Here is a 144,179-nt window from a genome sequence, read left to right on the forward strand (position 1 = left end):
CTCGATGATGAACGTCGGTAGAACAGAAGATGAGGCAAGCATTGAGTGTTGTGCCCCCGGGAAAGAGGTAGTTCCCTAGGTAGGGGAACCGGGTCACTGGGCGTTCGAGCCGCACGCGCTGGGTCCCTTAGCCTCACTCCTTGACGCCCTGTGGGGAAAGGGGGACCTGGTCCCTCTGACTCCACTTCAGGACACACCCTTTCTGCTTTAGGATCTCCCAGCCTCGCTTCGAGGAACCTTGATAGCCTCGTCGTGAGCCACCTTTGGTTATTTCCCTTTGCTACTAGCTGCGGAAGGATTCTAGTGACGCTTCTGACCCAGGGCGATGAGGGGTCACTCAAGAAATCCCGACCAAGAACGTATGAGCGGTTATGAATGATCAAGTAGCTCCTAATGTTGACGTCGGATAGCACTACGTCGTAAGGGTGGGCTGATACCTAAGATAGCACTATCGCTAGCTTGGCCTCCTCCTTCGGGGACAAATTAACAGACAGGCTCTTGGACAGGGGGACGTACGACTAAACGACCTGAACATGAAAGTTCTGGTAGGTCTCTTCCCTCCCAGGGTACTCCTATCCCGAGCCTGAGACAAAGAAGAACTTCATGGACCAGTCCTTGATGTGTGAGTGGCGAGACTCAAGGTTGGCCATGCGCACCTGGAAGCTGCACAAACTCCCGTCAAGGCGTAGCATGCGGTCCATCGATAGGAACTCTCGAGCCGTCAAGTCAAAGTACTCTTCAGAACTAGCGCTGAGAACCCTCTAATAAATTATGTAACTGGCCACCAGGAACCACTAGGCTTTAGGATGGAGCTGTGCGGGGGCCAGCCCCAAGAAGCTGAGAATGTCGTGAACGGGGCGATATAATGGGAGGTGAAGCATGTTCGCGAATGAACATGAGGAGGTAGAGCGCCACATGGGCCGCCATCTTGTCAGAACCCACGGCTGGCACTCGACACCCTGGGACCTCCAGAACCACCGATGCAGGGATGTTGTATTTTGCCATGAACGCTCGGAGGTCATCAGGGGAGACCAACGACTCACAACTCTTTCCAGCGAAGTACAGGGGCTTGGTGCTGGAAGAACCTTTTGGGGCATGAGAATGGCTGAAGATGACGGCGAGAAAGAAGAAGAGGGACATTGAAAGCTCGAGGGAATGAAGGAAGGGGCAATAATGATGAGAAGCTCAGAGAAGAAAGGCAGTAACAAGGAAAAGATAAGGGAGAGAGGCCTTATATAGGGATGCACGTACGACGAGGCACTGATGATGCAGGCGAGTAGCCTCGAGACGTTGCCTCGAGAAATGCTACCGATGCGGGACTGCACAAATGTGGGAAGCCACATCGGGCATGTGGGGAGCACTAGCCATTGTACGACCTGGGACGTGGGGAAACAACCCCACCGAATCCAACCTTCGGGAAGCTGGGAAGACCACGAAAATCGAGATGACACAAGCATTAAATGACGTGGGTAGGTAGCCTCGTGGAACCCAATCGACGCAGATCTGCACATACGTGGGAAGCCACGTCGGGCGCATGGGAAGCACTGGCCAATGCATCGCCCGGGATGTGGGGAAATGCCCCCACCGAATCCAACTGTCGAGAAGTTGGAGAGACCGCAGAAACCAAGGCGATGCAAACATTAAATGATGTGGGTAGGTGGCCTTGTGGAACCCAACCGACGCAGACCCGTGCAGACATGGGAAGCCATGTCGAGGGAGTGTGGCCAATGCCTAGCCCGGGACGTGGGAAAACACCCCCACCAAGCAATAATGACAGGGAGAATGGTCGCGAGGAAAGCGTCTTAGGTAGGCGGAACAAAGATGTTTTGAATTCCTACCACACGAGGGTGCTCGGAATTCGCAGAGTACCATCATGGGAGTAATCCCCGGGCAGGGCCAGGTTGGCCCATGAGGCTTGGGAGGGGAAGCAGTCAGGCTACACGCATTGACCAGAGCATGGAAGGTAGAATTGTTTGACACCACTACTAGTCGACATTCAAGGACAGGGAATTGTTTGAATTCCCTGTCCCTGAACCCCGGCGTCTGGACAAGCCTAAGGGATGGATGCACCTGACAGGGGTCACACCGCATTTAACGAGATGGAAACGGGCACGCCACGACAGAGAGCCACACCACATTTAATGAATCCCGAGACTGGGCACACCACGACGTGCCTCCTGGGGTGTTAGTAATAACCACAATCGAGCCTGGCAAGCCTGCTGCGCAGCAGGGAGATGGCAGGGACACCTGGTCCCGGTACGGTGCGGCACACCCACCATCTCCTTCCTGAGGATCGCCCCGACCAGGTATATATACCATTTCTCTCAGCCAAATGAGGGGTTCAGACACTTTTACTCTTCAATTCATAATTCCCATGAAGAAATCACATACTGACTTTAGCATCGGAGGTGTCCCCCACCACCCTGAAACTCTCATTTCTTCATAGTAACAGATGGATGAACTGGACTCCTGTGAAGTTGCTTGGGCTGCGAAACAAGACATCAACACTACTATTCACTATTAGTCAATATTTTATCATTACTTTTTCACTACTATTTACGGAATATCTGAGATCATCTCACTATCCAAACATAACCTTAACCGATCTAGCGAAGATTGGAGACATCTCCTCAACTGTCCAACACCAAGTTTCGAGTCACCAACATCAGTTTCCTCCTACACAAATATGAGAGATATTTATTCTATTTATCATTCTCACACCACACACTATATATAATTTTTTATTTTCTTTATTATTTTATTTTTTTCTCTTACCAAATATGTGGTGTATAATGATGAGTTGAAGAACTTAATTAGCTTAGAAAGAATAAAAAATAATTAAAAAATAATAAAAATAAGTATAATGTGTGGGATGATGAGTAGCAAAACTCTTAAGAGTTTGCTTAAAGGATTTTCATATCACAAATTTTGTGGCGGGAATTTAGGGAGTTTGTAAGATTTTAACGTCTCGTCGGTTACATAGATGAGATGAAATATATGTGAATAATAATAAGTTAATTTGTGAATAATAATGAAATTATTTGAGTGAAGATGTTTTATGAAATTTTTGGAAAAATAAAGAAAAAAAGTTAATAAAAAATATTATGAAGTTCAAATATTGTTAAAATATAATTTTTTAATATAATTTTTATTTTGAGATTTGAAAAAATTGAATTATTTTTTATATTTTGGTTGTAAATTTGAAAAAATTGTAATTATTAAGTAATGATTAGATAAAAAAGTTGAAAAGTTAAAATTCAAAAATATTTGTGTTTATATGATGTTTGGATGTTGAGATGAGATGATCTATAAAACAAAACAAGGCCTACAAAACTCTTTAGATTTTTTGGCATTGCAATAAAATGATGATTAGGGCAGTCTACAATAACTTGGTGGTCTATATATTAGAGATAGAAAAGAGTAGTGCAATTTGAAGATTTTTATACCATAAATTATTCTTGTAATATAATTTAATTTATAAAATTTAAATTTTAAGTCAAAATTTGAAGAAAAATAAAGGACTTTTTAAATAAAATTATTTTCACAGTTATATTTTAAAGTAAATATTATTTTTTAAGATGATAATAATTTATTTAAAACGATTTTGGGTATCAAAAATAATTTGAAAAAATGTAAACTGGATGAGGACAGTTTACTTGGTAGCTTGCTTGTAATAACTTAATGTAGCAGACCAGATGTACTTTTTTAAACAAAAAAAAAAAAACTGGATGCGGACAGGTCCCTGCAATTAGGGTTTTCAAATTTTCTTTTAAAGTTCAAGTAAATTAGGTTTTCCAACTTTGAGATTGGAAATAACTAATAAGACTTGTGAAGCGCCCCCCTTGACTTGCACCAAACCATCTAACCGACCAATGAATTTCACTTCCACCGAAAAGCAGAAGAACCCTTAGTATATACTCCCAATAAATTCCCGCCACGTGTAAGCTCGGTTGATTAGGAGACAAACTATGATCTCAGAAGCTCACCCGCGGGTAATGCAAGATCTGTGTGAAAAGGGAGCCGTGGTGCTATTTGAATCACCGCTTTTGGATGAACAAAACCCTCTTTCTCCCAAAACCCAAACCCTTGGCGGCTGTGCGTGAGCGTGTGCGAGACCCGCCCCTTGTCTCTCTCTCTCTCTACGAGGGTTCATCCATCTGTCTTCGTTCTCTAAAACCCCCTAAATACTATTGGGTTTTAGGGTTTTACCCGTCTAAAGAAGATCTATCCACTAATACCGGTCATGGCTACCGTTGCTCCTCCTGCGGATCGTATCCTTAATCGCTGTCTTCGTCTGGGTCTGCTTTGATTTCTTGGTTTTTCTTTCCTTTGATCTGCTTATACCTGACTTGAGTTTCGATCCCACGGGGTCTTTGTTGCTGATTTTATTGGTTTCTGTTCGAGCTATATAAATATAGATCCGTGGGAGATGTGTATTTTTTGCGTTCTATTAGGGTCTTTTTTTTATGGTTTAGGTTAGTTTCCATTAGGGTTTATAGTTTATGTGATGTTTTGTCTAGTACGGGTATCGAGTGGAGATCTTTGTTTTTTGTGATTTGGGTTTGCGTATTTATAGGTGAAGTTTTCTTTCAATCTGTGCTCAGATTGCCCTTTAGTGATTTATTGGGGTTTGGTGTTTTCCAAGTTTTTGAAAATTTTGTGTATTTCAATTTGTTGATGTTCTTGCTGAATTGTTGATTGAATCGACAGTTCCTGAGACGGGTCTGTAGTTTTTGGTTATTATGTTGATTAAGGACGTGCATCTTAGATATATATATATACACACTTTGTTTCAATCTATCGACAAAGATTTGGATTTTCTCAATTCAAATTTGGGTGTTTGGTATGCAATTCTACTTTGAATGGTTTGAGCAAAGATTTGAGATTTTTTACGAAATTATGTGATTGAACGTATGCCATCTGCCATGCTGCGATCATTGGTGAACGTAAATTAGACTCGTGCCACAGAAACAATTATTTTCTTATGCTTCGTTGATTTGGGATTTTGAAAGATGGATTGTATACTGATATTTCATTCATTGTTGTATTTAGTCTCCAGAAATATGTGTTTCCTTCACTTTTTTTTCAACAGAAGCTACAGATTTACTACAGAAATTGTCGTTAGATTCTCAAACCAAGGCCTTGGAAATTCCTGAGCCCACCAAGAAGGTAACTTACTGTCTGATCTTTGATTGGCTGGTTAAGTGCATCCTATTTTCTATTGACAATGATTTGTGCCGATTGGATTGAGTTCCTCATTCTTCTGATAGAAATTAGGCACCTACTCGTTCAGGAACTACTAAAGAAAATGAAGTTTTATGATTTTCATATGCAAAAATATTTATTGCCTATGAATAACTGAAAATGGGATAGAATCTGTCAAACATCAAGGCGGAACATCTATTTTGATTGATTGATTGAGTTTCAATGAAAAATCATTACTAGTTAAATTCCTCTAGTTTTACTGCTATTTGTGTGGCTTAAAATTGATTATGCTTTTATGCAGCCTTCATCCAATCAATATGGGTCTGTTGATTCTGCCAATGCTACAAACGGTCAGATTCCATCATTTGAGCGGTCTGTGACTCCATTACTACCTGATTTCATGGATCCATCCGTGTGTTATGTACCTAATGGTTATCCACCTGCTGCCTTTTTCTATGGAAGTGAGTTGTTACGTGAACTTGGGATTTTATCTATTGGAAGATTAAATTGTTTCTGTTTTTCCCCCATTCAAACATTATTGTATGGATGACACGTTGTCTGCTGCTGGATTTCTTTCCTTAATGTTGGAAGGTTAAAGTCTTGTATTTACCTGTATTTATTTTTTTAGGCTATGATGGGACAGGTAATGAGTGGGATGACTACTCAAGATATCTGAATCCTGATGGAGTTGAGATGACTTCTGTAAGTTGTGCTTTCACAGCGATGATATTCATTTCTCTCTATAACCTTGGTATCAAGTGAAATTTTTATTTTGTTATTTTAAATTCTTGATATGTTTGCATATGATTTATAGTCATGTACACAAATGATTCTGATATATTATAAGCTTATGTTATGATGTAACTGTTTCTTTTTTCAGGGAGTTTATGGGGATAACGGGTCTCTTTTGTATCACCACGGCTATGGATATGCACCATATGGTCCATATTCACCAGCAGGTTCCCCAGTTCCAACTATGGGTAATGATGGTCAGTTATATGGCCCTCAGCACTACCAGTATCCATTCTACCAGCCACTGAATCCAACCAGTGGGCCTTACACTCCAAGTCCAGCTGCCCCTCAAAATGACATTTCTACCTCTGCAGCTGCTGATCAAAAGCCTTTGCCTGTGGATGCAGCTAATGGGAATTCTAATGGGGTTGCAAATGGGGTTGCAAATGGCGGTGCTGTCAAGGGAAATTATGCTCCCACTCCCTTAAAGCCAGCTCATCAGAATTCATTTGTTTCTAGTCGTTCATACGGATCTGGTGCTCTTTCAGGGCATGGTCCTAACTCCAATTATCAGGATGGAAGATTTAGTTTTGATGTGTTAAGGTCTCCCTTCCCATGGTTAGATGGTCCACTCCTTTCAGATGGGCATCATCGACCTGTGACTAGCACGACGATCTCTTCTCCAATTTCAAATGGCAATAATGTTCCATCTTCGAGGAATCAGAACTTTCGTCCAAATAGTAATTATATTGTATGCATGACTCACATTATTTCATTGGGTGCTTACAGGTTTATATTTTAAATAAACAGGTGTTGTATGGTTTTTTAAAAGATTGGCCGAGACATCAACTAGGTTTCTTACTGGTTGGTTGAAGCTATGGTCATAGTTGAGGCAAACTATACACTAATAGAATAAAGGAAAATATCTTATTGGAATTCTTTTGTTGGTTGAGCAGCTCAGCCTTTCGGTTGATTCCATGCTTCAGCTCTGTTGAAAGTTGAATGAAATAATTGAGTAGATAGAGTTAAGCTGACTTGTTGAATTTAGTGCTGCTCCTAAAACGGGTGTTCTACCTTTTTTTTTTTTTTTTGTAGCTTCATGTTTGCACCTCATTGACCTTTCTATTGAAACATTATTTCTTCTGACTCAACAGGGTTTGCACCATCCAAGACCGATGACTGGCATGAATGCAGCTCCTGGGTTTATGGGTAGGGCGTACCCTCCAAAGTTATATGGCCAGTATGGAAATTCTGTCAGATCTGGCATGGGATTTGGTACTCATGGGTATGATACACGAGCAAATGGACGGCCGTGGTTGATGTTTGATGGTAAGCAGAAACCCAGGGGACGTTTTGGTTACGGTAATGAGAACTCTGATGGTTTGAATGAATTGAACAAAGGGCCTAGATTTAAGGTTTCAAAAAACCACAAGACTTTTGCACCCAATGCCTTGGCAACTAAGGTGGCAAATGACCCAATAAATGCTACTATTGATGAGGAGAAGGATAAGATGATTGTAGTTCCAGACCGTGAACAATACAACAGACCAGATTTCCCTGAGGAGTATACTGAGGCAAAATTTTTTGTTATAAAGTCATACAGTGAGGATGATGTCCATAAGAGCATCAAGTATAGTGTTTGGGCCAGCACACAAAATGGCAACAAGAAGCTTCATGCAGCATACCAGGAAGCTCAGGATAAATCTGGCGTTTGCCCGGTTTTTCTTTTCTTCTCGGTGAGCATCTAGACGCAAGAATTTGTAGATCTAAAATTTCTTTTAATGCATTACTTGCTCCTAAATGTTTTTATTTTCTCTATTCTTGTCTAGGTAAATACCAGTGGGCAGTTTGTTGGCCTTGCGGAGATGGTAGGAGCTGTTGATTTTGAGAAGAGCATGGAGTACTGGCAGCAAGACAAGTGGAATGGCTGCTTCCCTGTTAAGTGGCACATTGTAAAGGATGTTCCTAACAGTTTGTTGAAGCACATCACCCTTGAGAATAACGAGAACAAACCTGTCACTAATAGTAGGGACACTCAAGAGGTAATTGTACTTTTGGCTTTTGTATTTTTGTGGTGGTCTTTGTTTTCCCTTTCTAAATTGCTAACACTTGGTTTACTTATAAAAAAAAAAAATTGCTAACACTTGGTTGTGTGTAGGTTAAGTTAGAGCCAGGGCTAAAAATGATTAAAGTATTCAAGGAGCATTCCAGCAAAACATGTATTTTAGATGATTTTGCATTTTATGAGGCCCGCCAGAAGACAATTCAAGAGAAGAAGGCTAAGCAACTGCATTTTCCAAAACAGGCAAGACTGAGCCTTTGCCCCATCTTCTTTGCCATATGCTCATTTGTAGGCCTTTTGTAGCATCAATGAATTTCTTTTTCTTGCCTTTTATATCAGTTCTCAAATTATTCTTCATAAGACTTTGTAGACTATACCTTTGCCATGTGAGCTTAAATATTTTTGTGAATGGTTTATTTTTTGAATGTCAGGTATGGGAAGGAAAGCACTCTGACGAGAGGATAGAAAGGGCGAATGGTGAGTTGAAAACCCAGAACTTGCTGGAGGCTGCCTCAGATTTGATCAAGGAGCCTATCCCTTCTGATGAGACTAAAGAGGATCCAAAACTGTTGGGGAACGGTTCAGCTGTGGAGACAGGAGATGTGCCTAACGGTGCTAAGCAGGGTATGGTACCAGAGAATAGAATTCTAGCAAATGGTGTTGCCAATGGTTGCTAGCTTCTGCCTTGCACAACGGTGGTCCATGTGCACTGGGATTTCTAACAAGGAATTTTGCCGGAATGGCTATTTCTACCTATTTGTTGGGCCGCCGTGTTGGATGCGTCTTGCTCATGCTTGAAAGGGTATCGGATGGAATGTCATCTTTAGATTGTTCAAGCATGGCAAAGGCAGGGTAGGTTTAATTTAATGAATGTGTGAACCCGGGTCTTTCTTTGGGTCTATCTGAAAGTGGCTAGCTCCTAACAGGTTCTGATTCTCTAGGGTTTTGGGTTTAGGGTTTCTTGTTTCAGTGGCTTTTATATTCATATTTTGGTGTTTTCTTTTTCTTTTTTATTTTTATTTTTGTGTTTTCTTTTTTCTTCTTTGGCTATTTCCTGTCTTGTAAAATCTAGAGCTACATTACTGCAGAGCAACTTTGCTTTTGTATTTGTAAGAGAAGCTAGAATCAAGGTGGGAAAATATTGCAATATATAGTTGGGAGTTCATGAAGTTTTTTCGTTTTTGTTTTTAACTTCCAAAGTGTAGTAGTAATTGTTGCTCTCTCTTTATTAAAGAAAAATTATATTCATATCTCAACATACGAAATATTCTTTAATTTTTTTTTTTAATTTTTTTCTCTTATCAAACGTTGGAATATGGATAATGGGTACAAAAATTTAATTAATTTAAGAAGAAAAAAAATCAAAAATAATTTAAGAAAAATGTGATGTGTGGATTGTGGTGATGATAAGTAGGAAAACTCTTCTCTTCTGACCATCGCATAAGGAAAATAATATCTATATTAGTCTGCATAGGTTTCAATTAAGGGTATTTATTTTAAAAAATAAAATAAATTTAGAATATTATTAAAAAATACTTCTTTAATTATAAAGTAAAAAAAATTATTAAAAAATATTTCATGATTAAAAAAATATTTTTTAATAATATTATAAATATCTTTATTTTTTTAAAATATTAAAAATTATTAAAAAAATCTATATAAAAAAAATTAAAAAAACACCAAAATTATTGAACATTAAAAACTTAGCAACCTACGTAGATGAAGAGGGTTGGTTGTGTGAATATCTTTCAATTGTTTCATAAGTTTGACTTCTTTAAAACATTTAGTGATGGTTTAGATCAAGAGATAAGATAAGATAAGATTTTATGATTTTAGATAAAATATAAAAGTTAAATAAAATATTATTAAAATATTATTTTTTAATATTATTATTATTTTAAAATTTAAAAAAATTGATAAATTATTTATAATATTTCAAATAAGAATTTAAAAATATTATAATAATAAAATGAGATGAAATATTTTACTAATCTAACCAACTATTTCACGTTTTTAAGATGGATGGTGAAGCAACTACCGATAAAGTATAACTACACTTTGTCATTTTTTGTTTTTTTTGGTTATTTTTAAATACAGATGTACCTATAATTTTCCTTTTAAGATAATGTTTTAAATTTGAGAAATGAGACAGATTTTACGAATTAGTGTGGTTTGATGTGATATATTAGATGATTAAATATGATGCATTATATCTATTTTATAGTAAAAATAATTTTATAATCTAATTATTGCATTAAATTACGTTAATTTATAAATTTATTTTTATTGAGATAAAATTTAAAAGTTAAATAAAATATTATCAGAATATTATTTTTTAATAGAAAAAATCTTCTTGTAAGTGAGTTCGCACACCAAATCGCGTACCGATATTAAAATATAAGGCATTCATTTAATGAAATAATATAAATTAAAGACGAAAATGATTTTCATGAGACATGACTATTTTCTTATCTCAAAAATTTTCTTTTTTTATTTTTCTTTTCAATAAAAAAGTAATGTCAGTATCGGTACACGATTTGATATTGCTTGTACCTAATAAGATTCTTTTTAATATTATTATTATTTTATAATTTAAAAAAATTAAATTATTTATTATATTATATATAAAAATTTATAAAAACTATAATAATGAGATGAATTGATAATCTTTTTCAATCCTAACTGAGCTAACAGATAGATTGTTTTTAAGATCAAATTTTATTATAACATTAACACCATCTCTATCATTTTCCTTTTTTATTTATCTCATTCCCACGTTCATCTCATCGAAGAAATCAGATCCTCGTTTTTTCACGTAAACGTAGATAGACATGGCAGCCACCTTTCTCAGCAGATTTGGAAGGTCCCTTTCTTGTATTTCTAGGAGGGGCTTTTCGACTTCTTGCGATGACAAGCTTCTCCTGCCAACCGGTAAATCCATGAACCTCTACTCTGCGATCAACCAAGCGCTTCACACCGCCTTGGAAACCGATCCTCGGTGAGCTCTGTCTTTCTTTTTCTGGTTTCTTAGGATTCAACTAGGAAGGCATTAAAAAAAAAAAAAAAAAAAAAAGATACCTTGTTACTTATTAAACCTATAGCTGTTGCCGGTATATTATTTTTTTTAAGCAAAAATTTAGGCGATAAATTCACAAAATTCCCAAATTTAAAGTTTGTGTCATCATTCATGCGTTTAGTAACCGAAAACTGAGAGGTTTATAAGCATCCCACAAATCGCAGCAGTGCGGAAGATAGATCCCTTTTGCCTATTGTGGTGCACTTGTAAGTAAATGAATGTTCGGAATTGTGAAGATGTAGAAAGGACAATGGATGAACTTACTCGCCTCTTCTTAGTACTTTGTTCCTTAGGACACTAGCTATAGGTTCCAATGGACTAAGCTTGTATGATTTTCTTGCATCTACTTCTATTTCTTTTACTCGGATACTTTGGCCTACGCCTAATCTTTATTATCAGTAAAATCTTCAAATAACTATATATATATATAGAGAGAGAGAGAATGAGTTTCTTTCTGGCAATGTCTATAGTATGGTGTTGAAATTCTTAATACTTACACAATTTTTAAGATGCAGAGAACGCTATTATTACTCATGAGGACTAATTTTAGTTATTGCTCAGGGCATGAAGTTTATTAATTACTGGCAATGTCCTAGTAACAACTTCGAAACTATAGCATTTAATTATTTAGCCTAAATGGCATTTTTTTTTTCTTTTATAGTATTGTTACCTAATAATATCTATAAGATCGCCCTATGGTTTCAAAATATTTGTTTACTTCTGTGATCTTCACAGCTCAATTCTTATTTCGAAATGATTGAATTAAAATTGTGTCAGTTTTTTTAACTCCACAAACTTCTGTATATTGTCTTTTTGTCTGTGGCTATTCAACAGAGTGGTAATGTATGAGGAATTGATTTCTAACTGAACTATCTTTGATGACTTTCCTTCATCATGCCATTAGTTGGTGTCAATTTTAATTACTCATTCATGTTAAGGAGGAGATATAAAAGTTTACGGTGGCAATCTGCTAGTCTTGCTTTAGTGGAGGATTTTGACTTTGAAATATTAGTTCATGCTATCTTTACTCAAAGAAATTCTTCTTTTTGAATTGGATTAATTCATGAGCTCTGAAGAACATGGCAGACATTGCTCACTCCTGTGGTTGTCTGAAATCATTTGTTGTAGCTCACTAGATTATTGGATCTTTATGCGAAGATATAAATTCTTTCTGATCATATCTATTAATGTTTGTTTTTCTTTCTGATCATTCTTTCTGAGGATTTGACATTGCTCACTTCTGTGGTTGTCTGAAATCATTTGTTGTAGCTCACTAGATTATTGGATCTTTATGCGAAGATATAAATTCTTTCTGATCATATCTAATCAATGGTTGTTTTTCTTTTTACTAATATAGCTTACCTCATTGTGCTTATGTTTTTAAATATAATAATGCATATTTCCCCTCATTAGTTGCATTTCTTTTTAGTGCATTTGTATTTGGAGAAGATGTGAGCTTTGGTGGCGTCTTCCGTTGCACAACAGGTTTAGCTGATCGATTTGGTAAAAGTAGGGTTTTCAATACCCCTCTGTGTGAACAGGTAGTTTTGTTTTCAGACTTTTACTACACTTCCCTTGTTATTCTTTCTATACACCTGATGGTGGTATGTGAACAAGAGTTTGTCTTCTTGAGACGAAATTACTGCTTTTTTATATCAAGGCCCCAACAAAATTAGTATTATAGAAAGTTGTACCCGACCATTTGATGATGCATGATACATTTTTTTCATGTTTTATTCCACTTCTATTATTAGGTTCTATTTCTTTTCTTTTTTTAATATATAATTAATATGTTTGAATTAAGGTGCATTTGATGGTGTTATTCTAACATCGCCTTATAATCAGGGCATCGTTGGGTTTGCTATTGGCCTAGCTGCGATGGTGAGTTTGAATTTGTGGTATTTCTTGCTGAGATTAAAAATCAAAACCTCATTACAATTTGCTTTTATTTGGTTGCATCCTAGAGTGGTAAATTTTTGTTTCATCCAACATGATAGGGCAATCGGGCCATAGCAGAAATCCAATTTGCAGACTATATTTTTCCTGCCTTTGATCAGGCATGCCTCCTGCCCACTGAAGTGTTTAATAATTGACTCATAATTGTCTCTTGAGTAACAGAAAGTTTCTTGTAGATTGTCAATGAAGCTGCAAAGTTCAGATACCGGAGTGGGAATCAGTTCAATTGTGGAGGTAATTTCTCGCTATCATATTCCTCTCTGTTTTTTTTTTTTTTTTTTTCCACATATTGTGCTTCAGCATTTCTCCCTAGGTTTAACAATAAGAGCCCCTTATGGAGCGGTGGGCCATGGCGGACATTATCACTCGCAGTCCCCTGAAGCTTTCTTCTGTCATGTTCCTGGTATCAAAGTATGTTTTTAATTCTTTCTAGGTATCTGGTCTGTTTTCAAGGATTTCTTCTTATTTTTCAATTAGTCCTTTTCTAAAAGGATCAGTGGCGCACTTACTAACTGTATGGGATTATTCTGAAGAAACACTTCCATTGTAAGGCTGTCCAATCTGTTAAGAATCGTGTGAAATATCCCCCTGCATGGTATGTGCATTTCTGCATTTCAGTGATGTGGTCTTCGTGAAAAGGGAGCTCCATTGGTAGACCATATCTAAAGCAAATGTCAACCACACCAACAGTGAAAACTTGTTGATAAAGTTCTTTTATTTTGAAATTTTGTCTTCACTTTTGTCTTTTTCAGTGGAAAAATGAGAAACCATTTATATTCACAACCATCACATCAGACAATTATGATATTCATAGTAACTTGTAGGACTCTTCTCTTCAAATTTGGATTGTCGGACATCTGAAGACATGCATCTTTCTGCTGATGTCCAATACTCACTTTGAGACTTAGACCTGTCCAGAATTTAAGTGATGTTCTGTTTTCTGTCAAATAACTAAAAAAAAAACCTTTAGAAGTGTTTTACTATCTGTATATTAGCTTGCAAATTTTTAGAGCTTAAACGTTTATTTGTTTACTTATATAAAAAATATATATTAGCTTGCAAATTAACGCTTAAAACTTGTGCGTGCGTGTGTCCATCTATCGTTATAATTACAAAAACAGTTATACATTGCCTGCAAGGTTGTTGCTGCTACACTGCAAGGTAGCAAGGACCTTATGCAATGATTTCTTTGATAGAGTGGGTTTGGAATGGGTGATGCATAGAAGGTTGGTTGACATTCTAGCTAGCTTGAGGGGCTTACAAGACAATCTACAAATTGCTGCATTATGGAAGATGGCTCCCATTTGCCTATTGCGGTGCATTTGGAGGGTAACAAACGGTATAAATGTTGTAAGATCTGTGTTGCTCTTGTATATGTCCCGTGTACTTGGCCTCGCCTAGAAAAATTAATTCTTATTTACTGATAAAAAAAATTGTAAGATCATGAGCAGGCAATGGACAAACTTAAAGCCTTCTTTTTTAGTATTTTGTTCCTCTGGGAAATTGCAATAGATTTTAATGGACCAAGTTTTCATGATTTTCTTGTATCAGTGGTTAATCCTGCTTTGTTGTGGCTTCTCTATATGTACTGTGTACATGGGCTATGCCTAATGCTTTATTAATAAAGTTCTCGATTACTTATAAAAAAATGTATATCGCTTGGGATTGAAGTATTTTTGCTAATTGGTTTCTCTGAAGTCCATTGTCCACTTCAAAATGCACCATTCATGTCCAAAATGTGCACATAAAAGAAATGTCCAAAGTGTTGCCTCATGGATTGTGAAGCTCCAAGGAGATATTTTGTGGAGTGGGCTAGGCAAGGAGTTAACGTTTCATTTAGTTGGTTGGCATAACGTGTTGTAACGCCCCAATGGAAGGCCCGAGCCACATGGCCTATACTCCAAAAGGACTAGTCAATGATACAATTGGAGCCTCATTGAAACCTTAGAAAGAGAAATAATTTCTCATTCTCAAGCAACGTGGGATTTCATACACCACCTACTTTTATCCTTATCATATGGGGGGTATCACAATCTCCCCCCCTTAAATTCTCAACTTTCTAGTCGGGCCAGTCCATTGTAAGTGGTACGGCTCAAGTTCAACATTTCTAGTTGGGATGAGCTCTGATAGCATTTGTAACACCCCAGTGGAAGGCCCAAGCCACATGGCCTATACTCCAAAAGGGCTAGTCAATGATACAATTGGAGCTCCATTGAAACCTTATAAAGAGCAATAATTTCTCCTTCCCAAGTAATATGGGATCCCATACACCACTTACCCTTATCCTTATCATATGGGGTATCACACGTGTACTTTCCAATGAGGGGTAGTGGGTTGGGGGTTCGCAATTTGAGGGTCTTCAACAAGCCCTCTTAGGGAAATGGATGTGGAGATATAATTATGAGAGGGAAGCATTATGGAAGGTGGTGATCGATACCACGTATGGGAGTACTAGAGGGTGTTGGTGTTCTAACGAATTTAGGGGGGCATATGAAGTGGGGTTATGGAAAAATATCCAAAAAGGTGGGGGTCCTTCTCTAGACACACTAGACTGATGATGGGGGATGGTAATAGAATTAGTTTTTGGCATGATGTTTGGGTTGGAGAGACGGCTCTTAAGGATGCTTATCCCTCTATTTTCAGAATTGCGCGGGAACATGATGCTTTGGTGGCTGATTTGAGGGAAATTACTAATGGCTCACAACGGTGGAATGTCAGCTTCAGTCGGTGTCTTTTGCTGAATTTTCTAACTTGCTGGTATTGGTGATACAGTGGTGGATAAGTTTGTTTGGACTCCTAGTGAAGGAAACTTTTCTGAACGTTCGTTCTATCAGTTCCTTACTACTCAGGCTAGTAATCACCTTGGAAGAGCATTTGGAGGAGTAGAGCGCCTCTTAAAGGCTGCTTTTTTTGCTTGGACTACATCCTTAGGGAAGATCTTGACCATTGACAACCTAGGGAAACATGGGTTTATCCTTATTGGTTGGTGTTGTATGTGCAAAAATAGTAGCAAAACAATGGATCATTTACTTCTACATTGTGTGTTTGCCAGGGCCTCATGGAATTACTTTTTCAGCAAAGTGGGATTAGCATGGGTTATACCTGGGAGGGTGGTTGATCTACTAGCTAGTTGGAGAGGGATTCAAGGGATACCCCAGATTGCAGCTGTGTGGAAGATGGCTCCCTTTGTCTACTTTGGTTCATTTGGAGGGAAAGAAATGACTGAAATTTTGAGGATTAGGAGCGCTCTTTGGAAGAATCTAAGATTTTTTTCCTGAAGACTTTATTTATGTGGGCCATTGTTATAAATTTTAATGGTCTTAACTTTAATGATTTCCTTGTATCCGTTTCTAGTTCCCAACTAGGTGTAATCTCTTATATACTTCTTGTGTGCTTGGGCTATGCCTATTTCAACATCAATAAAATATCTTCTTTCTTGTAAAAAAAAATTATTACATTTCTCACAAAGCAAGTTCTTATAAAGGTGGTCATCCCTCGAAGCCCACGGCAAGCAAAAGGGTTGTTGCTGTCCTGCATACGTGATCCAAACCCTGTCGTGTTTTTTGAACCAAAGGTATTGCATATTTCTGGTAACTTAATTGTATCATTAGCCGATCATTATTTACATCACAATTTTACATTATTCACTGTAAATGTCTTGTGTTTCAGTGGCTTTACCGTTTGGCGGTAGAAGAGGTTCCTGAGCATGATTTTATGTTGCCTCTATCAGAGGCAGAGGTATGTTGCTTCTTTATTCAACATTTCTGAATAATTCTAACATAATACTCAGTATTAATGTATTTTGGGAACTTTGATAGTAAAGAAATTTGAAAATGTGATGCTAAGGTGATTCGAGAAGGCAGTGATATTACGCTTGTTGGGTGGGGATCTCAGTTATCTGTAATGGAACAGGCCTGTCTTGACGCTGAAAAGGCAAGTGATTCTTATTTCTGGAAAAGTATTTGTCAATGTTTCAAGAAAAAAAGTTCCCTTCATCCTTTCAAAAATAAATTACGTTAAATATTTACAAAATGACTGGTGCTATTTTCACAAAGACATTGCTTTTCCATAACTTAAAAGTAAACTTCTCAGGAAATCAATTTTTTTTTTGTCCAGAGATATTCTGAAGTGTAAGGTGCCGTTTAGATAGTGAATTGAGATGAAAGTTGAATAAAATATTGTTAGAATTTTATTTTTTAATATTATTATTGTTTTGAGATTTGAAAAAGTTGAATTGTTTATTATATTTTGTGTGAAAATTTGGTAAAGTTGTAATGATGAGATGAAACACTTTCACTATCTAAATGGGGCCTAAATGTTTCCTGATTTAAATAAATACAAAATGGCTAATATGTAACTAAGTTTGACTTATTTGTTATAACCTATGGGGTTGTATCATGAAACATAAAAGATTCTGAATACCATCCACCTTACTTTCATAAACTCCATTCAAACCATGCGGCTTTGCAGGAAGGAATTTCTTGTGAACTGATAGACCTGAAAACTCTAATACCTTGGGATAAGGAAACAGTAGAATCCTCTGTCAGAAAAACTGGAAGACTTCTTGTAAGCATAATTTCTCCATACAAAATATGCTTTATGAGATCTAGTTGGTACCATTATAGATGACCAGTAAAATTTCCTGTGTAGATTAGTCATGAAGCTCCAGTGACAGGAGGCTTTGGGGCTGAAATTTCTGCTTCTATTGTTGAACGTTGTTTCTTAAGGGTAAGCGTATTTTCTCTGTCATCTAAGTGACTGAAGTTACCAAAAAAAGAAAAATCTCAACTTGTAAGAAGCTTCCAATGGCCCCTTTTATTTTTTTCAATACTTGTGAAGTTTTTACTTGGATTCTTTGTGATAATAATGGGATCCTGAATTGAGTCAAGCTGAAATTACATTAAGTTATAGGGAATATCGTAACATGACTTAAAAGATATTTTCTTTGATTATATAAAGCATTCGAAATATAGTCACGTGCTTGCTTCCTCAGTCAGCTTGGATCATTGTGGACTTCAGCTGATGATACCTAGAACTGAGTCGCTGAATAGTTTTCGTGTTTTGCAGTTAGAAGCCCCTGTAGCCAGGGTATGTGGTCTGGACACCCCCTTTCCTCTTGTTTTTGAACCTTTCTATATGCCTACAAAGAGCAAGGTAAGTTGGGTGGATCTTTTTCCTGCATATCACCCTTGTTATGAATATTTGGGCATATTTCTTCTTGTTGATATGGTATCTGCTCTGCCTTTTTATATGCAAGATGTTGGATGCAATCAAAACAACTGTAAATTACTAGGCGCATTAGTAGCTGTGCTGCTCTATGCTACAGACATTATTGTGTCGTCTTTGTCATCATCATCATGCATGTCAATAAGGTAATTCGTGCCTCTAGGCTCTCCAATGACACGATGAGGACAGGAATAAGAAATTCAAAGGGTGCTCCTCTGTCAATGTATTTTTATTGTGAAAAACGGACTGATAATTTGAGTTTTATACTCAAGTAGGAATAGATGGAAACGAACGTCGTACGAGGTGTGGTACATACATTTGGGTGCCCAAATTTGTTCATACCCCAGAGTGATGGCTGGGTTTATCGAAATTATCATTACCTGATACTCAAATTCCCCCATTGAAATAAATAGTGAGTGCACATAGACTGACTCTATATACATACCTCTACCCAATTTGTTTATTTATTGCATTTGAATGGCTGTGGTTATCATGTTGGGGTTGAAAAACTAGACAGTCAAAAATATAAAGATGGCTGGCTGCTGGAATGAAATCCGTACTGGGTTTCGACTTCAAACTTAAAAAGGAAATCTTCTCAGTAAGTAGTTTGAATCCCAACCATTGAGGAAAACTTACCAACCTCAATCGTTCGTAAATAATAATAAAATAATTTGTGAATATTTGTAAATAATAAATTGTTTATAAATAATAATGAATTAATTTGAAAACAGTTGTATTTTCAAATATACCCTTCATCTTCATTTTGGCACAATTCCAAATCGCTATAGTGGCCGTATTTTGAGTTATATATTCACTGGTAGCATAATTGATTTATCTGTAAAATGTGAACATCCTTTGCGTACGTTTGGCATTCAAATGCAGCTTACCATTCATTAAATCGCATATAAAGACAGAATAAAACAGCTTTTTTCATTTGATTGGTCCGAAAGTGCTGCATTTTTATACATAAAACAAATGAGTTTAAATTTAGTATATGCATGATGCCCCCAAAGCAGAAAGTTGGAAGATTTTTTTTTTTTCTTTTTTTCACGTTAACTCTGTAAAAAATATAAAGGTTCTCTCTCCACTACACTTTATCTGAACTAAAAATAAAATGCAGATGGCAAACATATTTTTTTAACTTAACCATTTGAGAACCCAATGCACAATTTGCTTCCATATTTACAACTCAATACAAGCTCGGCAGTTATAGTGCCAGGTTTTCCACCTTAGAAACTTCCCGCAGGCTTCTTCCGATAAAATCTGCATCGAATCCAAATACAATGGAGATGAGTTCACCTTGTTTTCATTGACACAAGAAAACATACATACCAACATGTTCTGTATATTCAAAGGTATTGACCTAATCCTGTTGTACTGAGAGAGAGAGAGAGAGAGAGAGAGAGAGAGAGACCCAAGGGCAGGTTGTTAGAAATTATATGTACTTTTTTAAACCCATCACACCAAACAGGGCCTGATAGGAACCTCAACTTGTTTCAGTAATAAAGTTGAAAATCTGACAGGATCAAAACTATAAAGCAATCCAACCATTTGATAGCCCAGAAATTCGTGGGACAAGAAAAATACTTGTTCTATGAAAGTCATGATGGCAACCCCAACCAATCATAATATTCCAAACTTTACTCATGCCTTTTCCTGGCAATCTAACAGCACAGACTGAAAAAACAACTCTTAACGCCAAACCTATAGGAGCAACAAAAGACCCCAGGCAGAAGCCAAGGAATATCAAGAACACTTCATGGGGCATTAAATTGGGGACTCAATCCCATCACCAAAGGTCTTATCAAAATATAAAATACACCTTGTCGAAATATTCAGAATCAACTCCATAATAATAATCAAATATGAACAAAAGCAATTATAATCAAGTGTCATACCATTGCTGGTTTTTCCTGAACTCTGTAAGGACAGGGTATATGTTCTCAAAGGCTGTATAGGTCTCGTCTCTCACCTGAACGATTGAAAATGAAATAGTGCTCTCATCAGATCACAAGCCAGAATGGAATACAAAATTTGGGAGGACAGAACAAAGCAAGACTAGTGATCTCACCTTAGCTCCTGTAAGAACAATCTTTCCTGACACAAAAATAAGCAGCACAATTTTCGGTTGTTTCATCCGATAGATCAACCCTGGGAACAGCTCTGGTTCATACTGACCATTAGAATGAAAAGAGAAGTCAACAAGGGCTCACCATTCTCTAAATTTTGCATGCTCCAAATAACATTGAAATTTTGCCAAAGAAAAATGATACCTACACAAACTCATTTAGGGATCATTTATTCAATATCAACTGGCCTTTTTGAAGTCAATATAATAATTTTCTGAACGGTTCAATTTACATACTATCCATTTTGTCAAGTCAACACATGAGAAATATCAATTTATATATAAACATGTATACACGTGTGTGTATGCTCATACATATGTATATTTGTATGAATGCATACATGTTCATATGTATTGACTGCATGTATACACATACAAGACAACAAAATAATTCAAAGAAAGCGCTCAATTTCAAAATGGCTTTATAGGACAACCTCCTCTCCAATCACAGACACATAACTCAAACAAAAATACCAGATAATGGACACGGATGAACATACTCTCATCACTTACACTTGAAAAGGCACCATGGGAATATGCAAGGCCTTCAAGCCTGATGGGGAATTTAACATCACAAGAGCCGACAATGTTCTGAATCTTGAAATCCTGCAATAGTGAAAACCATGTGTCAGACAAACAATAAACCTTTTGTAGTGTAACAAGCTGCATATGCAAAAATCTCTATTTTTATGTACATACATATTTATGAGAGAGAGTTGCATCAAAATAAATACCTTGAACTTAGCTGGAAAACCAAGCTTCTGAATAATACGAGCATACTGAAAAGCAGAGATATCATGTAAGGATTGATAAAAAGGCACTTCAATATTAAAACAACAGTATTAGCTCCTTCTCAAGCCATAGAATATTTGCATTTTATGGACACAAAATGATGGATGGGCAATTATTATTATTTCTCCTTTCCTTCTCATAAAAGATGGAACTGTAGTTCCGATAGGTTATAGGTTATAGGATTGCATAGTTCAACATTTATTCCTGTTAAAATGTCAAGTTTTGGATGCTAGTTTAAAGATCTTAGCCATTTGCAAAGGAAACCAGAACTACAAATTTTCAAACCGCTTGCCAGTCATCTACATCTCCTATATAGGCCTATATCTAAATCCTTGTATATGCAGCCGGATATAATTTGCAAGGCATCATTACCTTTCGGGCAGCTAACTTTGACTGTTGTTCACTCTTAGCTCCAGTACAAACCTAAACATCATGAAGCATGTCAGTACACAGAGTGTAACTATTAAAAATGAAAAAGAAATTAAAGACATAAATGATGTATAGGTTATAAGAAAACATGGTAAGGTTTAAAAAAAAAACCCTGAATTCGCAATTCCAAATGAAGAACAGCTAAAGCAGCAAATCCTCACCCTTCCATTCAATTCTGTGACCAGAATTTTACCTCATTACAAATTTCTATTTGGTAAGTAAAGAAATTTTATTAAGCTGCAAAGCGGCATACCCAATCTAAACAGGAGGTATATCGTAGAAGGAACCTACTTAGGGAGAAGTAAAGCAACCAGACATATATCATAGATAATTGGAAAAGCTAGGACTACTATAAACTCACATCTAGGCATAGTGATTTTTAGCATAATGGCTCTTAGCTCTGGCATCTTCTATTCACAATCCTAAAAGGATCAAGAATTGAGTTGCTTCTAATTACACCACATTAAGGACAAAAGAACTGCCCACCAAGCTTCTGCGCTACACTGGCTAACATTTTTTACCTCTCCAACAAGCCAAATCTATCACCCACTGTAACATGACCCATGCTACAACAAAAGATGGAAAACCGAGACCCACACATAGAGGTCCATTGGTACGGTATGCGCAAGAAATGTCCCTTTCACAGATTATCCAAAGTTAGCATCTCAACTGCTGCTGTCCAAATGACCTCAAAATTTATTACATTGAAAGAATGATGAAATCAACTCCACTTTCCACTACTACACTGATCTTGTAAAGACAATATTTCAGGTGATGTTCTCTCTCTCTCCCCCCAAAAAAAACTCACAAGGACCCCGTCCTCTCCACATGTTGTCATGCGTAACTTCCTTTTTTATTTTTTTTTATCATGCATAACTTCCACAACAGTTCTCCACAAAGCCTGCCTCCATTTCTGTGGCATAGTGATATAACCATTTTCCCCAAAGAGTTGAATTGAATGATAGGTATCTTACACTGAAACAATCCAACTAAATGGATTTAAGCTCATCAGCGACTCCCACGCCACAAGAAATTTCTCTAAAGCTTCTCAATGTAATTAGCCACACCAAGTATAAGGAAAACTAAAAAAGTGACAAATAATAAGTAGGCAGATCGGATAGCATGCTTTTGATCAATCAATAAGCTTCTGCTTATCTGAAGATTTGGATTCATCTATTTCAACCTAATTGAGCTCATTGTCCACAAACTCCTTTCCATCCATGTGGCCTCCTATTACCGATAGCATGTGCAAAAAGTATGGGGAGTTCGTCAATCACCTTCACTGTGAGATTTCCATGACCCCATGGAACGAGTTTTTTGCAAGGGTGGGACCACCTTGGGTGATGCCAAGAAAGGTGGTGGATCTCTTAGCATCTTGGAAAGGCCTTCAGGGTAACTTACAGATTGTAGCAATCTGGAAGGGGTTCCTTTATGCCTATGGTGGTGTCTTTGGCGGGAGAGGAACAAAAGAAGCTTTGAAGATTGTGAGCAATCAATACCAGAGCTAGGGAACCTTCTTTTTAATACTTTACTCCATTGGTCGATAGTAATTGATTTTAACAGCAAGGAATTTCTTTGAATCACTAGATCATCCTGCGTAGGTGATGCTAGTATATGTCCCATGTACTTAGGCTCTTGCCTATTCTGATTATCAATAAAAACTTGTTTACTGATAAAAAAAAAAAAAAAAAGATAAAATCAAAGGTGAGACCATCCAACTTAGCGCCAACTAAATTGTTAAGAGAAATGATGTCATTACAACAACACAATATCCTCTCTAATGTTGGATTTGAATAAAAGAAATAATTATCCAATGATTCAATGGTGGTCCTCAATTTGGTTTAGCCACTTGGTGGTAAAACTTGGGACTCCTACCCCTTAGGCAAACAAAGTGCCATTGACTTTTGTCTCCAACTCCCCTATTCTAAAAGATTGATTAGGGGGATATTACATTGAGGGGAGGAGCCAACGCTCCCACCCCCCTCACCCCCTCCCCGTTTGCATTTCTTTGGTTTTGTTTTCATTTATGTGCTTTAGTAGATCTAATAAAAGCAGAACACGTTCCGGTCTTCCCCGTCTCGGCTTATTTTTTTCCTTTTTTCGATATCTTTTCTTTTCGTTTTAGATATGTTTCTCCTTTAGCACCATCTGTCTCTTTCATTTCTGTGTATCCTCGCTTGGTGCCGCCGGTGCTAGGGCTGAGCTCTTGAACCGCAAGGACCAGGAAACCCGCATGAGATGGTGCCGGGATGGTGCTTGTGCGATGATGTCGTGCGTTGCCGTGCGATGGTCATGTGTTGTGCGAAGGTCTGTCTGTGTCGCCTGAAGGTGCAATTTGTGCCGTGAAGGTGTGAGGATGCCGTGCGTTTCATGCTCGTGCGATGGATGGTTGTTTTTGTCCGATGGGTGCTCATATGGCCGCTATTCATGCGATGGGTGGGCCAAGCCAGGGCTGGGTGAGAGGGACGATGGAGGAAGCTATTTTCGAAGCCTAGGCGGAGGGTGCTGAAGCTCGCGCAAAGGATGGGCGGCGGATGAAGATCGGGCGTAGGAGAAGAAGAAAAGGGCAACGGAGGAAGAAGAAAAGAAAAAAGGAAAAAGAAAATTGAAAATTTGAAGGGGGTGGTGGCAATTAAGTTAGAGAAGAAACCCTTAAGCTGCTCTCCCACTTGCAACTAGGCTGGACTTTTTTAGGCTGGGCCATGTGTTTTGTTTATTGTGTAGAGGATCTCTGCTCTTTGCAAGGTTTTATTTGGTGTTTTTATTTTGTTTGTCTCATTTTAATAAAAGAAATAGGCTATTGGACTTATGTCCATAGCTAGGTGGTTGGATACCCCTCCCCTTTTGGAGGATGGGGTTGGTTGGAATACCTCTCCTCCTTTGGAGGTAGGGATGTGTTTTTTCTCTATTTTATACAGAGAGTGATACTCTCTTATGAGAGTTTCTAGAAGTTTATACAATGTCCGTCGCAAAGCAATTTGTGTGCGAGGAGGCGTACAACAGATGTGTAGTTTGGCTTGTATTCAGAGTTTTCTCTGTATTGACTAGTCACAGCTGTAACTTCCTTTATGGATGAAATGAAGTCTATTTTCTATTTAAAAACAAAAAAAAAAAAAGATTGATTAGGGGAACTTTCATAACTATAGGACTACCAAAGCCTCCACTGAGAAACACATGCAGGCTGAGCTTCCCACACATCGGAAATGAGAAATCTAAAAGGCCCCTATTCAAAGATAAAATTCAAAAGCCATTGAAATAGCAAAGGAAAATTGAGTTTCTTGTTCATTCAGAAACCAAATAATATTAAAAATTAAATCACCCCAATGTACCATGGTATATTCCACTTGCTAAATACTCCAACCAATACATCCAACAACTACCTTCTATTGCCATCTAAGTTTGGTTCCAACTCTAGCAAAAGCCCATTGGAAGTTGTCCTAAACATTTCTTAAGGTACAAGCCACAGTATAATCCCCCACTCTTCAATTTTTCTACCACCATTCTATTCCACATTAATAACACAACAACAACCCCTACCATGTTCGAATAACACCAATCCACATGTTGAAAAGACAATAAACTGCACACACTAGCCCTTGACAGCATCTCAATTTTTTAGTTTCTTGAAGGCAAACAATCTCAGCCTTCTAGCCTAACCCTCATCCATTTATTACACTCATTCAACTGTTTCACATTTCACATCAGTAACCTAGGCTTCATCGCTAACAAATTAAACCTTGTATTCTTTGAAGTTATTCTTCTGCTAATGACTGAATCTCCCCTTTAGTCTTCTTGAGGAGTCTTTTTTTGGGCATTTCAGCACAAAGTGACTATAAAACATCGACCATCTTGCAAAGCATACTGCTAAAACCACACCTCTTTGCCTTCACTTATCACTATGAAACCTCTCTAACCACCTCCTCGATACTCTATAAGAGCCAAGAATCTGCAATGACTATTGGAACATCTTTGGGCCACATATGCTCCATTTCCAACTACGGGACTTCTCACAAATGCCATCAACCCCACCACCTGCTTAACAATGGCCAACAAACAACCAACACTAATCTTCCCCAATGATAACAGTGGACTAACCCCTCACTTCTTTTAGTATTCCATTAAACCAAGACACCTTCCTCTACCAAGCTTGGCTGGAGAGATTAGGGTTTCATTTTTTTTTAATCAAAGAATCTTTTCGAGATCAAGCAAATGACATACAAGTTTCATTTACAATTATCACTCAAGTACAAATCAATGAACCATACTTGTCAATTTTCATGATAGAGAAAGAGGACAAACAATTGATCACGCCAGCAGTAACAACTAAAGCGAACCAAGATGGCATTCTAAAGCTATAAAAATCAGCATATTTGCAATTAAAAAAGGTACCAGATGCTTTGGCAAAACTTACCATCTTTCCAGAAGCAAAAATTAAGGCTGTGGTTTTTGGTTCCCTTATCCTCATAATTACAGCAGCAAACCGCTGCAAGAACAAAACAGAAGCAAATTTAAATGTTACATATTGTATGAAGCAAGAAACATGATTGTATATAAAAACCCAACAATCTTAACGATCTTCATCAAATCATGTCAAATTTCATCTAGAAAAAAGGAGGTACAGTGGAAAACGGGTAATCAAGTACATATAAAATCAATGAGGCAAACTCATTGCATCATTCAGCATATTTACTAAACTGCATATACGTCGGAACACTAAGCATCGTGATTATTAATTAACCCCCCCAAAAAAGAAGGAAAAACTGTATGAAAGATCACAATTTTAGTCAATAACTACTCATTCATTGTATTAAAGGATAAGAGAGACAGAGATCCCCACAATCACATACCTTGGGATTGTATTCTGCATTACGAGCTTGAAGTGCAATGGCCTTAAGATCCAACTTGCAATCCAAATTGACCGTTGACACAATATTCCTAAAAAGCAAACCATACTTTGTTAGCCTAAAATGACTTAGCCAAAGAAGGACATCATCTCCTATGGTATCCCGAATATTGTGAAGGTGTTGAATGTATATGCATCCCATACTGAGTGTATACAAGGTGGAAATATATATATTTTTGTTTTATTGGCACCGGGTGTCCGAGAACAGTGCCCTGACTAATCCCAAGAGTGCACAAGCTCTCGGCAAGGAATTTTCCACAAATGCACATCGGGTAATTCAAAGGAAAAATCTCTCGATCCAATAACTCCTAGAGATTGTTTGCACCCAGTGGAATTCAAACCTTGGACCTTGGAGGGAGCATACCACCAAGACCAAAGCCTTTACCACTTGATTAACATATCCCTAGATAGCGACAAATACTATGAGAACTACCCTAGCAACACATTACTCAAAATCACGATACCACAATGACTCCTAATAAAAACATTTGGGTTTGAGCGTAGGAAATCATGGTACCTTGGTTATCATGAAAGTGTGACATAGACATGTACTAAAACCAGGAAATGTGGATAACACATCCCAAATCGTGAGATTCCCATTTTGACACTAATTACAGTTTTTAAGTTCACAACCTAAATATATCAATTAATATGCTCAACTCAGAACCCACCACGCAAAGACAAATCAACCCAACCACGTGAAACCAAGTGCATGGGCAGAAACAACTTATATATTGATAATTAAAAAAAAAAAATCTATTATTAAGAAACAGTCCAAAATCGTATAATGCAAACAATTTAAAGGTAAATGTTTGCCTCCGGTCCAGTGACTTGACGCATTCTTAAAACAAGTTAAACAATAAGGTTATTTCCCACTAACCCAAAACAGCTATTCACAATGAATGCAGGAAAGCTTCCTTTTGTTATAGTAGGTTTCACAAATTATGGTAAGTGATAGCAAGCCACTTGCAATACTTAAAAGGAACCAATGAAAAAAAAATGATCAGGCCAATTAACACACTTAATATGGCAAACTAGGAAGAATAAAAGACCCACCTGTGTGCTTTGGAGTGCAGCCTATGCACCTTTTAATGAAGTTTTATTACTTAAAAAGAGAATATACAGAAAACATTGCACAAAATACTATAACAGGGACATGGCACATAAGACGTCAAAACTGTCAACGCAAAGCTCTAGCATATCAAAACCTCAATACAGCTACTGTGAGTTTGTGCAGATGTGTCAGGACCATGATAAAGATATGCTCCCCGCGCCATTCTCACTGGATGCAAGACGTGATGCTTGGGTTCAGCGGATTGTGAAAGTTTTGCATTGAAATGTCTTAAATGTCACATTGGGGGTGCACTAGTTAGAATAAAGTATATAAGCAATTACAGGAATCATAATTATGTCAGAAAAAAAAAACACGTTCTGTCTTCTCGAGGTCCAAAAGTGAAGAACGTAAAACAAATAGGATCGAATGTAAAGCAGCAGTTTCTTGGCAGAATTTTGGGCGGCAAGATACTTTAGTAGCTAGTCTTTTTTTATATGTAGACTTTAGTAACTAGTCCTTCTAGATAATGTGGCTTACGTGTCCCCCCGTCGGTTCAAAGGATGTCAATCACAAAAAAAATACACATTCAGACTATACATGGCTGTAAAAAAAGGTGGCCCACATTAGTACGACATAGCATTTCATTGTTGAATACACTACCAATTACATCACTCAAACGTCCATACATCCGCCTGACAAAGTCCACTAGCCCATTGGAACATCCTCAAACTCATAGTTCATATCATCGTAAAGAAAGCATCATCCTCTTCGGCATCTTACAACAATTGACGCGAATCTGGATTTTATGTTTTCGTGATTTAACGCGAAGGCTAGCTAAACTAGCAAGCGGTAGGTTTAAACAAAGAGTACAAAGAAAATAGGGACTCACTGGAGGGTAGGGACGATCCCAGAAGGATGCTTCTTAAGATCTACGGGCTGGCTTCCTTCCAAGCCTCCTTGATCCGCCATTCCTTACAAGTTCTTTTGCTCTGTAAAACCAACAAGAGGAAGAAAACGAAATGAAAATTATTTACACTAAAACCCGTTTCTACCAACACCCAGATAGAGTTAATACATATAATGAATAGGATAGATACGAAAACCTTACAATCATCCCTAAATAAAATTATATTAGAAATGAACTTCTATGTCCTCAGATCCGCTCAGACAATACTAAAACACAGACTCTGTAATAACTAACAGAAAAGTTCACAAAAAAATTTAGAAAGAAAAAGAAAAATAAGTTTCGATCGTTAATAAAAAATAAATAAACTTAAAAAGTATAGAGGTGAAAGACCCACTAAGATAAGAAAAAGAAAAAGACAATTTTGCAGGGTCAGGGAACAAAGGAGTCAAGGAAATCAGGTTCAGCTGGGTTTTTCGTTCTTAAACAAATAATAAAATAAAATAAAATCGTTCATTAGGAGTGTAATAATGGAATAATCAGGTTGTAAGAGCTGAAAAATAATGTAAAAAGATGAAATTTGGAAAGGATCTGAGGATCGGCAGCAAAGAGGAGGGAGAACAAGAGGAATCGGACCTTTTTTCTTGTATTGGTAGGATTAGGGATCCGCGATTTTAGAGAAGTGGACTTGAGAATCGGAGATGGATAAAGAAAACTGGAAGAGGGAGCGGGAAGAATTCGAAAAGAGGGTGATTTTATAGGTTTTTGTTTTCAAGAAGTGGCTTTTATAAGAGATTTTAAGATCTGAGAGAGTCGAAGGGAGAGGGTGTTTGTTCTGTTCTGACAGAGGGTGGGCGATAGGATTTTGAGAGAGATTGTGCTGCTGCTGTGGAAGGATCTCGGGGAGCTTCTTCGTATGGAGGGCCAAGATCGCGTTGCGGGTTTATCTTAGCCCCTTATTTCTTACTTCCCTGAATTAGCCTCGTCTCTGTTCCCATGGTCTATCGTCATGGAGGGGGTATTTCCGGAATCTTAAAGAGGAATTTATAGCCTCCAATCCTTGTGGGTTTCTTTATATCAAGCCCAATGGCACACCGCCACGTTCTTATTCCCCAGCAAATGCAACTGTTTTTGATTTGGGAAATGCTTTGGGTCAAAGTGTGTCCCGAATGTAATTTTTTTTTTTTTTTACTGAAGGATTAAAAAAATATTTTTAATAATGTTGTGATTTTTTTATTTTTCTAAAAAAATTTTATGATGATTAAAAAAATACATAAAAAAAATAAAAAAAATAAAAAGCCTATTCGGGACACAAAATGGGTCCCGCATAACAGTGCCCTTTTCATTTTTAAGTCGGATTATTCTGTCAGCCAGACAAGTCCGCTCAAGTTTATTATTTTTTTTTAATTTTTTTTTTATTTTTAATATATTTAAATATTTTAAAAAAATTATAATATACTTAAAATCATTTCTTTAATCACTAAATAAATAAATAAAAATTTGTCAAACAGTTAAATGAAGCAGTACAATTGAGAGGGTAAAGTAATTTTTTCTTTTATTTTTTGAAGCAAAATATACCCATTATAACATTCTCATTGGAAATTAGTAATAGAGATGAAAAATCAACTACATTGAATTAGAGCACTCTCAATTAGGGGTGATATTCGGTCGGTCTGGACCGGAAAAACTGACCGGACCGGACCGAGAATGGTATTGGTCGGTCTCGGTCCGAATTTTATAGGACCGACTTAATTCGGTCCGGTCCACGGTCTATGGGTTTTTCGGACCGGACCGGATCGAATTAAAATTGAAAAAAATATATATATATTAATTATATAATTCTCATTTAACATATCACTAACTCACCATTAAATAATTATTAACTAATAGTCTAATACTAATATTTACAATTTTATACTAATATTAATATTTATACTAATAGTCTAGACTTTACTTCTAGTCTTCTATACTCTAATATGGTATATAAAAAAAAAATACTAATAGTCTCATATAGAGTAAGAGTCTACGACTATAGTTATAGTTATACTAATATTATAATATAGTTATAACTTATACTAATCATGGATTCATGATTCATAATAACTAATCACTATAAGCCTATAGTATTAATGTATTATTATATAATATCTAGTATTAGTATCACTATATCATTATAATATTAAATATTATAATATAGTTATAACTTGTACTAATTACTAAATCACTATAACTAATATTAGTATATTACTATTTACTAATAGTCTAAACTAATAATATTATATAGTTATAACTTATACTAATCAAGTAATCATGGATTCATGATTCATAATAACTAATCACTATAAGTCTATAGTATTAATGTATTATTATATAATATATAGTATTAGTATCACTATATCATTATAATATATATTACTATTACTATTACTATTAGTAATTTAGTATTGGTATAGTCAATAGTTATTTAGTATAATATAAGTATTATATAATATATTATACCAAGTAGTAAGTACCAACTATATAACTATTATAAGTTATAATAACTTTACTCATATAAGAGTTATAGTATAATAGTATTAATAATTTAATAGCATATTATAAAAGTTATAGTATTATAGCATAATATTTGTATAATAGTATAGTATTAATATCACTAAAAGTTATAAGTTATAACTATATATACCTAATAGGCTAATAGCATAATATTTGGATTTTTTTAGTTTTTTATATAGAATAGTTTTTTTTTTATCATTGTATTTTTCAAGATCAAGCTTTTTTTAGTAGTTTTAGCTAAAAAAAAATGTACAAAATTTGAAGTGGGCCGAAAAAAATTGAAATTGGGCAAAAAAAAAATCAGATTTAGATGGGCTGAATGACCCATTTTAGACATGTCCAGACCGACTGGACCGACCCTAGACCGGACCGGACCGGACCGAAATGGACCGGACCGGACCAATCCTATATGTGACTCGGTCCGGTCTAGGATGGACAATTCTTGGACCGAATAGGTCCGGTCCGGTCCACAAAATGGCCCAAGACCGGACCGGACCGGACCGAACTCACCCCTACTCTCAATAGAATAGGTAAAAATAAAAATAAATTCTCATTTAACTATTACAGATGAAAAGCTGGTTGCAATGAATTAGACAAAGTTAGGCTGATTCACTTTTATCTACAACATTTCTAAAACTAAAGTCAAATTTGTTTGCAATTGTTCAAGGAGTGGAGAAAATGTTTATTTTATTATTTGTTTGGAACTCTCTCTCCTCTTTATTTTCTCACGCAACCATTTCTTTCCTTCAAATTTTTTTCTCACTTTATACTTCTCTGCTTCCTTTCGTCGTTTTGATAAAACAAAATTAATTTATAATTAAAAAAATTAAAATATTTTTAAAATTATTAATTACTCATTACTATATAATGAATAAATAGATAATTCAATATAGAGATTTGATGTAAATAGTTAAAATCAAATTCATCTTATATTATTTTATTATTATATAATGAAAAAATAATTATTTTAATGTGAAGACTTATGTAAATGAAATAGTTAAAAATTAAATTTATTTTATATAAATATAAAATAAATTTAATTTTTAACTAATCCAATAAGAGTGCTCTTAGACAAACTGATGTCAACCAAATTTTAGCTTCAGTATATCCAAAATTAAAGTCAAATTAGCGATCTTCTGCTTCCCAATGCCATGCCTTTTGGTATAAAGGGTCCATACCCTTTGGGCTGTGATTAAATGGCTGTTGTGCGAGGAAAGCATACCAAAACCACACCTCAAATGACCGTTAAAAATTAGCATTGATTACTAATTTAACCAATAATTAGCATTGAAAATGTGATTTTTTTTAACCAATAGTTTAATTAGAATTTGATTACTAATTAATATATAATCAGTAAAATAGTAAAATATAAAAAAAATAAATTAATATTATTTTTTTATTATATAATAAATAAATAGATAATTCAATATAGAGATTCGATGTGAATGAAATATGTAAATATAAATTCATTTCATATTAACCAAAACTTGGATTTGGCTTTGACTATTTTAACGAGAGTACTCTTAGCTATAATAAAAATATGGGCTCTGGGCTTATGTATAGCGTTTTGTTTGATGGATTAAATTATTGTTTTGCCCTGTTATTTCAGTCCAGTTTGTATGGTAGGCTTTTTAGTTACTATTTTGACCTTGATTATCGCTACCATATAATTCTGAAACTTTGTTATAATTACCATTATCTCGTGGAGGACTGCTATTCATTAGCCTCTACATTGCATTCTATCAATTTTTTCTTATTCTTTTTCCATTTTCCCGTAATCCCATTTTTCCATAGTCTCATTTCCTCATCACGTCACTCTCTTCTTGAAAGCTCTCCACTTTCCGAATCCCTCTCTCTCTCTCTAAGCCCTCTCTCACTCTCTCCCCAAGCTATCTCTTTCTTCTCTCTCTCTCTCTCTCATTGAGTCCTCTCTCTCCTCAAGCTCCCTCACTCATTGAGCTCTCTCTCTCTCTCTCTCTCCTCTAGATTCAGGTTAAATGAGGTGTTGATTTTTCATAAAGAGAGGAGCATGGGCAAAGGAAGGCTGGGGTTGCGAACCGTGATGTGGCGTGGTATGCGATGTAGAAAAATTGGATCGGCTGTTGAATATAATTTCTCTATCTCATGGTATGTACAAACTGTTTCAAAAATTATCCTTTTTATGTATAATTTGAACCTTAAATCATATCATCTCATCATTGTCTGACATTTATAAAAGCAACCAAGGACATCTTTTGGTTTTTCATGCTTTGAGGAAGAAAAGATTTATCTTCCTAAATTGATTAATAATTTTAATGTGACACCCATCTTTTTGGTGAGATTTAAGGGTGAGTCTTAGGAAAGTTGAGTCAAAGTTAGAGGTGGGCAACGGGGGCTTTCCGTAAGATGCGGGCAATGGGGCATCTGTGAGCCTAACAAGGACAGGGGCGAGCCTAGGCCTAGCCCGCCCACATAATCCCCCGTTCGTCCGCTTATATATATATATATATTTATAATGAAATGAAGCCTTTTTTGGTGTCTCCAAAAATACGTCATTTCATTAAGGTTAATGTTTCCCCTTGTCTCGAATCACCCAGAACCCTCAGTCTCTCTCAATCTCTTAGACCCCTTTGCCCCTCTCTCTCTCACCGTCTCTCACTCTATTCTCAAGTCTTAGCCTCTCTCGTTGTCGTCGTCTCCATCCATAGCTCACGCCATCTCCGAGCACTAAACCTCATTCTTTCTCTATCTTTGTAAGTTTTCTGAAAACCTAGTCTTGACTTTTTCTTATCTTTTCAATAGATTGGAATATGAAGGATGAGATTGTTAATTGGATTTGGAGGATGGAATTATGTTTTATGTGTTGTGAAGGATTAGATTGTGTGCATTGACTTAATCATTGATCGGAATTTGGGATTGATTATTTTAATCTGAAACCTTAATTTAAGTTAGGGTTTTTTATTGAAACCCTAAATTAGGTTTGGGGCTCATACTGAAACCCCTATCCTAATTTTATATGGAGTTTCAATTTTGAAACCCTAAGTAATTTTGGGGTTTCAATTTTGAAACCCTAAGTAATTTTGGGGTTTCAATTTTAAAACTCAAACTATTTAGGGGTTTTAAAACTGAAACCCCAATAATTTTGATTTGTATGATTGTATGATTTTAACTGTTATGTAACTTTTGCATCATGTAAGATATTTGTGCGTTTTTGACACCATGGATAGTGGGTCAAGTCTGAATACTAGCACTAGTGCTAGCTCCTCTACCCCTACCCCTACCTCTACCATTATCCCCACCCATGGGCCCACCAAAAAAGAAACCTGCTTCCATTGTATGGAATCACTTCACCAAGTTAGAGGGTAGTGACCTCAATGACCCACAAATTAAGTGTAACCATTGTGATAAAGTGTATAGATATCACTACAAAAGACATTGCACATCCCAATTGAAGTTCCATTTAGACGAACAATGCAAGAAGAATTCAATTAGACGTTCTTTATAAGGAAATACTCAATCTAGATTACAGATTGGACTATAAAAAATAGAGGATGAGAGTAGTGGGGGAACGTTGAAGGGGTATACCAAGTATGATCCGAATGGGTGTAGGAGTCACTTAGCTGGTATGGTCATAATAGATGAGCTACCATTTTGGTTTGCAGAGGGTGAAGGGTTCCAAATATATTCTAAGTTCTTGGAATATAGGTTTAGTATTCATTTTCACCATACGATGGTGAAGGATATTATTAAATTATACGATGTATAGAAAGACTAGTTGAGAAACCAATTAAGGGGTTAAAGAGTTTGTCTCACCACTTATACATATACATCAGTACAAACCTTGAACTATATATGCCTTTGACTCCCTATTTTGTAAATTGTGATTGGCAATTAAACAAAAAAAAAAAAAATCAAGTTTTTTTTAATTTCTATTCACAAAGGTCCATTGGGAAGGCTTTGGATACTAAAATAAATGAGTGGAGTTTGGAGTGGGGTGTCACAATAACGGTTGAAAATGCCTCGTCTAACAATGCCATGCTTGAGTATCTTAAGAATAAGCTTATAAATGACAATAAGTCAATCATAGGTGTTGAGTGTTTGCATGTTCGATGTTTTGAACATGTCCTCAATCTTGTTGTGTTGACAATTTAAAAGATGTTCATGAGTCGGTTACAAGAGTGCAGTGATCTTTGTGGGATATTCATTGGTTAGGCCTAAGAAATTCAAGGTGTTTGTTCATGTTGCGGGTATTAAATGCAAGAAAGGGTTATGTCTTGATATTCCTACAAGAATGAACTTGACCTTCTTGATGTTGGAGATGACCCAACAATATAAATAGGCCTTTGACCTTATGGGTGACAAGGACATACAATATGTTAACCACTTTAAGGATGATGGGAGATCGAAGCGGCCCATCAATGATGATTGGGGTAATGTGTGAGTTTTTGTACAATTTTTTAGACTTTTCTATGAGGTGACATGTACCATTTGCGGATCTTTGTACTCTAAATCCAATTAATATTGTCGGCAAATTTATCAGGTGAAAGAATAAGTGTATTAAATGTGCGAGAGTGTTAATCCTACTTTGCGGAATATGGCTTGGAGGATGAGCCTCAAGTATGATAAGTATTGGAAAGATTTGAGTAGATCAACATTTTCCTTTATGTGACTATTGTTCTTGTCTTGCAATGCAAAATTAATGGCATGATGTATGGCTTGGAAAGTACTAATGGAAAGGCATGAGTGGATAATATTGCATCAAAGGTTAAGAAAACCCTCAGTAGATTTATGATGAGTTTTTTGCATTCAGCGGTGTTAATATTCCGACAACTACACCTACCACATCGCTTCTTCCCAAAGTTGGGATGATGAAGAAGCATAGGTGGGCTGAGAGGTATGAGCACGTTTCCAAGCTTCGAAAGACTTCAAACAGTCAAACGGATTTGGATAGATACTTGACAGCGGAGATGCACCTAATTATGCTGCAATTTGATATCTTAACCTGGTTGAAGATCAATACCGTCAAGTATCACATACTTGGAGAGATAGCCAGTAGTATTTTGGTCATCTCTATTACTATCGTAGCCTCAAAGTTTGTCTTTAGCACCGGGGGGCAGGATAGGGGCACCCCCCATCTAGGTTGTTTTCTTTAAAACATATTTTTTGCTCTTGTATAAAATAATCCTTAAATAAAATCAAACAAACTTTAAACATTAACAGAGAGCTTTTGTAGCGATATTCATTAAAAATGAAATTATAAAGTTATGAATAGACAAATTAAAAAATAGTGGGCTTCTGTCACTTTTCCTTTGGTCATGTTCATCCAATATCTTTGTCTTCACATTATTTTTGTGAGGGGTATACATTAAATATAGAGTGAGTCTAATACTTAGTAAGAATTACTTAGGACTTGTTTGAGGAGTGAGATGAGATTAAAATTTTATGAATAATAATAAGATAGTTTGTGAATAATAGTAAGATAGTTTGAGTTGAGTATTTTTTAGATTTTGGGACAGAAGAAAAAAAAACTGAATAAGAAATATTATAAAGTTAATGTTGTTAGAATATAGTTTTATAATATTATTTTTGTTTGGAGATTTTAAAAAGTCGAATTATTTTTTATTTTTTGTTTGAAAGTTTTGGAAAGTTGTAATAATTAGTTTGAAAAAATTGTAATGATTAGTTTGAAAAAAATTTGTATTTGAATTATCTTTGGGAAATAGACGAGATGAGATGAGATGAGATGAAAAGTTTGGGATGAGATCTATTTTCAAATAAGCCCTTAATGTTGTAAACATATAAGCATAGATTCTTCATTTGCATTCACATCCTAAATAAAACACTTCTTTTTTAAGGACATTAAATTATTTTCATCATACATTTTAAAAACATTTCCTTCAGTTAGTATTTTTTTCTCCGTAAAGTGCTAAATGATTACACCGCATTCAATTACATGCATTTTTTACTATTATCACTTTCACTAGCCGTATTGATTGTTACATCCTGAGTGTTAGGATTAGCCTTCCTTGTGATCTCAATTTCTCCTATGGCTATAGATTGGAAATACATTTTATGGGATGGCATCACCATGTACACTACTAATGAGCGATCCTAGCATTGTAATATGCCCATTTATTGGTACCATAACATTCATCATTCATTCGGCCTATGTGGTGCCTCTGCCCCCACTCGGGATTTGGCAGAGAACTATGGTGCCAGGAATGTGCTCCGCATTGGTGACACCTTTCGCCCTTATGATGTTGGTGTGTGCTCATATGCTCGGCATACGAGTGTGAAAGAATACATAGCAAAATGGTTTTTGGTATAATACAAATTGAATCTACTTAGTAATAGAGACATTAATACAGTTATCAAATCAGAATCATAAATACCCACAAGTTACAAAGTCTCAAAATTAACCAAAGTCATTACACCTCACCATGAGTTCATCAAAAGTTTCTTAAAACAAGACAACAAATATATCTACATAATCTTGTCCAAATGAGGACAGGCCCACGCCTCATTCCCTATGCTGCGAAGGGTCTCCCTACTAATGATCACCCCTTTGTTGTTTAGATTTGTATAAAAATACGTAATTGTAGTGGGACTATCACAATGAGATTTTATGAAATCTCAGTAAGGACATATTGATAATTATATAATACGAGATGACAGTAAATACGTTGAAAGTGATACACCAAGAGTTCCCAAGAAATGAGACCTACTTATCGAGGAAAGGAAACCAAGCAACTATACTCACATGAGCAATAAAAATGATTAAAAAAAAAAGAAGACTATGCATACCTTTAGATTTAAACATGACAAAGAAATCGAGTAATACCATTCATAACTTTAAAACTTTAAGGAATCGGAAAACAAAACATTGTATTTAGTCCAACCATAAAAATCCAAGGCAATCACAATAATACAACTTTAACTCAATAAATGCCTTCCAAGCATTCCATGCTTAACATAAACCCAAAGCTCATACATCCAAGAACCTCAGGTTCTCCATTAACCACAAGTTCAACTGAGGATCCTGCTCTCTTATTAACCAAATCACACGAGGACCTTCATTAGCCATCTCTAAAATGTTTCTTTTTAACTTATGCACCACTTCGTCCCTATAAGGATTGTGTACACACATTGGCTCCTTCTGTTACATCGTGGGTAACGACTACAGTATCCATCCTTCGTTACAAGCAGCGCCTGACTTTACATACCCATCCTTGACCACAATGTTCTCTAGCCTCCACCAACATAGAGGCAACAAGTACAGTACAAGAGTGTTACCGTTCTGTTTGAGCCTGTCGACGCCTATGGTCAACCCAAGAGATGTCAATCCATCATTATGTGATCCTAAGTGACTAGGGGAGCTCCACCAAGATAATGTCTTATCTTGGCTTGTGGTCGTGAGACACACACACAGACTCCCCTAGTAAAACAGTCAATCATCCCTTTTGCAAAACCAGCGCCAACCCAAGAGATGTCAACCCATCATTTAGCACTCCTAAGTGACTGGGAGAGCTCCATCGAGATAATACTCCATCTCGACTTGGGGTTATGAGACACTCACACACTCCTCCAATAAAACAGTTATAATCATCCCTTCAATAAAAATTCAAGATATAACAGCATAATATTTTGAGGAAATATAAGTAAAAAAATCTTTCGTATACAATAAATAGAAAAGGTAATGAAAAAAACATTTGAACTCCATTGCATGAACAATGCATGAGCTGGATAGCAAGCAGATCTAGAGTAATGGCATGAGGAAATGCTAGATAAAACATGCATACTTCATAGGCGCTCGCTTATGGTAAGATACAGATAAAACACGCATACTTCACAGCCTCTTGGAACGAGCCCTTAGCCCTTCCAACGTTCATGCAACTTTAACCAATTCCATACCTCCAACTTCCACTTCCCCATTCTTATTCAAACACCAAGTTCTAAATCCTCAGTATTATAACTCTACATCAACCATATACAATACATATAACAGAGTCCATTTACTTACTCAACATATATACAACCCGACCGGTCCAAGAATATAGCAAACACTTAGAGTCATGCGTTGGATAATGAGATGAAATGAGAATTAATGAAATGGTTTGTGAATGATAGTAAAATTTTTTTAATTAAGATCTTTTATTATTTTTTGAGAAATGAGAGAAAAATTGAATAAAAATATTATAAATTAAAAAAAATTGTTTGAATATAAATTTTTAATATTATTTTTGTTTTAAAATTTAAAAAAATTGTAATATTTTTTGTATTTTATTTAAAAGTTTGAAAAATATTGTATTGTGTTTTATCTTTTGATAATAATTAAGTAATAATTAGATAAAAAAATTAAAAATTTGAAAAAAAATAACGTTTTGTATTTGAGTAACTCAGTGTCCAAGACTCCAAACTAACCTCAATCATCCAACTTTCAATTACTTTATGTCATACTATTCAAGTTTAAGACCTCGTTTGGTTAGTTGAAATGAAAATTGAAAATTAAATAAATATTATTAAAATATAATTTTTATTTTGAAATTTAAAAAAATAAAACTGTTTATTATATATTTTTTTATGAGTTTAAAAAAATTGTAATGATTAAATAAGATGAGTTGAGTTAAAATAGTTCCTAACAATTCAAGCATACTCACTTTAAGTTATATTCTTGTCATAATATGGTTTGCCGCTCCATACAAACATGAAACACCTTACTCCATCCATATATTTCTATGATCACAATCACTAACACAACTTAATTTTTGCAAGGAAAATATAGGTTTTCCTAAGAGAAGCAGTTGTTCAGTGCTTCTTTGATTTCTAGTAAGATCTCATGTCTATTTCATATACAGTTGTCGGGCGGCACAATGGTCAAAATACCACGAAAATGCTGCCTTCCCAGTTTCAAGATCCACAATATCACGATAATGGCTGCCTTCCGAGAAACGGAAGTATATCAAGTTATGTTTAAGGGACTCGTATTGAACAAGAAGGAACAAAACAGTGGGGTTCCTGGCTCACTCTCTCATTCTCTCTAAAACTTACTTCAGCTAGAGGGGAGGGAGCTTCAGCTCCTTTCCCCTCACTCCCTCCTCCTCCTTCCTCCCTCCCTTCTTTTCTATGTAGTGTTTTATTTTTGTATACTTTCAGGCGGAATAAGAGAGAATCGCAGATCTGGATCTTCCCGCCGCCCACATCCAGCACGCGTCCCGTCATGATGTTGCCCAACCATCAATCTTCAAGACCACCGAATGCGGCACCAACTGAAGCGGCGAGTAGCCCGCACGCGCGGGTCAAAGTTTCCTACGACGTTTGGCGCATGGCTTTCACGCACCACCAGGAAGCCCTCTCTGTCAACACCACGCGCGGCGTTTCTAGAGTTTGTGAGTCCGGAATCTCCAAAGTTGACTATTGTTTCTCTTCCCAGAGTGGTACGTGTCCTGCACGCAGCTTCTGTGCACTGCTTTATCCTTTTTGTACAGTGTTTTATAGGGATGGCAATATGTGACACGACCCGTTAACCCAACACGAACACGACACGATAAAAGCGGGTTAGGATTTAACCTTAACGGGTTCGGGTCAAAACGGGTTGACCCGTTAAGACACGATTGCTTAACGGGTCACTAACGGGTCAACCCGTTATAACCCGTTATGACCCGTTAAGAAAATTAAATTTACCTTTATACCCTTAGACCTAAAGGGTAGGGAGGACGCTCCACTTCCTTCTTCAAGTTCTAAATTTGTTTAGATCTGTGTTTTTAATTTTTTATTATATTTGAGATTGTAATATTAATATATATACATTGTATGTTTTGTCTATTACATTTGGGATGTAATTTTAATAATGAATATTATTATAAATTGTGTGGATCATATTTGTTTGGATTGTAATTTTAGACTTGTAGTTAGTTTTTTATTTTTTATAGATATTATTTATATTTAAATATTTATATAAAATCAATTAAGTCAAACGGGTCGTGTCGTGTCGTATCGTGTATGTCCAACCCATTAACGTAAACGGGTTGAAACGGAACGGGTCGTGTCGTGTTATGTCGTGTCAATTTATTTCTTATTCATTAACGGGTCATAACGGGTCGTGTCGTGTCAACCCGTTATCTTATCGTGTCGTGTTCGGGTTTAGAATTTTGACACGAAATCCTTAACGGGTCGTGTTCGTGTTGACCCGTTAAGTGTAATGTACATACCTTGACACGACACGAACACGACCCGTTAACACGATTTGACACCCCTAGTGTTTTATTTGTAGTTTTCTTTTGTATAATGTAATTTTTAGATAAATAAAAATCCAAAAAAATAGTATATTCAGACTTTAGTTCAAATGAAGTAGTAGTCCCCCCTCCTCGTTGACAGAATTTGGTGGGGTTTGGCATGCCCTACCCTACTTAGTTGGGGTATGAGACTTTGTAACCTCTGTCGTGGACAGAGATAATATTTTCTCTAAAATCTAAGTCTTTAGAAATTTACTATCTGGACTAAACTATGTCAATCATAAAAGTATACTAAAAAGATACTAACAATTGTAATTGACTTATTTATCAAATCAACTTTATAAATTCTCTCTTAACGAAGGGTACGTTTTATCAAAGAGTAATTCTACATACAACCGTGAAGTGCGTAACCGTCGCGTAATCGCTTTGAAAAAGAGTGGAGTCCACTATTAAAAAATTAATTTTTTTCATGTGGGTCCCATGTTTTATTTATTTTTTTCAAAGCGATTACGCGGCGGTTACGCAATTCACGGTTGTAAGTATCTTTTCTCTTTATCAAAAAAGACAAAAGGGACTCGTATTTCTTTCTTCTTGAAAATTACTTCCGTTTCTACGTTTGCTTTTAGATTCAGGTTACACATTTAAATTCTCTATTTCTATTGACACTTATTTTAGATTTTATAAGAAAAATTAGACTGCCCATAAATCACTGCCATTTTACTGTGGCAACGATATCAAGAAGAGCGGTGCTAATCTCTCCCCGCTGCAAGTTATGCTAAAATCAGTTTTTATTTTTTTTCAATTTTTTTATTTATATATTTTTTTATCATTTTAAAATATTTTTAAAAAATATATAAAAAATCATTACATTAATAATCACTTTAAAAATTAAAAAAATAGGTATAAAAATAGCATTATTCTATCAAGAAATCTCCTGTTCATCACGTCCGATGCCACTTTTACTCTGAAGGTTTATCATTATATTTCCCCATAAGTTATTTAATTTTAAAATACCATGATCCGTATGGACAGCATTGAAGAGGAATTGCAATTTGCATTGTTGCATCTGTGATGATCTTCCTATTCTCTATTTCTACTACCACCCTTCGATAAAGTTCGGATTAAGGTTCTCCTTAAAATGACCGACTAAAAGCTCAAACAACAAAAACAAATCTAAAAGGATCAAAACATCACTAAAAAAGAGAGTTCGAGAGAAAGATGAGAAGGGATGAAGGAGGCCTCAGAGATCTTGGTGGATAGGAATCATCAGGTGGAGGATTCTTTATGTCCCCTATCAAGAGTAGCAAATATCGTTTCTCACATCAACGGCCTCCTACTCAAATCTCTATCCATCAATCGTAACCCTTAAAAAAAATGTATTCCAATTTATAAAACTGAAACTCGATTTCTACTTTCATTTAAAAAGAACTAAAGGAACGAAAAATCATCTATATGAAGATGTTGTCAGAAGTAGCTGGTTGTGAAATCATATACCAAATATCAGTGGGAATCCGTCTGATTTTTCTCATCATTCAACATCATTCATATCCAATCCTTGACCATCCAAATAATCTTTAGAAATCAAAAACAAGAACACTAAAATAAATAAATGAAATTAAAAAAAAAGTTTTATAGTTGTGAGTTTAGTTGAAATAAAAAACTCATCACTCCCTATTTCTTTCCATCCCATCTGGGAGGCCAGCCGCTTACCTTTATCCATAGAGATCCAGATTTTAAAAAACACAAAAAGCGAAAAAAAAAAGATGAAAACACAACCTTTGATTGAATGCATAGCCGGCCGGAATGGGAAGGGTGGGAGATGATCTCAAAACCAACCAAACGCCATTAATTCATCAAAGCACGCCGAACCAGTGAAGAGAGACTAGTTTTTATGCTCCTTTTATAGAAGAAAAGAATGAGAAACCCTAGACAAAGAACGAGTAACCCTAGGAAAAGAGGGCTGGCGGCGGCGTTAGGGTAACTATAAAGTTGTGACTACTGGTATGGGCTGTATTTGGGCTTTCTAGACCAATCCGGTTCTGAAAAAGCCTTTTGCTCGATAATTTGATTTATAGTTTTGGTTGCAGTTGGGCCCCCAAGGCCCATTTGGGTAGAATTTAGGCGATCTTATTCTGAAACAATATTTGCTCCATTTCTACGAGAGTAATGCCACTCATCATTTATTTTTTATCATCTTTTCATTATTTTATAATATGATATTAGATGATTAGATATTATTTATTATATTTTATTTGTGAATCTATTATTTAATGTTACATTATGGAATGATAAAAAGATGAAAAAATTAAAGATGAATAGATTTTTCCTTTCTACAATGCCCAATAAAACAGCTTGTTTTTATGTAAGTTTCACAAGAGATATTACTAATTTTGAAAGCATATTAGTGCATTTTTACACTCTTTTTCTATGAATTTATTAGCGAAAACTAGATATAGTCCCGGATTGTGCAAGCACTGAACACTCATTTTTTTTTTTTTTAAAAAAAAGTAAAGTCTAATGAGACAGAGAAGAAAATGCATGCCAAGTGCTTGAGGAAAAGTTCCTTAGAATAGTTTTGTATTCCCAGATATTTTCTACACACTGTGCTGTGTATAGTAGTGACTATTTATAGATTATGTACATAACAGAATTGAATTGAATGACCACTAATATTGTGACACCTAGCAAGTCTATTTATTCTCTCTATTACAATGTGATTTGGCAAAGCCATTCTCCAATGCTCTAAAATCTTCATGCTTTTCTAAAGGTGATGTATGTGCCTTATTATCACCCCTCGATTCAAGTGGCACTTGTGCAAGTGTGAGACTTGATCGAAGAAGTGTGAAGTGAGTCATGGACAGCGGTTCGGTAAGGATATTAGCTATTTGGTCTTTGCTGGAAACAAATGCAACATGCAGCGATTTGGCAGCAACTCTTTCACGGACAAAATGATAGTCCAATTCAACATGTTTTGTCCTGGAATGCAGTACTAGATTCATTGACAGATATGTGGCGCCGATGTTGTCACACAATAGAGTGAGAGGTTCCGAGAGACCAACACCAATTTCTTTTAAAAGTGACTGCAACCAAATAATCTCACAAGTAGTATTAGCAACTGATTTGTACTCGGCTTCGGTAGAAGACCGAGCAATAGTGGGTTGCTTTTTGGAGCCCCATGAAATTAAATGATTTCCAAGATAAATACAGAAACCTCCAGTGGACCGTCTATCATCAAGACACCCAGCCCAATCAGCATTAGAAAAAGCAGTTAGTTTAGTAGAAGAAGCCGAAGAGAAACATAAGCCTAGCTGACGTGTATTATTAAGATACCGAATAATACGTTTAACAGCTGACCAATGTGGAAGATGAGGATTATGCATAAATTGACAAACACGATTTATAGCAAAAGAAATATCAGGACGAGTGAAGGCAAGATATTGAAGACTCCCTACAACACTACGATACCATTGTGGGTCCTCATATGTACAACCATCCAAAGCAGTGAGTTTTTCTGAACTAGACATGGGCGTAAAGACTGCCTTACAGTTGTGCATATTAGTTCTTTTGAGTAAATTAGTAATGTATTTGGTCTAAGACAAGAATAAACCCGAGGACGACCTATGAACTTCAATACCCAGAAAATAATGTAACAAACCGAGATCCTTGACTGGAAAATATTTACTCAAGCTAGCAATAAATTGCGAAATCAGTAGAGGATTCGAAACAATGACAAATATATCATCTACATATATCAGGAGATAAATGCAATCAGAGCCAGTGCGGAAGATAAATAACGACTGGTCAGCACTAGAACACCGAAAACCAAGAGTAAGTAATTTGTCACTAAGTTTAGCAAACCAGACTTTAGGAGCCTGTTTTAAACCATAGATAGACTTGTTTAACTTACAGACGTGAAGAGGAGAATCTGGATTCACAAACCCAGGAGGCTGTTTCATATACACTGCTTCCTCAAGATCCCCATGCAAGAATGCGTTTTGTATGCCTAGTTGGTAAATAGCCCACTGAGAGGAAACAACAACTGAGAGAAGAAGTCTGATGGTAGTGGGTTTAACCACTAGACTAAACGTCTCAAAGTAATCAATACCCTGTTGTTGATGAAATCCTTGAGCCACAAGCCTGGCCTTACGCCGCTCAATGGTCCCATCGGCATGACATTTTGTTTTCAAAATCCATTTGGAGCCAAGCAGATTATAAGTAGTGGATGGGGGAACAAGATGCCACGTTCGGTTTCGCAACAAAGCATCTATTTCAGTGGCCATGGAAGATCGCGACTCATGGTGTTTAGAGGCTTCAGTGAATGATGTGGGTTCCTCTAGAACTGAAGAAATAGAAGATGATTCAGTGAGTGAGACTGTCGGCTTGGGTGGAGGCCATGGAATGGTTCCATCCGTGCGCTGACGAGGACTAAGAGAGTGTGTCTTTGTTCGAGTCACCACGTCGTGTTTGAGAGGAGAGGACGAAGGCTCTGTTTCTGGAATGGGAGATATGTTGGCGGTGGATGGAATGTTTGATGTAGAGGAGATGACTGAAGGGGATGTTGAAGCCCTAGGAGAAGTTTGATAGACTATCGAGTCCGAAATAGTTGTTGGGGAATGAGTATGGGCTAAGTGAGGAGTCAGTTGTGGGCTCAAAGATGAATTATGAGTGGAAGTCGTAGTTGGGATCGTGAGTGGGCTGAGAGGCATATGAGATGGAGGTCCAATAGAGTCAGACGGAGTGAGAGACGTAGATGAAGATTTTGGTGTGGGCACAGAATAGAGTTTGGGTGGTTGAGAGAAGGGAAAAATAGTCTCATTAAAAATGACATAATGACATCCCTAGAAATAAATATGCAGCCCGAATCTATGTGGAGATAGAGATAACCTTTGTGAGTTGGACTGTAACCCATGAACACACATTCTTTAGACTTGTAGTCCATTTTATGAGTGTTAAAGGGCTGTAAATTAAGCCAACAAGCACATCCAAGCACTTTTAAAAAAGAGTAATCTGGGACTTGACCCATTAAAATTTGGAATGGAGATCAATTTTGAAGTAGTGGAGTGGACATGCGGTTTATTAAGTAAGTGGCAGTGAGAAAAGCCTCAGCCTAATAAGTTTGAGGAACTGATGCATGAGAGAGTAAGGCAAGACCCATCTCCACAATGTGATGGTGACAACGTTCCACACTCCCATTTTGTTGATGAGAATATGGACATGTAATGCAATGAGAAATTTCAAAATTACGAAAAATGGATTGAAGGGGGCGAAATTCACCCCCTCCATCTGTTTGGACCGAGACAATATTGTAGGGAAATTGATTTCACACAAATTGAATAAAAACAGTAACAAGAGAAGAGACATTGGACTTTAATTGCATTGAAAAATACCAAATAAACTTTGAGTAATCATCTACATTGGAAATAAAATAACGAGATCATTTTGTGGACAAGGTAGACGCAGAACCCCATACATAAAAAAAACAATAATTGAAATGGATAGTTGGATCGATTTGGTGAGGAATGATGAGGTAGGGCGTGTGCTTTAGCCGAAGTGCATGTAGAACAATGTTGAAGAGAAATTGACGTGTTGAGAGGTAGAGAATATTGATGTAGGATGAGAGATGTTGTGCGAGGACAGAGATGACCCAACCTAGAGTGCTAGAGCTGAGCGGTTGTACGAAGACCAACATAAGCTTGAGGAGAAATGGAAGACTGAGGTAAGCACATACAAACCGTTCTCAACATGGCCCTGAAGAAGCACTGCCTGGGTGAATGAATCCTTCACATAGAAAAGACAAGAGTGAAATTCAAAATAGATATTATTATCTTGACAAAATTGACGAACAGAAAGTAGATTCCGAGAAATAGAAGGAACATGTAATAGATTATGTAAAAGAAATTTGCCAGTGTTTGAAGAAAATTGAGCCAAGCCTGTGTTGTGAATAGGAAGACTGGAACCATCATCGATGCTCACTGTTTCAGGGCCTTGATAAGTTGACAAGTCCAAATTAAGGTTCTGTAATTCAAATGTAAAATGATGAGAAGCAGCCGAATTTGGAAACCAAGTATTCATGTTAGAGGGAGCTGGAGTAATGGCCGTATAATTAGCCATAAGTGATTGAGGTGGAGGAGATTGATAACACTGATCAAAACGATAGAAACAGGTAACCGCATTATGACCCCCTTTTTGACACACTTGACAGAAAATCTGTTGGAAAAAGGAGAGAAGGAAGGTCGGGTCCAGGAAGAATTCCATGACCATTATGACGACTGCGAGAAAAATTGTTACGACCACGAGAGAAAATGGAGTGACCTGATGGTGGTGTTTTGACAATGGTATTGGCTGTGATGGAGGTGCCAGATAAGAGAATGTTGATTTGATGAGAAATGCGAGACTCATAGTTTAAGAGATAGATGTGGATCTGATTTGAAGAGAGTGAGTCAGGTCGTGTTGTGAGAGAAGTGACCAAAGACTCATAATCTGTGCCTAGACCAGCTAAAATAATGATGGAGATTTCAGAATCAGCTAAGGGATGGCCCACAACATTCAGAGTAGTCGCAAGAGCTTTCACTTTGTTGTAATAGTCGGTGATTGAGTCAGATCCCTTTTTTATAGTAGCGAGTTGAAATTTTGTTTGAGTAAGATGAGCAGTCGATTTTGCTGCAAAAAGGTCGGTGAGTGTTTTCCAGATCTCAGATGTAGTAGAACAATCTATAACTTGAGCTAAGACCGAATCAAATAAGGAAGAGTTAATGGCCGAAATGACCAACTGATCTTGATGAAGCCATTGAAGATGAACAGGATTAGGAAGATAATCAATGGTGGCAGGCGGCATGAGAAGAGAACCATCAACATGTCCGAAGACTTGATGCCGCTTCAAAAACGGCACTATTTGCGCCTTCCAAAGGAGAAAATTTTCAATGGTGAGTTGAATTTTTACAAAATTACTAGCAGAGTTAAGAAGGGAGAGAGAATTAGAAGTATCGTTTGATTTTGATAGAGCCATGAGTGTAAAACTGTAAGATGAAGAGAAAAGAGAAAAGAACAAACAAAAATGTATGAAGGACAGGGTCCGTTAGGCTCATGATACCATTATGAGACAAAGAAGAAATGCATGCCAAGTGCTTGAGGAAAAGTTCCTTAGAACAATTTTGTATTCCCAGATATTTTCTACACACTGTGCTGTGTACCGTAGTGACTATTTATAGAATATGTACATAACATAATTGAATTGAATGACCACTAATATTGTGACACCTATCAAATCTATTTATTCTCTTTGTTACACTGTGATTCGACAAAGTCATTCTCCAATGCTCTAGAATCTTCATGCTTTTCTAAAGGTGATGTATGTGTCTTATTAGAGTACACTATTGAAAAATTAATTTTTTTATATGTAGATCCCATATTTATTTAATTTTTTTAAAAAGAGTGCGCAATGTTTCTGCATTCTATGACTACAAATATTATTTCTTATTAAGAAAACAGATGGGAAAGATATCGCTTGTTATTGTTTAACAGAGATCCGAAAAAAATGCAGAGAAAAATTGGAAAAAAAAATATACGAGCATCTATATCCGTATATAAAAAATGTATTATCATGAAAGATCTGAAATCATCTTATACCTTACAAGTTCAATGCTCATACATGATCCTGCCACTCCCTCCCACTCATTCACGACACTCTTAAGCCTCTAAATTTAGAATGTAGTAATAGACTTGCAGAGGCAAAAGTTACTTTTCCCTTGAGGTTTATAAGCATCTATACAATAATGAATAAACCATAAATCCTGAATGACATTCTTCGCTCCACTATTAATGGTGGCCGTGGCAGTCTTGACACCGCTAAATCACATAGCAGTAATTGAAACTGCTAAAATTCATACATTAACTGATCACCTTCTGTTTATCTTTCAAGGCCTGAGCTAAACCGGTTTCTTCTTCATCCTTCAAAAATGTCCTCAGACACCCATTGATGATACGCGGTGCTGCTCCATCACAGAACCTTTTAGCAAGATCGACAGCCTTCACAAATACTCATATATGATTAGGTATATACATAGAAATTGGCAGGAAAGTACAACAAAGCAAAGACAGAGCTCAAAAGGAAATCAAATTGACTATATTACCTCATTAATGACAATCTGGTGCCGCGTCCCTATAACTGTAATTTCGGACATTGCCAAATGAAGGATACACAGCTCCAAAATTCTGCCCGCTGGCTCACTCTGCAGCATATAACTAAATAAGATGCGCAACATTTCTCAGTAAATTTTAAGAGACAAAAAAAATGACAACCCTGTAATTTATTTCTTCCTCAGCCAAATTAAAGACAAAAAGAAAGGTGGGGGGAGAACTCTGTACTCTTATTGAAATGTCAAAACTTAGAAGAATTAAAAGGGGAACCATCATGGAAATTGCCAACATTTCCAAAATAAAAGGTTATGAAAATGGACTTAACAAGAAACTAAAAAGTAATTATCTCTTGGGCTCAGCTAGGTCTCTCTCTCTCTCTCTCTCACACACACACACACACACCCAGCTGGTTCTGTAACTATTATATTGCTGCTACCTGCCAGTTCTGTTAGCGATCCTCTTTTTTTGATCAGTAGTTCTTTTAGCTACTATCCCTTCCAAAGAAAGAATATAACCAGCTATCCAGCCTATGCCCACGCACAAGTACCATAAAAAGTAAAGCGTAAAAAATAAAAATAAAAGGTAAAACTGGCATGAAGAAAAGGCTATGCATGTATCAAAATTTAAGTGAGAACCTCAATGCTTTTTTTTTTATTTATTTTTTTATTTTTTATAAAAAAGAAGTTATTTATAGACATCTTTACCCTGTCCAAGTCATAGAGTTGAACAAAATGCTAAATAAGCACGTGTTCACCTCAGTGATTTGAAAGTGGCCCCAAGAAGTGCATAAAAATCTAGCATGTTAAGTTCAGGACACAATAGAACTGGGAAATCAACAAAAATTACAGATGATGGTTGGCAAATAATTTTAGGTATGAATTTTACCTAACAAGAAACAACACCTACAATTGTTAACAAAGAGGTCTGCATTAGCAGGAAATTGGAAACCAAGAATCTATAACACTAACTGTTTCAACCTTCCAATTAGGAGGGGCAACTTTATCAATGACAAGCACATGACTGTCCCATCTATCCACGACTGCAACCAAAAGTTTCCTTGTAAATCTGCAACACATCATGAAGGCATAGTAAGCTCTCTCTCTCTCTCTCTCACACACACACACACACACACACACACACACACAAACATATATGCATGCACACACGAAATATTTCAAAAAGACATGCTCCACTTGCTGTAGATAGAAAATGTAGTTCAGAAGGCTTACCGCAAAATCAACTTGCTGTATACCAACTTTGGAGGAGCTGCAAGGACTTCTGCTTCTAAGATACAAAAAAAAAAAAAAAGAAGTCATGCCACTAAAAAGAAAATGACGAAGGAAAATAGAATCATGAGCAGACATAATAAAAATTGTAACTAAATCTAAATGCTAAGAACAATTGCACATACAAAGCCATTGCTTACTCAACATGCACAAAACTATTGAAGTAGATTTGCCTTTCTAGTACCAGAAAAGGTCATTCCAGCACAGAAGTAGAGCAACATAGCGACATAGAGGCGTCTTATAACTTCATGAGACATGAGAAGTGATAAATTTTATGTGCAAGCCCTGATAACTAAAACAAATACAATATTCTTCAATAACAGCAGTGGAAAATGCATACATTCCCAAACCTCCAGAATTCCCACACACATTGACTGAAAATCATCATTACACAATAACTAAGCTTAAGATCAATTCTAATTACAATGGGAATTCGAATTATAGTCTTTGGAACATGGGGATATTTAGTTACAGTCAGTAATGTCTACTTAGAAATCTAGTATGATGAGCGCATGACTGTACATGCAACTTAACTTGCGTGTAAAGTTACTTGTTGTTTCCAACTTGAATAGAAAGACTTTTGGTAATTTAGAAACCATGGTACCAGCCCCAAGGACCTATGGCCTCTAATTCCAATCTAGAATGATAATGGAACCAACACATCTGAACACAAACAATTCAAACTTACACAAAGATACATAACATTTTGGGGTGTTTTTTTTTTTTGAGGGGGGGGGGGTTGTGGAGAGGAGAAAAACATTCTATCTAGGGAAGCAGTCATCGCTGTCTCCAGAACCTCCATCAATTAATTTGGAAGCAAATTAGCCAAGCAGATGCAGAGATACAAACAGTTCTAAAATTCACTAGCAGTCTGAAAGGGAACTCTAAAATTTATGCCTCGGGCCGAAGACGAAGAGATTACATGGTTTTTTAAACCTTTTAAGCTAGATAGCATGAGAGAAAGACTTACAAATACAGTTGATTCAGTGAATTAGCACTCAAATCCAATCTTTTTTCTAGCAGAAGTTTAAACATTAACCAAGGTCGTGAAAAATTAAATTTGTGACATGCTTACCGATTGCAGATTCTTTATCATTGTTGCGTAGAAGTTCGTCTGCTTCTTCCATTGTTTGTACCGTGACAGGTGGGCCTCCAAAGCTCATGTGGTTGTATGCCAACAAGGAAGCGTTGTCGAATTCATATCCGGGTTCTGAGAAAACCATAGAAGATTTTGAGAAAAAAAAAACTTTTTTGTATGGGAAAGATTGGTAAAATAGTTAGTACCTCGCCGGGCATTCATTCGCTTCTCAAAAAGCCGAACGGGGTCCGATCCTTCTAAACATGCCGCATAAACTATTGACCTGAGATTCATTCAACCCCACCAAAATAATATTAAATTTGACTTCATCAATAGAGTTTGGAAATGGAGTAATATCACAAGCATTCTCCCCTGCAGTTCCTTATTTTCCCGAGAAACAAACCCGCGATAACGATAAAAGGGAAGAGGAAATTCAGAAAGGACTTAACAGAGCGAGCTCTCTGGCGGCTCTTGGACTGCAAAACCTGCCACTCTTGTCAATCTTTGGTAACATATCTCTGGAATAAGAAGACGTTGTTGAGGTTGAGAAAGGATCGTTGGGTTTCTCCAGAGCTTCTTGTTCGACGGCGAAAGCAGCTGAATTTCGGAGGATAGAGGTTCTTCGGGGGCACGGAAAAACTAGAGCCGTGTTCTTGGCCCACAAATTGCATTTGAGAATGGAGGTGAGCAAAGGGTATTTTCCTACAGAAGAAGGAGAAGAAAGCTGGGAACTGAGCCCAAATTGGGGTTTTAGAATTGGAGGAAGAGGAGAAGAAGAACAAGTATGGCTAAGAAGAAGGGAGCTTCCTTCCATAGCTGCTTCGGCTAAAATGCCTCTTGTTGGTGGTGGTGTTCTTTTCCCAGAGCGCGCTGTGGAAAAGATTTGAAGATAAAACTCTATTCTCTGGTGTACATTTGTCGCATGTCAGGGTCTTTAAGAGGGTTTTAGCAAGGGATATTTTCAGTCCCCCATCCCTGAAAAAAGTCTACGCACGTCGTCGTTTCGACCTGACGTCTTAAACGGGCGAAACTGAAACAAAAACTAAAAGATATAAACACATTTCTGGAGATTTGGACAGTGAATTGAGATGAGATGGAAATTGAAAGTTGAATAAAATATTATTTTTATTTTATAAATTTTAAAAAATTATAACAATTAGATGATTTGAGATAAATAGCCATAAAAAAGTGGTTATTTAGTACAATTTATAATTTTTTTCCCCTAAACTAGAAACTGGAATGATTGTTAAAAAGTTATATATAGGCTTATAGCAGTGAGAGCGTAGGCATCGAATTTTATATATATAGCTGCGTTCTATTGATTGGGGTTGATGTTTAAATCGAAGGAAGTAAAGTGAAAGGTGATTATGCTTGAGTTCTGTTTGTCTGATTGTGTTTGCATGCTTGATTGAGTCCATGCCAGATTGATCGAATGCTTTTTTTTTTTTTTGGATAACCAAACTTTCATTGAAGAAAACATTACAAAGCAGCTTGATCAAACCAAAGAGCTTGATCAGCACAAGCAGGTACATAATCCCACCACATTTGAATGTCCTACTACATTCCAAGCATACCCCATTTCCATCTCGAGGTACATGTTGAATTTTGACCTCCGAAAACCTTTGCATCAATTCTTTTGCATCTTGAATCAAGTTGTCATTCCATGAAGATGACTCTTGTGTAGCTTGCAGATCCTGTACTAGCAATAAGCAATCTGACTCTATGATCAATTTTGGTATCCCAAGAGGAATGCAAAGCTCTAAACCTCTTAAAACAGACAATAATTCAATAGTTGCAGTCCCATCCACTTCCTCTTCTATTTTACTAGCAACCATAACAATCTTGCCGGTATAATCTCTTAAAACCAATCAAACTCCTGCTTTTCTTTTATCCACAAAAACTGCCCCATCCTCATTGAGTTTTAGAAACCCCGTTGGTGGTAAGTGCCATACACCTATGTTCCTTCTGTCAGTAGCATGTGAAAACCTTAAATCATTGAAAACCTTATAGATAGTCAATGCATGATTCACGGCCTGTAATGGTTCCACCAAGAGTTTCTCCATTTGCATCTTGTTTCGCCTAACCCATAAGCTCCAGCCTATCACAAACAACATAGTAAAATCTGTTTCATTTGCTTGAATCAAAACAAATTTTACAGTGTCCATAAAGTTCATGTCAGAATGGACCTGCTGCAAAACTGGTAAAAACTTCTTCCATGTACTACTCACATGAGAACAAAAGAATAAAGCATGAGCCACATCCTCCTCAGTATCCTTACAAAAACAGCAAGCATTTTCAACTTCCACATTTTTCTTTCTCAAGTTATTTAAAGTAGGCAAAATATCTTTACATGCTTTCCAAGCAAAGATCTTAATCTTTCTTGGAACCTTCATCTGCCATAATCTCTTCCTCAGTCTCTTATGAAGCATACAAGTTGAGCTTTCTCCCTCGCAACTAACACTTAGTTTTGGATCATACGATAGGCACTCTTAACACTGAAAGTTCCATTAGACTCACCTGTCCAAATCCATTTATCCATATAAACATTACTGGATAACCTTATTCTAATAATATCATCAGCCACCATTGGATTGAAGAGAGTTCTTAATTTGGGAAAATCCCAAGTTCTTGTATTCTGATTAATAAGAGTATCCACAGTATCATTAACAAGTGTAGCAAGATTCCCACCAGCAACCCCATGAATTCCAGCTTGGAGCACTCTATGACCAGGTACCCAAATATCCTTCCAAATTTTGATACTTTCCCCATTCCCAACTCGCCAACAGCCACCTTCCACTAACCACTTCTTTGCCTCAAAAATCCCTCTCCATGTATAGGAAGGATTAGCTCCTAATTTTGCCTGAAAGAAAGAGGTATTTGGAAAATATTTTGCCTTATAAATTTTGTGGAGCAAAGAATCAACATTTTGCAAAATACGCCAACCTTGCTTAGCCAACAAAGCCATATTGAAAAAATGCAAATTCTTAAACCTCATCCCTCCTCTAAACTTAGACAAGCACATCCTTTGCCAACTCATCCAATGTACTTGCCATCATACCCTCCAACTCACGACACAAACTCAAAGGAAGCTTAAAACAACTCAGCATATGTAGGAATTGACAACGCTACTGCCTTAATAAGCACTTCTCTTCCTCCTTGTGACAACAATTTTTCCTTCCAACTTTACAACTTAACCCACAATTTCCTCTTGATATCTTCGAAAGCTCTAGTCTTTGATCTCCCCACTAGGTTAGGCAAACCTAGGTACTTGTCATACTGCTGGAAAGTCCTCACACCCCACAAACCTAGCAAAACGCTGTGTATAGAAGCTGAAACATTCTTTGAAAAAACCACAACAGCTTCTTCTTTATTTACTTTTTGACCCGAAGCTAAGTCATACTGCTCCAACAAACCTTGAATATGATTTGTAGTCTGAATATCAGCTTTACAGAAAATAATACCATCATCTGCAAGGAGCATATGGTTCACCACAGGAGCCCCCCTCTACCACTTTAATGCCTCTAACTGTGCCTTTCCTTTCAGCATCTTTCAGCAATGCAATAAGACCCTCAGTACAAAAGAGAAAAAGGTCTACAGCGTAAGAGATTGTTAGAAAGTTTGCATATAAAATTAAAAATAGTGCATTAATGAAGATGAAAAGGTTGCGGCTCAATATGGAGGCATAAAGATCAATGAAGATGCAACAATCAAACTAGCATGCTTGCTACATTTATAAAAAGTGTTTTAAGTACTTCAAAAAAAATTTGAAAATTCACCTTTTAATAAAAGAACCAAATTGAAGTTTTTGTTAAAAAATTCTTGTACATAATGCTACATTTTTTAAAAACCATCGCAACTAATTTTGAAAACGCTTTAGGTGTACGTTTATAAAACTAAGCAATTTTTTAATGGTAAACATTTTTAGTGCATATTTGGGATTGCGATGGAAAATATAGCTTATAACTTAGGCTCGGTTTGGATAGATAGTTCAGATGAGATGATATATTTTAAATATTAGTGAAATTTTTTGAGTTAAGATGAGATGAGATAGTTTGTAAAAAAATGTATGTTTGGATAGTGAGATGAGATGAGATAATTTTGACTTTTTGGGATTTGAAAAGGGTGGGGGTCCCACGATATTTATAGAGTACCCGAATCCTTGAGATTCTGGACTGTTCACGTACTGTTAAGCACTGTTCATTCCAAGTTGTACTGTTCATTTACTGCTTTAAAATGTTCACTGTCAGTTTTATACTATTTATTTACTGTTTATTTAAGTGGATTTTTTCAAAACTTAGAGATGAAATACAATGTTTGGATAGGCAAAACTCTGGGACCGTACAACCCAGATGAGATACAGATGAGATACAGATGAGATGCTTTGACTATCCAAACCTGGCCTAAATTTAAGTAATAAGTTCTATTATTAAAAAATTATTTACTATTTGGTAACTATATATTTAAAACACTTTCAAACATGTTAAATTTGTTTGGAAACAAATTAAAAAATGATTTCTGAGGTAGAAATGACGATTATTTGATTTTTTAAGGATTATGACTATATCATTAAAAGTTTGAAAATTGTAGTTATCTGAAAGTTATATGGGTATTTTCATTTATTGACAATTCTTTTAAAATTCGAATTATGTTTCAAATTATCCGAAAAAGTAGGTTTGAGGAAAAACATCAAAATACTTTAATATATAACACACAAACGAAGAATCAGATAACTCTACAATTAAAAGCAGTATTATGAAAAACTCTATTTCCTACCACAAAACAAAGAATCAGTAATTTCATCATAGTTATATTCGTTATCTTCGTAATTTTCTTTATTTCTCTTTATATTCTTTTTTGGAGTTCTTTTTATTTTCCTGGCTAGCCCTTGTGGTAACATTTTGAATTTTTAGATTTCTAATTTAGAAAGTTAGAGTTTGCAATATAACTAGGGTTTCTATTTACAGTGAGTGAATTAGGGTTAGATCTAAAAGTAGGCCCTTGAGCTTGCATTAATCTCTTAAGGTTAATTATTAAGAACCTAGGATTATAGAGGAATAATTTTATGAAGATTTAGAAATCCACCAAGCCCACTAGGCCCATGCAAGGATGAGCAAACCCAAGTACTAGCCTTGTCAAGCCCATATATAACCAATGAAAGTGAGCCCGCATATGCCATACCCAAAACCAACTTGCACTACACCTCTATTTGCAAGAACAAATTTAGTTCTACTTCAACTACAAGTCACAAATTTCTACTCCGACCACAACTCCTAAAACAAACACAACTCCTATGACAACTATGACTCCAAATCACATTCAAATACTCCACTAAACTCACAACACTATACTACCACAGCCCTTGAACTCTATACTTTCCAAACTCTATTTATAGACTCCATATGAGAGCCTACTTACCATTACATGAGCCCTAAGCATGACTAGAAAAACCCGGCCTTGATAAACAGGTCTAGCTAAAATTAGGTTTTATGGCATTAGTACGCATGTATATACACGGGATTGGTGAAGAATACATATAGGATGATTATTTCAATAAAATCATGCATATTTGAGGACTTAGGCCCATAATTTTGATGGTTTAAACATAGGCGGGACAAATTCTACAAAGAAAAATCATGAACAATTCAAGTGACATTGTAAAAACCCAGCCCAAAATTCTAAGGACAATTTTATTGAGCTTAAATTATATTAATGGGCCATATAGAAAAGCCCAATTGCAATTTTTTATAGCAGGCCCAAAATTACTATGGTGGATTAGAGAATTTTTATTGGACTCAATACTTAGGCTAAAGCTGAATTAATATTTATGCAACAAATGGGCTTGTTTTTTTATAAGCCCAAAAAAATTAATTATAAGCCCAGATATAGTACCCAACCCATGTAGCGCCTGCACATGCATGTTTCTCCCCACTGTGATTTCCTACCCTAAAGGTTTTCCTAATTCGTAACCGACATACCTATAAATCCTCTAGTTTCCCACAAAATTTCCTCACACAGGCAGGAAGCACTCACGGTAGCCACGACCAAGTGCAACAGAAACCAAGAACAATCATGTTCATACAACAACGCCACGCCAAAGGAGGACCACGTCACACGGCTTCGCACCCTTGAGGCATCTCAACCATGGCCAAGCTGTAGATAGGTCATGACGGCGGAACGTCCTCTACCGTCGGACCACCCAATCATAGTAGCCCTACAAACACCCCTGGCTTGACACAGTCTTTCTCATGCACGTAAGCAGTGAGCCATCCGAAGCCACTGCAATTGTGTGTTCCTCGTCGCACAGTTAGTCGTGAAGCACCCCCATCTGCACAACTTTGGTTTCTCCTCCACCGTGTGAGAAACTCTCCCACCTCTAGTACCTTCTCGGTTACAATCCAAAACCAGTGAAGACACCATGACAAGGCTGCACCGCCATACACGTCGGATCCGCCACCAAGCTGTAGCCTTAAGACCCCTATTTTGCAACCATCAAAACAAAGCACCACCTGGAACCGTAGGGTAAAACACCACAATGAGATTATAACATCTTAGCAAGTAATTAACCAAAACAACATCCAAGAGATTTAAAACACATTAATATAATCACACGTCCCCATACGGGCAAATATGCAAAAAAACAAAACCACATTCATTTTTTCCAAAAATATACTTTTAATCACTCACGCCAAAAATCTCATTTGACCCAGTCATAACCATTAAGAAATATGAAATTATGCATGCACCACGGTCTCTCTTATGGACCGTCCGCACGCCCTGGCTCTCATTGTCACATCACGAGGCACTTCCGTGCATGAGATTTCGTAACGAGCGATGCCCAGTTCATCGCCCAGCGTATACTTGGCCAAACATCCTCTAACCTCACTAGCCAAAAGGTCACTGAATCGGTATGAGAGCATTATCGTCTCGTTCGTTCCCGTCGTCGCCCTGCGATAACTCAGGGGACGTCACGTTAGTCTGTTACGCTCCCGAGTGACCAGAGGAGCTCCACCGAGATAATGCTCCATCTCGGCTTGGGGTCGTGATACACACTCATCAACACAATCAATCTCATTTTAAAAAAAGATAATGTGACCTCAAAGCACAATTTATTTAAGACGATAAATGTGCGTGACAACAATTTATTGGATGAAATAATAAACAACTCATTTACATAAAATAGTCCTCCATTTACAATTATACAGTTTCACAACTACATGCGTAATCCCATCCTCCAATCCGGACCAAAGCCCAACACCAAAACCAAAACCAAAACCAAAACCAATTACAACCCAACACTTCAATGGCCCAAGACCCAATTTCCAACAAACCAACAGTTTACAATTAAAACAGTTACAATGTCAATTTAAATCACTTGAGTTGCGATGGAAAATTACATACTCGAAGATGGAAATAAATCTGGAAGATCAAGTGAAAGGGGCGTTGCTCAAGGTGGCGGCACAACGGCGGTAACAGTGATTTCAAGAATAAAATAGTAGCTTTTCTAGTGGGTTTTCTCTCAAAGGAATTCGATCTATGAAAAAGGATGAGAAACTCAACTCACGGCAAGTACCAACAATTCACCAATAAACCGATTGAAATTTTACAAATTTTAGAACAAAACAAAGCATGACAAAACTTCAATTTTTCGGATTTAACAACCAAAATTACATAACAAAACACAAATCAACAAAAAATGAAGATGGTTTAGACAAGAGAGGAAGGAAAAGGAACTTGGAAGAATTTAAAATGAGGAACCCGTGGACTATAAGTAGACCAAGTATGGCGGTTTGAGGAGCTGTGTGTCGCACGAGTAGAAGAAGGGTGAAAATGGCAGCACAAGCCGTGGAAGAGAGAAGGCATTTATTGCGGACGTGTGGCGTGGCGGCTGACAGCGCAACATGGAGCTCACTACCGGTTGACACGGAGCTGCTCACGGTGGAAGGTGGTGGTGGTCGTGAGGAGCGGCAGCTCGACAGCAAGGCTTCGGAGTCCCTTGCAGAACAACACCGAGACAAAAGTGGGAGAAGGAGGTGGCGGCTTGCGGCTGAAAGGCATGACTAAGATCCAACCAGTGTCAGCAACAGCTACGTAGAGGAAAAAGCTCGAAGGAAGAAGAAGAAAGTAGAAGAAAGAAGAAGAAAAATAAAGAGAAGGAAGAAAGGAGCTGCATGGCACAAGAAAGAAGAAGATAAAACCCTAAGGGTTTTCCTCCCAAAACGGCGCTGTTCCTTTTAAAGAGGGGGCTGGGCTGGGTTCAAATATTGCACGGGTTGGGCCCTGCTTTGGGCCATTTCAAAACATCACACACACACACACGGGCTGGGTTGAACTCAAAAGGGTTGGGCTTAACACAACACACCCACCTACAGCCCACAACCAGAATCACACAAACACAAGCGCAAAAATAAAATAAAACACTATAAATAAAATAACACAAATAAAATAACACATATAAATAAATAGTAAGGAAATAAAAAGCCATGAAGAACAAGTGAAAATTAAGAATCTCACACCTATTGTCGAGGTTACGTGGTCGAGGCATCCTCCCGCTACACCCATCGTCAGAATTACACGGTCAAGGCATTCTTCCATTACACTCCTATCACTGAGGTTACGTGGTTGATGCATCCTTCCGCTACACCCATCGCCAGAGTTACGCAATCGAGACATCCTCCCGCTACACTCCTATTGCCAAGGTTACACGGTTGATGCATCCTCCCGCTACACCCATCGTCAGAGTTACGTGGTTGAAACATCCTCTTACTACACTCTTATCGTTGAGGTTACGCGGTCGAGGCATCCTGCCCTACACTCCTATTGTCAAGGTTACGCAGTCGAGCCATCTTCCCGCTACACCCATTGCTAGAGTTACGTGGTCAAGCTTCTGAGCTCTACAACTGCCTCACGCGGGTGTCCTTCAGGAACGAGTTGACGGGCTCAGCAACTGCCTAAGATGGATCTAGGGGGTCGACGGGCTCCCTGACCACTTAAGCGTGGGTTACTACAAACAAACTCTTACATCTACATCAAAATGGAAAATTAAACATTGACAGAAAATCGTAGCATGGGGCAAAATCTACTATGCCACCGAAAACTAAAAATGATCACCGAGCACGGAAATATGTGCACTTCACTAGCCGTCATGTACAATCATCAGTATACTTAATTATCACGCAAATGTTCTTACAAATAAACTTCATAGAAGCCCATCCTCGAATGCCCTTACTACAAATTCCACAAATTCTTCTTGAGAACGCTCATGAAGATCACTATTGCATTGCATAACAGTGATAAATAGGGGTGTAAATTTAAATCGGGAAACCGGACTGGACCGGTTGGTCCGGAACTGGTTCCTATATTATGAAAACCGGTCAAAACTGGTCTGGTTTCGATTCCGTAGTTTCTGGAACCGGACTAGACTGTACCGGACCGGTTGGAAAAAATATATATATAAATTAATTTTATATATTATTCAAAATATTTTTATATATAAATTTTATATATAATATATAATAATATATTAAATTTTTATATATAATATATAATTATATATCATATATGAAATAATTTCATATTATAATTTATAAATTATAACATAAAATGTTAATCTTAAATATGAACATTTGTAATTTGTTTGATCATATGTTATTAATATAATTATATATAAGATAATGTTATTATAATTTATAAAATAAAAGTTTAATCTTAAAAATGAAAATTTAGTTGATCATATGCTTTAAACATAATATATATATTAAATTATTAATAATATTTTATCATAAGAAGTAACATTTTATTATATGTTTTTTACATTTTAAAAAAATTGGAAAACTGGACCGGACCGGACCGGAAACCGATAAAACCGGATGTTCCGATTTAGGAGGGTAACCGGAACGTAATCGGTTTTGAAAAATGAAAAACCGGTATATACCGGTTCAGTCCTAGATTTTGTCCAAAACCGGACCGGACCGGACCGGTTACACCCCTAGTGATAAACTATGGACCTGTTCTCATAATTGTTTTTTCTGCAATTTCTTATAGGTTACCCCCGTCACAATCGGTTTGAAGATTCTTAAAGCCTTCTTGATAAATAAGTTGACCTTAAGAATCGCGGACATTTGATAGGGACTAAATTGACTGGGTCCATCCCTTTGAAAACATATTACTAATAATAAGGGAAAATATAAAGCCAATATATAAGGTAAATAAGAGATAAGGCGAGGAAAAGATAAGGCAAGTAAGTTGGCTCTGAGTCCAAAAGTTCTTTTATACTGACTGGTTTTATTGGAAAAGATAAGCCAATATTAACTGGTTTTATTTGGCTAATGTTCTTTTATACATTGGTTTCAACAACTCCGCGATCTCTTTGTTGCAAATATGCTTTTTGGGTCCAAAAGTTTCGGTGAGATTAAATGACATTCATAAATTTACTTTTCTTTTGAGTAGAAGATTGGGGCAATGGGATATCTTAGTGGGGATGCTAAGCTTGGTGACTTACACTTCTGTTACCCAATATGCTATTCTGAGAGGCTGTTCTTCTATCTCCCACATTTTATTTGCGGGTTATCTCCTTGTTTTCACTAATGATTCTGAACTTTATTTCACTACTTCTGGACAAAAGATAAATGCTTAGAAAAATGTGTTCTTATTTCTTAATGCCAAAGTCAGCTTCTAAGGTTGTGTTTGGATGTTGAAGTGAGTTGAGTTGAGTTGAGTTGAGATGATAAAATATTGTTAAAATATTATTTTTTAATATTATTATTATTTTAGAATTTGAAAAAATTGAATTGTTTATTATATTTTGTATTGGAATTTGAAAAAGTTGTAATGATGAGTTGAGATGAGTTGAGATGAGTTTGGTAAACTCACCCTCCAAGGAATATCGTGCTTGCCACTACTGGTTTGATTACATGGTTTTGAATATAATTTTTATTTTAAAATTTTTTAAAAAATTAAATTATTTATTATATTTTATACAAGATTTTAAAAAAGTTATAATAATTAGATTAGATTAGATTAGATAGTTTGTGTTGTATAACTAAACAAGGCTTAAGAAGAAAGTAATCGAACGGAAATAAAAGTTACAATCTAAAAGAGGTAAGTTTTTTCTTTTCAAATCTATTCTAAAATATGCTTAAAAGTTGGACTGCTTACACTCGTGATTGAAATGGTGTGTGGCGCTGGGAGCTCCAAGTTGATTATGCCTAGTACCCTTATATATGCCCATTGATTAGGCCTCGAGTTTTAGGGCAGGTTTGGTAACCAAAACAAAATATAAAATTCTCATCTCATCTCATCTCATCATTACACATTTTTCAAATCTCTATACAAAATATAATAAACAATTCAACTTTTTCAAATCCCAATACACATTTTTCAAATTCCAAAACAATAATAATATTAAAACATAATATTTTAAACTTCAAAACAAAACACAAAATTCTCATCTCATCTCTCAAACCTGCCCTTAGAGGTGTTGTTGAAAAATGGTTGGAAGGTCGTAGATCTATCATTTTCCAGTATAGGAGAAAAAAAATATAGGAAAACTCAACAAAACGACTTTAAAGTCTTTTGAGGGGAGGGGGAAGCAGCTGGAACTACTCTCCGACTCCGACTCCGACACCTTATATGGTGGGTTTAATTAGAAAGAAAATAAGGAGAGAAAAATAACAGATCAATTAATTGCAAAAAATTATTATTATTTTTTATTTCTTTTTGAAAAAAAAAAATGGATAGAAAGAGCCCAAATACTTGTTTTGAGACAATCGGGCCGAACTCGTATCAATCAGCTCTTGGGTTAAGCTGTTAGAAGCAAGCCATTGGGCGGGCCTGTTTCTTGTCGTTCCCTGCTCTCAGCAGCGTTCGTCGCCAACTCCCCGCAGTCTCTCGCTCTAAAGTGGCGAGCAAAGAAAATCGAAGTTCGACGCGGAGTGATATCGGTGCATTGGGTAAAAGATGAAGCCGAGCTTCTCCGTTCTCCGTTCTCTTGTGCCCTACCTGTGCCTGTTATTTATGGTGTCTCCGATCGTGATTAGATCAGTGTCGGCAGCACCTCTCGAATACCCCTTTCTCGGAATTGCTCCCGAAGGTCCACCCCCTTTTCTTCTTTTATTACTAATCTAGCTATTCCTTCTTTGCTTTTCTCCATTTTCAATTCAAGTACTCTGACTTTATTGTAATTATATTGATATATCCATACCACAGATGAGAAATATTACAAAACCTCGGCGGATTTGATAAACTGTAAAGATGGATCCAAGAAATTCACCAAATCTCAACTCAACGATGACTTCTGCGATTGCCCTGATGGCACTGACGAGCCTGGTTCCTCTCTATTCTTTCCTTGCCCATATTTCACACTCACTCACACTCTGTCAATGACTCTTAATTTTAACCAAGTGAATATATTTTGACTCGTCTATTTCATTGAAGAGTTTTTTTTTTTTCGAACGATATTGTAACATTTTAGAAGATGGTTCATTTTTGCGGTGTTTTTTTTTATCATAAGTCAGCGAGAAAACGATCTTTGGTTATCATCCTATAACCAAAACAAGGTGGAGACTCTTTTCATTATTTTTTTTTCTATTCTAGGGGTATTACATTACCTTATCTCTCTGTGTGGGGTTTGCTCGATTGCTTGTTCGTCTATTTGTACTGTACGAAGGGTCTGTCTTCATCCTAGATGGAATTAGGGGTCCTCGATAATTTCTTTGATCATTGCACTTGGAATTGGAATCCTTATAGTTTCTTTCAATGGTTGATATCTATCTTTTATTTCTGTTAAAATTCTCTTTTGTGGGTTCTAGGTACATCTGCATGCCCTGCTGGAAAATTCTATTGTCGCAATGCAGGACATTTTTCACTTTTCTTATTTTCTTCTAGAGTGAATGATGGTATCTGTGGTGAGTACCTCTCTCTCTCTCTCTCTCTCTCTCTCACACACACACACACACAATTCATGGCATGCCGCTTCACTTTTTCGGTTTTTACTTCATGGGCTTGCATTTTTTACTTTGATTAGTCTCGAAAACATTGCGCTTTTTTCATTACTCAGTAAAGAAACTGGATATTATTTTCCCTATTTCCCAAGGCAACACTAGAAGGATGTGATGTATCATAATAAAGGGATAGCAGCCGGGACAATTTAAGAGGCCAGTAGAAACGGAGAATGCATGGTCCCTACTTGAGACTAGAATAAATGATCTTGCATTTCAAGGATAATGCTCCCTGCATTATAAAAAGAGAACTAGTTTCCTGTGCTTGTGTTCTACCTCCAATTCTAGGGGCTACTAACCTATATTGTTTAAATCTTGCATCAAATGCTGTTTGTTGCTAGATCTCTGCTGTACTCTCTCCTGTTTACTTAACTCTCTTTGTGATCTGAGTTTACTTGTCACCAATCTGTAGATTGTTGCGATGGGAGTGATGAATATGATGGTAAGGTAAAGTGCCCAAATACATGCTGGGAGGCTGGCAAATTGGCCAGAGATAAGCTGAAGAAAAAAATTGCTACATATCAAGAAGGGGCTGCTTTACGAGAGCATGAAATTGAACAAGCAAAACTAGCTCTGACTAAAGATGAGGCAGAGCTGACAAAGTTGAAGGATGAGGAGAAAATACTGAAAGGGCTTGTTCAACAGCTTAAAGGTATGGTTCTAGCCATGTGATTAGTTGGACCTTCCTCTGTCCATGAGCTGGAAATTATTACTGGAAGATATTCTACTTGTCATGCAACTTCAGTAGAGTTACCATATGGAGTGATGCAGTGATGTTACATTCAAGAATAACCATTCCAATTTGGAATGGAGAGGACTAAAAATGAAAATAATGAGCCATGTGCTGTCCATCCTGCAATAACATAAAATTTATCCCATTCTCTAGGTACCTTGGTCCTCTTTCTCAGTCATGGGTATAGGTACAACACTTATGGTATACTCTAGGTGGTTGTTTAGCTATAAGAAGTTTACCATCAAATAACTGTTTTGTGGTTTGATTTATTTGCAGAGCGTAAAGAAGAAATTGAAAAGGCCGAGGAGAAAGAACGTTTACAGAAAGAAAAAGAAGAGAAGGAAAGAAAGGAAGCTGAAGAGAAGCTTAATAAGAAGGAAAACAAAGCTGAGCAGGAAGTTGATCAGGAGATCAGAGAAGATGAGGATAAAACTGACAGTGAAGAGAAACCAACTGAAAGTTTACATTATAATGGAGTTGGACCTTTGGAGGATTCTTCTTTAGTTCAGGTTATTTATGCATGCTTGGCAATCCGTGGTAGAGCTTATTTATAATTTCATGCCAAACCTGGTAACCACAAGCTCAACATGTGGTTGTCAGATCCTGTAACCAATGGGCACTTCTTTTGTGGTTCTTGGGTTGTATACCCCATATGCGAAAACCACCTATGATGCCAATTCCCTAAATTTCACCAGACCCTCTCACCAACTACTGAAGGGTACATTACTTCTAAAAATTGCCCGGGTTACGAAACAATGCCAGAGTTCCAAGATTTCATTCTCAAGAATGTTCAAGATTTTAACTAGTTAAGCTGAAAGACAAATAGAGAATGCATGATACACTTGGAAACTTGCATTTACGAGGATTACTCTTCCATCAACAGGCACATTCAAGATGTCTGCCTTCCCTTATTAAACTTTGTCAAATTTGGCATAAACATGGTGTATGTACCTGTTGGTGCCTGTTCCTGCACCCGAGAACAAACAAATGCATATAATATAGTGTATGTATAGCTGAGATTTACCTATGATTGGCCTGTGATCATTGTCATTAATCCGCAATATTGCAAAAAATAAGTTTGTTTCTACTAGCTTCTCATTCACAGCCTTTTAATAGGATGTGGTAGAGGACACTGATGAGTTAGCAGCTGAAGTTGAGAATGGTGATTCTTCAGAGAATGAAGGATCTATGGTTAATGGAGTAGAACAGGTAAATCAAGATTCCCTGCTGTTGTATTTCTTTACCGAAATGGATAGAAGTAAGGGTAGCTCTTCAAGACTTCATCAAACCTCCATTCTCAGTAATGGACTTAAATTCTTCCTTAGCCAACTCCATTCTCTAATCTATTATGTCCTGATGTTTTTATCTCGATATAGAGTGCAGCGGAAGCAAAGAAAGAGTCTGCAGTTATACCTGATTCTGGAAGCAAGGTGCCTCCTCTTGAAGCCACTATATACGTTAAATTCATTTCTTGTTTAAATTCAATTATGTCAAATATAGTTTTGTTCTTTCCTGCCCTCTCTCCATATCTTACTTGCTATACAGCTTGGTTTGCATTGGTTGCTTTTTTGTTAATAACCAACTGTTCTCTACATTGTTATTTTGTTTCAAACTTAGTAGTGGGTAAAATTGGATATAAATAAATGAAATTGAAAATTCTATACACCACACAGCCATCCCACTTTCATCCCACTATGTAAGATAGGGAAATGTGCAAGTAAATCTTGAAAAGACAAAATAGAAAAGGGTACACTTTTTTGGACCATTATCCAATAAAAGAATATTAAAGAATGATGACTTGAGTTCTGGCACTGTCTTAAACATTCCTCAAAGGTTTTTTGATAAGTAAAACATTCCTCAAAGTTATGCTCATTTCTTTCATGCCAAACACTCCACAATTAGCAAGAATGGAATCTTCCACAATACAGCACATTGATGGATGCCCTTTCCAGCATAGTGGAAGATCCACCACTTGGGCAGGCATAACCCACTCAATCCCACACAGGCCAAAAACCATATTCTATTAGGGTTTTTTTTATAGGTATTCCATAAGGCATTGGTGACCTCACAATGCAATAGAAGATAATCCATAGGTTCCTTGTTCTTGTGCTGACAGCATTTGTCAATTACAATGATGCCTTGCTTCCTCACGTTGTTTAGGGTGAGAATCATCCCTAAAGCCACGGGCCAAGTGAAGAAAATCACTTTAAAGGGGTCTTATTCCTCCAAATAAGGTTCCATAAAACATTGTCCCTAGCATGGGCACACAATACATTGTAAAATGACTTGACCTTGAAGACTCATTTCTTGGATGGGCCAAACCATTTTTTATCTTCACTGTAGCTTTCCATCCTCCTCGGAATATAACTGGTCAAAGAAAGTTGAAAAAAGATCCACCTTGTCATTAGCCTTCTTGACAAAACTGACACACCACCAAAAAGATTCAGATGATAGTTGATAATGCACCCACATAAGCATCCTTAGAGCAAGCGATTCGAAATAACTCTGGGAAAGCATATTTCAAAGATTGGTCACCACACCAGACTCTCACATGTGTGTGTGTGTAACCATCTCTGAATTAAGGGATGTTATGTCACCACAGAAGTTGCCTGGGGGCAGTCGCAAGGCTGAAATTGATACGTAAAACTTCACGTTTTTATTTCTCTCTCATTCCTGGGTCCTTTAAATTTGAGTTTATATTGATGTTTGCCTTTGTGTTGTATCCTTAGGGGATTGAAAATACTGAGGGATTATCAAAGGAAGAGTTGGGTCGCCTTGTTGCTTCTCGCTGGACAGGAGAGAATACTGCAAAGCAAGCCGAACAAGTTGATGCTGCAAAAGGTGATGATCATGAAGAGCATGAAGAGATGCCTAGGGGGACACATGATGAGGAAGATGATGGCTATGCTTCTGAAACTGATAATGACAACCAAAAATATGATGAGGACAATGATGATATGGAAGACGAAGTAGATGAAGATTTTAGAGAGGATCATGATGACTCTAGTTCTTCATACAAATCTGACTCGGACACTGAATTAGACTTGTCAGGTTTGCAACACTTTGTTCTCCATGAATAAGTTTTTTATCTTTTTCTTTTCCCTTCAATAAAAGTTGTTTCAAAATAATCCTTGTTTTAATAACTTAACTGCATTCTAGATACAACAACCCTGAGTAACCCATCTTGGTTGGAGAAGATTCAAAACACAGTGCATAACATTCTACGTGCTGTCAATTTATTTCAAACTCCAGTAAACCAGTCAGGTACAAACTGAAGTTTTATGTTATGCAGTGCTTCACAATGGCAATAAATGCAATGAAATGACTTTTATCTGTTCCCTTTTAAATTCTTTAGAGGCTGCTCAGGTGCGCAAGGAATTTGATGAGTCCAGTGCCAAATTGTCCAAAATTCAGTCAAGAATATCAAGTTTGTCGCAGAAGCTGAAACATGATTTTGGTTGGTACATAATGGGCTGTATCATTTTAACACTTTACTGATGTAGTCTTTGTGTTGAAGTTGGCTGTTTGCTTGGCTACCATAAGCTGAACTCAAGTTTTGACATTACAGGGCCTGAGAAGGAGTTCTATTCATTCTACGGTCGCTGCTTTGAGAGCAAGCAGAACAAGTTACAAATTTTACATTACTCTAAACTATTATTGTCTGCATATGATGTTTTGGGTTTTCAAGGAAATTGCAATCACATTCATTTTCATTTTCTTATCTTTGGTCAATCAAAATCTTGGTTCAGGTATGTTTACAAAGTCTGCCCATATAAACAAGCTTCCCAGGAGGAGGGCCATACTATAACGCGTTTAGGGTACGTGTATATCTCCGATCTTTGTTCCTTTGCATCTACTTTCCCATTGAGTTGTATATTCTGAGGTATAATTGTCGGAGATCTTTTTCCAGAGATGTTGCACTTGAGTATCTCTTAGTTGTCCAACCAATGAACTTGTTTCTAGATTGATGTCCTGGTATCAAGACAAATACTACATTGAATAATGAAATTGAAATAATTGTGCCATGTCTCCAATGGTTAGATCTCCTGGTATGGACTACAAAAAAAAAATAGTATCACTGTATGCATATGCATCACCTTATCCAGTTGGTTGACCCTCAGTAGAGTCATGGTCAGTTCCTGTAGGTATTCTTATATTCCTTCTGGCAATTTGTTCTGCTCCTCTAGATATATCGAAGGAAGTCTCATTTCCTGTAGCTGATGTGTACCTCATTTTTACAGACACACAATATGGTTCTCCTTGCTTCGAAATTTTTGTCATAGATTTACATATTTCCTTATGTTCAATCAGCTCATATGGTATTTGCATACTCCATTTTTCTTCTGGTAAACAGGCAATGGGACAAATTTGAGGATTCATACAGACTCATGGTGTTTTCAAATGGTGACAAGTGTTGGAATGGGCCTGATAGAAGTTTGAAGGTAGTTATTGCCATGCTAATAAGTAGGATCGTGATATTGTTTTCTTTTAACAAGGATGATGCTTTGTGTTTTTTCTTTTCCTCTCTTTTTGCAAATGATTTAGGCTGCTTGGCAGAAATGGTTTAATTGGTCGCATTTAAATATGCACAATATTTAAATTATGCACATGAATGGGCTATTTATAAGACTATTTTTTTAATGCCCCATGGGATAAGGATCTACAATAATAATAATAAAAAAAAATATTTTGTTTGAAGGAGTACTTGGTATAAAGGTAATTTTTTTAAAAGGTAGGGCCAAGTCATGAGTTGAGTAGTTGCAGTAGATTGCAGCCGAACTCACTAGAAAAAAGGTTGTTACTAGAAACGACCAAGTAAAAAACTAATTGAGAGTTTTAAGTAAAACAAAACGTGATGCTCTATTTGGTACCTTCTACAACTTTCTGTTGTTTGTTTTACAGATCAAGTTAAGATGTGGGTTGAAAAATGAGGTTGCAGACATAGATGAACCAAGTCGTTGCGAGTAAGAATTGCTTTCTTTTTCCCACCGACTCTTCCTCACTCACTATAGGTCGCTAACTGTTATTTTTTCTCGTGGCAGATACATGGCATTGTTATCTACCCCAGCTCTTTGCCTTGACGAAAAGCTTAAGGTACTTTTATTGGTCCCAAGTAATTTGAAGTTCTGGTCGCTTGTATTATGCACTGAATCCCTAATGGAAGTGTGAACTGTGATAGGAACTACAACATAAACTAGACTTGATGAATAAGGAACAACCACAGAGACATGATGAGCTTTGAACCGTCTGGTTGGCTTTGGCTGCAACTAATCTTTCATAAGCTGACTGGTTGAAGTGATCCCTTGTGTTGATGGGAGACTAATCTGCTCAAACTTGATGATACAGGGATGCATAATTTGATTGATAGTTTGAAGGAATTTGAAGCAACACCTGAAGTGGTGCCCTAAACTCACTTTTTTTTTTCCCTCTTTTCTTCACCCCCCTCTCCCCCCGGGGTTTTGGAGCACACTTAAATCTGACGGTTGTTTTTTGTTTTTGGGGGATATGGACTGAGGCTTGGGAGTCCACATCGCACGTTTAGCTCAGTTAAATTGATTTTGATATTCATCCTCTAAAACATTCTGTTCACAGAGCAGCAGTTCTCATTCGTACATCTGCGACTGCCAGAGTTTGCATATATCCCAAGAGCATCTCTTTGAAAGCCCTTTCCTTCAGACTGCATTATTTATTTATATATATATATTTTTTTGGGGGGTTTATTGACTGGTCGATTTTTTTTTTAAAGAGAGGTAGTTGTATCCGTTCAAGGCGAAGCCAAAGGTTTACCGGAGTGTATGGGAAAAGCTTTTATTTTTTTTAATGGTCAAGATAAGAATATTTTCTTTAGTAAAAAAACAGGTACATAAAGGGGGACTGTCAAGCACTCAAAAATAATAGATACAGTGAAAAAACTTAAAAGAGAAAATCTTCAAGCATGATGTGATAGGGCTGTACACAAAACCGATGTCACCGGCTACCGTCGACGCAAACTGACCGGCCGCGTCAGGAATTGGTTGGTGTGCAGTGGAAATTTCAAGAAACCGACGTTCAGCGGTTCGGTATTGGTTTGAAGCTGGACCGGATTGTTGAACCGACCGATATAATAATTTTTTTTTTAATATACTCTTATCGAAACGATGTCGTTCTACTTAAATTTAAGTGAAACGGCGTCATTTTAGTTAATAAGTATTACAACAGATACTGGAAACGACGCCTGCCAAATGGCGTCATTTTATTAAGGATGTAAGAAAAAAATAATAAGTCTGAAACGACAACGTTCCACTTAAACTCAAGTGGAATGGCGTCGTTTCGATAATAGTCTTCTTCTTCCCGAATCTTCTTCTTCTCGAATTCGATTATGCAACTCTCTCTCTCTCTCTCTCTCTCCCCTATGCATCTCTCTCTCTCTCTCTTAGTCTCTCTCATTATTCTCTCAGTAGAATCGCCAGAGAACTTACGCCGACCGAGAATCGCCTCGATCGGTGTCCTCCTCCCTATCGACTGGTTACTGTTGGCGCCTATTCCATTTTTCCAGACGTTGGTCAGCGTCGATTTTGCCTAAAAATCATGCCGATGACGTCGGTTTTCACCCTAGGATGTGATGTTAAATTTCAAGTAACACTCTCCAATAGGAGGGTGATACCTCGTCCATCCAGTTGTCTAAGAATGGATTGCACAAGGCTTCATACACACTCTCCCAAAACGTGCCCTCTTCCTGCCATGATCCTCTCTCTCTCCCGTGACCATCTCTCCCAAGACCCTCGAAGTAGACGACATCTCTGTTGCCCTAACCCTCGAAGCCAATGACATCTCCATTGCCCCGACTCTCGAAGCCGGTCAACACAGGTGTAACCTCCAAACATAACAATGGAAAGGGGACAAGTTCAGGACAAAAAGGTGGTCCGACGACATCGCTCACTCCCTCTCTCTCCTCAAGCCCGAAACTCTCTCTTCCCTAAAGCTACCACTAAACTTGAAAATATAAAACTACACATAGGAAGCCCAACTAGGACATGGAACTAAAAAGGACAGTTCCAAGGACAACAAAGACTGCCTATGGAAGCAATCAATGATACAAAGATAAGCTTTACCAATAGCTGCTTTTGGCATTCTTGTCAAGGAGAGATGATATGGGTGACAGATAAATTTGGGTTAGAAAATAGGAATGAGGATCCTGTGAACTATGCCTAGCAAATACCTCCATCGGAATCGTGCCCACGGGAAATCTAATGGCTGTCAACAAAGAATACCCTATTGGATCTTTTTCTTGTTCATCTATTTCAATGGTGCACTGGTTTGGCCCAATCCTTTGGGAACACCACACCAATTGAGAAAACTTGACAATTTGTGAAATTAGTGTTCAGCTTTTGAAAAATGGACAAGTACACCGTCATTGGTGCATGTTCCCCACGCGTTGGTCGGTAAAGGTAGCAAAAGGGGTGGTTGGGGGTGGTGAGAAGGAGGGGTGAAGAGCTTGCAAGCGTGTACGGAGGGTTGAGGCTTGGAGGGTTTTGTATCTTTTAAGGCTAGTGCATGAGACCCATGCACAAGGCGTGGCTCATGCACACACCAGACAAGGCTAGAGTTGGGGTTGTTGAGAAGATGGAGAAGATGAAACATTCTCAATTATCCGGTGATGAGAGGGGTTTGGGGCCTAGTGTGTTTGTGATCTTGGAGCAGACGATTGGTCGTCGACCCAGTGGAACCAGCAATTTTTTTTTTTTGGGTTAACTTTTCTATCGTTTAACACATTTATATAAAATAAAAGTTAAAAGAGATTAAAATTAAAAAAAAAACTATATATAAAATTAGATCTCGATAATTTATTGCATAAATGTAAAAATAAAATTCTAAAAACAAAATTTAATAAATTTATTATTTCTCTTAAATTTAGTTTAAATTAATTTTAGTGAGGCTACATCCTTAAAATTAGATAATATATAGAAATTATATAAAATTTTAGAACTATAAGAAAAACATTAGAGAGATGCATTTCTAGGTATATTGAAATTTTAGAGAACAAACGAGGATTACAAATTTTTTAGGGGGCCATTCTATATATTTATAGAATTATAAATAAAATTTAGGGACATTTTGTAATTTCAAAAAACTTCTAAGGCCAACGTGGGTCCACCACTATATAGTTATTCATAAACATGAATCTCACATTCACCAAATCTTCTTTTTAACCAAACCATGGAGTCATCATCCATAATCCATTAGACACCTCTAATAAATTTCTTCGCTTCTACTTCACCTATTTCTAAGAAATAAGCCAACAGCTGATTGACATGTAAAAATTATTCCCAGCATGCTGGCACTCTTTATTGCCTTATTGAAGTTTCACAGAAAAACAATAAGCTAGTAGGAAATAATCCCACATTTCATGGTGCTAGAATTGAGAAACTCATCATGAGCCGATATAGACGCATGACCTTCAAAATAAAAGTGTACGTCTGAATGTTTTAAAAAATGATTGAATTGAAAATAAATTTGGAAGTTTCAAACAAACTTTATAACTAATGTACCAACATGTGATAGCTAACTCGCATGGTCATTTTATTTACTTTCCAAAAAGACTTTCTTTTCATTTATAACTAGTGCAGAGAGATCTCAGACTACCAAGACCAAGAAAAAGAACCTCCTGCTTAAGGAGACGTTTGGATTCGAAGATAACTTGAGATGAGTTGAGATGGATTGTGAATAGTAATGAGATGTGTTGTGAATAGTAGTGAGATTTGTGAGTTAAAGTTGCTGAATAGTAGTGAGATGAGTTGAGATGAGCTGAGATGACTTACGAATCCAAGAACTTAGTCTGTGTCGCTGAAGCGAATGTGTTGATCCCTACCCATTCACGTATTAGGGACGCCATAGATAGATGTTTTTATACTACTTCAACCAAAATGAATAAAAATAAATTAAAAATAATCAAGTAGTTCACAAAACAAGTGGAAAAAAAAAAAAAAAAAAAAAAACTTAAATTAAACCGCATTAAGAAATTATCACAAGCCCGTTCAGATAACCAACTCCTCATCCAACATAACAATATAACCTTATCAGAGAACAAGTTGACAATTTCTTTACATAACGCAAAGACCATAAGTCCTTTTTGCGACGATGGGTTTTGTTCAAGTTGAAAGAGGGAAAAGGAAAGGAAGAGATCCGTGTTTATCTCTTGGATTTTTTCTACTTGCGCGGGAGAGAGAAGCAGCGGAAAGACAATATTTTAGTCTAAAGTAATATTTGGCCAGCCTCTTTCAGCTCAACAAATTCATCTGAAGTTAAAATTATTGTACATTTAGCCAATCCATTGTTGCTCTTTATTTTGCATTTTAGTTATTCTTTAACTAAAATTTGATTTTAACTAACCCACTACTAGTGCTCTTAGAGCGCTGACAATGGACTAGCCATTGCCAAGTTCAAGTCTAATTTGCATTTGATTTTGAGATAAAATCTCTGGCATTGAACTCGGCAAAATTATATTTTTCTAACTTTAGCTACAGTAAAATCCCCACACTCGTTATACTTGGCGAGTAACTGTAGAAGAAGCAAACATGTATTTTATTATTTCCGCTCTCTCTTTCCCTCGTGATTTCCATTTCCCTCATATTTGCCCTCGTCTCGCCTTTCCCTCGCCCTTTTTTTTTTGCAGCTCCTATTGAGGATTCCTTAGAATCTTCCCCAGATTCTTAGCCATCCTCCCTAAGTGGTTGTAGTTGACCCTTAATTGTTGCCTTGTAATATTCTAGGATTATTCTTTCAGTTATGATTTGTACAGCTACAATATTTGAATTCTTTCCTTATCAGTTGTACAGCTCACCTTGTATTCATTCCTATATAAATGATATTCGGACTCCACCCAAAGTGTGGTGGTTTTTCACAAATATTTTCATGGTATCAAGAGCCCTATAGGATTAGCTTCCGACACAAATTTTTTTTTTCCCTCTCATGGCTGAACCTCTCTCCTTCAATACCATGGTTCACATGGTCACCATTAAGCTCTCGGCAACCAACTATTTACTCTGGAAAAGCCAGCTTCTGCCCCTGCTTCAGTGCCAAGATTGTCTCTGTTTCGTTGATGGTACCATCACCAAACCGTCCGAAACTTTGCCTAACACCACCGATGGCACCTCCATGCCCAACCCCAGGTTTCTTGAATGGAAACTCAAAGACCAGAAAATTCTCAGCCTGTTGCTATCGTCTCTGTCTGAAGAAGCCATGGTAGCTGCTGTTGGTCACTCAACTTCTCGGGATGTCTGGGTTGCACTCGAACGTGCATTCAGTCATGCATCCAAAACTCGTGAACTACGTCTCAAAGACGAACTTCAGCTAATAAAAAAAGGAAACCGATCCGTTGCTGAGTTTGCTCGTGTTTTCAAAGGTCTCTGTGACCAGTTAATGGCCATTGGACGCCCAGTTGATGAACTCGACAAATCTCACTGGTTTCTTCATGCTCTCGGCACCGAGTTTGCTGGTTTCTCCTCTGCGCAAATGGCCCTTACTCCGCTGCCCTCCTTCCATGACTTGGTTCCTCTGGCCGAAAGTTATGATATTTTTCAAAAATCACTTGAAACTAATATTTCTCCTGCAGCTTTCACAGCAAACTGATCAACTGGTCGTGGTGGACAGTTTCGCTCCACAGGAAATCGTCGCTCCAAAGGTGGCTCAAATGGCAGCACGGGAGGATCTTCCTCTAGTAATTCTGGTGGCCACTCCTCTGGAAACAACAATCGATCTCGTCGCCCATATAATCCCCGCTGCCAGATCTGTAAAACAGAGGGACACACAGTCGATAGATGCCGAAACCGATATACTCGTGCGGACCAGTCGGCACAACTTGCTGAAGCATTTCAGAATAATTCTCTCTCCGATGGACTTTCCAGTTCAGATTGGTACCTTGACACGGGCGCATCCGCTCACATGACACCGGACTCGACTGCACTCGACACCTCCGAGCAATATGTTGGTAAGGATAAAGTTGTTGTGGGCAATGGGGCTTCCTTACCCATCACCCACACGGGTACTTCTCAACCTTCCCCCCATTTAAAATTGCTTGATGTTTTATTAGTTCCCCATCTCACCAAAAATCTTCTCTCTATTAGTAAATTGACTTCTGATTTCCCTTTTCAAGTCACATTTACTAACTCTTCCTTTGTTATTCAGAACAAGATCACAAGAAATGTGGTGGCAACCGGAAGACGTGATGGCGGTCTTTACGTACTAGAGCGTGGCAATAATGCTTTTGTTTCTGTCCTTAATAAATCTGCTCTTACGGCGTCGTATGACCTATGGCATGCGCGTCTTGGTCATGTTAACCATTCTATCATTCTTTATTAAATAAAAAAGGACAGTTATCTCTTACTTCTATCTTGCCTAACCCTGCTATTTGCGCTACTTGTCAATTTGCTAAAAGTCATAAGCTTCCATTCTCCATCACTAATACTCGGTCCACCTCAATTTTGGGCCTTGTTCATTGTGACATATGGGGACCGGCCCCTGTTAAATAAAAAATGGGCTTTACTTATTATGTCATATTCGTTGATGATCATTCGCGTTTTACATGGTTTTATCCTATGAAATTTAAATTTGATTTCATTGACATTTTTCTCCAATTTCAGTCATTTGTGGAAAATCAATATTCTTGCAAAATCAAAATTTTCCAAAGTGATGGTGGCGCTGAGTTTTGTAGCAATAATTTTCAATCTCAACTCCGCTCCTCAGGCATTCATCACCAAATGTCTTGTCCATATACTCCTTCCCAAAATGGACGCGCTGAACGCAAGCATCGCCACGTGACTGAAATGCGCCTTGCGCTCTTATTTCATTCACGCGTACCCACTTGCTATTGGGTCGACGCTTTTAGTACCACGACTTATATCATTAACCGGTTGCCCACCCCACTTCTTGGAGGTATTTCTCCTTTTGAAATTTTACACGGTAAACCTCCACTCTATACCAATTTTCATCCTTTTGGTTGTAGAGTTTATCCTTGTTTACGTGACTATGCCACTAACAAGTTTTCTCCTTGCAGCATTTCTTGCCTATTTTTAGGCTACAGTCCTTCCTATAAAGGCTTCCGCTGTCTGGACCCTCTCACCTCCAAAATCTACGTCACCCATCATGCCAAATTTGATGAACAAAATTTTCCTTTACTACCTACCTCTATTGCCCAGCCTCTCGCCTCCTTAGATCTCTCTCGTTTTATGGAACCCATGAAACAGCATGATCTAAATTTACCCCCTACCCCATTGCCTCCCACAACTCTATCTGATATGCATTCTCGGTCTCTGTCTAATGCATGTCGTCTCTGTTCTGACTCTTTTTCTAAGCCTATGCAGGTATCTACTGAGTCTCCTGCCTCCACAGCTACTGAGTCTCCACCGCAGTCTGATGCTCCAGCTGCTCGTGCTCAGTCCATACCTTCATCCTTTCACCCGATGGTCACTCGAGCTAAGGCAGGCATTTTTCGCCCACGATATCCTGCTTACCTTAGTCATCATGTCTCAGGACTCTTACATGCGCTTCTTACAACATCTGAGCCCCGTGGCTTCAAAACTGCTGCTAAAAATCCTGCATGGCTCGCTGCTATGGATGAAGAGATCGAAGCTCTACATGACAACTGCACTTGGGATCTTGTTCCTCGGCCTCTCAAAACAAACATTGTGGGTTCTAAATGGGTCTTTCGCACAAAGTACCTATCCGATGGATCCATTGATCGTCTCAAGGCCCGCCTTGTTGCCAAGGGCTACACTCAGCTTCCTGGACTTGATTACACCGACACTTTTAGTCCAATGGTCAAAGCCTCGACTGTTCGTGTTGTACTCTCTCTGGCCGTCACCTTTGGTTGGCCTCTTCGCCAACTCGACGTTAAAAATGCTTTTCTTAATGGCATTTTGCAGGAACATGTTTATATGGAACAACCTCCTGGCTATGTTGATCCCCGCTTCCCTCATCATGTATGCAAACTCAAGAAGGCTCTTTATGGCCTTAAGCAGGCTCCGCGTGCTTGGTTCCAGCGTTTTAGCTCGTTTCTTCTGAAACTTGGATTCACTTGCAGTCGTGCAGATACCTCTTTGTTCATTCTCCATCGTCAGAAACATATCATTTATCTTTTACTATATGTTGATGACATTATTCTCACTGGTAATGACGAGTCATTTCTCAGCAGTTTCATTCGGCAGCTTCACTCAGAATTTGCCACTAAGGATTTGGGTTCCCTCAGCTATTTCCTTGGTCTTGAAGTCACCCACACCTCGACTGGTCTTTTCCTCAGTCAGACCAAGTATGCTCACGATATTCTTGCACGCACTCAGCTTCTTGACTGCAAACCTGTAACCACTCCTATGGTTGTTGCCCAGCGTCTCTCTTCTGATGGTTCTCAGTTTGCGGATGTCACTCTTTACCGCTCTCTTGTTGGTGCACTGCAATATCTGACTATCACTCGCCCTGACCTTGCCTACTCGGTAAATTCTGTTAGTCAATATTTGCATGCTCCAACTGATGCACATTTTCAAGCAGTAAAGCGCATTCTTCATTATGTCAAGGGCACTCTGCACTTTGGTTTATCATTCGTTGCCTCTTCTTCCACTACCATTACTGCCTACTCTGATGCTGATTGGGCCGGATGCCCCGACACTCGACGCTCCACTTCAGGCTACTCCATCTATCTTGGTGATAATCTTGTCTCTTGGAGCGCCAAAAAGCAACCAACAGTATCTCGTTCAAGCTGTGAATTCGAATACCGTGCTCTGGCTTCCACTGCTGCTGAAGTTCTATGGTTGGATCATCTTCTTCGTGACTTGCGTGTCTCCACCACAAATCGTCCTCTTCTTCTTTGTGACAACAAGAGTGCCATCTTCTTAAGCTCAAATCCAGTCTCTCACAAGCGCTCCAAGCACATTGATCTGGACTATCACTTTCTTCGAGAACTTGTAGTTGCTGGTCGAATTCGCACTCAACATATTCCTACAACACTTCAGGTTGCTGATGTCTTTACCAAGAGCGTCTCACGGCCTCTCTTCACGTTCTTTCGATCCAAGCTACACGTGTGCTCTAATCCCACACTTAGCTTGCGAGGGGGTGTTGAGGATTCCTTAGAATCTTCCCCAGATTCTTAGCCATCCTCCCTAAGTGGTTGTAGTTGACCCTTAATTGTTGCCTTGTAATATTCTAGGATTATTCTTTCCGTTATGATTTGTACAGCTACAATATTTGAATTCTTTCCTGATAATTCCTTATCAGTTGTACAGCTCACCTTGTATTCATTCCTATATAAATGATATTCGGACTCCACCCAAAGTGTGGTGGTTTTTCACAAATATTTTCAGCTCCATCACGGCTTCTCTCTCTCGCTCTTCTCTTCGTTTGCCATTTTCTTTTTCTGAAACTCTTCTCCCTCTTTTCTCTTCCTCAATCGATTTTCTCTCCTTTCGTGGGTCGATCTTCGACGGTTGTGCAATTTCCCCTCTCTCTCTCTGTCGGCTTGGCTCAAGAACGCGACACTCTCTCTCGGTTTGGGTTGGTAAGACTACCGAAACTTTATCTGGGTAAGCTTTTCATTGTCGATTTTGAGTATGAATTTGTGAATTTGTGAAATGGGTATGAATTTGTGGGACAGAATGTTATTATCGTTGCTGATTTTTCTTTGCTTTTGGTATTGCTGATTTGTATTGATGAATTTGTATTGAGTAATTTGTGAATTTGTGAAATGGGTATGAATTTGTGTATTGAGTATTTTGAGTATGAGTTCGTGTCCAGCCAAACCTCCTCTCAGATTCTTAGAGCTGAGAGGCCAGTGCAGTAAGGGTCCATGCACGAACAAAGTGCACGAGTTGATGACACCTCCACTGTTTCCCATGAAATTGTTGTTTAATTAAATTTATTAATTGCTAAATAACTTGGAAAACATCTAAAAGCATTATCAAAATACTAGCATACCTTCAGCATTAGTTTTTTTTTTTTTGGAAATAAGTACTTTCACCCTTCAATTAATAAACATTTTAATACTTTACACCTAAACTACTATTTACTAACATATTACACCGATCACAAACTATCAAAATGTTTCAAACATATTAATATTGTATTACGCAACTTCAACGATTATAATAGAACTATAATGTACGTTAGTTGTCACCTTTTGGTAACTGAAAAGTGCACTATCTTAATATTAGTAATTCGAGATGCGAGAGTAATTTGAGATTTGAATTATATTGCTTTTCACGGCAAATTTTCCGATTCTTCATAGAAGTTACCCATAAAGGATGTTGTAATTGCTTTTGCACGGACAGCAGTAGACTATACTTCTACAGGTGAATGGCAAAGCTGCTCCAGATCTTTGCTCCCAGAAGTTGGGCTCGTTATCATCTGTGCCTTTATGAAACATTGGCATTAGGAAAAAGTGGGCATTTGAACATGTTTTCGTTCCACCTTGCAATTTGAGAGTGACTTGTTTTCCATGTTTCTATTTTTGTTTTTCTTTACCATTTAATATCACGTTAGTATGGCCAAAAAAATATATAAAAGTCATCCACTGCATTGCCAGCTTACAGTTCATGATGAATCGTGACATTTTATCGGGCTATCAAACCCACCAAAATAAATATATAAATAAATACAATTTAAGAAAAAGAACCACTAGTATCTAAAATGGTTCGCCAATCTGGCACGAGGAACAAAATGCAATCAACAGGAATTGCAGACTACGATGATGTTTGCAATGTTAATCTAGACCCACCATGGAACACTGGAGTTCATTGCAAGACAAACTGCACTACACGATAAGCATGTCTAGGAAAGAAAAGTAAACCCACATGCATATTTTCTCAGAACCTGACCCAAACCCTTAAAAGACCTAGCCAGGATGGCTTCCACGGGGTAAAGTCATGGTATGAATCCAAATTCCGCTCTCAAATCGGAAAACCATTGACATTGTCACACCATTCAGAAAAATAGAGGACACCTGTTCTCTCCTTTTAACATTGATCTGCGGCGCTTTTACCCTGGGAAAATTTGGCTAATTTAAAACCCACTCCCATAAGCAGTCTGGCCTCGTTGAATAACCAATAGAAACCTCAGAACAATAATTCTGATGAGTGAATGCCTGACATTTTTTTTTTTACAAATAGTCTAGCTCAAACTGTTTGGGGCTCATCCTGCAAGGAATATATCAAGTTAAAATACAGGTAGCAAATTGACATTCTATGCGAAGAAAAGGAAATTATAAGGGCAGTAATACAATTGAAAGCAGTGAAATACTGCTTTGCTTTGGGAATGCGTGTTTTGTCCCAATAGGACTTGGTGTATATTGGATAGGTTTCTAATTTCTCCCTCTTTGGGCGATGTTCATTTAGGGGCGCTCTATTTTGGGCTAGGTGTTCTCTCTTGTATACACTTAGTGTACTTGGTTACGCCTATTGATATTAATATATTTTAACTTGTAAAAAAAACAATTGAAAGCAGTGAAATAGCATAACATCATCTGAATTTTATTAAAAATCTTATTGAAAATTGAAACAAGGAATTCAAGCCTAAAAATAACCGCAATCCCGTACAAAACACAACTCTTTCTTTTATATTAAACTCAACTCAACTGCAATCACATAATTGACATTAAACATAGAATGCTAACATGCTGGAATGAATCCTGTAATGAACCATATAACAAATCAGAAGATTCCCAAGCAGATCATAAAGCAAAACAGATTTGAAGGGGTAGTAAAGAGCAGAAAAACAACCCATAACTACTATCACTGTAGTCATAATAATTCGAGAAAGAGCAAATAAGAACAAAAGTTGAAAATGAAAAGGCCATTGTTCACTCACTTAGCCACTGGTGGTTATGTGGGTGAACAACATCTAAGAAAGATGGAAAAAAGTGGGAAAAAAACCAAAATGTAACAACCAATCCAATGTTATTAGGGGTTCAATAAGGATAATTTTATTGGACCGATTTAATGTCTAATTGATCATTATGGAATAGCCCATGAGTAGGGGTGAAACAACTTTGGTCCGGACCGGAAAAACCGACCGGACCGAGTGATTCGGTCTAGACCGAAATTTGGTGTGGGCGGTTTCGGTCCACAATGTGTGGGACTAAAGGGGTTCGGCCCGGTCCTAGGGTCTATAAGTTTTGGACCAGACTGGACTGAAACCGACCGATTGAAATATTTATTTTTTAAAAATATAATATATTATTTTTATATAATAATTATATAAGTTAATCATGTAATTTTCATCTAATCTATTATCATTGACCATATAAAATATTAAATAATATATGCTATCAATTAATAATATTGTATCATAAATTATATGATAATATATGTAGATACATATTACATTCATATATACTTTACTATTTATACATAATTAAAGTAATTAGGTAATTGTATTTTAAAAACCTAAGTTGCAAGCAAGCATGAATAATCTATATACAATGAAATTATTTGATATTCATTAACCATATATAAAATGTAGGACATTATTAATAATTATGCATACTAAAAAATAAGTCTAAGTTAGTAAGTAGTTGTTATCAACATCATAAATATAATTAGAGTTAAATATATTTTTTAATGAGTTAGTTACATAATTCACATTAATAATTCACTTAATTTTAATTTTAGTAATTTAAATAAATTTTTTTTCTTAATTTATTTGCAAAAATAAAAAAGATGAAACAAAATAAATAGAATAACAAAATAACTGGGCCTGACCAGACTGGACCGATAGCTAACAGTCCGGTCCGGTCCACTAGGTGTGATTGGTTCAGAGCAGACCGGACTGGACCAGACTGATTTACACCCCTACCCACAAGCTATTAATTTGTTGTGGTTGGTTAGGAATTTTAATTAGCCTCATAGGCCTAAAAGTTATTTTAAGGCCCATTAAGGTTTAGAGGATGATTTTGGATGGTATTACAGGGCCAATATTTTTGGAAAGTCCATTGAGATTTATCAAGTCAAGCCACAAAAACAAGCCGTATTCATATATATATATATATATATATATATACATACCCATCAAACCAGTGTATAAAACCATGCATGTACACTCCTCATGATCTCTGCCTCCTTCATCACAAAATTAGGGTTGCCACAAGCCCACAAGTCTTTCCTTTCCCTTCCACCCAGTCATAGTCACCAACCATGTTGCACGGTACATTGTAATTCCTCCTCCGTTGGTTTGTATGTGCAGTCCTCATAGCTCCTCCCAAACAGCAACAACCAGATGTCTCAAGCTTCCACCAGCCAAGTCCAACCACAAAGCTACTAGTCTGCCAGTTGTCAACATCGCCACCAGCTCTGCCTTGCGCAGCCACAGAGTAGCCGTTGAGCCCTTGTGGTTGTTGCACTTTACATGCATAAAAGAACGAAAAACAAGCCCCTGTTTCTCCACACCCGAAATAGAGCAATGTAGCCCAAACCGAGAGCAAGCCGCACATCTCCTCCCTCTGCCATCATGCATCACCAAGCGACACCACCGTGGACGAGCTCCTTTCACCACCACTGAAAGCAACACCAGCCCTTCTTTTTAGGAAGCCGAAATGGAGTAACTTTTCTTGCCCCTCCATCTTGCACCGCCTTACACCACCGCGAACCGCCTAGCCACAATAGAAACCACCGCACTTGGTGTTCCCATGAGCTCGGCCCCTCCCATGTTGATGGAAGACATTTACACCACGATGAGAGCCTCGGTTACGTCAAATAGATGAACTGCCCCGCTGTAACTGCACCAGCTTCACCACAAACCGCCTCCCTCCACCATCAAAAACCCGCTCCAACGCCACCCAGCTCCACCCATAGTCACAGCCCACCCCTTCTTTCTCTCAGTAAAGCTCTCTCTCTCTCTCTCTCTCTCTCTCTCTCTCTCTCTCTGTGTGTGTCTGTGTGTCAATAAGCCTCTTGCTATCGCTGTAATCGTGTCCCCCTCACATTAGTTCTCCCTATCTCATGCACACACGTACGTTAAGGGTGCTCACTTCTCGGGTTCGCTAGGTCAGTACACTTGTAGTTTGCTATACATTATAATGTTATATCTAAGCTTACGGACTATGCATGGGTCATGCAAGGAAGGTTGAAGTGCTTAATGGGCCAAGTATGGGTTTGGACATCTGTGCAGGTCATGCAAGTTACACTTCAAATTGAAGTTGTAGGATGTCTTTTTTGAGTTAACACAATTTTTGGGTTTAATGAAGCTAGGATGGATCATTGGGACAACAAAATTATGGGGATTTTAGGTTTTGAGGAAATACAAGTTATTTAAGTATTTCGAGTTTTAATTATGAAGTACGTGTTTAATTAGAAATTTTCTAAGATTAGACATTGACACAAGTTATGCGCCCATTTCACATATGAGGTAAATATTGGATTAGCACTATGAGGTAACTAACATGATCATACCCTTCCACATATGTACGGTAAACAACATGTCTTTTATAAAAGCATTATGTATATATGCCCTCTATTGGAAGCCCTTATTTAAGTATCAAAGTTATGATGGAAGTGATTTTTGAATGTCATGTTAATGTGTTACACGCATCATGATATGTTTTCATTTATGATTTATTACTTCTAAAAAAAATGTTTTCATTTATGATTACGATAAGCTATGTCATTATGTATTCTATATGCATCCTGGTAAGAAAGATAAAAGACAAGTTATGAAAGAAGATTTAGGGGTGGTTTGGATAATGAGTTGAGATGAAATGAGATGAGATAAAATTTGAATAAAATATTGTTAGAATATTATTTTTTAATATTATGTTTGTTTTGAGATTTGAAAAAGTTGAATTGTATATTGTATTTTGTTTAAAAATTTGGAAAAATTATAATGATAAGATAAGATGAGTTGATGTCAACTCATTATCCAAACAAGGCCTTAAGAATGGCCATAAGAGATGCATGATACCAACGCAATTATGGGTGAATGTGCAAGCCACAAACTTAAGCGTGGTCCAACATAGTATGTTATGATAAGTAAGCGGTTCCCCTTGTGGCCACAGACGGGAAAGTGGAAACGGTGCACAACCCTGCACATACAGGTTAAGGTGTGTTGACCATTAGAGAAAGGGAAAGCCAAGTTTAATGAGTTATGCTTAGTACATGTTATGTTGGTATAAGTATCAAGTATGCACGCCTTTTAAGAAAATCCTATATTTATTATGTTTACTGTATGATGCATTACTTATTGAGTATTTGACTATTTTTTTTGTATGTTTCTTCTATGTTTCAACCACCCCAAGTGAGGATATTTATGAGGATGGAGCTGAAGGACGAGACTTGGCCCAAGGAGGCAAGGCTGAGGCCTAGATCATATACAGATCTTTTAAGTTATGATTTTTATGTACAAAGTTTAAGCAATTTTAATAAGAACTTTTGCATACTCTATTTTATATTTTCAGTATTTTGATAAAGAATGACTATTTATTATATGAAATCTTTTATAACTGGTGCTTCCTTAAGAAAAATAAATAAAGGAAATGTTAGTAGCACACCAATCCCTCTATTTCATAAAAATGAATTTATCTGGAATGAGGTGTTACACAAATAGACAAATGAATGTGTGAAATTCAAATTAATATAAAAAATAACAGAAGGACAATCAATTTTTCCAAATTTCTTCACATTTCTGTTTAGGAACATTTGCTGCCAAAATTGACAACCATTCATGCACAGTCAAGTCTAGGGAGTCGAAATTACATTACCTGAGAGAGGCTACCAATACAGCAAATGGGAACAGACATGCAAAGTTATTTATTTTGGATATCTATTACCTCGTGAATACGATCTTCTGCTCATTTCTAAATCAAACTACTATATTTTGCACCTTTTAATTGCTTTTCATTTACTTGAAACTGGGAATAACAATATAGAGAAATCTATGACTGTTCTTGGACCTAAAAATTTACGGGTTTCTAGCTAAAGGAGTAACGACCAAAAAAAAAATTTTAAAAAAAATAAAACTCCTTCCAAACACAAATGCATTATTTTCACTTTGAATTCTTATTGACAAAAAATCCAATCAAATGTACAAAAAAATGCATAACTAAATTAAAAGAAGGATAATAACAAAACAAAACAAAGACACTTCATAATGCAGCAAATCCAACAAAAGAAATCCTACGGATTAATTTACCAAGTCAATTATTTTTTTATAATTAAGAAGAAATTATTAATGAGTGAATGTTAAGAACACAAGGTGTACACATTCTGCTTCTGGAAGATGAAACAGAGCTCGATTAGTTTCTGCTAGACAATAGACAAAACCTAATATTTTGTCATGCCACTGTATATATCATCTGAATACTTCTTTAGTTGAATGCTACGAATGCAAATGCTAATAATTCTCAAGCACGCCTTGAACAGCCAAATAGAGATGCAAAAGGGTGAAAAAAAAGAGATGCATTTAACAAGTTCAAGTAAAAGGGTCTCTCTCTCTCTCTCTCTCTCTCTCTCCACTCTCAATATACAATAAACACATTGAATGAGACAAAAATAGTTTAAAAAAGTTCAATCCACCTCCACACAGTGATGAAACACTTCCACTAAAGATATGACGTGGAAAAATCTGAATGAAGCACACTTCTACGGACTGATGATGTCATTGTAGCTAACAGAAAATGAGAAAAACACATTAATAGATACTTACATCTCCAGCCTGAAATGATCTATCCACAGATAGCTTCAACTGAGAAGCTTCAGCAGCAGAAGCAGGCCCACCTTCACCAACACCATGATTTTGACCCTAAAATAAATAACAAAAAGAGTTGAAGAATGATAAACAATTATGAATACCTTCTTACATATATGAAATGTATTGTAGAGATAGAAGCAACTAAACAAATGAAACATCACAATTCAACTCAACTCTTTGAATCATTAATCCCGATAGATAGGAATCAGTTTATAAACATATGAAACAACACAACTTCAAAACACGGAAGTAGTTAAATTATTTCCATCATAGCAGAAGACAGCACAATGTAAAAGATTTTAATCTATAACAAGGCAGAGAGTCCAGAAGACTTTCCCGGCTGGGATGATGACAGCATTCCTCCAAAATTCAACTAGGGAGAAAAAAAAACTTATTAGCCAAAACTTGCTTTAAGTTTATTTCAAGGATATTGTCCAGTTAGTACAATAATTCTCATTTTTCCAGATTAGTACCTCATATTTTTTTTTCCTGTCAAATCAGGATCTGAGTTTTAGCCATTGGCCAAATTAATTCCCCTGTCAACATCTAATGGCAGAAGTGCCCATGTGTGAAAATTTACATGTCAAGACAACAACGCAGCGCCATGTGTCCTAAAAATATAAATGAAAAAAAAACAATAAAAAAAAGCCCAAGAAAAAACCCTCAAATGGAGGGGAGCCCTCACCACAACCCCCCTCTCCACTACATGGTGAGATGGGGGAGACTACCTCCCCCTCTCCCCTCACACCCCACCGATGGTGAGATGGGGGAGACTTCCTCCACCGATGGTGAGATGGGGGAGACTTCCTCCCCCTCCACCATCAGTGCGGGATCTCCTCTCTCCATCACATTTGCTCGAGTTACTAAAAACAGGTTTTGGAGTGAAATCTTATAATTTGTATACATTTTTGAGTCACTCAAACCAGTAAGCAATAATTGGCAACGAGTGATTTGCTCGAGTTACTCAAAACAGGTTTTGGAGTGAAATCTTATAATTTGTATACATTTTTGAGTCACTCAAACCAGTAAGCAATAAACTCATATGCCAATTATCCCATAACCGATCTATTACAAAGTCAAAATGTCGGTTCTGTGTCTTTCAAATCTATAAAGAAACTCCCATTCTACATCAATACCCACGTAATGAAGAAATAAAATTTCCACCAAAAAGTTAGAAACAAACAAACAAAATTCAAATAGGACCTTACATAACAAAAAGGAAGAAGAAAACTCAAATAGAAGTTCTATTGCATGCAAGTTAAGAATAATATACCCCATATGAACATCTATTGTCTTGACGATCAAAGAGAGATGAGTAATAAGCAGGGTCATAGATTGAGCCTCCTAAAATGTCATCAGAATCTGAGGATTGTCTCACCAAGGCAGCGGGGGTTGCAGGACTCAGAAAACTATTTCTTATATCAAAATCTGCTTCTCGAGGAACTCTAGTGTCAACATATGAGACCCCCAACCTGTAAATCTGAATCCACAACAACGAGGAAGACAACCTGACAGTACACCCAATGATCTGCATTGCCAGAGTGAGTTTCACGGAAAATATAACTTTTCTCCCAAAATTATCTGAAGAAATGTCCCTGCATACGGAAAAAGTTTCTGTCAAGCGAGAGATTAGAATAGCCAACACAATCACTTGTTCAAAACATAACAAACACAAAAGCGCGCCCAGTGCATGTAAACCCACAATAGTCAGAGGATCAAATATAGTATGACCAAGGAGAAAAAAAAATCATATTGAAAAAATATTTTCCAAGCAGGTTTCAAGTATGGGAAGATTTGTGTTAGAAGTTTCCTTGTAAAGGGCAGAAGGTAGAAGACTTTTATCCAAAACAAAAATACGTTATGGGAATAAATTAAGATGAAAGGTGGTCGAACCAAATCTCATGAGTGAAAAGGATGAACCAAAAGATATCGAGGAAGATGGCGCAGAAGAGGAGAACCGCATAGGTACGCCCAAGGCTCTGACTGCTACTCTCTATGGCCACCAGTGCGAACAAGGCTATGGCCAGATTAATGAGCAGCACGCCGTTGTACAATGCCCCCAACGATCCAATCAATGCGCAACCAATCTATAACGTGGTTTTGTTAAATTTGACAAAAAATAGAAACCCTAGTTAATTAGAGATTGTAAAAGGAGTCAAATTTAGAAAATGAAAATGTGTAAGTTTGAGGGAGAATGATCAATGAAGAGTAACCTGAATGTAGATGAGGATGACGGCGAAAGATTGAAGGCGGTCGTAATCGCGAAGCCAAGGTCGTATTCGATCCCTCAGTGATGAACAAAGCATCATAAGCGTAAGCCCCCCCCCCACCTTCCTTTCTCCCTTTTTCTTTTCTTTTTTTCCCCCAAATCCCTATTCTCTTTGTTGGGCCCAAATTAAATGAATCCCAAAGCCGAAGGGTTCATTTTGGCGGGACACCAAGGAAGATGAAGATGATGGATGATGGAGAAGAAGCAGCCTGTAATACTTATGTATACGTACATATATATATAGTCTTCCTCCTTGGGCTAATAATAAAAAGAAAAAGAAGCTCCGCACTGCCATATTGGCATTACATATTACCATAAGAGAAAAGCTATTTTAGGGAAAAATACCAATTTACAGGTTTGCGTACATACTACATAGCCAATCAACACCAGAATCCATGGCAAAAAAAAAAAAAAAAAAAAAAATCACCACCAGAATCAACAAAGCGAAACTAACTTTCCTTTTCTAGTTTTTATTTTTTTTTTAGAATGTATGTCCGAGTTTCTTCACAAAATAATTTTATTCATTATTCTTACATTATATATTTATTTTTATTTTTTATTTTTTTTAATAAGTATGTAATGTAAAAATTATGAGTAGAAAATTTTATATTATTATATTAATACGGAAGCTTGTCGTGATACGACATTTTGTTATTCACCTCCTATTATAAATAAAACTTATATTTTTAAAATTATTTACATAATCGTCACTTGTTAATTAGAAGAAAATCATCTTCTTATTCTAAAATTATCAAATAATTACTCCAACATTATTCATATATACCAATGGGAAGGAAGCGTGTACTTTAGGTTAATAAAATAGTTGGCCTGGAATTAAGACGAGAAAAAAAGGGGAAGCTAAAGAGAAGAGAGAGAGAGAGAGAGAAAATTGTAATGCAAGAGGCGATATTTACATTGACCATTAGGTGTAGCACAACACATGCCTTTTCTTCTCTCCCCTTCCCCCAAAAAATTAGGTCGAAGAGAGCATATCCCTTTCTAGAGTATATACTCCCCCCCTAGATCTCCCTCATGCATGCAAAACAACATCTAAGTTAATTGCTACAACCTTGATTCCTTCATCCCATACATTCTTAATTTTGACAAATATAAACTATCCAAACTACCAATGTCATTCAGTTTACACCCTATGTCCTAAAGGTTGAGTATCGCCCTCAGCTCTATTCCAATATCAAATCTTTATTTTTATTATTATGTTACATGTATTTTTGGTGTCAAAAAAAAAAAAAAAAGGAAATAGCATAGACCAAAGAAGAAGAACAAACGAAGAAAATAAGGAAAAATATAAAAAGGTCAGAAGAATAAGAAAAAAAAATGAAGAAGAAATGGGACGAAGAAGAGAGGATAGAAAAACGTGATGACTGTAGTGCCTTCTTTTCTCTCTGGAAAAGTAAGGCGGTTCCCTTTCCTTCGGCAAGGGGTTTAGTCTCTCCTTGCAGAGAGTGTAATTTTTTTTACAAAGATATGGCGGTGGAAGAGATAAGTCTATCAAAACATTGGGAAAATCTCAATCTTACTAACGAAGAAAGTGAAGTTTTTCATGCTTCTAATGATCAGGAGTATGGAGTTCATGGAAAACATTGTATCATAGGCAAAGTGCTGACTGAGAAAGGCTTGAACAATGAAGCTTTTAGGAAAACTATGGCCCAAGTTTGGAGACTGGAGGGGTGGGTTAGGTTTAAGGAGTTGGGGGATCATCAATTCCTTATTGAATTTCAGTTCTTAATTGATAAAAATAAGGTGATAAGTGGTAGGCCTTGGTTTTTTGACAGGAAGTTACTGACAGTTCAAGAAGTGGATGACTCTGATGTTCTAAACTCTATACAGTTCAAATTTGAACCTTTTTGGGTCCAATTACATAACCTGCCGCTAGCAGCCATGTCTGAAGAATTAGGTATTCAATTTGGTGCAACTCTAGGACATATTATCAAGGTAGATGCTGATTCTGATGGGTCAGCATAGGGAAGATGTCTTAGAGTTAGAGTAGCAATTGATATCCATAAGCCCTTACTCAGAGGTCTTTGGCTGAATTTTAATGGGCATCACCATTGGATTTCCTTCAAGTATGAGAGGTTACAATCGTTTTGTTTCAACTGTGGTATTTTATATCATCAAGGTAAGAGTTGTAATAGGCCCATGAGTGAACATATGAGAGAAGAAGTGTATAAACAGCAATTTGGCCCTTGGCTTCGTGCACAACCAATGAACACAAATATTTTTGATCCAAGGAAATATGGTGATACAATAGGTTCAAATCAGTTTCAGTCGAGGCCAGAGACAGAGGTAAGAGCTGGTAAAGGAGATGAGGCTAAGGCAGACATATTTGATGGGATGGGAGGTTCTAAAGAGGAAAAGTTAGAGACTGCTAAAAAACAGGCTATTAAACATGAGAATTCAGTGAGAAATGAGGTACAATTTGCTGCTGAGAAAGAGAACAACCCTATTGTCAGTAACTTTAAGGATAATAGGGGAGTTGGCATAGTTAATTTGCTTCATGTAAAGGACAAAAAAGGATGCTCTTTGTTCAAGGAGTCAGAAGAGTTACTACAAGACAGTCATGAGGGTATTATGGATATGGAAGCTTCTCATCCAGTTTTGTCTTCTTTCACCATACCTCGAGACAATGAGGATTCAGACCAGACAAGCCTTGCTTTGAATGGGACTCTTTCTAAAGGGTCCACTTGGAAAAGAAGAGCTAGGGCACCAAGAGGTAACCAGTCTATGGATTCTGAGAATGAGTCTCAAAGTAGTAATAAGAGAGGTAGGAATATTCAGCAAAGTGATCAGTTTATAACTGGCAAAAAACAGAAAATTAGTGATGTGATGGAAAATTGCAGTTTTGATACTGGGTTGGTGGAGGCTGCTTTGCAGCTCCACCAACAGCAATGATAGGCCTGAGTTGGAACTGTAGAGGGCTTGGGAACCCTCGTACAGTTCGAGAACTTCAATTTTGGGTGAGGTCTAAGTGTCCCAAGGTAGTATTTCTAATGGAAACTAAGTGTGGAAGGAATAGAGTTGAAGAGGTAAGAAAATTAGTGGGTTTTGATAGAAGTTTTGTAGTGGAGAGTAGAGGATTTAGTGGAGGGCTAGCTTTTTTGTGGAATAATATTGATGATTTTTCTTTAGATACCTACTCTAATAACCAAATATCTTTGACTATTAAAAATGAGGAGACCAAAGAGGACATGTTGGTTACTGGATTCTATGGACACCCTTCCACATCACAAAGGGAAAGTACTTGGCAGTTATTGAAAGTGCTTAAGCCTAACTCAGATAAATCTTAGATTTGTTTTGGAGATTTTAATGAAGTGATGCATCAACATGAGAAGCAAGGGGCAGCTCTAAGGCCTTACAACCAGATGGAAAGATTCAGGGAGGCAGTGGATTCTAGTGGTTTGAGTGACTTAGGGTATGATGGGACTAAGTATACTTGGAATAATGGCAGGGAAGGAGCCTACTTCACTAAGGAAAGATTGGATCGAGTTCTTGGAAATGTCAAATGGATTAACCAATTTTCTGATCCTTGGGTCACAGCTCTTCCAGCACATTCTTCAGACCATTGCCCATTAGTGTTTTCCATGGAAAATGAGAGGGAAAGGAGTAGAAATGGAAGAGGTGGAAGAACAAAGATCTTCAGATACGAGGCAAGTTGGGATTTAAGGGAAGACTGCAATGGTATTATTCAAAACAGTTGGTCTAAGTTTGATTCATGGCAGGGATCTTTTCTGAGGGGTGTTCACAATAAACTTATAATCTGCAAGGACTCTTTACTCAGGTGGAAGCATCTTTCTATTGATAAATGTAAGAGATAGGCCCAAGACAAAATCAAGTTACTTTCTAACCTGCAGAATGCTAATACTGGTACCATGACCAAGGAAGTAAAACAAGTGCAAAGGGAGATGGATATGCAATTAAAAGAAGACAATGTAAGGTGGAGGCAAAGGGCAAAGCAGACATGGCTTAGAGAGGGAGACAGAAACACCAAATTTTTCCATAGAGTTGCTAATCAGAAAAGAAGGATTAATGAAATTCTTAATATTGTGAAGGAAGATGGCAGTTTGGCTTGTAGCAGGGAAGACATTTCAGATATCTTCAAAATACATTATAATAACATGTTTTCTACCTCTCAACCAGATAAGATTAATGAGTGCTTGATGTATGTAAAGAAGAGGGTGGATGAGCACATGAACAATCTGCTATCAAAGGTATTCACTGCTTCTGTGGTTAGGACAACTTTATTTCAAATGAACCCATTAGGATCTCCGGGTCCTGATGGATTTTCAGCTGTTTTTTACCATAATCATTGGGATATAGTGGGAGATGATATCACTCGAGCTGTTCTAGAGATTCTTAATTCTAATTGGGACATGTCATGCATAAATCAGACTTATATAGTTCTGATTCCCAAGGTGAAAAAGGCTCAATTAGTGACTGATTTCAGACCTATTTCTCTATGCAATGTTATTTACAAGATTATCTCTAAAGTTCTAGCTAACAGACTCAAGCTCATATTGCCTCAGATCATATCTCCTACGCAAAGTGCTTTTGTACCAGGTAGATTAATTCTTGATAATGTGATTGTGGCCTTTGAGGCTATGCATTCCATGAGTAGTAAGACCAAAGGGAGGCAAGGATATATGTCTTTGAAGCTTGACATGAGCAAAGCCTACGATAGGGTTGAATGGATTTTTTTGAGAGCAACTATGGAGAAGATGGGCTTCAACTCTAGATGGATTGAATTGGTGATGGGGTGTATTTCTACTGTTTCTTATTCTATCCTCATCAATGGTGTTCCTCAACCTTGGTTCCAACCCACAAGGGGACTGAGGCAGGGAGACCCTTTGTCTCCCTATCTTTTTATCCTTGTTTCTGAAGTCTTGAGCTCAATCTTATTCCATGCTGAAGATTCTAAGCAAATACATGGATTCCACTTTGGTAGAAGCAATTTAAGTATTAACCATTTGCTTTTTGCAGATGATAGCTTGCTCTTTTGTCGTGCAAATGGTGTAGAATGGGCTAAGCTTATCTCTCTTCTTGATTTGTATGAAAGGGGCTCTGGTCAGAAACTAAACAAAGATAAAACTTCAATCTTTTTTAGTGCCAATACTAAGAGGGAAACTAGAGAGTACATCCTGTCCATGGCTGGGATTAGAGCTACCTCAAGCTATGAGAAGTATCTTGGTCTACCTGTTCTCATTGGCAAATCAAGGATACAAGCTTTTAAAGGGATCTTGGATAGAGTCAGGGCTAGAGCTAGCAATTGGAAGAATAGGCTTCTATCTCAAGCTGGAAAAGAGATCCTGCTTAAATCTATTATTCAAGCACTCCCTACCTACTGTATGGGAGTCTTTAAACTGCCTAAGGCTCTAATCAGTGAACTTAATAGAATCATGCACAATTTCTGGTGGGGACAACAAGAAAGGGAGAGGAAGACTCATTGGGTTTCTTGGCAACAAATGGGAAAAAAAAAATCTGTTGGAGGGCTGGGTTTCAGAGAATTTGAAAGCTTCAACACTGTTTTATTAGCTAAACAAGCTTGGAGAATTATACAAAAACCTTTGTCTTTAGCATCTCAAGTTCTTAAAGTGAAATATTTTCCTACAACAGAATTCATGAAGGCAAAGGTAGGTGGCACTCCATCATACATCTGGAGAAGCATTTGTTCAGCAAGAAACTTGATTGAAAAGGGGACCATTTGGAGAATTGGTAATGGCCAAAATACTTTCATTTGGCAGGATAGGTGGTTACCTATTCCCACTAGTTCTAAAGTCCAATCTACTCCACAAAATCTGTAAGGAGAAGCTAAGGTAGCTTCTATTATCAACCATACAGTGAAAGAATGGAAGAAGGTTTTGGTAAGGGAGATATTTGGAGAAGCTGAAGCTGATACAATCTTTAAAATCCCAATCAGTTCCACTGGTGCAGAGGATAAATTAATATGGGTAGCTACCAAAGATGGAGGTTTTACAGTGAAGAGTGCATATCATCTCCAAAAGGAGCTAAATGCACTAAGGTATGGTCAATCCTCTTCTGCTATTACAAACAAAATTGAGTGGACTGAATGTTGGAAGTTTCAAATTCCAAATGCTGTCAAAACATTTTTGTGGAGAGCTTGTCTTGAGTCATTACCTACAAGGTTTAATCTTTTTAAGAAGCAAATTTGTGAATCTTCTAAGTGCCCTATTTGCTTGAATGAGGCTGAAACTGTGATCCATATTTTATGAAACTGCCCATTTGCTATGGACGTGTGGAGTCAAGGTCCAGCTGTTTTGCAGAAAAGCTCTATTAGACCTGGAACTTTTGGTGATCTTGTTAAGGCTCTAATCTCAACCTGTGATCAAGATACCATTTAATTATTTGCTTTTGCAGCTAGGAACATTTGGCATAGGAGGAACATGGTTATTTTTGAGAATTCATTTATTCATCCCTGTGAAGTTATGCAGACAGCCAAGAAATCTCAGTTTGAATTCAAAGCTGCTCAACCCAAGCTTCCTACACCTTCTCAAGGGACGATAGCAGAGGATTGGCACTGGAAACCTCCTCCACCAGGTGTTACTAAGATCAATTGGGATGCAGGATTGAATGAAGGACAAGGCAGAGCTGGCTTTGGTTTAGTAGCTCGTGATTCTCAAGGAAATGTGATAGCGTCCAAAAAATTTTCTAGGCCAAGTTTATTTGATCCTCTACTTGCTGAAGCTCAAGGGGCTTTGAATGCAGTTGATCTAGCAATAGAGTTGGGATGCAGTTCAATCATTCTGGAGGGTGATTCTCTCTCAATTGTCAAATGCTTAGAGTAACCAGTGGATAGATGGGATCGGGTGGGGATGATTCTAAATGATACTAAATCTAAACTTTCAGGTCTAGTTAGTTGGGAAGTTATTTTTGTTAAACGAGCAGCTAATGTTTTTGCTCATCAACTTGCAAAAGCTGCACTATCAATTCCTGAGGAGGTTGTTGCCTTGGTTGTTAGTCCAGATAGTTTGGATGTTGTAACTTCTGATGTTGTTTAATGAAAGTGATCTTATTTCAAAAAAAAAAAAAAAAAAGAAGAAGAGAGGATAGATGAAATGAATTTTAGAGTTGTATAATAGAAAAATTTTATTTATTATCCTCTCAATCTCCATCCTCACATCATATCCTTGTGTAGCATTATCCTTGTGTAGAATTAAATGTTGGAAGACAAGTAAGAATGATGAATAACTTTCTAATAATTCAATAAATCTTTACAACCTCCTCACATTCCACACTCCACATTTTTTTTTAATTTTTATTATTTTTTTCTTTTATCAAATATTTATTATATGAATAATGAATAGAAAATTTGAAATAATTTAAAAAGAATAAACTCAAAAAAAATTTTAAAAAAATATTAAAAAATTTAAAATTTTAAAAAAATGTAGAGTGTGGAGTGTGGTGGAGGTTGTATAGCAAAACTCCTCTTGTATCTTTCTTTGAAAGAGCCAAATTGAATAAGGTTCATGAATATTCACTGCAAAGATGGTTGAAATCTTTGCATCCTTAGCTTTATCATTCACTCAAGTTGCAATATAAATATGTTAATGAATGAAACTCTACATATGGTAAACATCACATTTTTCATGTAAAAACTGAATATTTGCAGCACACATAATTGTATAATCATAATACTTACTTCTTAGCATTGCTTCCACAATTTCACGTCGTAGCTCGTGACCTATATGAAGTACTAAACATTACTAAACTTCTAGAAAACATGTTGTAACATTCTAATCAATTAAATACATATCATGAACTTTAATCTAGTCAAATATTCAGCTATATACTGAATTCAATAAATACTAATATCATATAATTATTTAAACGCTAATATTATATTTAATCTAGAAAATATACTTAGCAGCCTAAATGGGGCTTTATATAGATCTATTAGACAAGCTGCGAAAATCTCACTTTATAACATAGGTTTAATCATGTTCAAAATGCTTGAGAAAGTAAAATCTAAACCCTTATAAAATAATGTTGTAAATTGATTTGTAAAAATATTAATACTTAATAACATAATTTATTAATATTCTTCTCTTTCGATCGTAACTGACTGAAAGGGGTGGAGTGAAAGTCTCTCTACTCCCACTGAGTAGAGGTGAGTATAGTGCTGTTTTGTTTGCTTCTTTCGAGCAAGATAGCGAAATGGAGAGAGAGGGTGAGCGATGGAGGAACTTAAAGAGGTTTGGAATAAGTTGAAATTGAATGAGGAGGAATAACAAGACATTTGTATTCAGGAGGATAAGTGGGAAGGTTTGAAGGAGAGAGAGAATAGAAGTGTGGTTGGAAAGGTGTTATCATATCTATTTTTGAGTAAAGAGGTTGTCAAATCGACCATGCTCAAAATTTGGAAAGTGAATAAGGCTGTGGAGTTTGTGGAATTGAGGGCTAATACTTTTGTTATCTCTTTTGCCAATACGGGTGATTGTACTAAGGTGATGGCTGGAAGACCATGGTTATTTGATACCAATCTGTTTGTTTTGAAGAATTTAGACAGTTTGATACAACCACATGCTATGGAGTTCAATTCTGAATTATTTTGGATTCAACTCCATAACTTACCTTTCTATTGTATGAATCAAATGTATGGGGAATTGATTGGCAATACACTGGGGGATGTAGTCGATGTGGATGTGTCGGATGAGGATATGAGTTGGGGTAAATACCTTCAGGTTAGAGTGAATTGGATTTGAAGAAGGCAGTGGCTCGTGGTAGAACTATTAAGGTTGGTTTCAGGACTATGTGGGTGCCAATTAGATATGAGAAATTACCCAGATTTTGCCTCAATTGCGGTATGTTTTGTCATGGTGATCAAGGCTGCACTCATAGTAGTGGGAGTTCAAAACTTAGTAAGGGAGAAACTCAATATGGTTCTTGGCTTTGAGTAGATTCTGGTATGAGAAAGGGGAGGTTCAGATCCCAAACTACTTTAGGTGAGTCAATGACTGATAGAGGGAAGGAGTTTGCCATGGAGGGTGGAAGGTTTTTAGGTGACAGTTTTCCCCTACAGTGTCATCAAAGTATGGTGATGAGCAGTATGGTATGGAGGAGGAATTGGTTACTGCAGATCTCGAGAGAGTAGGAACAGTTAGTGTCATTGAGGTGGATAAGGGAGCAATTAAGGCACGTTTGAAAGAGGTGGATAAGGAGGGAATTATTCAAACTGCAGATATGGTTACTGAAGTTGAGGGAAACATGGCTAAAAAAATGGATGGTTCTGATTCGAATTCTCAGATTGTTGTGGGCCAACTGCAGGTTGACAAAGAGAGGAGGGTTATTTTAAATAGTAAGGAGATTACCAAGGATATTCTTGACTCTATTAATATTACTGAGGCCAGTTTAATTCAAGAGGGTCCATCGCACGTGATAGAAAATAAAGAGAAGGATCTTTGCATCAGTAAAGTTGGTGAACTAAAGGGGAGATGGAAGAGACAGACTAGAGTTAAGGCTGGTTCAAAATTGAATCCAAGTAGGGGTCGTGTGGCTAGTAAAAGGAATGGTTTATCTCTGATTGATGAGTAGGAGAATCAGGTTCCTAGCAAGAAATGGAAAGGTGATGTTGTGACTACTAATTCAAATGATCATCATGTTATATCGACAGACGTTGTGGAACAGCCCTCCCGAGAGCCATGAATATTTTAAGCTGGAACTATTGAGAGTTTGGGAACCCTCAGAAAGTTCATGACCTTTACATGTTAATAAAGGATAAGAGCCCAAAGGTAAGTTTCCTTATGAAAACTTTCCTGAAAGTTAACAAGTTAGAAGCTATTAAGAGAAAGATTGGATTTGATGGCTGCTTTGGTGGTCTAGCTATTTTGTGGAAGGATACAACAGAATTTGAACTTATCAACTACTCACAGAGACATATTAGTGGGTGGCTTTATGATGAGAATGTCAAATGTAGGTGGAAGTTAACAGGATTTTATGGTTACTTAGAGGTGGGACAAAGACAACTTTCGTGGGATTTGTTGACTAGAATTAATGGTGGACCTGAACCATGGTGCATTATTGGAGATTTTAATAAGATTCTAGTACAAAGAGAGAAATGGGGTGGAAGGTCTGGACCAGGAATTCAGATGACTTCATTTAAAAAGGCGGTGGATGACAATGATTTAAGTGACTTGGGTTATAAGGAGGATGGTTTTACTTGGAGCAATAATCAGGGAGAGGGGAGTTGTACAAAGGAAAGATTGGATAGAGCCCTTGCAAATAGAAGGTGGAGAGACCTTGATCACTCTGTTATAGTGGAAGGGCTAGTGGCAAGATGTTCTGATCATAAACCTTTGATCACGACACTTAGAAAAGATACAAGTGGGCTTTAGTCCAGGAAAAAAATTGTTTAGATTTGAGACTTGGTGGAGCAAGGAGGAACAATGTAAAGAAGTTATAGCTGCTAGTTGGGGGGTTGGTACAACAAGTGACAACTCAGTGGGAGGATCAATCCAAGCATCATTGAAACAGTGTGGTAATTCTTTGCAACAATGGAGCAAACAACATACTATGCAGATGGATAAGGAGATTAAAGATAAATATGCTTTGCCCAAATGATTATAAGATGAAGGATGTGGATCCAATAGTGATAGAATTAAAGTTTTACAGAAAGAAGTGGGGATATTATTGGAGGAAGAGAATTTAAAGTGGAGGCAAATGGCAAAGAGGAGTTGGTATGCTTGTGGTGATAGGAATACTCGTTTCTTTCATGCCTATGCTACTTAAAGACAAAAGAAGAATAGGATTGTGGAGATCATGGATGGTCAATTTGTGCTGAGATCAGACCGTTGTGGTATTCAGGAGGCTTTTAAGCTGCATTTTTTGGAGGTTTATAACTCTACTAAGCCAACTGAGGATGTCATTAATAAAGGGGTGGAGAGATTGGAACAGAAGATTACTAGTGAGATGAACAACTTTCTTTTGCAGGAATTCACTAAGCAGGAAGTGGAGTATGCTTTGAAACAAATGGCCTTTTAAAATCCCCTGGATCTTATGGGTTTGGGGCCTGCTTCTATCAAGAGTATTGGAGTTTGATTGGTGATAAGGTATGTGTTGCAGCTTTGAATTTTCTAAATGGGGGACAACTAGATCAGGATTGTAACTTTACTTTTTTAGCTTCCAAAAGTTAAGAATCCAGTTTCTGTTGGAGAGCTCAGACTAATAAGTTTATGTAATGTATTTTATAAACTTATTGCAAAAACACTTGCTAATAGATTAAAGGTGGTTTTACCTAAAGTCATTTCTCAAAGCCAAAGTGCTTTCATAGCTGGAAGATTGATTACTGATAATGTTATCATTGCTTATGAGGCCTTACACTCTACGAAACATAAACAAAAATGAAAGAATGGAAATATGATAGTCAAGTTGGATATGTCCAAAGCTTATAATAAGGTGGAGAGGGGGGTTTTTAAGGGTTGTTATGCAGAAACTTGGATTCCATGAAAATTGGGTCGAGTTGATTATGCAGTGTGTGTGTTCAGTTCAATATGCAGTACTTGTAAATGGCCAACCAGGGAACAAATTATTCCAACAAGAGGACTTAGGCAAGGAGATCCATTGTCTCCTTACCTATTTATTTTATGTGCAGAGGGCCTGAGTTCTTTAATTAAGCATGCATAGATGACTGGTTTGGTGAAGGGTGTTAAAGTAGCAAGGAGTGGAACAACTATTAGTCATTTAATGTTTGCTGACGATTGCATTCTTTTTTGTAAGTCCAAAATAGATGAGTGGCGACAGTTAGAGAGAATTTTGGATTCCTATGAAGCTGCTTCTGGACAAAAATTGAACAAACAGAAAACCTTAGTCTTTTTCAGTTCTAATACCCCTCAGTAAACAAGAAACAGTCTAGTAGAAGTGATAGGAGTAAGGAGTTGTGGTGATTTTGACAAGTACTTGGGTCTACCTAGTGTTGTGGGTAGATCTAAGTATAAATCTTTTTGTGATATTAGAGAAAGGGTTTGGGCAAGAATTAGCAACTGGAAAATAGTTTCTTAACACAAGCAGGAAAAGCAGTTATGATAAAAGCTGTTTTACAAGCTCTCCCAACATACGCTATGGGTGTTTTTAAGTTGCCTAAATTGTTATGCAAAGAAATCTCTTTCTTAATGGCAAAGTTCTGGTGGGGACATTTGAAGAATGACAACAGGATTCATTAGAGGAAATGGAGTGTCATGAGTAGATCAAAAAATGAAAGGGTCTAGGGTTTAGGGATATTGATTGTTTTAACAATGCAATGCTAGCAAAACAGGTTTGGAGACTACTAATCAAGCCTGAATCTTTAATTGCTACTATTATGAAAGAGAAATATTATAGACATTGCTCTATTATGGATGCAAAGCTTGGTGGAGGTCCCTATTTTAAATGGAGGAGTTTGTGGGAGTCTAGAGATGTGGTTAGAGAAGGGATGAGATGGAGAGTGGGAAATAGAAAGAAGATAAAGATATGGGTTGATAAATGGATGTCAACTCCTTCATCATACATGGTTCAATCTCCTGTTTCAACTTTAGGAAGGGAAGCAACTGTGGCTGAGCTAATTGATGAGAATACTGGGTGTTGGAATTATGATTTGGTTAGGGAGTCTTTTAATAAAGAAGAAGTTGCAATTTTTTATACTATACCCGTGAGTAGAATGAGTTTGGAGGATAAACTTTATTGGGGACCTACTAAGAATGAATTATTTTCTGTTAAGAGTGCTCATTATATTGCGATGGAGATTATAAGACAGTATGGAGGGGAGCAATCTGTTAGAAATGGGGTAAATCAGGTATGGAAGCAAATGTGGGAGCTTAATATACCTAATTATATTAAGGTATTTATATGGCGAGCTCTAACTAATTGTCTGCCTACTAAGGGTAATCTGCTGAGAAGGAAGATTATAGAATCTGGTTTATTTCCAATATGTGAGCAGTTGGAGGAAACAAGTGGGCATGTGTTATGGAGCTGTGTGACAACCTCTAATGTATGGTCTGAAAAAATGAGTAAAGCACATAAACTGATTTGCAGAGAAGAAGATTTTCTTGACACATGGACTGAATTATCTCAGAGTTGCAGAAGAGTGAATTAGAAGGCATGGCTTTTATTTTCAAAAAGGTATGGCAGAGGAGTAATTGGATCTTTGAGAATTCCTTTCAAAGTCCAATTGAAGTGATTGCTGCTACTATGACAAATAGGGAGGAGTATATTCAGGCTAAAGGTGCAGACATATTTGAAATTTCTGGTTCAGCCCCTGTGAATCGAAATGTGTCGAAATGTTATTTGGCAAGCTCCAACATAATTCCCTTATAAGGTGAATTGGGATGTTGGGTTTGAGGAATCTACTTTAAAAATGGGGGCTGGTACTATAATCAGGGACTCTGCAGGAGATGTTATATCTACTTTGTGCATGCTTGGGAAAGCTGTTAAGGATGCTGTGGTGGCTGAAGCAAATGCACTTTGGAGAGCTATTTTGTTATGTGTGGAAATTGGTATTGAGGCAGCTATCTTGGAAGGGGATGCTATGAAAGTAATTAAGGAAGTGCAAGCCAGAGAAGAGAATTGTACATGGTATGGACAAGTAATTGAAGATATAAAGCTGAAATGTCGGTATGGACAGAGATGGCTACTGCAATACACCCCTAGAGAGAGTAACGTGGTGGCTCATAAACTTGCTAAATTTGCTCTTCAATGTGAGGATGAGGTGGTATGGTTAGAGGACTATCCAGATTGGCTTAAACCTTGTATCCAACTGGAAAAACTTTGTATCTCTTGTTATGTAGAATGAGAATATGGAATATGTTATTATTTAAAAAAAAAACATAATTTAACTACTAAGTATTTTCTGAAAAATAAGGTTTTTGGACTAATACTTGCCCATGTAAAACCAAGCCCATGTAAAACAACATACAATAGTGTTTATGAATAATACAACCAAGCTGGTCGGCGAGTTTTGAGCAACCTGGGTGGTGTTTCGACGTTTCTTGTGGTGGGCTGAGCAAAAACACAAGGGCTGTTCGGTTATTGACAATGGAGAGAGAGCAACAAAGAGGGGTTTAGGGGTCAATGCACGTCTTACAGGAAGGAGGGCTTACTGTTGGTGTGCTCTGTGGTGGTTTCTGGCAAGGAAGGTGCTTGGTTGTTGTGGGAAAGGCTGCATGGCTTTGCTGAGGGAGTAGTTCTGGTGTGTAGAAGAAGAATTTTGGTTTCACATGGGTGGGAAGGTTTCTGGCCGTGAGAATTCTGTTTGATGGAGGGACTGTTGTGGGGGAAAAGAGGATTTATATTAGGGTTTTTGCCATGTGAATTGGTTACCAATTAGAAAACTATTCAAACAAAATCAAACAGAGGGATATACGGGGTGTAGACAATGGAAGAAACCTAATCAATTAAAATCACTATCTCAAAATAGATCTTAAAAATAATCAAAACACTACTAATAATAATAATTCTAAACGCATTGATGACAAAATAGACAACTGTCACACTTCCCCACTCATGCTCCATTGTATCAACTACTCATAGCTACCTATTTCTCTAAACTAATACAATGACACATGGATGCTAGATTTAAATCTCTTTTGTTATTATTATTATTATTATTATTTGGTTTATCCCTTTTCTGTGCAGATATTTAGAAGCCCAACCTACCAATTTCTTCTTCATTTTTCGAAAATTTGTGTGTGCTTTCTTTTGCTGAAAAATGACTTTTTTTTGTCATCTACCGTATCTAGTAAGGCATAAAATGTGGGATTGAGTATTTTCAACTATTACCTCAACACAATTAGACTCTATGCTCAATCTCCTAATGCAGAATACTCTTTGCAATAGATGACTCAAAGTAACCTAATAATTGGATTTCTTCAACAATCATCATTATGATCACAATTATGGGACTATACCATCTTTTGGTACCATTTTCGAAATTACGTGTATTTCAAGCATTGTATCTATGTGAGAAGCCTGTCTAGGGAAGAAGAAGATACAAACCCTAGCTAAGAAGTAGTGAAAAGGAAGGAAGTATTGAGAAATAGAACTGAAGTGAAGAGATCGTGAAGTAGTTGAAGTCTGGAACTTGAAACGCAGTCATTTGGCAAGAGTCAAAACAAGGCATTTACTCCATCTGGGAAAAACGAACCGTTTTGATGCAAGGGTGAAACACTGTGTTTTATTTACATGAAACATTGTGTTTGAAGCTGGATCGAGAGACTGCCGTAGCTGTTAATTTGTTGTTTCTGTTTTACTTTTTTTGTCGTTTTTCTTAGTGGGATGTCAGAGGGGATAAATGGAAAGGGAAGATTGTTGTAAGTAGTGAATGAGTTTTGTCATCTTTTGAATATTCTGGATGACGGATTGCCTCAAACAATCCCTTATCACTATCCTTATGAATGAATGAATTTACAATATTTCATAACCCATCTCTTCTTCATATCTCCAATCTATTCTAGATATTTTTCTTTGTTATCTACATTTGGTATTCTATCAACTGGTATCTAGAGCCAACAATCCTCACTTCAAGCAGCAATAAGAAAACCTTCAGAGGCAAGTGGATGCCCATGAAGTGAACCTGCAAGATGTCAAGGAAAGACTGGATCAATTAACATATATGATTCATACTCTGGTAGCAAACCAAAACAATGCTGTTAATAGAGAGCTACAAATAGGGGGGTAATGGGGATCATATGTTTCACAAAGGAGGATTCATGAGAGGAGTCAAGTTAGAGTTTCCTCATTTTGAAGGGGATGACCATTCTGGGTGGATTTTTAAGGCTACCCAATACTTTGAATATCATCAAACACCTCTTCCACAACGCTTATTGATGGCCTTGTATCACATGAATGGAGAAGCCCTAGTATGGTACCAAGATGCAGCAAATTTTGGCCAGTTTAATACGTGGGAGACTTTCACAAGGGCCTTACTTCTTAGATTTGGCCCTGATGACCCAATGTAGGCTCTTACTCGACTCAAGCAAACATCCATTGTGGCCTCTTATAACGCACATTTTGAGGCCCTCTCAAATAGATTAAGGGGCTTATCAAACCGACATAAACTCAGTTGCTTCCTCAATAGCCTGAAGGATGAGATCAAGCTCCCTATACGTATGCTTAACCCTATCAATCTTGGAGTTGGTTTTGGGATTGCAAAAATCCAAGAGGAATATTTACTAAGCACTAGGAGGTCTTCCAAACCATTCTCTAATAAGGCCCCCTCTTTGTCTAAAAGTAACTCTAACAGTGCAGGATTCTCGAGGGGGCTGCAAGGGCTCTAAGTATTTATCTCTTGCAAGAAGAGTCTATTCAGCAACCATGGACGAGAAGAGGAAAAAAAGGTTTTGTTATCATTGTGATGAAAAATGGAGTCTCGTCCACCTTTGCAAAAACCCTAAGGTCTATCTGTTACAAAGCCAGGATGAATTGGGAGACAATGTTGACATGGGGGAAGACAATAGTGAAGCAGTCCCTGAAGTTACAGCTCCACCTATGACCACTAAGATTGAACTTGAGATATAACTCAATGCCATTTTTGGCACACCTAGCCCAAAAACCATGCAACTTTTGGTAGACTCAGGTAGCACAAACAACTTCATGGACCCCTCGATTGCAGCAAAAACAAGATTGAAGATAGACACTTCTACCAAACTGTCGGTTAGAATTGCTAATGAAGATTTGATCTATAGTGAGGGCCTCTGCAGCAATGTGCTCACCAAACTCCAAGGTAACCATTTCATTTTCAATTATTACATGCTAGCATTGGGTGGATGTGAATTGGTTTTAGGAGTAAATTGGTTAGAGACGTTAGGGCCTATCGTTTGGGATTTTTCTTAAATGGCCATGCAATTTAACTTTTGTGATAAAAACATCAGCCTAAATGGCCTCAGCCCTAAAGGCCTATCATCTGAGGGTAGTAGAAAATCCCTTTTGACTTTAGTAAAAAAGGGAAGGGGTTTGTTACTTCAGTTGACTTTTGAGGACACAAAAGATGATTCCCAAACACTGCCTGAAGGTATCTAGCATTTACTGAAACACTTCCAGCAGTTTTTACCCCACCCCTGGGTCTTCCACCTCCTCGCTCTCATGACCACAAAATTGTCCTCAAAGGAGGAACCCAGCCCATTTCAACCAGATCCTATCACTACCCACACTACCAGAAGGCTAAAATTGAAAAAATTATCTCAACTACTGCAGTCTGGGGTCATAAGACCAAGCTCTAGCCCTTTTTCTTCCCCAGTGTTGTTAGTGAGGAAATCTAATGGTGGATGGCACCTATGTGTTGACTATAGGGCCTTGAACCAGCAGACAATTAGGGATAAATTCCCTATACCTGTAATTGATGAATTATTAAATGAGTTACATGATTCGGTGGTGTTTTCAAAGTTAGATTTGCAATTTGGTTATCACCAGATTAGAGTGGTGCCTGATGACATTTTCAAAACAACCTTTCGAACACATGATGGTCATTATGAATTCCTAGTGATGCCCGTTAGCCTCACAAATTCCCCCTCTACTTTTCAGGGGCTAATGAGATTTTTCTTCCTTTTTTGAGAAGGTTTGTGTTGGTGTTTTTTGATGACATCCTAGTGTATAGTAAGTTATGGGCAGACCATTTGATTCAGTTGGAACATTTGATTCAGTTGGAAAAAGTATTACAAGTTCTACTAATACATAAACTGTATGCCAAGTTTTCGAAGTGCAGGTTTGGAGTTTCAAAAATCTAGTATTTAGGCCATGTTATAAGTCCTGAAGGAGTTAAGGCAGATTCCTCCAAGGTATCTGCCATGTTAGAGTGGCCAACACCCATCACTGTGAAATTTCTCAGTTTTCTTGGTCTCATTGGCTACTATTGCAAATTCATCAAACATTATGGATCTATTATTGCACCACTCACTCAGTTGTTGGAAAAAAAAACTTTTGCATGGACTGCCGAAGCAGAGAAGGCATTTCAAGAGTTAAAACAAGCAATAGCCCAGTCACTAGTGCTGTGATTGCCATATTTCTCACACTAATTCACCATTGAATGCGATGCAAGTGGAAGGGATATAGCGACAGCATTGATGCAGTTCAACTAGCCCATTGCCTTTATGAGTAAGGTCCTAAAAGGTAGAGTTCTATCCCTTTTTATTTATAAAAAAGAATTTTTGGCACTTGTGACTTCTGTTCAGAAGTGGAGACCATATGTATTTGGCCAATAAATATCTTATGTTTTCTTTCTTTTTACATTAATATTCATCTGTTGTTCATCAAATCCAAGCATTAGAAAATAAACCCAAACTCTAGAACATGAACGTGTTTGTTGAGGAACATGAACAAGCCAAAGTGGTTGATAATTTCTTCATTCTAAAATCTCGAATGTGAACGTTGGCTTCAATTCCTCAAATATCAGCGCAAAAACGTCATTTTAGATACTAAAGCTTATGGGTATCTTCAATTTTAACTTTCTTCAAAATAAAAAAAATAAGAAACTTGCATTTATGAAACCAAATTGCGTTTGATTCAATTCTTTGCTTGAGTTCGCATATCTTTAATTAATGTTTTAAACGGTATGTATCAGTTGTTTTCTGAGCTGAATAGCAAGAAGTTAGTAACTATGCAACCAAAGTGCGTTCGATTCAATTGAGTTTAGTATATTTTGTATTTTGGGTGATGAGGTTGAGGGAAGTGAATGGAAGGAGAGAGGGAGAGAACGTGAACGTGTTTGTTGAGGAGAGAGAGAGAGAGGGGCTGAGAATTAGGGTCGAAAATCAAACCTTGAGGGGAGAGAGAGAGAAAAATGGGTGAAAGAGGATACAAAGGGGAGGGGAGAAACACAGGAATCCAAGGGGGGGATTTTTTCCCTAGAACCAATTTTATTTTACATATCTTAAAACTTAGATGTGTCAAACTATGATTGGATGGAATCTGGCTCCTAGGCACTCCCTATGTATTTATTGAGTTTTGGGAAAAGAGAGAAAAAAAGTTAAATAAAAAATATTATAAAATTTAAATATTGTTAGAATAAAACTAAGCGATGTTTGGAGATAAGATGAGATGGGAATAGTAATAAAATGGTTTGTAAATAGTAGTGAGATAGTTTGAGTTAAATATTTAATGGTTTTTGAGAAAAGAGAAAGAAAAAATTGAATAAAAAATATTATAAAATTAAAATATTGTTATAATAAAATTTTTATTTTGAGATTTGAAAAAGTTAAATTATTTTTTATTTTTTTTAAAAGTTTGGGAAAGTTGTAATAATAAGTTTAATAAAATTGTAATGATTAGTTTGAAAGTGTTTATATTTGAATAATATTTGAAGAAAAAATGAGATGAGATGAGATAAGATGAAAATTATTTTCAAACATTCTTTAAATGTTTGAGATTTGTTTAGAGTGGTGTCTATATACAAATCTTATAAAAGGGAACTTATAAACTAAGAAATCTATATTCTTGTTTATAAACAATTCAAAATTTTTAAATTTTAAATAAAATAATATTTTATTTAACTTTTAATTTTATTTAATTTTATCTCATTTGTTAACTAAACGAATCTTAATATTACATGCTACATATACGTTATGACAGAGAGGTTTATAATTTTAACGTGACTTGCTCAATTTAGGGTGATGCTACAGCCCCCGCTGGGGGCTCCCGCTGGGGGTGTAGTGTTATTTTATATGTGTTTTATTTAAGTAATTTTTTATATAAATCTTTTATTATTTTAAAATATTTTAAAAAAATAAAATAAATTTAAAACATCATTTAAAAAATATTTTCTTAATTAGAAAGTAAAAAAATATATATTAAAAAATACTTTCTTAATCATGAAGTAAAATAAAAAATTATAAAAAATATTTTTTAAAAAATAAAATAAATTTAGAACATCATTAAAAATACTTCCTTAATTAGAAAGTAAAAAAAATTCATTAAAATATACTTTCTTAATCAAGAAGTAAAATAAAAAAATATTTTTTTATGATTTTTTATTTTACTTCGTGATTAAGAAAGTATTTTTTAATAATATTTTGAATTTTTTTATTTTTTAAAAATATTTAAAATTATTAAAAAAATCTATATAAAAAATTATTTAAAAAAAACACATAAAAAATACACTAATCTCCAGCGGGAGCTCCCGCTCCCAGCGGGAGATATAGCATTTCCCCTCAATTTATAGTTTCACTTAAGAAAAAAAATTGGTTAAGAGACGGGAAAAAAAAATATTTTAGCTATAAAAGAATAAAATAAAAATAAATTTATAAATTGACGTTATTTGATATAATATGTCAGATTATAAAATTAATTTTAATGTAAAATAGATAATAATAGTAATAATAATTAAAATATAATTTTTTAATAAAAAAAATAAAATTACGTTAACTTTTCCTAATTTTGTATGGATCTTGCATTACTCACAAAGAAATTTTCTTCTGATAAATAATAAGAGACGAAGAAAGAAAGAAAGCAAAAGAAACCGGAATGGCAGAGACGGCGTCGTCGGAGCAGCCAAAGAAACATGAACAGCAAGCATCATCAATACCATCAATTGCAGAGGATGTGCGTCTTACTGTCTCGGAATTTGGCCTTTCCATCCGGGATTTGGTTTTCCAGTACAGACGCTACGAAGATACTTTCTTCCAAAAGATTAATGGTCACACTAAATACGCATAAATCTAGATGTTTTCTTCTTTTTCTTTGGCGTTCATTTCTAGTCTTATCGTTATAACCCCTAATCAAGTAGATGCCCCTATCATATATTTCAGGTAAGTTGATAATGGTGAGGGAACATCCGGCTGCGGCCGTTGGGTTTGCCCTATCCGCCGCTTTCCTTCTCGTTCCAGGTACTGCATAATCCCACGCTACCACTCTACTCAATTTTCTCTCTTCTTTACTTATAATACTTCTCTTTCCATCTTCCATGACTAGTTTGATTCTCATACATCGTGATATGATTGCATTTCGTTTTAGTGTAAACTTCCAATCTTTTCATGAGCAATCGAATTGTATTCCTTCTACATCAAACCATATTTCTACTGCAAAACTTCCGTGGAATTTGTATTCGTTTTCCGTGCGGGAGGCTGCTTACGTAGAACTTAAAGAACTTAAAAATGCGAATGAGCATGTTCATGTCTGTGCTAACTTTTGGGATCAGGGCAAAAATTTTGGAAGTTGCTTTCCAATGGGTGGTGACTGCGCAACTGGCACACTCATGCGCTCATGGTCTATCATGTCTGCGACACTGCTATGAACTTAGTTTCTGGTTGGAGGATGGCCATAGCCCATATGATATTTTCCAGATCAAAGGATAGTGAAGACCCTAGTGCCAATCTGTTTGTCTTAGTTTATTTGTTTATTTCTTAATTTATTTCGTATTATTTATATACTTTTTTTTAATACATTCTCTTTGTTAAAATAAGTTTTTTTTTGTTTGTTGCCCCCATTAATCGAATCAAAAAGTTTTCCGGAAAGCCAAAGTCGTTTGGATCGGATGGCATAAGGTCTGATCTCTAAATGAGAGAACCAGATTCGAACCCCCCACCCCTTGTATAAAAAAAAGGTTCTCTGGATAGAATCAATCAAAAAGATTTCATAATTTCTCTTCTAAGGTCATTTTTTAAAAAATACTTCGCCCAGTATTTCTTAGGTCCCGTTTGGATGTTGGAATGTACTGAAATCAACTCAGTTTAGTCTAATTTTTAGCTAAGTCTAACATCCAAACACTTAACTCCCAAATCACTAAACATCACTCAACTTAAAACCTCTTTACATATGAGACCCACAACCTTTTTCAACTTTCCATAAATACATCTAAACTCATCTTAACATCCAAACACATTTAAACTCATCTTAGGTGGGCTCCACAAAACTCATTCCACTATCTCAACTCACTACTATTCATAAATAACTCAAGTCAGCTCAACATCCAAATAGGGCTTTAGAGCATCCTCATTGGATTAGACAAAGGCAAAGGCAAAGTCAAATTTTAGCTAATATCACATGTTTTGCTTTTTGCCCATTCCATTCAAAACATATTCCCATATTGCATTATTCATTTACTCTCTATATAATAATAAAATACTATTAATTAAATATTTTTATTATTATTTTTTATCTAATTTATTTTTGTCATATTTTGCAGTTTGACCGATCATATATTAATTAATAATCATATTATAATTAAATTATTGTTTAAACAATTATATTTTCAATGGTCATTTAACACTAACAAGTACAATTTTTTTACTAAACTCACCTAAAATTCCATATAAATGTCTTAATTACCAACCAAACATAATGTGTTAAAGAATAAAAGTGAAAAGGCTACACTGCAACCATCCAATTATGAACACGAATATAGCTTTGCAGTACAAGATTAGACTCCCTCAGTTAATTCAGTTAAGATCATAATTTGTGGTGCACAGATAGAAATCCTTCAAACCTTCTGCCTCCCAATTGAATTCATTCCATGCTGTCCATTCCCATCTGCAAACATCTTGTCTGCCATATCCTTCAGATTCTTTTGTACATCAGCAGGTTGGAGAGGTGATGAACACTGTTGTTTCGCATATATTAAATCCTTGCTCCCCATTTTCACTCCAACTATAATATGTGTGCCATACTTCTCAACAAACCTGGAATTATCCAAACACAGCATAAGCTTGATACGTTCTTTACACTTAATACAGTAGGGTTATTTCATACACTTTATTAGAAAAAAACTGGTTATTTTTTTTTATAAGTGAAAAAAAACTGGTTATTAAGAACTGCTAAGAAACATTACGTATAAACAAATTTGCATAAAAATGAAAAAAAATCTATCAATGTGTAAATAGACCTAATTCAATGTGTAATTCAATGGGTAGCACAAGTGGTAAGGGCGAACTTGTGTGCATGAGCCCTATATCACAGGTTCGATTCTCCTTGGGATTAAACTACGATTTAAGTGGGAGGCCATGGTGGTGGGTTGCTATGCTAGTCTCCCCGGGAGTTTAGGTTTAAAAAAAAAAAAAAAGAGCAAGTGAAGGAAATCCCAAAAGTAAATTCCAAGGCATTTAGTGTTGGCAGCATCTTTCTGCAAGCCTCCTGTGAATTCAAATGCAGGAAGTGTCTCGAGGGGATTTTATCAGAAAGAGAGAGTTCCTTGTTAAACTGCTCTAACATCTAGAAGTATAAAACATTTTATTAAAGCATATCGAGGTTAAAGTGACAAGTGGAAATAGAGGACAACAGAACAAGACATAATGATTGAGAACAGAGCTAGCTGAATTTTTTATTTTTTTTTATAAGTAAGAAGATATTTTATTGATATTTAAGTAGGCATAGCCCAAGTACATAGGAAGTATACATGTGATTACACCTAGCTAGGAACTAGAAACGGATACAAGGAAATCATGAAAGTTGAGACCATTAAAGTCTATAAGAATGACCCATATAAATAAAGTCTTCCAGAAAAAAACTTTTAAACTCTTCCAAAGAGTGCTCTTGATCTTCAAAATTTCGGTCATTCATTTCCTTCCAAATGCACCAAAGTAGACAAATGGGAGCCATCTTCCACACAACTGCAATCTGGGGTATCCCCTTGATCCCTCTCCAACTAGCTAGTAGGTCAACCACCCTCCCCAGCATAACCCATGCTAATCCCATTTTGCTGAAAAAGTAATTCCACAAGGCTCTTGCAAACTCACAATGTAGAAGTAAATGATCCACTGTTTTGCCACTATTTTTGCACATGCAGTACCAATCAATAAGGATAAATGCACGTTTCCTTAGGTTGTCAATAGTCAGGATCTTCCCTAAGGATGCAGTCCAAACAAAAAAAGCAGCCTTCAGAGGTGCTTTACTCCTCCAAATGCTCTTCCAAGGAAAGTGATTACTAGCTTGAGCAGTGAGAACCTCATAGAAAGAGCGTATAGAAAATTTTCCTTTAATAGAGAGAGACCAAACAAGCTTATCCACCATTGTATCATGAGTTCCAATGGTGTATAACAAATTAAAGAATTCAACAAAGACACCAACCTCCCAATCATGTGCCTCCCTAATGAAACTGACATTCCACTTCTCTGAGCTATCAGTAATTTCCCTCAAATCTGCCACCAAAGCATCCTGTTTCTGTGCAATTTTGAAAATAGAGGGATAAGCATTCTTAAGAGCCGTATCTCCAACCCAAACATCATGCCAAAAACTGATTCTATTGTCATCCCCCATACTCAGCCTAGCGTTTCCAGATGTGTTTCCATAACCCCACTCTATATGCCCCCCTAGTTTCACCCCCCCCCCCCCCAACACTCCCATACTTAGTATTAATTACCACCTTCCATAATGCTTGCATCTCATAATTATATCTCCACAACCATTTTCCTAAATGAGCCTTGTTGAAGACCCTCAAATTGCCAACCCCCAATCCGCCACCCCTCATTGGAGAGCACAATTTGTCCCAACCAACTAAATGAAACTTAAACTCCTTGCTGAGTCCACTCCACAAAAAATCTCGTTGAAGTTTCTCAATCCGTAAGGCAACACTAGCTGGGAGAGGAAATAATGATAAGAAATATGTGGGAAGGTTTGAAAGTGTGCTCTTTATTAAGGTAATCTGACCCCCTTTAGCCAAATACAACCTTTTCCTCCTAGCTAGCCTTCGCTCTATCTTCTCTATCACCTCGTCCCAAATAATCTTGGCTTTGAATGATGTTCCCAGTGGGAGGCCAAGATATTTCATAGGTAGCGAAGAAACCACACAACCCAATAGGCTTGCCAAACCCCTTATGTTGCGAATGTTACCCACAGCAACCAACTCAGATTTAGAAAGATTTAGTTTTAAATCGGAGATTGCTTCAAAGCAAAGCAAGATAGCCCTCAAAGATTGGATATGACCTTCAACTGCCTCACAAAATAATAGTGTATCATCTACAAACAAAATATGCGAAATAGTGGTAGAGCCATGGTTAGTATCCCCAACCAAGTAACCTGAGAAAAACCACCCGCAACTCAAGCCGACAACATTCTGCTAAGAGCCTTTATGACAATAACAAATAAGAGGGGTTATAATGGATCGCCTTTCGCAACCCCCGCGTATTGTTGAAGAATCTCATGGGGTTACCATTCTCCAAAACCGAGAATCGAACCATGGACATACAATGCCTCATCCACAACCTCCATCTCTCCCCAAAACTACATCTCATGAGCAAATAAAATAGGAATTCCCAATTAACATGATCATAAGCCTTCTCCATATCTAATTTACACAAAATACCTGGAACTCCTGACTTAATCCTGCTGTCCAAGCATTCGTTAGCGATGAGGACTGAATCCAATATTTGTCTTCCCTTTACAAATGTATTTTGAGACTTAGAAATGATTCTATCCATGACTAAGCTCATCTTATTAGCAAGAACTTTTGAAATTATCTTGTACATACTGCTCATAAGACTAATAGGACGGAAATCCTTCACCTCCATTGCACCAACCTTTCTGGGAACAAGTTTTTTTTTTTGATTGGCATCTGGTGTCCAGGAACAGTGTCCCGACTAATGCTGGGGGTGCACAAGCCCTTGGTAAGGTGTTTCATGCAAGTGCACCTTGGGTAATTCGAGGGGGGGGGGGGGACAAGTGCAATGAATGTAGAATTCAAACTCTTCTCGAACTTGCCAAAAGTGAAAAATTAATTAAAAACCTTCATGACATTCTATCCCAACAAGTCTGAAAAAATGCCATAGTAAAACCATCGGGGCCTAGAGCTTTGTCTCTATTCATTTTTCTAACTACTTGTTGTACCTCTTCCTCTTCAAAAGGTCTCTCAAGCCAAACCATACTTGTCTAATCAATTGCCTCAAAAGATAGACCGTCTAATCTAGGCCTCCAATGAAATGGTTCAGAAAGCAACTCTTCGAAATGTCCAGCAATGTGATCCTTGGTCACTAATTGGTCTGAGGAAACAAGGCCATCCATGGTCAGGCTCCTCCTATGTGAGTTGGCTACCCGATGAAAATTTTTTGTACATTTATCCCCCTCCCTTAGTCACAAGGCCCTTGATTTTTGCCTCCAAGAAATCTCCTCCATTAGAGTCACCCTTTCTAGTTTTGAGATGACTTGGCTTTTGGAGGTGTTCTCCCTCAAATGAATAGTCTCTACTTCTACATCCTCCAAACCTTGTAACTCTTGTAATAATGTCTTCTTCTGCAATTTCACATTGCCAAATACCTGTTCATTCCAAAACTTCAAGTCCTTCTTCAGAGCTTGCCAAAATAAGGCTCGGAGTGCCCTGTATCTGGTATGAACTCCACCATTGTCTAATCAACTCCACAAACCCATAAGCTTTTAACCACATGTTCTCGAATTTAAAGTACCTTTGTCCCCCTTGGACACCTCTGCAATTCAACAATATAGAAAAGTGATCTGAACATGTCCATGGTAGTCTTTTTTGGTATACATCTGGAAAATGCATCTCCCAAAAGGGGGATATAAGAAATCTATCCAATCTTGACCAAGCATGATTGTTAGACCATGTAAAGGAACCCTCAACAAAAGGAATATCCATAAGATTTTCCTATCTAAGCTAGCTGGAATTTAAACAACTTATTTCTCTATCTAAGCATCTTCCTTAATTTTCCCCGGACCACAGGCACATACATTGTGATTCTAATAATTAGCAGGTATCTGCTTTTATAAGTTAAAGCTCAAAGCATTACAAACATAAATTAAATGCTGGAAACATGTGAATAGCCTTTGATGTTTTGCTTCATGTATGCCCCTAATTCCTTCACACTTGTACAGACATGCATAAACAGATGTCTGCTGGATACTTCAATCACTCATCCATAGTATCTCATATGCATGCTGGATACTTAAATCAATAAAGTGAAAAAAATAGCATTCTCATTCTCAATCTTACCATAGTAAATCTCTTATATCTATATTCTTAAAAAAAGTTCATTCAGACCATCCACAAAGCTAAAATGCAGTACCCATCACACTCAGATTGATGTTATACAAACTAAACTTAATTTCACAATAAGAAGTCGATGGTAGCCATTAAATTCCAAGCAACGAAAGAAAATTTCTAATCAAACATTTATCCGAAAGCCACAGCAATGCGATGTCAATAAACCAATCCAAAGTCTAAAACCAAAAAAGTGAGCCTCAGATCCACAGCAACAAAAGCAACGATCATACGCAGATCTAATCAAACTAACATGGGAAAAAGATATTCGAAGACTTGTGAAGCCATAAAATGGGTGGAAGACAAAGGGAGAAACAGATACGAGAAAACTCAAAAGAAAAAATAGAGAGATCCGAATGCCCTTTTCCGGATTTATTACAAAAATGAAATAACGATTCTATACGAAAACATATAATAAACCAAAAGTCCAGCCTCCTAACAAACAGAGACAGTTGCAGAAACGAAAAAAACCCACAAATTTTCCACACACAAACACAAGTTCAAACCGACAAATCCGGTCAGTGCAAAAAAAAGCTAAACTCAGAGTTAAAATAAACCCCAAGGCCGAGCCAATACACACAAGGTACACCCCGGAATGGTACACCCCAAGGCCGAGCCAATACATGTACCCATTAATCAGCGTCAGATCTCTAGATGACGGGAACCGAGGGGCAAAACCAGGAAATGGAAGAGAGAAACGAAGAGAAACGGAGAGAAAAGATAAAGTCTCGTTGGGAAGGGAAGGGGGAAGGAGAAAAGCTATAGGGAAGAGACTTCTGACTGTTGTAGCGTGAAATGAAAAAATAAAAAAACATATGACCAAGCTACGGTAACAGGTCATATATGACCTGAGGAGCCGAATCACTGTAGCTCAAAGTCAAATTTATTTAGACTTGCCTAATCCAACGCAGGTGTTTTTGATGCTCTATTAGGCAAATTTTTTACTTTGAGCTAGGATGCCTAATCCAATGAGAGTGCTCTTAGGAATAACTCATACACAAATAGAAGTGATATGTATTCTTTCCTCTTCTAATACGACTAATAAAAGAGGCCTTTACCGATTAGGCACAGCCTAGTGATCAAAGGATTGGCTTGGAATGAGCTGTAGACTCAGACATAATGGATTTGATTATGTCCTAGGAGTTCCCCTGGATTACTTGATACATGGTTTTGGTGGGTAGGATTGGTTTTATGCCCCTGAGTGCATCCAAAGTGCTCCTGCCTTAGTTATATTCCACTTTTTCAAAACAAAAAAAGAGGCCTTTGACTGTATTGATGCGAGTACTGGTACAGTGGGAAATAAGATAATCTCTTATTCTTGTGCTGTTGTTATGCAGATTTTTTCTCATATGTATTAAAGAGATAATTTCTTATTCCTTGTATCTTGTCTTCAATAATGAATATCTTGACTGATCTAGGCATATCTCTCGTGTACTTCAAATTCCCATCATCCACTAGTGTTGCCTCATAAGTCCCACTTGAACTGATTCTTACGTGGAGTTTTCTTGTTTGCAGGCCCGAGAAAGTTTTTGTTTCGTCATACATTGGGTCGTCTACAAAGTGAGGAGGTATCCTTCTTGTTTATTTCCAGGGATGCCTCCTTGACCTATGAATATGATAGAAAAGTTGTTTCTGTATCTATCCAGTTTTATTGGCAATTGCGACTTGCTTTAGAACTGAAACTAGGGCTATTCTAAAATATTCTCAGATATTTAATTCCTAAACATCACTCAAACACTAAACACTTTTCAATTTCAAATCTTCAACTTTTTCATCTAATCATTACCTAATCATTACAACTTTACCAAACTCCCAGACAAAACACAAAAAAAATACAATTTTTTCAAATTTCAAAACAAAATAATATTAAAAATTAATATTCAAACAATTTTTTAACTTTATAATATTTTTATTTAACTTTTTCTCTCTAAATTATGAGATATTCTAACTGTTGAAACGAGCCCTAAGATACCAGTTCCCAAGTTTCATGTCTTTCAATATTCTGGATTGTACTATTCCATCCTTTTGATATTTTCTTTTACATTTTCCTTCCTTAAAATATATATGCAGGCACGGTTTGTTAGAGCTGAGAAGAACGTAAAGGAGTTAGGCCTTTCTGTTGATCTAATGAAGAAAGAGAGCAAAAAACTGCTTGAAAGGGCAGCACTTGCTGAAGAAGAAATGCTACGCGGCTATACTGGCCTTAAGTAGAAGCTGTTTTCAGTTAAATAAGTCTATGGCAATTGTTTCTTCCTTGCATCTGATTATTCCAAGTAATATCTGTAGGCATGCTGGAAGGCAAATCCAACACTGTGTGAAGTCAGTTTGTGGGGTTGAGGCTCAAGCTGCAGGTTTGCATTGACTCTCTTCCTCCACAACACCCCCCCCCTCCCTCTAATTTGTTTTATTGTTAATGAGGTGGTATGACTATCAGATCTTGCCTATTCTTTGGGCTTTCTTTATCTTGGCTGTAATTAGTGCTGTGGTGCTGTGGTGTAGTTTATAAAGGTGATCAGTATGATTTTGCTTATGTAGGTTGGTGCCATTATTGAGAGATTAGGTTTTGTTGTGACCAATATTGTCTGGGTAATAAAAGGCTTTAGATTTTATGGTTTGTTGATTACAAGGCTAGTTATGGATTTTGCAAGTTTTGCAGTGGAAATAATGCAAAAGAAATAAAAAAAAAAAAAACTCTCAAATTGGAGGGTGCAGGGGGTTGAGCAATGGGAAATACTTGAAAAATGTATGGGTCTAGTGTTTTTCAACGGTGCAACAAAAGGTCTGGAGTTTGGGGTTCAAAAAGAGTGGAAGCAGGTTTTAGGGGCTGCTTTGTTGGCTGTGAAGAGTACCCCAGGTCTAACAAGCTTGAAAGTTTTGGAGTTTTTGGTTTTCTGACTGATGCAATGTTGAGCGGGTTCTGAATTTTGTGGGTTAAGAGTTGAAATGGTCCTGTTTCAGCCTGGTTGTCTTAAAACTGTGAAAAGAAGAGAGGAAGATATAAAATAAATGAAGGGATAAGAAGAGCCATAATATGACCCATGGGCCATATTTGTTATATTTAAAAGTTTGTGAAAGGTACAGACGTACTTTTGACATAAGAAAATGTAAGATTGTAAAGCAGGAGCTCCTAATACGATACAGAGTGGTGCATGGGTGATCCAAATTGGGTCCCATATTAATGTTAAACCTAATTTCAAAATTCTTTTCTCTTTTTCCTCACTGTTGAGCTTCTTCTATCCTGTGCACTGCTTCATTATTACGTTTTTTTACCTAGATTTGATGGATATGCTGCGAGAGATCCCTGGTAGGGAGGCTTTGAAAATTCGAGCAGAGGCAAGTTGAGCATTGTGCTCATAATTCATCAAATGTTTTCAGGCTTCTTGTTTGGTTAGATCATGATTGATTCTTAACGAAAGTTCCCCCTTATCTCTCTAGATTGCTTCTATGACTTCACTTCTAAAGCAGCAGAGAATTACACTGGACAAACGGATAATGAAGGTTTCTGAATTAGGGGTTCCCTCGAAATAATAGAAATATCTTGAGGACATTCCTTGCTTCCCAGTTCTGCTTTTGTAATGATCCCATATTTTGCACCAAAGGAAAGGAGATATGTAGTAAAGGATAATTTGATTGCTATTTGTCATTTTCCAACATCTGTAGTTCTAGTAGAGTTGATCTGGTCGATAATTTGCTTTTGGTTTTGGTTTCACTTGGCCTGGCTTGTAATCACTTTTAAGTTAATTTATATCTGTAACGAGCATCAGCATAATTGATGTTGGAACTTTTTGTTTAGAACTTAAAACCCTCCTCCCTTTCTCCCTTTAAAATCATTCATAGGATGTTGATTTAAGGCAGAGGGTGATTACTTATTTGAGAGCAAGATGATGTCTAACTTATGATACATGTACAAGTTGTGATGCAAGATATAAATTTTAAATCTTGACAGAAAAGAGGATGTTAAGCAAAAGAAAAAAAAATTGAAGTCTGTAATACACTAGTAATGCAATAGAAAAGTAAAAGGAAATGGAAAGGAAATGACTACTGTAAATGATCTGAAATTGATTACTGCTCTCTTCGAGGGGGGAGGAGCTTCGAGGGGAGCTCCTCCATATGCATACAAGACAAGATTTGGGAATATTCTGGATGATCCTCCCATTTCTCCCTTTGTGTGCATATAACCATCCACTACGGACTTGAGAGTATTACCTTACAAACAAGCCCATGGGTCAACAGAAAAGGTACTCAAAGGACCTAGTAGCTAATTACAAGAAATATAAATACAAGATAAAAGGCCTTAAGAGGGCCCATGGCCCACGAATGACTCAGTTGCCTCACGATCGCAACAACACCTCCAGGACCTTTGCATTCAGCCCACAACTCCTTATAGCCAATGACCTCATTCCGGCATTTTTCTAGGTTTCATTCTCCTAGCCGACACACTTCTCATCATATATCCAAGCTTCCCATGTCGGCGTCTCACAACCCCTTCTCCATTAAAACATCTTGCCCACAAGGTGGGGGAAATCTGAGCACAGCTGGTAGTATAGTTCTCACGATGCATCCTCCACTTGTTGTCCTTGCCAACAAACCAACAGTTCCACTAAAGGTTTGTTTTTGAAGTTTCAACCATCTTTGGCAAGATCTTCTTCAAAGAATGAGAGATAATTGAAGACATTATCGTGTTCTACCAATTATAATGGTAGGGAAGGGAGCACGTCTAAAGGTAAAGGTAAGAAGAGGGCTGTTAATTGTTATCCATGAAATCAAAGATTATTTCCTGGAACGTTCGAGGGCTAAATGACTTTTGAAAATGTCTCCGGGTGAAGAATTTCATCCGTATGTGGAGGAGCGATGTGCTTTGTTTTCAAGAAACCAAGTTAAAGTTTTGTAACCAAACTATTGTCAATATAGTTTGTCGAGCTGTCATTATGTGGGGTGCGTTGTGTTAGATTCAAATGGGGCTTCGGAAGGCATCTTTGTTATGTGGGATAGAAGGGTTGTGGAATTGTTAGAACACTAAATGGGAGAATATGTGGTGGCTTGTCATTTTAAGAATATGGATGATGATTTAGAATGGAATTTTGTGAGTGTTTATGGCTCAAACTTGGATAGTAGTAGGAGTATTTTGTGGGACAAGATGGCGGGTCTTTGTTGTTGGTGGGATCTTCTTTTGTGTTTTGGTGGGGATTTTAACATTACTTGGTTTCCCAGTGATTGAGTGGGGGAATCTCACATTTCTCTAGTTTTGATAGAATTTTTTCAGATTTCATTTTTGAGATCTTAGATTGGGGGGGGGGGGGGTAGGGATTTTATGTGGTCAAATGGGAGGGCTTAGTCTGGGCTGGACAGATTTGTAGTGTCTTCTTTTGAGAATCACATTTTCCTGATTTATGTAAGAAGAGACTTCTGAGGTTATGTCCTGATCATTATCCCATTATTTTGGACTATGGGGCCATTAATGGAAGGTGTAGGTACTTCAAATTTGAAAATATGGGCTGGAGGTTGATGGCTGTGTATATGGTGAAGAGTTGGTGGTCTTCGTACAATTGCTTTAGTACTCTAAACTTCGTTTTGGCTGGAAAACTCAAAACTTTAAAACAAGACATGAAGAAGTGGAATGTGGAGGTTTTTAGGAATGTGGAAAATCACAGGAAGCGTATCTTGGAACAACTGTAGCTTTTGGAGGATAGGGTGTTGTTAGGGGACATGTCAGGTGAGAATAAGGAGAGAAAAACTGTAGCTTTTGTGGTTGCTGATTTAGAGAGGATTACTCTTTTGGGGGAAGTTTCTTTGAAGTAGAAATTTTGGATTCTTTGGTTGAAAGAAAGTGACAAGTGTACTGAGTTTTTTCACCAAATGGGAACGCTGATCGAATAAATAATGCTATCGAGGTTCTTCAAATAAGTGATTGTATTCTTTCGGATCATTTGGTTATTAAGGAACACATTGTGAATTTTTATGAAAAGCTTTTTCGTGAGTACTCTTGGAGATCTAAGTTGAATGTGTTGGTTTTTGAGTACATTGACCAGTCTACTGTGGAGTGGTTGGAGATAATTTTTTAAGAATAGGAAGCTGTAACACCCCGTTCCCGTAGGATAGAGATGTTATTAACATTTATAACATAATGCCCGTTAAAAAGATTCATATCCTGAATTACCTCATTTATTGAAATTCATCAAAACGCGAAAACTAAATTGAACATGATTGTTTTTGGAAACTGAACGAAATATAAAGAAACATAAACTAATCCTATGCATGACATAAAAGAAATTTAATTCTGGTGATAAAATCACTTATTCATTCCTAAGTCTTGGTACTAGATCTATTCCTGGCCATTCAGCTCTTCATCATCATAGACATCATCTGCGAGAATCAGACATGGAAGAAAACAAGAAACACACAAAAATAATGAGTTGAATACTCAGTAAGTAGTACATCGTATCGTAAAATATAGTCCTTGCCTAACATACAATTCATTTCTAGGATACCCTTCAGAACGTACATACAACTTCATGAATTACAATCAAATACGTAACATGATCTTATGAAAGACTTTACATACATATATCATCATAGATTTACATGGCACACATTTTCATTATTAACATAAGCGGAAGCATATATAAACAAAACATGTCATTGTGAATGCATAACATCTTGGTTATCTTGTATTAACATGAGTGAAATACGCTTGTGTCCGTGTTTCCACTGACATGGAGTGAAACACGCTTGAATCCGTGTTTCACTTAACTTGCATAACATGGAGTGAAACACGCTTGAGTCCGTGTTCCACTTAACTTGCATAACATGGAGTGAAACACGCTTGAATCCGTGTTTCACTAAACTTGCATATCATGAAATGAAACACGCTTGAGTCCGCGTTTCATTTAACTTGTGGTTAACCACGCTTGAGTCCGTGGTACCGTTACATTTCTTATCTTTCTTAATGCATGAGATTTGATTAGGCTTCATGAACATCTCTAACATGGCATAATCTTGTACATGGTATAGCGTAACATGACATGGCATGGCATATTCTTGTACATGACATATTCTTGTATGATTTAGCATGGCATATCTTTGTACATGGCATATTCTTGTCTGATTTAGCATGGCATAGTATATCGTGATATTACATAACATGCTATGAATGTTTTATGACGTTCCAAGGCATACATGATCCAGGCACTACTTGAACATGGCATACATGGTTTAAGTATTACACAAACATGGCATATATAACCTAAGTATTTCATGAACATGGCTTGCGTAATCTGACTATTACATGGCATACTTGACTTTGAACATCTCATGGCTTTCATGTGAATTTAGTAACATTAAATCAATCAACAATAAATTCATTCACTCAAGCATAATCTCATATTTCATCAAGATCGAAAAGTAAACTAACCTTGACTTGCCTCTTAGTGTAGCGTAGTTAACAATCATAAGCACATCACATTTTTATACATAATAATAATATTCACCATACGTATTTATTAATACGATCATACTATTTACCTCTTAGCGCTGCCTTCTGGTTTCCAACTTGTAGAGCGTTACCTAAACGGGATTCTAAACGTTAATGACTTCCTAGCAAAACGTGTCGTAATACTTTACGTAATTTAAATACGTATAAGGAATTTAACTACTAATAGACTCCAACAAACGCTTTGAAGTCCGTTAAAAATCTTTTATAAAAATTGAGTCTAAATGCTGATATTTATTCTAGTAGATGAAGCCCATGTAAAAGTAATGTATTTCTGAAAATTTACTAGCCTTCTTTAAAATTGTAAACCAGTTTCTGTCGACCCAGAGATTAACCACTTAAAGAAAAACTATCTGACTGACTTAAGGCCCCAAGAAGTAGAGGCTCAGGAGATTACACCCTCACGGGTCAAAAGGGCATGCATGGAATTACAGAATTAATGGAGGGCTTTTTGGGAAACTGAAGCACACAGAATAAACAAGAAGAAAGAAAGAAAAGAAAGAAGAAAGAAAGGAAAATAAAGAAAATAAAGAAACTAAAATAAAAAGAACAAGAAGTAAAAACAAGGCTTACGGGAGAGAGAGTAGCGCGATGCTCACCGAGGGAGAGCAGAGTGCGTCGGCGGTTCTAGGTGGCTAGAAGCGACCGGCGATGTGAGTGGGGGGTCCCTACGGTGGTGCGACACCGAGAGAGGGAGAGAGAGAGAAACAGTGAGAGTTCAGAGAGAGATGGGTTTGAAACTCAAGCAACCGAAAGGAAGGAAGGTGGCGCGCGGCGGCAGGGGCTTACCTGAGGGGGTGGGTTCAACGTTGTTGAGTTGGCCGGCGTTTTCTGGCGCCGTGGGTAGGGCTCCGACGTCCCGGGGTTGTCGACGATGGTTGGGCAGAGGTATGTGTTATGCGGGAAAGTGGTTTCTCTTGATATATCAACGTGGGAAACACAGAGGCTTGAGAGTCTTTTATAGGCGATGGGAGGAGGCAATGTGAACACTTAGAGATTGGCTGAAATTGAAATTGCCTAGACATTAGGAACCTAATCTCACGTGGATACCGTTTTCTGAGAGAGTTTGAAAAGTTTGACTTGGTGTTGCTCGCAAACTCTGGAAACCGAAACTAGTACGGGGACTAAGTGGATAGAATATTTGAAGTTTTAAAAGGAAAGGAATCACTAAAACGATCTATTTGTTATCACACAAATCTAAAATAAAATACCAATAAATAAATAAATAAAATACTAGTTTTAAATCCTAAATTTAGACCCGTATGTTACAATCTCCCCTCCTTAAAAGAAATCTCGTCCTCGAGATAACGTACCTTAATCGAATAAATAAGGATATTTGATCCTCATGTCCTCTTCTAGCTCCCAGGTAGCCTATTTTTCCGTGTGGTTGCTCCAAAGCACTTTGACCATCGGAATGGTCTTCTTGCGGAGTGCTTGAGCTTTTTGTGCAAGAATTCCGATTGGAAATTCCTCATAAGTCAAATCCTCGCGAACTTGAAGAGGCTCGTACTCAAGTACATGTGTGGGGTCTGGAACATACTCTCGAAGCAAAGAGACATGGAAGACATCGTGAATAGCCGACAACTGAGGTGGAAGGGCTAACCTGTAAGCTGCAGCTCCAATCCTTTCTAGTACCTCGAAAGGACCTAAATATCTTGGACTTAGCTTGCCTTTCTTACCGAATCGCATGATTCCCTTCATCGGTGCCACTTTCAAGAATACTTTGCTTCTTCAAATTGCAAATCTCGCCGTCTCTGATTCGCATACTTTTTCTGTCGCTCTTGCGCAATGGCAAGTTTCTTCCGGATGACTGCTATTTTCTCATGCATATCTTGAATAATCTCCTGTCCCAGGGTTCTACGTTCTCCCACTTCGTCCCAATAGAGAGGTGACCGGCACTTGCGGCCGTAAAGAACTTCATATGGTGCAGCCTGAATGCTCTCCTGGTAACTATTATTGTACGCAAATTCTATCAAGGGTAAGTATTTAATCCAGCTACCTTTGAAGTCTATCATGCAGGCTCTAAGCATATCCTCCAATATCTGTATTGTCCTTTCTGACTGTCCATCAGTTTGAGGGTGGAAGGCTGTACTATAAGTCAACTCTGTCCCTAACTCTTTCTGTACACTCCTCCAAAAAGTTGAAGTGAAACGAGTGTCCCTGTCCGACACAATCTTAGAGGGAATTCCGTGCAGTCTGACGATTTCACGTACATACAATTCCGCTAATCTGTCTGTAGAGTACGTCATCTGAATTGGAATGAAGTGAGCTGTCTTAGACAACCTATCGACAATTACCCAAGCTGCATCCTGTCCTCCTGGTGCCTTAGGAAAACCTGACACAAAATCCATACCAATTTCGTCCCATGTCCAAACAGGTATAGGGAGTGGGTGCAATAATCCGGACGGCCTCTGATGTTCTGCTTTGACTTGTTGGCAAGTTAAACACTGAGCCACATAGCTAGCTATCTCGCGCTTCATACCGCTCCACCAGAACTGTTGCTTCAAATCTCTATACATCTTAGTACTACCTGGGTGAACAGTGTAGAGTGAGCGGTGAGCCTCTCTCAAGATTACATCTCTGATTTCCTTAACATTTGGAACGCATACTCTTCCCTTGAGCCTTAAGGTGCCATCCCCAGATACAGTAAATTCGGGCCTTTTTCCTTCTTGGACTTCTCCTCTGATCTTAACTAAGTCTGAATCAGTAGATTGGGCAGCCTTTATTTGGTCTATCAACGTTGATCCCAAAGTCAAACTACTCAACCGAGCTTGTGTATCCATAACCATCTCTATCCCTGCCCGTTCCATATCCAATAAAATATGCTTCTGTGGGGTATACATAGTAGCAAGGGTACCGGAGGAGGACTTCCGGCTTAGAGCATCTGCCACTACGTTAGCTTTACCCGGATGGTAGTTGATGTTGCAGTCGTAATCTTTCAAAAGTTCTAACCATCTGCGTTGTCTCATATTCAAGTCCCTTTGAGTAAAGAAATACTTTAGGCTCTTATGGTCTGTATAAATCTCGCACTTCTCCCCATAGAGGTAGTGTCTCCATAACTTCAAGGCGAACACAACTGCTGCAAGTTCTAAATCATGTGTCGGATAATTCTCTTCGTAACTTTTGAGTTGTCTGGAGGCGTAAGCGATAACCTTCCCATGCTGCATCAAGACACAACCCAAACCCTTGAGGGAGGCATCGCTGTAAATAACAAATCCTGCATTGCCCGAGGGAACAGTGAGTACGGGAGCTGTCACTAATCTTTTCTTCAACTCTTGAAAGCTTCTTTCACAGTCTTCTGTCCATAAAAACTTCTCATTTTTCCTAGTCAGCTTAGTCATCGGTGCTGCGATACTGAAGAACCCCTCGACAAACCTCCTATAATATCCTGCCAGTCCTAGGAAGCTTCTGACTTCACTCACATTGGTTGGCTTGGCCCATTTCACAACCGCTTCAACTTTCGACGGATCTACTGCAATTCCTTCTTTTGTCACAACATGTCCCAAGAAGGTAATCTCTTGCAACCAGAAATCACACTTCTTGAATTTCGCAAACAACTGCTCTTTTCTTAGGATCTGCAACACAACTTTCAAGTGGTCCTCATGGTCTGCTTGGCTTTTGGAGTATATAAGAATGTCGTCGATGAAAACTACAACAAACTGATCGACATACTCCCGGAACACTTTGTTCATCATGCCCATGAAGGCTGCGGGAGCGTTCGTCAAACCGAATGGCATGACTAAAAACTCATAGTGTCCATAGCGCGTTCTAAACGCCGTCTTCGAAATATCTTCCGGCTTAATCTTAAGTTGGTGATAGCCCGATCGCAGATCAATCTTAGAGAAAACTTGGGCCCCCTGCAACTGGTCAAAAAGATCATCAATCCTGGGTAGTGGGTACTTGTTTTTAATAGTCACCCGGTTCAATTCTCGGTAGTCAATACAAAGTCGCATAGAACCATCTTTCTTTTTCACAAACAGGACCGGTGCGCCCCATGGTGAAACGCTAGGGCGAATATAACCCTTCTCCAACAACTCCTGCAATTGTTCCTTAAGCTCCTTCAACTCGACTGGAGCCATCCGATATGGTGCCTTTGATATAGGTGCCGTTCCTGGTAGGATATCGATTGAAAAGTTAACCTCTCGATCTGGAGGCAGCCCTGGAAGGTCCTCTGGAAATACATCCAGAAATTCCCTGACTATAGGGATATCTTCAAGCTTAGGTCCCTCTGCAGGTGGTGCTACTAGACTAACAAGGAATCCTGACCCTCCTTGTCTTAGTAACTTAGTTGCTTGCAAGGCCGATATTAATAGAGGTGGGGCAACTCCTCTCCCTGAACAAAAACTGAATTCCTCCTCGCCCGGTGGTTTGAAAACCACTTCCTTCTTAAAACAATCCACACAAGCGTGGTTTCGAGACAACCAATCCATTCCCAAGATTATGTCAAATCCTAGCATCTCAAAAATCACTAAGTTTGCTGGGAGAAGTCTCCCATTAATTTTTATGGGACAATTCCTAAGCATGGTATCACAAACTATATGTTCACCAGTAGGTGTTGCAACAGACAATGAACACTCAAGATTCTCTGGTACTCTTTCATTCCAACAAGCAAAGGTATGTGCTATAAAAGAGTGTGTGGCACCCGAGTCGAATAAAACGGTAGCATAACGGGAGAATAATAGAATGGTACCTGTAACCACATCACTAGCTGTCTCTGCGTCCCCTGGGGTAAGGGCAAACACTCTAGCTGGTGCAGTAGACCTCTGACCACTCTTTGTAGCTGGAGGCGGCGCGTTCCTTGGGCAGTCTCGGGCCATATGGTTTGGTTGCCCACATCTGAAGCAGGCATTCTGGCCTACTAGGCAATTTCCCTGATGCCTTTTCCCGCAGTTCTGGCAGACTGGATTCGTCGCAAAGCTCTGAGGTAAACGTGGCTGGAAGCTGGGAGTAGGCTTCTTATTCCTATTGGGCTCAGGTAAAGGTTGATGGCGCTTCCTCTGATTGAAAAGTTCTGCATTTGCTCTCATGTCTTCTTCAATCAGGGTAGCTCGCGTGACCAAGTCAGTGAAATTACGGATCCTCAAGGGTATCAGGCGACTACGAATTCTCGGTTGCAAGCCCCTTTCAAATTTTTCACATTTCTTTTCCTCGTCAGGAACTAGATAACTAGCAAACCGCGATAATGCCACAAATGTCGCGGTATAACGTTCCACCGTCATGGTCCCTTGCACTAGGTCGAGAAACTGCCTAGCTTTTGCTTCACGGAGTGCTGGGGAAAAATATCGATCTAGAAATGCCCGTTTGAAACGGTCCCAAGTGATGGATACCCCATCATTAAGTTCGAGCAATAGAAGTTCCCTTGTGGAGGTCCACCATTCATCAGCTTCATCTGCCAGCATATAGGTGGCAAACTCCACTTTCTGTTCATCCGTACAAAACAGAGCCCTGAAAATCTTCTCAATTCTTTTGATCCAACTTTCTGCATCAAGTGCTTCTGCTCTACCGTCAAAAGTCGGAGGATGCTGCTGTGTGAACTGGTTTAGGGTACAACCGCCCCTGGGAGTCTTGGCTACCAAGCCTTCTTCGTCAACAAAATACCGGAGAAGTCTGGTAGCAGCAGCAGCTAACACCTCAGGTTCATTAGGTGGAGGTTCCGAGGAACCTTCAGGGTGCACGTTACGTCTAGCCGGTGCCATTATCTAACAACACCAATCATCCAATAAGCAAGTAATAATTCAATCATTCAATCAAGCAAAACAACCAACAACATCAATCACGATAGTAGATAACTTCGTTTGAACTTCGAGCTGGCCAGGAGTCATCCTAGGTATTTTCTATACTAGAATCATATCTTCTAAAAGTCTACAGAATCTCTCAACCTGGCTCTGATACCAATTGTAACACCCCGTTCCCGTAGGATAGAGATGTTATTAACATTTATAACATAATGCCCGGTAAAAAGATTCATATCCTGAATTACCTCATTTATTGAAATTCATCAAAACGCGAAAACTAAATTGAACATGATTGTTTTTGGAAACTGAACGAAATATAAAGAAACATAAACTAATCCTATGCATGACATAAAAGAAATCTAATTCTGGTGATAAAATCACTTATTCATTCCTAAGTCTTGGTACTAGATCTATTCCTGGCCATCCAGCTCTTCATCATCATAGACATCATCTGCGAGAATCAGACATGGAAGAAAACAAGAAACACACAAAAATAATGAGTTGAATACTCAGTAAGTAGTACATCGTATCGTAAAATATAGTCCTTGCCTAACATACAATTCATTTCTAGGATACCCTTCAGAACGTACATACAACTTCATGAATTACAATCAAATACGTAACATGATCTTATGAAAGACTTTACATACATATATCATCACAGATTTACATGGCACACATTTTCATTATTAACATAAGCGGAAGCATATATAAACAAAACATGTCATTGTGAATGCATAACATCTTGGTTATCTTGTATTAACATGAAGTGAAATACGCTTGTGTCCGTGTTTCCACTTATCTGGCATGACATGGAGTGAAACACGCTTGAGTCCGTGTTACACTTAACTTGCATGACATGGAGTGAAACACGCTTGAGTCCGTGTTACACTTAACTTGCATGACATGGAGTGAAACACGCTTGAATCCGTGTTCCACTTAACTTGCATAACATGGAGTGAAACACGCTTGAATCCGTGTTTCACTTAACTTGCATAACATGGAGTGAAACACGCTTGAATCCGTGTTCCACTTAACTTGCATAACATGGAGTGAAACACGCTTGAATCCGTGTTTCACTAAACTTGCATATCATGAAATGAAACACGCTTGAGTCCGCGTTTCATTTAACTTGTGGTTAACCACGCTTGAGTCCGTGGTACCGTTACATTTCTTATCTTTCTTAATGCATGAGATTTGATTAGGCTTCATGAACATCTCTAACATGGCATAATCTTGTACATGGTATAGCGTAACATGACATGGCATGGCATATTCTTGTACATGACATATTCTTGTATGATTTAGCATGGCATATCTTTGTACATGGCATATTCTTGTCTGATTTAGCATGGCATAGTATATCGTGATATTACATAACATGCTATGAATGTTTTATGACGTTCCAAGGCATACATGATCCAGGCACTACTTGAACATGGCATACATGGTTTAAGTATTACACAAACATGGCATATATAACCTAAGTATTTCATGAACATGGCTTGCGTAATCTGACTATTACATGGCATACTTGACTTTGAACATCTCATGGCTTTCATGTGAATTTAGTAACATTAAATCAATCAACAATAAATTCATTCACTCAAGCATAATCTCATATTTCATCAAGATCGAAAAGTAAACTAACCTTGACTTGCCTCTTAGTGTAGCGTAGTTAACAATCATAAGCACATCACATTTTTATACATAATAATAATATTCACCATACGTATTTATTAATACGATCATACTATTTACCTCTTAGCGCTGCCTTCTGGTTTCCAACTTGTAGAGCGTTACCTAAACGGGATTCTAAACGTTAATGACTTCCTAGCAAAACGTGTCGTAATACTTTACGTAATTTAAATACGTATAAGGAATTTAACTACTAATAGACTCCAACAAACGCTTTGAAGTCCGTTAAAAATCTTTTATAAAAATTGAGTCTAAATGCTGATATTTATTCTAGTAGATGAAGCCCATGTAAAAGTAATGTATTTCTGAAAATTTACTAGCCTTCTTTAAAATTGTAAACCAGTTTCTGTCGACCCAGAGATTAACCACTTAAAGAAAAACTATCTGACTGACTTAAGGCCCCAAGAAGTAGAGGCTCAGGAGATTACACCCTCACGGGTCAAAAGGGCATGCATGGAATTACAGAATTAATGGAGGGCTTTTTGGGAAACTGAAGCACACAGAATAAACAAGAAGAAAGAAAGAAAAGAAAGAAGAAAGAAAGGAAAATAAAGAAAATAAAGAAACTAAAATAAAAAGAACAAGAAGTAAAAACAAGGCTTACGGGAGAGAGAGTAGCGCGATGCTCACCGAGGGAGAGCAGAGTGCGTCGGCGGTTCTAGGTGGCTAGAAGCGACCGGCGATGTGAGTGGGGGGTCCCTACGGTGGTGCGACACCGAGAGAGGGAGAGAGAGAGAAACAGTGAGAGTTCAGAGAGAGATGGGTTTGAAACTCAAGCAACCGAAAGGAAGGAAGGTGGCGCGCGGCGGCAGGGGCTTACCTGAGGGGGTGGGTTCAACGTTGTTGAGTTGGCCGGCGTTTTCTGGCGCCGTGGGTAGGGCTCCGACGTCCCGGGGTTGTCGACGATGGTTGGGCAGAGGTATGTGTTATGCGGGAAAGTGGTTTCTCTTGATATATCAACGTGGGAAACACAGAGGCTTGAGAGTCTTTTATAGGCGATGGGAGGAGGCAATGTGAACACTTAGAGATTGGCTGAAATTGAAATTGCCTAGACATTAGGAACCTAATCTCACGTGGATACCGTTTTCTGAGAGAGTTTGAAAAGTTTGACTTGGTGTTGCTCGCAAACTCTGGAAACCGAAACTAGTACAGGGACTAAGTGGATAGAATATTTGAAGTTTTAAAAGGAAAGGAATCACTAAAACGATCTATTTGTTATCACACAAATCTAAAATAAAATACCAATAAATAAATAAATAAAATACTAGTTTTAAATCCTAAATTTAGACCCGTATGTTACAGAAGCACTTGATGTGGTTAGAGGAATGGAGAGGGATAAAGCTCTGGACTAGGACATTTCTTCTATGGCTTTTTTTTCAAGCTTGTTGGGATATTGTGTGAGAGGATGTTGTTATGAAGGATTTTTTTGAATTTTATTCATTTATAAAATTTGAGAAAAGTCTTAATACTACATTTTTGCACTAATTCCTAAAAAGGCGGGGGTAATGGAAATGAGGAATTTTCTGCCTATTAGTTTGGTCAATGGGGTGTATAAGATAATTTTCAAGGTGCTAGCTAACCACATGAGTGTGGTGATGGAACATATCATTTTGAAATCTCATAATACATTTGTGAGGGGAAGACAAACTCTAGATTCGGTTTTAATAGCCAATGAATATTTGGAAAGTAGAATCAAATCGGGTGACTCCGGTATTCTTGTAAAATCGGACATGGAAAAGGCATATGATCATAGTAATTGAGTGTTTCACTTGTACTTACTTGGGAGATATGGTTTTGGTGAGAAGTGATGTTTATGGATCAAACATTGTATTTCGACTGCCAGATTCTCCATTTTGGTAAATGGCTCTCTAGTTAGTTTTTTCAACAGTTCTTGTGGATTAAGACAAAGGGATTATTTGTCTCCTTTTCTTTTTGTTCTTGTTATGGATGTTTTGAGTAGAATGTTCAAAGCGGCGGTGGATGAGAGTTTCTTATCGGGTTTTTTGGTGGGTAATGGGTCTAGGGTCAGCATTAAAGTCTTTGTAATATCCCATTCCCTTAGGTTAGGGATGTTACATATTTTTATAAAAATAACATGACAAGGGATCTCATATTTTAATAAAATAAACATTTATTTCATAAAAAGAACTATTTAATAAAACATGTCTCCAATAATATTAAATAAAGACAATTGTGAACAATTGAATAAAATGTCTATCATAAAAATAATTTATTCTAAGAAGTCTGAAATTTAATAAACTGCTTCATCTAATCCTGGCCCGTTTGCTGTAATCATTATCCTCACTTTGGTAGTTAAAAACATGAAATAAAACTAAGATGAGTCAAAGACTCAATAAGAAACTCATCAGAAGGGTTTTCTTAAAATCTTTAATGCTGAGAACTTAAAATCATGATCATTCATACGTATGTTTATGACATGTTTGATTTGTCTTGAATTATCTTACTTATCTAATTTATCTGACTTATCATACTTATCTGACTGGCTAACACACTTAATCGTGTGTGCAAGATTGTGCATCGGCCCCACATCTTGTGGCCACAAGGAGAATCGCTAATAGTATTCTAGCATCTTATGGTAGACCACGTTTAGGTCCATGGCTTGCATACCCACCCATAAATTGCCTTGGTACCATGCATATGAATGAGCATCTTATTAACCGGTTTGATCTTATCTTACACTTGAATATAAGAAATCTTACGTGTTTTATGCAACGTGAGATGCATGACATACATGATACGCACATAATTATAAATATTGAATTAAACATGTTGTGGAATTCATATAATCATGAACTATGATGAATGACATGCTCGCACAACTCATGACATACGTGGGGCAAAAAAAGTGGCTATCAAATAACAGACTTTAATAATAATGTGTCTAAACTAACTGATTAGTGTTGACCCTAATTTATGATCAAGCTACTTATATCGAAATGATGATTTTGAATATTCTCTTTGTAACTTGACACCTAACAAAAGTACTATACATCACTAAAAATTCAAGGAAATTGTATCATGATGTTTTATTTCATTATTAAATACATACCATGGAGAATAACAATTTTAATAACTATTATGTTATACAAAAATCATTAAATACTAATCTCATATAATTAATTAAATACTAATAATATATTTTTACTTTCAGTTTATAATTTAGTAAAGTATTTAAATTTTATACAAATCCATTAACGCAAGTCGTGAAATCTCAATTCGTAAAGAAGGCTAAGTCTTCTTATGATCAACATAATTATTCAATTTCACAAGAAATCTTATAAACACTAATACCATTTAAATATTCTTAACATATTTTTTTATTTACTAATCATGATTATAATAGAATAATTTTATCAAAACCTGTCAACTTAATAGCGGAAATTCATTTCAATTATTAAACTAGATCATACTTAAAATCCAAATCTTTATAACTTATTACTATGATCAAATCATAAATGAATACTTGGCAATATAAGTTTAACTCTTAATAAAGCTAGGAGAGGGTCACTCATAGATAGGTAGTCTTCATCTCTTTTAAAAAAAATGTAAATATAAAAATTTTGAGCTAATATTTGTCCAAGTAAAACTAAGCTCAAGTAATACATAATACAATTGTTTTTAGTAAAATTATAACCAAGCCCAACATAAAACTCAAGCCCATGTGAGTCCAAGCCCACTTAAAATAGTTATGAAATAATCAATATAACTCCATTGAAACTCAAGTTGAAATTGGAACAAGCCCGCTAGACAAAAGTGTATTTAAAAAGAGTTAGGGTCATGCTAGTATTAACATAAATTATGAAGGGGCAGAAATGGAAAGACTGAAAATAAAAAAGAAACCAATCATGACAATCGGTGAACTACATTCATCGGAGAGGCTCGTATGATGGACTCACCGTGAGAGGAGACAGGCTGGCTCAATGGTAAGGCCATTTAGGCCATCCAACTTATGTAAGGCTCTAAAAATAAAAAATGAGGTATTTTTTTTTTGTTTGAAAAAAGAATAAAACCATTTCATTAAATAAAATTTTAAATAATTTTTATAGTTTTCAATGTGTGCAAGATCCCATAATACTAAATTTAATATTTAATACAATGAATTTTATTTTTTGATAAGTAATACAATGAATTATTTATATTTTAAATAATTGTTTTAAGATCTTGCTAAATTGAGGCACAAAATCTGTATTGAGACCTCATTTTAAATTGTTGTAAATATAAATTCACAAAAACTGTATTTAAAGATTTTAAATAAAATCTCATTTTATTATAAAGTTTGAAAATATTCCATATAATAATTTATATTTTATTGTACTATAATTACAAATGACTCACTTACATCTCGCCTTAAGCCTCAATTTGTATTGAGCCGCCCCTGGGAGGAGATGCCCAACGGGACTAGTGGCCTGAGCCAAAAATCACGGTGGTGCTACTCAGCTTCCCACGTGTGTGGCGGAGAAACTCTAGAGAGAGAGAGAGAGAACTTTCAAGTGGTGTCAAACTGTGATGCAACAGAGCCGAGGGAGAGGAGAGACGGTGGTTGTGGGCTTACCGGGACGACGTGAGGTGACGGGAGGTGGTTGATCGGTAGTCTTGGTGCATGACCGAGTGGTGCTCTGACTTCCTAAGGTGGTCGACAACAGACAGAGGTAGAGCACGTAGAGGTTACCCACGACTGAGAGAGAGAAAGCGATGGAGGCTTAGGGGGAAGGCTACCGTGATGCTGACAGCTTGAGTAGCGTTTTCTATAGAGGTTGGATGGCTATGGAGGGACGCAGCTTGCTGGTTTGCCGTGCTTGGAGGATGGGTTGTGCTTGTTTTTGTTGTATAAGAATATAAATGCGTTAGTAGACAATGGTTGTCGGTTTGATGGTGTTGTGGCTTACTATGGGTTGCTCGCCTGTGGAGGAGATATAGTGGCTTGTTGGGCATGCCTGGAGGCTTGCGGTTTTGTTTGTCGTGTATGGCTCAATCTCGGATGGCTGGGCTTGGCATCGACATGTGTTGTAGCCTGCTTCTTAGTTTGGATGTGGAGGATGCTTGTTGTGGAGGAACCCTGAGTAGGGCCTCAGAAAGTGGTTGCTAGGTGTTGTGGCAATGAGGCTCTTGGGGATGGGAAACCGATATGCCGTTGGTGACTGGGTTGCCATGCATGTGTATATACTTATGTATTTATATACGTATTATCGTAACCTTAAGGCAAATGAAAAGACGACATGTGCATGGGCTATGTGGTTGGGTATCGTATTTTGGGCTTAAACCTTTGGCCTTCTCTGGTCCAACAAGTTACGAAAGCTTGCCTATAATTTCATGAATTAAGTCACTTAATAAGCCTAACAGGCTAGTCTCAAATTCCGAAATGTGTCCAACTTGTTTGATAATATTTTGGAGTTATGAATAATTTCTTGGGCCTCATACTGATTAAGTATAAGCGCACTTGGTCCATAAATATTATCTGGGTTTTATCCCAAGTATTGAGCCCAATAAAAACTCTCTAATTCACCATAATAATTTTGGGCACTTTGTTATCCAAAAATTGCAACTGGGCTTTCCTATTTGGCCCATCAATATAATCTACGCTCAATAAAATTGTCCTTAGAATATTGGGTTGGGTTGTTACAGTCTCACATCTTTTTTTTGCTGATGAAAAGTTAATTTTCAGCGAGACTAATCAAAATCATCTTCAGTCTTTGAGATCCCCCTTATCATGTTTTGAAGTTGTTTCTAGTCTTAGAATTAATTTATCTAAGTCTAAAATGATTTATGTGGGTCCTGTATTGAGTATTTTGGACTTAGCTAATATTTTGGATTGTAAGGTCTCATCATTATCTATGAGATATCTTGGTCTTCCATTGGGTGCTCCACACAAATCATTGATGATTGGGATGGTGTGATTGAGAAGATTGAAAGGAGGTTGGCTATTTGGAAAATGATATTTTTTCCAAAGGGTGAATAATTACTTTGATTAGGAGTACGTTATCTAACATTCCAACGTATTTCCTTTGCCTGCAGGGGTGGCCAACATAATTGAAAGGATTTTTCAGAATTTCTTGTAGGGTGGAAGTTACTTGGTAAGTTGGCACAAGGTTTGCTCTCTAGTTTCTTGTGGAGGCTTGGGGATTCAAAATTTGAGGCTTTTCAACAAAGATTTATTTGGGAAATAGCTAGGTTAGTATCACCCTGAGAGGTATGCCTTATGGAGAGACATTGTTGATGTTAGATATGGGAGGATGTGGGGGAATTGATGTTCTTATGAAGTTAACGGAGTGTATGGGGTGAGTTTGTGGAAGTATATTTGGAATGGTTGGGGTGAATTTGTCAATCACGTTAATTATAAGCTGGGTGATGAAATAGAGATTAAGTTTTGGCACGATATTTGGTGTTGAGATTCAGTTCTTAAGAATCTTTATCATTTCCTCTTTAGAATTGCAAGAGGTCAAGAAGCTGTAGTGGCTAATTCCTTTATTTTTTTAAATAATAATCTTCAATCGAATGTATATTTTATTATCGACGTGCATGATTGGGAAGTGAATGTCGTTTCAAATTTTTTTGGAAGACTATATGACACAAAGATTGTGCAAGGAAGGGAGGACAACTTGTTGTGGATGGATTTACATTGGTTTTCTAGATTTTCGGTTAGCTCCTTTTATGAGGTGTTATCTGGTCATTGTGTCAATAAACTCTCTTGGAAGAGCATTTGGAGATCTAAGATGCCTAGTAAGGTTGCAATTTTTTGCTGGTTGGCGTATCGTAGAAAGATATTGACCACAAATAATTTGAGAAGGCATGGATTATTTGTTGTGGATTAGTGCCTCATGTGTAAGAAAGACGGTGAATTGGTTGACCACATTTGTCTTCATTGTGAGGGTTCGTTTGGATATTGACATGAGATAAGATGAAAAATCTGTACATGAATAGTAATGAAATGGTTTGTAAATAATAGTAAAATGATTTAAGTTAAGATATTTTATGGGGTTTTGGAAAATGAGAGAGAAAAAATTGAATAAAAAAAATATTATAAAGTTAAAAACATTGTTAGAATATAATTTTTTAATTTATTTTAGGATTTGAAAATGTTGAATTGTTTTGATGTTTCGTTTGGAAGTTTGAGAAATTTGTAATGATTAGATGAAAAAGTTGAAAATTTGAAATTGAAAGTGTTTGTGTTTGAGTGATGTTTGGATGTTGAGATGAGATGAGATTTCTCAACATCCAAACCACCCTGGATGAGATCTTTGGTAGGACGGGTATTGCTTGGGTGTTGCCTAAGCAAGTAGTGGACCATCTTGCATGTTGGCAAGGTTTTAAGGGGAGTCGTCGCATTATTGCCATATGGAAGATGATTCATTCATGTTTGATGTGGTGCTTATGGTTGGAAAGGAATGTGTGATAATTTGAAGATAAAGAACGTTCGATGGGAGCACTTAGGAAGTTTTTCTTTAGTACTTTATGTTTTTGGGCTAAAGCTTTTCTGCTCTTGTATTGAATGGAGATAATCTTCATGATTTGTTGTTAGCCCATTCTAGTTCTTAGCTTGTATTTAGGTGTTTTCTCTTGTACACTTTATGTATTTGAGTTATGCCTATTTACTATTCAATGAAAATTTCTTATTACTTATAATATATATATATATATATATATATATATACATAGATATAATCAATCTTTTTAATGCATTTTGTGAGCTTTTGGAGGTAGTGAGATCGATTTTGCTTTTGCAAGTTACCATAGAGAAGTTATGAGGCCACACATTTAGGATTTCGCCACGTGGTTTCAATGTAACGTTATCACCAAAGACTGTTAATTCGGATTTGGATGTACTTGATTATACTTTAACTTGACCCCATATGTCTAATGCAGCCGAATATTCATTCGAATTACGACCCGGGTTTCAAAAATTAACCAAAAATCTGAATACCCAAGTTTTGCCTAGTTTTGTTTTCCCTCCTGTTTTGCCCAATCTCCACTCTTCATTTCTCTCCTCAACATCTCTTTTCTTTTGTCTCCTGTTTCACCCAATCTCACAAGGTTTCATGTCCTTGTAGATCTTGTTCCCACAGGCTCTTGCTCTGAAACTCCATATGATGTGATATCAGCCATATCTTTTTGGGTTCTTTCTTTTCTGCTCTCTTTGGACGATTTTCTGGTGAAGGAAAGACAATAATAGCCAAAACTTGGTCTATATCCACATCCTTTGAAAAATCCCAAACTCATCAGCATATAAATAAATACATAAATAGTTTTCAATTCATTTCATATCCTAAAGATCAAATGTGGGGATTTATTGAATGTGGGTTATTATTCAATTTCGTGAATCACTACCCTAAGGAGATGAGATGGCTCGGTGGTAAAGATGTGTTGTTTCATAGGGATGAGTTTGAAACTCCATGGCTACACTTTGAAGATTTAATTTGAACAAAAATCAGATAGGTTTAAAGGCCCAAGAGGCACACAGCTCAACCGAATCGGTGGCGTGGGTGTGGTTCGAACTAGTGACCTCCCTTGGGATAGGGAGGCGCCCAACCACTTGAACATGCATGCCTCTTGGTCTTTAAGTGAAACATTATGTGTTTTAAAGTAATGACTGCCAGTTGAAAAGTCAAGAGTTGTGATCTGTCAAAAGGTGCTGCTTCAATCTTTATACATAGAGGATGAAACCCATGAATTTTATAATTCTATTTTTCCATATTTTCAGTCTTATATACAATTTTGTAGAGAAATTCTGAAGGAAAAGTCTCAGAATTGCTATCTGCAGTTGGTGACTTTGTTGTAGTATCCTGGAGATGAATTGCTTGTAACCCGGTAGCAAACTTTTTCGAGTGGAGGCAATTATCACCTTAAAGATAGTGTTTTACATGCCTACAAGCCGCAATTATTTTTTCAGATTACTCTATTTGCTCAAATTGTTTCGACAATTTTAAGATGATAATCGCAATGGAATCATAATCAAGACTTTGTTAAATTAGATATGTTTGAAAGAATGAATTTTACTCACTGGAAGAATAAGTTGATATTCATTCTTAATACATTGAAGATTTCATATGTTTTCGATCCAAACTTGCCAATAGTTCCAGAACCCAAATCTCATGACAATGACCAAATCAAGTCGGAATGCAAGAAAAGTGAAGAAAATGAAGTGGTATGTAGAGGCCAAGTACATTCTAATTACATTTACGATCGTCTCTACAACTTGTTTACATCAATCAAGTCACCAAGAGAGGTTTAGGAGACAATGAAATCCAAGTATAGAACCGAAAAACAAGATATGAATAAGTTCCTTATTATAAAATATTTTGAATTTACAATGAATGATAATACTTGTCTAATGAATCAAGTCCTTGAATTGTAAGCTCTGGTGAATAAACTTCAAGACTTTAATGTTGAAGTTTCTGAACCTCGAGCTATTTTGCCAAACTTCCTCCAACATAGAATAATTATAAAAAAAAAAACTTATGCATACAACACGAGATTTCACTATAGAGCAAGTTCAAAAACATTTACAAATTGGAGAGGATACTCGAATTCGTGAAAAGAAATTATTTTCTTAAAATATCTAAAGTGAACTTTATTGATGAGAAAAATAAGTTTCAAAATAATTTTGGAGGAAATAAGAGAATATATATTGATTTTTTCAAAAATGGTGATAAGTACAAGAAAATAAAAATTTATTACAATTGCAGTAAGAATGAGCACTTTAAGCATGAGTGCAGGTATATGAAGAAATACAAGAAAGAAAATGGAAATCCTAATAGTGCAAATCTGAACGAGAATGAGACTTCGAAAATTGTGTCCATAGTCTCTGAAATGCAAATTTGCATGATTACATAGTTAAATATGGCTACCACAACTGAGTCTTATGATTGGTGATATGACTCAAGAGCTACCGTCCATGTTTGTAATCAGATATCTCAATTCAGAGATTATGAAGATGCAGTAAATGAACATTTAGTACTAATGAGAAATCGCAACTCTGCAAAAGTTGTGGGAAATAGAATTGTGGAACTTCAGTTCACTTCTTGGAAGAAACTTACTCTTGTCAATGTTCTCCATGTCTCAAAAATAAAGAAAAATCTTGTATATGCAAATTTGCTTTCTAAGAAAGGTGTCAAGACCGTAATCGAGTCTGGTAATGTAATTTTTTCCAAGGGTGGAGTATTTGCTAGAAAAGGGTACTCTTGTGGTGTCATGTTTAAACTAAGTATTAATAAAATAATTTTTATTATGCTTATATTGTTGAGTCTTGTACTTTGCGGTACAATCATTTAGCACATTTAAATTTTAAATCTTTAAAATTTGACTAAACATAGTTTAATTCCTTATATTCATGAACATGGTGCTAAATGTGAAATTTGCATTCAAGAGAAAATTATGAAGAAATATTTTCCTAAAACAGACAGAAATGCACAATTATAAGAACTTTTGCATTTCGATATTTGGAACTAAATGGTGTTTTAACAAGAGGAGGCAATCGATATTTTATTAATTTTACTATTTCTCAATATATATGTATGTATACTTATTGAAAAGTAAGAATGAGGCATTCAATGTGTTCAAATCTGATAAGTTTGTTGTTGAAAATCAAAAGGAAAATAAAATTATGATACTTCACAATGATAGAGGTGGTGAATATTTTCTTACTGAATTTTTTTTGTACTGCGAAGAGAATGACATTATACGTTAAACTAGTACACCTTATACCCCATAACAAAATAGTTTAGCAGAAACAAAAAATATGACACTATTTAATAGTGTCATATTTTTCCCAACACATTGATTGTACTAAGCAAAAGTCAAAGAGTTAGAAAAGAGAAAAAGCCGGATCCAGATTTTGTATCATCTCAGGCAATTATTTTCCTTTTGGAAGGAAACATAGATATGTTTTAAACAAGATACTTATTTTATTAAATATAAAAGAAGATCTAAAAATATTTAAAGAAACTATGATTTTTAGAGATGTTGCATTTTGGAAAGAGGCAATCAATGATGAAGTGGTTCTTCAAACTTTTAATGCCAGATTACTAGCCAAAGGTTTTAAGCAAAAAGAGGCCATGATTATTTTGATACGTATGTCCTAGTGTCTATATTTACATCCATTATAGTATTTATGAACTTCAATATATAACTTGTTTGTATATCAAATGGATGTTAAAATCACTTTCCTAAATGGTGAACTGAATGAAGATGTGTACATGGAACAACCAAGAGGATTTGTTATGCATGGGTAAGAAAAGAAAGTTTACAAATTAATTAAGTTATTATATGGGTTAAAGCAAGTACCAAAACAATGACATGAAAAATTTGATCCGGTAATTTTATTTCATGAATTTAGGCATAATAATGCTGATAAATGTATTTAGCATAAATTCACTGATTGTTATGGTGTTATAATATATCTTTATGTGAATGACTTACTTATAATTGGAACAAATATAGAAGTGACTTACTCATAAATTCATTGAAGTTGTTTGACTTCAAAGTTCAACATGAAGGATTTTAATGAAGTTAACACTATTTTGGGTGTCAAAGTAAAGAAGCATAGCAGATAGTGTAAAACATCCCCCTCCCCAAAAAAAAAAAAAAAATTCTTATAATTCACAATTCTCCCCTATATTTTTCATTAAGATTTTAGGTATATAGGAATTAGCTCCCAAAGAAATTATAAATGTTCTGTATTCTCCAAATTTGTCTAAAATCTATATATACATATAAATGTTTCTAATTGTTTCTTATATGGCCCAAAGTTTTATTTAATTTCTATATATCATGTATTAATTATGATGTCGTTCCTTCAAAACTAATTTCTTTGCCCCTAACAATTCTTCAATTTGATGGGTAAATTAAAAAAAAAAAAACTTAGAACTAAAATTAAATTTATGATAATAATAAACTTATTAATATGGACCCCAAACTTCTTGATTATACAGTATTAAACTTCTTAATACAAACCGAAATCAACATTAGAATAATCATTTAAGTTTGATATCTTGTATGAAAAAAAAGTTGAGAACTTTTATACCTTAGAATTATTATTATTTTTTTTTAAAGGAGGGCGGCACCTCCGAACTTTATTGAATTTATCCCTTAGAATTCATTAAGCAAGAAAAAAATTATTTGAGATCTCAATTGTAGCATTATACTTAATGTGGTACCAACATATTCAGGTTTGATATGAAACTTGTATAAACTAGTTTACGTACTAGAATAAAAGATGAGTTTATAAAAATTCACTTGTTAGTTAGTTATTATTGAGAACAAAATTTCTAAAATTATGATCATTACAACACTTGTTAATGGATGAATATTATTCCATAAAAGACACTCATAAGAAATTTGAAGGGGATGATAATTTGTGCTTTTTAAAATTTTATTTTTACATACATATGGCAAATTATATATTTTCCTTTGAGATGAAAGGTCTCTTAAATTCGATAATTTTATTGATATGTAATTTTTATATTTGGTTATTATCTTACAATTTACTGTGGAACTAAACATAAGATTTATTTCCTTTTATTTTACATAAATGAAAATTTGGCCCCCACGTAAAAATGTCCGGTTCCGCCACTAATAGTGGGGGCTATGCTTTATGTCAATCTCATTACGTTGAGAAAATGCTTATTAAATTGCAACATTTAGAAATTAAAGAAGTAAGCACCCCAAATGATTCTTCATTTAAATTAACTGAGAATGCTGGCAGAGAAGTTGCTCAGTTAGAATATACTAGTGCAATTGGTAGTCTAATATATGCAATGCATTGCACTAGGTCAGATATTTCCTTTGCAGTATGCAAACTTTCTAGATATATGAGTCATCCTAGTATGAAGCAAACGTGTATTAGAAGGATATTGTGATGCTAGTTAGTTTACTAGTGCAAGTGATAACAAGGCTACGCCTTGTTGGGTTT

At 37.0% G+C, this 144,179-nt stretch overlaps 9 protein-coding genes and 2 non-coding genes across 15 annotated transcripts; 5 read left to right on the top strand and 6 right to left on the bottom strand.

Moving 5' to 3' along the window:
- Nucleotides 1-4,044: 4,044 nt before the first annotated feature.
- LOC109003650 (YTH domain-containing protein ECT4) lies at nt 4,045-9,172 on the top strand. 2 transcript variants are annotated; one of them, XM_018981887.2, is made up of 9 exons: nt 4,045-4,271; nt 5,093-5,169; nt 5,507-5,666; nt 5,834-5,907; nt 6,086-6,688; nt 7,092-7,673; nt 7,767-7,979; nt 8,096-8,242; nt 8,431-9,172. In XM_018981887.2, exons 1-9 carry the CDS (start codon nt 4,244-4,246, stop codon nt 8,674-8,676), a joined length of 2,130 nt encoding a protein of 709 aa, XP_018837432.1. In that variant the 5' UTR covers nt 4,045-4,243; the 3' UTR covers nt 8,677-9,172. The 2 variants fall into 2 exon arrangements, with proteins under 2 accessions (XP_018837432.1, XP_035541169.1); XM_035685276.1 differs by having other exon boundaries at nt 4,056-4,271; nt 5,849-5,907.
- Nucleotides 9,173-10,707: 1,535 nt separating this feature from the next.
- On the top strand, nt 10,708-18,699 carry LOC109003661 (2-oxoisovalerate dehydrogenase subunit beta 1, mitochondrial). Of its 2 annotated transcripts, none has more exons than XR_001998165.2 (13): nt 10,708-10,997; nt 12,505-12,616; nt 12,921-12,956; nt 13,073-13,132; nt 13,208-13,265; nt 13,345-13,442; nt 16,516-16,605; nt 16,701-16,769; nt 16,878-16,964; nt 17,502-17,597; nt 17,687-17,759; nt 18,099-18,185; nt 18,289-18,699. XR_001998165.2 is itself a non-coding variant. In XM_018981899.2 (13 exons), the coding sequence occupies exons 1-13, from the start codon at nt 10,831-10,833 to the stop codon at nt 18,322-18,324; spliced, it is 1,074 nt and encodes a 357-aa protein (XP_018837444.1). In that variant the 5' UTR covers nt 10,710-10,830; the 3' UTR covers nt 18,325-18,699. The 2 variants fall into 2 exon arrangements, 1 of the variants encoding a protein (XP_018837444.1); XM_018981899.2 differs by having other exon boundaries at nt 10,710-10,997; nt 17,682-17,759.
- Nucleotides 18,700-19,268: 569 nt separating this feature from the next.
- On the bottom strand, nt 19,269-29,385 carry LOC109003679 (TATA-box-binding protein). The gene is made up of 10 exons (XM_018981929.2): nt 29,104-29,385; nt 28,453-28,552; nt 26,454-26,541; nt 26,018-26,089; nt 21,550-21,600; nt 21,120-21,164; nt 20,899-20,991; nt 20,329-20,430; nt 20,156-20,229; nt 19,269-19,520 (listed from the first exon to the last, which is right to left on the bottom strand). Coding segments are annotated over exons 2-10 (606 nt in total). The 5' UTR covers nt 28,533-28,552; nt 29,104-29,385; the 3' UTR covers nt 19,269-19,519.
- Nucleotides 29,386-42,467: 13,082 nt separating this feature from the next.
- LOC118344606 lies at nt 42,468-42,562 on the bottom strand. Its single transcript, XR_004798386.1, has one exon. It is a non-coding gene; the product is annotated as a small nucleolar RNA SNORD24 (small nucleolar RNA).
- Nucleotides 42,563-42,690: 128 nt separating this feature from the next.
- LOC118344636 lies at nt 42,691-42,769 on the bottom strand. The gene has a single exon (XR_004798415.1). It is a non-coding gene; the product is annotated as a small nucleolar RNA R12 (small nucleolar RNA).
- A 6,024-nt stretch (nt 42,770-48,793) lies between these two features.
- On the bottom strand, nt 48,794-52,642 carry LOC109003687. 2 transcript variants are annotated; one of them, XM_018981950.2, is made up of 7 exons: nt 52,181-52,642; nt 51,938-52,014; nt 51,729-51,863; nt 50,597-50,651; nt 50,345-50,432; nt 49,361-49,459; nt 48,794-49,256 (listed from the first exon to the last, which is right to left on the bottom strand). In XM_018981950.2, the coding sequence occupies exons 1-7, from the start codon at nt 52,543-52,545 to the stop codon at nt 49,119-49,121; spliced, it is 957 nt and encodes a 318-aa protein (XP_018837495.1). In that variant the 5' UTR covers nt 52,546-52,642; the 3' UTR covers nt 48,794-49,118. The 2 variants fall into 2 exon arrangements, with proteins under 2 accessions (XP_018837495.1, XP_018837486.1); XM_018981941.2 differs by having other exon boundaries at nt 50,336-50,432.
- Nucleotides 52,643-63,543: 10,901 nt separating this feature from the next.
- On the top strand, nt 63,544-71,124 carry LOC109003701 (glucosidase 2 subunit beta). The gene is made up of 16 exons (XM_018981961.2): nt 63,544-63,819; nt 63,936-64,055; nt 64,538-64,633; nt 65,139-65,378; nt 65,736-65,968; nt 66,576-66,668; nt 66,836-66,889; nt 68,189-68,510; nt 68,619-68,723; nt 68,815-68,916; nt 69,028-69,085; nt 69,209-69,277; nt 69,814-69,901; nt 70,362-70,423; nt 70,502-70,553; nt 70,639-71,124. The coding sequence occupies exons 1-16, from the start codon at nt 63,687-63,689 to the stop codon at nt 70,699-70,701; spliced, it is 1,890 nt and encodes a 629-aa protein (XP_018837506.1). The 5' UTR covers nt 63,544-63,686; the 3' UTR covers nt 70,702-71,124.
- A 9,850-nt stretch (nt 71,125-80,974) lies between these two features.
- On the bottom strand, nt 80,975-89,747 carry LOC109003707. 2 transcript variants are annotated; one of them, XM_018981982.2, is made up of 5 exons: nt 89,369-89,747; nt 89,049-89,242; nt 88,534-88,750; nt 87,111-87,206; nt 80,975-81,613 (listed from the first exon to the last, which is right to left on the bottom strand). In XM_018981982.2, exons 1-5 carry the CDS (start codon nt 89,462-89,464, stop codon nt 81,593-81,595), a joined length of 624 nt encoding a protein of 207 aa, XP_018837527.1. In that variant the 5' UTR covers nt 89,465-89,747; the 3' UTR covers nt 80,975-81,592. The 2 variants fall into 2 exon arrangements, with proteins under 2 accessions (XP_018837527.1, XP_018837519.1); XM_018981974.2 differs by having other exon boundaries at nt 88,429-88,750; nt 89,369-89,744.
- Nucleotides 89,748-101,782: 12,035 nt separating this feature from the next.
- On the top strand, nt 101,783-102,741 carry LOC109003319. The gene is made up of 3 exons (XM_018981415.1): nt 101,783-102,220; nt 102,365-102,415; nt 102,508-102,741. The coding sequence occupies exons 1-3, from the start codon at nt 101,783-101,785 to the stop codon at nt 102,739-102,741; spliced, it is 723 nt and encodes a 240-aa protein (XP_018836960.1).
- A 7,051-nt stretch (nt 102,742-109,792) lies between these two features.
- Nucleotides 109,793-120,134, top strand: LOC109003720 (RGS1-HXK1-interacting protein 1). The gene is made up of 7 exons (XM_018981994.2): nt 109,793-110,047; nt 110,160-110,237; nt 117,848-117,900; nt 118,403-118,539; nt 118,619-118,683; nt 119,607-119,665; nt 119,768-120,134. Exons 1-7 carry the CDS (start codon nt 109,876-109,878, stop codon nt 119,858-119,860), a joined length of 657 nt encoding a protein of 218 aa, XP_018837539.1. The 5' UTR covers nt 109,793-109,875; the 3' UTR covers nt 119,861-120,134.
- A 5,058-nt stretch (nt 120,135-125,192) lies between these two features.
- LOC109003328 lies at nt 125,193-125,522 on the bottom strand. The gene has a single exon (XM_018981424.2). The coding sequence runs from the start codon at nt 125,520-125,522 to the stop codon at nt 125,193-125,195; it is 330 nt and encodes a 109-aa protein (XP_018836969.2).
- Between the last annotated feature and the right edge of the window lie 18,657 nt (nt 125,523-144,179).

Source organism: Juglans regia, chromosome 14 (genome assembly GCF_001411555.2).
Source record: "Juglans regia cultivar Chandler chromosome 14, Walnut 2.0, whole genome shotgun sequence".
Classification (NCBI taxonomy): Eukaryota; Viridiplantae; Streptophyta; class Magnoliopsida; order Fagales; family Juglandaceae; genus Juglans; species Juglans regia.

Coding starts and splice junctions, on each gene's coding strand:
- LOC109003650 (XM_018981887.2), top strand. CDS start 4,244: ATGGCTACCGTTGCTCCTCCTGCGGATC. Junction 5,170..5,506: donor TTCCTGAGCCCACCAAGAAG/GTAACTTACTGT, acceptor GCTTTTATGCAG/CCTTCATCCAATCAATATGG. Junction 7,980..8,095: donor ATAGTAGGGACACTCAAGAG/GTAATTGTACTT, acceptor GGTTGTGTGTAG/GTTAAGTTAGAGCCAGGGCT.
- LOC109003661 (XM_018981899.2), top strand. CDS start 10,831: ATGGCAGCCACCTTTCTCAGCAGATTTGGAAGGTCCCTTTCTTGTATT. Junction 16,965..17,501: donor CCTGTCTTGACGCTGAAAAG/GCAAGTGATTCT, acceptor GCGGCTTTGCAG/GAAGGAATTTCTTGTGAACT. Junction 17,598..17,681: donor GAAAAACTGGAAGACTTCTT/GTAAGCATAATT, acceptor TTTCCTGTGTAG/ATTAGTCATGAAGCTCCAGT.
- LOC109003679 (XM_018981929.2), bottom strand. CDS start 28,532: ATGGCGGATCAAGGAGGCTTGGAAGGAAGCCAGCCCGTAGATCTTAAG. Junction 21,165..21,549: donor CAAAGTTAGCTGCCCGAAAG/GTAATGATGCCT, acceptor TCTGCTTTTCAG/TATGCTCGTATTATTCAGAA. Junction 20,431..20,898: donor CCCATGGTGCCTTTTCAAGT/GTAAGTGATGAG, acceptor TCTAATGGTCAG/TATGAACCAGAGCTGTTCCC.
- LOC109003687 (XM_018981941.2), bottom strand. CDS start 52,545: ATGGAAGGAAGCTCCCTTCTTCTTAGCCATACTTGTTCTTCTTCTCCT. Junction 51,864..51,937: donor GCGAATGAATGCCCGGCGAG/GTACTAACTATT, acceptor TGGTTTTCTCAG/AACCCGGATATGAATTCGAC. Junction 50,652..51,728: donor TGATAAAGAATCTGCAATCG/GTAAGCATGTCA, acceptor TTTGTATCTTAG/AAGCAGAAGTCCTTGCAGCT.
- LOC109003701 (XM_018981961.2), top strand. CDS start 63,687: ATGAAGCCGAGCTTCTCCGTTCTCCGTTCTCTTGTGCCCTACCTGTGC. Junction 64,634..65,138: donor AGTGAATGATGGTATCTGTG/GTGAGTACCTCT, acceptor ACCAATCTGTAG/ATTGTTGCGATGGGAGTGAT. Junction 70,424..70,501: donor GATGAACCAAGTCGTTGCGA/GTAAGAATTGCT, acceptor TTCTCGTGGCAG/ATACATGGCATTGTTATCTA.
- LOC109003707 (XM_018981974.2), bottom strand. CDS start 89,464: ATGATGCTTTGTTCATCACTGAGGGATCGAATACGACCTTGGCTTCGC. Junction 89,243..89,368: donor TCATCCTCATCTACATTCAG/GTTACTCTTCAT, acceptor ACCACGTTATAG/ATTGGTTGCGCATTGATTGG. Junction 81,614..87,110: donor GATCATTTCAGGCTGGAGAT/GTAAGTATCTAT, acceptor TATTCCTTGCAG/GATGAGCCCCAAACAGTTTG.
- LOC109003319 (XM_018981415.1), top strand. CDS start 101,783: ATGGATGCAAAGCTTGGTGGAGGTCCCTATTTTAAATGGAGGAGTTTG. Junction 102,221..102,364: donor TTAGAAATGGGGTAAATCAG/GTATGGAAGCAA, acceptor ATATGTGAGCAG/TTGGAGGAAACAAGTGGGCA. Junction 102,416..102,507: donor GCTGTGTGACAACCTCTAAT/GTATGGTCTGAA, acceptor TCAGAGTTGCAG/AAGAGTGAATTAGAAGGCAT.
- LOC109003720 (XM_018981994.2), top strand. CDS start 109,876: ATGGCAGAGACGGCGTCGTCGGAGCAGCCAAAGAAACATGAACAGCAA. Junction 117,901..118,402: donor GTCGTCTACAAAGTGAGGAG/GTATCCTTCTTG, acceptor ATATATATGCAG/GCACGGTTTGTTAGAGCTGA. Junction 118,684..119,606: donor GGTTGAGGCTCAAGCTGCAG/GTTTGCATTGAC, acceptor TTTTTTACCTAG/ATTTGATGGATATGCTGCGA.
- LOC109003328 (XM_018981424.2), bottom strand. CDS start 125,522: ATGAAGGGAATCATGCGATTCGGTAAGAAAGGCAAGCTAAGTCCAAGA.